Source organism: Xiphias gladius, chromosome 18 (assembly GCF_016859285.1).
Source record: "Xiphias gladius isolate SHS-SW01 ecotype Sanya breed wild chromosome 18, ASM1685928v1, whole genome shotgun sequence".
Taxonomy (NCBI): Eukaryota; Metazoa; Chordata; class Actinopteri; order Istiophoriformes; family Xiphiidae; genus Xiphias; species Xiphias gladius.
The window spans coordinates 10,035,784-10,157,679 of NC_053417.1; the positions used below are offsets into that span (position 1 = coordinate 10,035,784).

At 38.9% G+C, this 121,896-nt stretch overlaps 2 protein-coding genes and 1 long non-coding RNA gene across 8 annotated transcripts in view; 2 read left to right on the forward strand and 1 right to left on the reverse strand.

Annotated features, from left to right (window-relative positions):
- Positions 1-19,052, forward strand: part of sema3b (sema domain, immunoglobulin domain (Ig), short basic domain, secreted, (semaphorin) 3B) — an 82,632-nt gene extending 63,580 nt beyond the window's left edge. For all 4 annotated transcript variants that reach the window (XM_040152377.1, XM_040152378.1, XM_040152380.1 and 1 more), the window contains 14 exons: positions 4,619-4,738; positions 5,466-5,559; positions 5,862-5,981; positions 6,146-6,288; positions 6,562-6,676; positions 9,644-9,713; positions 9,924-10,068; positions 11,701-11,920; positions 12,017-12,108; positions 12,315-12,356; positions 12,577-12,734; positions 12,858-12,913; positions 14,507-14,646; positions 14,926-19,052. In XM_040152377.1, the coding sequence (XP_040008311.1) occupies positions 4,619-4,738; positions 5,466-5,559; positions 5,862-5,981; positions 6,146-6,288; positions 6,562-6,676; positions 9,644-9,713; positions 9,924-10,068; positions 11,701-11,920; positions 12,017-12,108; positions 12,315-12,356; positions 12,577-12,734; positions 12,858-12,913; positions 14,507-14,646; positions 14,926-15,438 (2,028 nt within the window). In that variant the 3' untranslated portion in view covers positions 15,439-19,052. The remainder of the gene's footprint in view (positions 1-4,618; positions 4,739-5,465; positions 5,560-5,861; positions 5,982-6,145; positions 6,289-6,561; positions 6,677-9,643; positions 9,714-9,923; positions 10,069-11,700; positions 11,921-12,016; positions 12,109-12,314; positions 12,357-12,576; positions 12,735-12,857; positions 12,914-14,506; positions 14,647-14,925) is intronic.
- Positions 19,053-45,223: 26,171 nt separating this feature from the next.
- Positions 45,224-113,131, reverse strand: sema3bl (sema domain, immunoglobulin domain (Ig), short basic domain, secreted, (semaphorin) 3bl). Of its 3 annotated transcripts, XM_040152246.1 has the most exons (17): positions 112,973-113,131; positions 112,754-112,860; positions 92,374-92,534; positions 85,233-85,292; positions 76,689-76,808; positions 66,544-66,634; positions 64,427-64,543; positions 63,873-64,015; positions 61,964-62,078; positions 61,716-61,785; positions 60,992-61,136; positions 55,127-55,358; positions 54,806-54,897; positions 54,411-54,452; positions 54,073-54,298; positions 51,368-51,498; positions 45,224-49,970 (listed from the first exon to the last, which is right to left on the reverse strand). In XM_040152246.1, the coding sequence occupies exons 2-17, from the start codon at positions 112,857-112,859 to the stop codon at positions 49,461-49,463; spliced, it is 2,361 nt and encodes a 786-aa protein (XP_040008180.1). In that variant the 5' UTR covers position 112,860; positions 112,973-113,131; the 3' UTR covers positions 45,224-49,460. The 3 variants fall into 3 exon arrangements, with proteins under 3 accessions (XP_040008180.1, XP_040008181.1, XP_040008179.1); XM_040152247.1 differs by having other exon boundaries at positions 51,368-51,495; positions 112,754-113,131; XM_040152245.1 differs by having other exon boundaries at positions 112,754-113,131.
- LOC120803614 lies at positions 112,347-115,820 on the forward strand. Its single transcript, XR_005709357.1, has 2 exons — positions 112,347-112,524; positions 115,549-115,820. It is a non-coding gene; the product is annotated as an uncharacterized LOC120803614 (long non-coding RNA).
- Positions 115,821-121,896: the final 6,076 nt, after the last annotated feature.

The following is a 121,896-nucleotide window of genomic DNA, read 5'->3' on the forward strand; positions in this document are numbered from 1 at the left end:
TCATGGTAGTCCATCCAACAGTTTTTGAAACATTTCCCTCAAAACTAAAGATGTCAACCCATGGTCCTCCCTCTGGGGACCATGACAGTCTGAGCAAAATTTCATGACAACCTATCCAATAGTTGTTGAGATATTTCAGTCTGGACCAAAGTGGAGGACTGATGGAACAAACAGCCAACACTGCCATATATAGATGTTCCTAGCATTTCTCAAAAGTATAGCTGCTTTGTTTACACACTACTAGTTAGGGGACCATATCTGCAAAATGCTCATACTGGTCATTTTGGAAGGGGTGACAAAAGACCTTTACTGTCTCATTTAGTTATGAGGACTTGAAGTGCCTTTGAGCACAGCTACAATATGCATGTTCTGGAAATCAAGCTACTTCTAGCATGATACTCGAAAGCAAAGCACTCCACTCCTCCAGTAGTGGAGTAGTAGCTTTAACTATTGAGTGAAGCTGCTCAGTGGCCACCAAATATGTGAATGCAAAGCAGGATGCTCCTGAAAACGACCAAGCAAAATCATTTGACTTTCCAATTACTGTGTGGACTGATGTAGATTGTCAGTGTGTGTGGGAATTCACTTTTGCACACACAAACAATACCCACTAATACAACTGAGCATTTCTATCCCAATAGTAATGAAGGAAATCCCCCTCTGTAGCTGACAAGTTTGTAGAAAGTCAAAATCCAGAGATCAGTCTGTTCCAGGTGAAATATGTCAGACAAATGTCAACTCATTTCCAGAAGCGACCAAAGGCCTTCCAGGGCTATCACACTGGGCTATGTTGTGTATCTAATGGTTGTCTACTGTGCACCGTGGTTCTGTGCATTCAGTCAAAGGCTCTCAGCCATTAACTTTATTAAAGATTCCTGGATCCCTTGGACTCTTTGCTCTCAGACATAGTCAAAACAGGAAAAGAAAGATAAACATAGACTCTGTTTTTAACTTTTACAATGATGCAATAAAATAACTAAAATATGTGTTTAAATGGGTTGAAAAATATGAGTGCAGATAAAAGGGAGAAAAGAGAGAAATAACAATGGCCATTCAAGCTTTATAATAAATTACATGCACCTGGCAATATTCTACTGTACTAACTTATGGCCATTTAATCATGACTGGGTGCTTACATATTAAAGAAACAACACATACGTAATTATAGTGGAAAAATGTTTTGCTTCAAAGGGATCATGAAAAATCATAATAATATTGAATAAATTGTACTTTTCATTTTCGCTTAGCTTTTTATATCCCAATACATAATATTTTACATAAAAATGCTTCAATGAAAACCTAGTTCATGTGAGACACATAGACAGATATGGAGAGCAGAAGGACAGATAATGGCCGAAATAATAAATAGGTAGATCAAGTTAATCATCTCTAGATAAAGAGAGAAAAGGAAAAAAAGACATCCACAGCAGAACAATACAGCTTTACAAGACATGAAGGCAAGACCTAAAGCTTAGGCCACTGTGAGGTCACAGCCTGCGTTTTGCTCACTGTTTCTACTAATGAGTCCGTGGGAGGTCAAAGGTTGACCACTGAACCCTTTAACACCCACACACACACATATACCAAGGAAATGTGATTGCTGGCATAATTCACCTCTGTCGCCCACCTCCTTCCTTTCTGATCTTTTCAAGGTCTTTTCTCCTCTTACCTTTTCTTTTCCTCCTGCTGGCTTTGTCTTTTGTCACATCAAAGAATTGACTTTGTCAAGCCACTGCTCCACTGACTCCCTCACCTTCCTCTGCCCTCTAACACACACACGCATGCATGGAAACACTAAGGGCTTACAATATAATGGGGGTTAGATTGGGGAGGAGGAGGTCTGGCTTAAGACATACACTGGGAATCCTGAGAAAAAGGAAAATTGGCACGTGTATGTTTTATCAGAGGAACATGTTGGTGTTTGAAAGAGTGAAGCTGAGGTGTGTGTTTGAGTGTGCGTATCTTCATTCGTGGTGTAAATGTGTGTTTCAGCCTGAGGGTGAAGGAAAAGTTGGATCGTGTGTGCCCCCTTCTTTCATGGGAAACAGAGGTCTCCTGTTTTTGTCAACGGCTTAATCAGCTCATTGTTTGGTTGAACACCTTCACATGTGCAAACACACACACAAACACATACACGCAGAAACATGTATGTATTTACACCCCAACAACTCCAACTCCCTGATGTATTTCAAAGGCTGAAAAGCAGGCCTTTGTTCTAAACCACTGAGGGTTGTGTGTGTGTTTGTGCATGTGTGTGTGTGCGTGCGTGTGCGTGCCTGCGCACGTGTGTGTGTGTGTGTGTGTGTGTGTGTTTGTGTGTGTGTTTTGTGTGTATGTGTGTCATGCTTAATGAGCCACAATTCCACCTGTGTCACTGCTTTCACAACCTGGTCTTTCAACCACGGTTGAGGCTGAAAGACAGAACAAACAGAAGACATTTGATTAAAGAGGAGGGTAAATTTGTAGATAACAGGGAAAAATATATCGCCTTCTCTTCAAAAATTTACATTTTCTCTTTATTTTAAAGGAACCATAGCCAATAATGACAATCCATAGTCTGAAACATAAGAGCATTATAAAATATAAAAATAAGAGAATAAAAATATATATAGAGAGGAACATTCCTTGATCCTCTGATTAAGCCAAAACAGTTCCATCTTGAATAAAATTGGTAGATTATAACGAAAATTAAAACTTTCATTTATAGGCACAAATGTGAAGTAAAAATTAGGACATGATTATTGACAAATAAAATTAGGAAGAATCACGAGACTTTGCACAAATCAATTTTATATGGGCACACACGGGTGGTTGTTTATTATCCCAGTCTGTGGCTGATGGACAGATTTAATTATGAGCCTCCACTAACCCCAGGGATCCAAAAGTGTTTGTAACTTGATCAACAGACAGATGTTACTGTGGCCTGTCCGGGGAAAGTAGACAGGAGATAAAGGGAACGATAGTTACATTAGATGTGAGAGCCAGTGTGCATGTTCACAGTAGTGTGTAAAGACAGCTAGATCTTACTAAGCAGACTAGGGTTTTAGGAATATGAATAGTTTTGTAATGACAACACAAAGCCTGCAGCCAAAAACTACTGATAATCATGATGATAATCATGGTGTCCATGTTCTTATCACTCATAGGGTAGTTGGACAATGGGCCAATCTCCTCAAAGCCTGGTGTTAAGATTGTGCCTTTGACTAGAGAAAGAGTGTGTACCATCCAGTTGGGTAGTGTACAGTAAATCTCCTGAGAGCCATCTTACTGTAACCAGACTCCAAGATGGACAGATGTGTCTGTGGGTCAATAACCTGCTGTCTAGATTAGAATAGGAGGGAAAGGAAAGAGATGAGTAACGACAATGAAAATCGTTGATGTGAAGGAGGATAAAGCAAAGTGAGAGATAAAAAAGGTATGGAAAGTGGTCTGCTGTAAAAGAAAAAAAAAGATAATTAAGCACTAGTTTACTCCTGCCTCTTTTTGTGGAACGCCTCTACTCTTTTATGTGTTGAACATTAGTGGATTTCTCTTGAATGCTGATACAGACAAGACTTTAAAATGACAGGCGATGATGATGATGAGAGAATTTGCACCACTCCCATATATGTACGCTAAGTTTGAAGACAGCCGCCAGCCTAGCTTAGCAAGAAAAAGAAAAGAAAGAGAATAAGTGTAATTATCAAAATGAAAACTGTTCCTTCAAAAGGAAGTTAAATTGTGTTTATGTGTGTGTGCTTCTTTAAGTCTTTGACTTGTGCTCCGTATGGTTCAGTTGCTGCTCCACCTAACTGAGATTTAGTGGTATAAATGTTTTAAATAAGCAAATATAAAGCAGGTAACAGATGTCTCAAACAAAAGTAAAAAAATATATATAAAACCCAGGGGTGGAAACTAAACATTATCCCCAAAACTGAAGTGGAAAGCTTTAGTCCCACTGTGGCCATTTTACACTATATTTGACTTTATTACGCTTTGGACAAGAACATATGCAGGCTGAGATAGCTTGCATATTATCATGCTATAGATTGTGTACTTTCTTAAGGTGATTGAATCACGTGAACCATACTACTAGAATCTAGCCTAAAAAAATATAGCTACATAGGTTTGCTTTCCTCTTAGCTCACAGTTTCAGGTGCTTCTTATACTTTTGACTTGTATTTGCTTTTACCATTAGTAGACACACATTCACATTCATAGACACACACACATTGCAGGTTTGGTGTGTGTACAGCAAGGACACAAAGGCTGTCACAACAGTGCAGCGTTGTCACAGGCAGACGGGGGAGAGGAGCTATGTGAGGAATGTATAGTTTTGTTACGGCTATGGGGTTTACCGTGGTATAGGTGACACATGTACAAGAGAATTCTGCATATGTTGTTTTTTAAGGTAAACACCCCAGTATCTTTTAGAATCAGTACTTATGAAAGAAAAAGAAAAAAAGAAAAAGATAGAGTATTTCCTTACAAGAATGTTGTCCCTGCTCTGAAGCGGAATTTAATACATGCATGTAGGGGGAAAAAAAAATCCAAATCAGTGAAGATTTTTTAGTTAAAGGCTACCTGTCAAACTGCTATTCATAGGTAAACTCACGCTGTGTATCTGTGTGTCTTTCAGTCCGACTGTGTGAACTACGTGAAGATTGTGCACCACTATAACCGCACCCACCTGTACGCCTGTGGAACTGGGGCCTTCCACCCTACCTGTGCCTTTGTGGAGGTGGGACACAGGATGGAGGTGAGGAATATACAAAGCAAAACAAACACTAACACACACAAACTGCTGAACTGCAGTATTCCATTCTTATTTCTCCTTAAAATGCTTTAAATGTGTCATAAGATCTAACACAACAGTCCTCTTTTACACAGTATCATCAAACGCTTAACATATTAACCTTCATGACGGGAGGATTTATTGCAAGAATGTTAGACTGCATTAGTTTTAGCTAGGTGTTCCTAATAAACTGCCAAATGAGTGTATATTAATCAGTTACTAGTTATGGTGCAATTGCACTATGCTAATATTTTAGTGACAACTTCCTTCATTTGTTCTCACCTGCTAAAACACACTTGTTCACCATAAGTTAGAACATGATCTGAACAATCTGCAGGAAAGAACCTCAGAACACAAGGTTTATGAGTGTAAACAGAAAAATGTTGACATCTGATATCCAGCTGTTACTCATGCTTGAAAAGCTTTGCATAAAAAAATTGATTCAAAGCAAACTGGAATCTTGACTGATCCTGCAGAGAAGGTGTGTTATGGCAAAGAGTGTACACAAATCAATCATGCTTAGCTCAGCTGGCTGGTTTCAGATTTGTTTTGTCTCCCTCGTGCAGCTTAAATCACAAACATGGAATCTCAACCCAAAAGTGACTCTATGGTTTCGGCAAAAGAAAACAAAGTGTATTGTATATAAGATCACACCTTAGATACATTTTTCTCTGTCCTCTCTTTCCAACAGGACCATGTGTTCAGGATTGACCCCTCTAAGGTGGAGGACGGGAAGGGGAAGAGTCCGTATGATCCTCGCCACAATGCTGCCTCTGTGCTTATCGGTAACTAAACCCTTGCACATGCATGAGCTAATTATCCATTAACTATACATTTTTACTTCAAATTTGACTTGTGTAAGAAAGTTTTATCGTAACTGATTCAGTTTATCCCATCTCAAAATTGTGCTGATGCTGCCTCAAGTGTATGATCGTAAATATGTAATTTTTGTGTTTATTTTATAAAATTTTCATTCCATAATTTTACTTTAATTTCGGATTTTAGCTTTAGATGGCTAGTATAGACCTAGTCATCATTAAAGCTGTCATGACCAATCAATGAGTTACTGATTAATTCTGTCTCCTAGGTGATGAGCTATATGCTGGCGTGGCCACAGACTTAATGGGACGCGACTTCACCATCTTCAGAAGCCTGGGGAAACGCCCCTCCATCCGCACCGAACAGCATGACTCACGCTGGCTCAATGGTGTGTGTGTGTATGTGTGTGTGTGTGTGTTTGTCTATTTATGTGTCAGAATGGGCATCTTTTTCACTTGAGTTCCCTTGTTACACTGAACCTGGTAATTACTTTTGGAGAAAATACCGTTCTAACAATGAATGACATTGTTGCTCTTTTTTTATGTGTACCAGAACCAAAGTTTGTTGGTTCCTTTTGGGTCCCAGAGAGTGAAAACCCTGATGATGACAAGATATTTTTCTTCTTCCGTGAGACGGCGGTTGAGGCCCAGGGGCTTGGAAAGTCCACCTACTCCCGCATTGGACAACTGTGCAGGGTGAGGGATCGTCTTATCACTTAAGTACAATATTTGAAATAAACTGGGTGTGAAAAAAACACCAGCATTCACCGGGCCCGCTCAACCTGGCTATCTTACAGATATTGTAACTGTAGGTCATCTTCTGTTGAAAAATTAAATTTGGTAAAGTTGTGAGTGGCTGGGGCCCTATTAATGACTGCTGCTAAAGCTTTTGCTGTCTTCTTTCACACTATAACAAATTAAAATGTAATATCTTGTTGAACAAGTCTTGACTGTCTTGTCTTGGATCAGAATGACATGGGCGGTCAGCGGAGTCTGGTGAACAAATGGACGACATTCCTCAAGACCCGTCTGATCTGCTCGGTACCAGGCGCCGATGGCAGCGACACATACTTTGACGAGCTGCGTAAGTTCACTGTGCAGACAGTCAGTAGGACAGATACTTGTCTGTTTCAACTAATTTATTGCTAAAAATATTTCAGACTAAAAGTATGATATAATAATTTATGTTTGAAGTGAAGGCCATGCTGGAAACTCAAGTCTAAGTTGTCCTTCTGATATCGAAGGCAGCCCACTTTATGACCCCACTCTGGCCTCAACAGGTGTGAAAATGCGGTGCGAACGTTCATATCAACTCAAATAACAAAATGGCAAAACTGGTCTAGGGGACTTTAATTTCTGTGTTATTGCCAATCCAAAATATTCTGAAGTGTGATAATCTGATTCTTCAGAAGTTAAAAAAAAAGAAAAACAGGGAGTTGAAATTTGGGCTGATTTTCTAACCTTGCTTTGGATTTTTACACAGAAGCGCATCCTATGGGTGCAAAGGGAGAAAGAGTCAAGGACAGCATATTAATTGACAAGGATTTTTGACCACAACTGTGGATTACTATCCAGCTTCACATTCCTGCGGGTTTTTTGAGAATGCATGAGAGATTAATTGTTAATTATTCTGGCCTGATCCAATTCCAATGTTTTCGCTGCTTTCAAAGTAAGTTGCAGGCTTGTGTCTGGTGAGTCTTCATTTGACAAAACGTCATAATTTGTTTTCATTAGACTTATCCACAAGTGAGGTTAAATGTCTGAAGCATGCATTGTGGGCAGAAGAAATGTTTTATGATAAAGAAGACATGATTTTACTCTAAACACAGAGGAGATGTTCCCTAAATTTCTTATGCCAATTCACCCGTGCATTTTACTCATAACTTTTCACAACTAAGAGCTAAAACTGCTTTATCCTTTATGTACATTTTTTAAAAATATGACTTCTTACAGTAAAACAAATTTGTGCAAGTCCTTAAGTCTCTGGACTTAAAGCAGAAGTATAGACAGAGCCATGTTCGGCATCTCAAGAGTGAGAGAATACTTTCTGCTATTAGCCTCTCAAAAACTGAAAACACAAAAGCAAAAGTGTAAGGAGTGGATCAAACCATGTGTTTGTCGGCTTGAACGTAAACTGCAAATGCTAGCATGCCCAATAAAACAACTTATTACCTACAATGGTAACCTAACCCAGCATTACTTCTAAGGACAAGGAGCGTTTCTTTAGCTAACTACTTTTTGTGGGGTTACAGGTTGCTTTAAAAAGTCTTGTTCACAACTAGTACATCTACTGTTTAGTATTTCCCCACTGTGTGAAAGCTGGTCTTGGATGCTACAGTATCAGCGTGTAGACCAATGTTAGCAACTCTGTCCTGCTCTGTTGGATTTGGGGTTGGTCCTCATCCTAAAAGGCTTTTTTTGTAACATTAAAAGTTAAACATCCAGCTTGAAAATATGAACAACAAAGCATAAATCTAAGCTGTCATTTTTGTCCAACTGCTTATGTTAAGCAGTTAAACCAATGTCCTTATAAGCAGGTCTTGCCACTCGGCAGCCATCTTGGCATCGTCCCCAGGCAGTTATTTCGGGCTAACAAGGCCAGGCCTCTATCTAAATAAATGGGAAGAGAGTCATAACTTCACTCTCAGTGGTCACTGGGACATAAAAACTGAATGTATAGAATCATCAGTCAAATCTGTTTAAAAAAAAAGCTTTAAAAGTTTGGAAAAGTTTGGTGTAAGGTTTAAATGCTATTTTCCACAGGTTATACTTCTACTTCATATGTGCAAGGTTTCACTTCCACAGGTTGGACTTCCACTATACATGTGCAAGGTTTCACTCATGTCAGTGCAACAGCTCGATTGGCTTAATATGTTTCCTGTTCTGATGTTATAAAGCAGACAGTTGGCTTTTGGGGGGAAGGGGGATATGTGTTATAGAATTGCCATCTTTGATGTTTCGGGGTTTTCTATTCAAAATGCTCAAAGTGGTGTGTCTCCTCCCTTATAAAGACTCTTGTCCAATTGGGTTATGTCAGAATGAAATAATATTCTGCATATACATTTATCCTCATCTTACATCATATAAACATAATATAAAATTTAAAAAAAAAACGTATAAAATACTAGGAATTAAGTAGCTCTACACTGAATATTTCACATGTCTCATAGTATGCATTTTATTTAAAAAATAAAAACCATGACAATAGGACCAAAATAAAGTCGACAAAACTCAAAAACATATTCCTCAAATGCCATGATAAAATGCTAATCCAGTCTCAGAGGAATCATCAATGAATTATATTAGGAATGCACAATTTTGGATTAAAACAATCGACACATGGCAACGTAACATCTCACAATCCTGCAGTCATGTGCTTTGCACAGAAGCTGCAGCAGTTTCAGTTCTCAAGACGTTTCTGATTGATATCTGTGCGCTGTAATATGATCTTTCTTTGTGCTTATCTTGTCACACAGGAAAAGCTGAACTAAGTGGAAAAATTGGTCCAGATATTAACCCTACCTTAGGCTACATCTGTCCATCACACTCCCTCATATGAACAATGAATCTCTTATCTTGACCAAGAGTTTTCTGACCATACCTGAAGCCAGATCTTTAAAAATGACATCCCTGTTTATCCCCGTGTTTATCTGAACCAGTTGTAATTATTGTACTGCAATACCTGCATCCTGTTACTTTTTAATAATTCAATAGTAGTTGGAGCAGTAGACACACTTTTTAAAGTATGTTGTTCATTATAGACCAAGACTCAAAAATGCATCTTGTTTGTGCCATGCCCTAAACTGGCAGATGTAACAAATTATTTTAAATAGACTAAATCTTGTTAAAATTGATTTAACAAATCACAGCATGAAGCTATGGTAGATTTTGTTCCATGTCATGACCCTTCACTTTTATCAGTGAAATGTCTATTTAAAATAGTTAAAAATGGCCATAGGGCTTTGTATATCTATCTCTCAACCTTTGACCTCTTGACTACCACCACCTGACCTGAGTGTGTATGTGTGTGTGTGTGTGTCCCTGTCCCCAGGCGATGTTTTCCTGCTGCAGACGAGGGACAGAAAGAACCCTCTGGTCTACACCGTCTTCTCTACTTCCAGGTCAGAGTCCATTTTTATCTGAGTGTGTGTGTGTTTTTGTGTGTGTGTGTGTGTGTGTGTGTGTGTCTGTGTGTGTGTGTGTGTGTGTGTGTGTGTGTGTGTGTGTGTGTGTGTGTGTACAACAGAGAGAGAAAGGGGGAAAAGAGATAAGTGTGTGTGTTATGTGAGTGTTTTGATGTACTTAACCCAGCTTCCCATGTCTCCCAGCAGCAGTGTATTTAAAGGCTCAGCTGTGTGTCTCTACTCCATGAATGACATCCGGAGGGCCTTCCTGGGGCCCTTCGCTCACAAAGAGGGGCCCAACTACCAGTGGGTTCCCTTCCAAGGAAAAGTCCCCTATCCCCGCCCAGGAATGGTATGTCCATAACAGTAAAGACCCATCAATAAAGTAATGTCAAGAGTTTTCAGCCATGATTAAAGTACATGGACAGAGGTATGGTACTCCTAGTACTTGCACTTTTCTGGGTATTTCCATTTTATGCTACTACATTTCAGAAGAAAATATTGTACTTATTAACTTATTGCGTTATATAATTACATCACAGCAAATTTGACAGCTACAGTTACTAGTTACTTAAGTAATGGATCTGACTACTTTTGCTCCTCTTGTTTCTTGTATTTCCGTTTGGGACACTGAACCGCTTTATATTCACTATTCATAAGGGAACACACGCTGTGCGAAAATAAAAACATATAGCAATATGAATACATTAATCCCATGTAATGTCTTTGTGATAGATTCTTGTGGCACTTCATGCGCTTGCAGTGCTCTGTTTTAGACCTCATTTAATCCAAAAGCTATCAACAGCCCCCCCAATCAATATGATGCCTATTAGGGCTCTTACATTCTGCTAAGCACACAGGCATTGCATCTGCAGGGTTTGTTATGCAGAGCTTCAGCTGTTACTGCCACAGCAGGACAATCCCGATTGTATGACTTCAGAATAGTAATTGTATTTTGCCTACAGAAAACCCTCTCTCACACCATCATCGCCTCACTGGGTTGTAAAATTAGCAGAACAAATCAAATTAAAAGAAAAAAATCATGCTTACAAGAGAATTATGCAAAACTGCCTATAAAGCAGATTCAGCGTTTAAAATGCTTAAACGAGATCAAAGGTTTTTCACATGATGAGAACTGTAGGGAAAAACCACAAATACATCACAATGCTGTAAAATACAGTAAAAAGAAAATATCGTAATTAAACTTAAAGAAAAATAAAGTAGAAATACTGCATGATGCTACATAATATTTTAGTAAAATTTTAGTATCATGGAATGAAAGTCCAGGACTGGAATTTTAATTAGAGAGGGAAGCTGGACTCTGATCTTGAGAAAATCTCTCTCACGTCCCTGTGACCCATTACGCCATAAGCACCTCTCTGTGGCCAGCTGGACTGTGGCTTTGTGTACTTAAGGCCAACTGATGTTGACGAGTCAGACTTTTTATTCCAGTTTACATGCACAATGAAAAAACAAATTTACTCAGAAAATTTGAGTTATTTGAGAAACTTTTGGTTCGAACATGGCAAAGAGTCTCTGAGTCTCATAGTCAGTCTTCTTCTGCAGAACTATAACAAATCCTTTTCAGTAAAAGTGGAATAGCTGGATTATTGAAATTCTTTGAAATGCTGTAAAGCAGCTAAATTGCTTTAAAAATGAGGCATGTTTGTTCAAACATTCAAAAACTACCAGGACAAAATCTATAAGTATTTACAGAGTTTGTTTTTTTATGCTTTAAATATTTTTGCACCAATTTGCATCCCCATTGAAGTTCAGCAAATTATGTATCACAGTAGAACCCAAAATGCACCTGCAAAATAATGACAAATGACACCTTACCTCTAACTGTAAGCAAGAGTCATTGTAAAGTTAATCTTTGTGCTGCATCTCTTCATATATCTTTTAGATGAGATTTATTTTTGATTTCAAGTGTGTATAAACAAGGACCTTATGAATCAAACTTTACCTTATTGCCTCCCTTTAGTGTCCCAGCAAAACATTTGGCAGCTTTGAGTCCACTAAGGGTTTCCCAGACGATGTGATCCAGTTTGCACGTCACCACCCTTTGATGTACAATCCGGTCTACCCTATGAGCCGACGGCCCGTCTTCATCAGAACTAACGTGGACTACAGCTTCACACAGATCGCTGTGGACAGAGTCAGTGCCGCTGACGGACAGTATGATGTCATTTTTATTGGCACAGGTGACTGACTTGTTTTCGGATCTAACTCTTTACTTCACATTTTAACGAGAAAATAATGAAAAAACATATTAGAACACTTTGCATTTGTTTTTTCAGACAAAGGGACAGTTCTAAAGGTGATCAATGTCCCCAAGGAGAGCTGGAACAATATGGAGGAACTTCTGCTGGAAGAGCTGGAGGTCTTCAAAGTACGTAAACTATCATAAAGCTTTTTTTTATATCTAGATTTCGTTTAGATAGAAGCACTCTCGTACTGCACTGTATATCTGTGAGAAAACATGACAATTCTTGCATGTTAAATTGTTTGTCTTTAATAATCAAAATTGACAAGACATATTGATATATATATCAATATATAGATAAGATTTTCATTTGCCGTTTCTATGCTCCTCAGGATGCATCGTCTATCATCAACATGCAGATCTCCTCAAAACGGGTAAGTCTTTCATACTTAAAATTACTCGTTAGCTATACTGAATCTCCTGACTCAAAATGGTATATTGTATAGCTTATGTGATACATACACAAGCTAAAGTCACCAGCTAAAATTATCAAATGCAAAGAAAGCTGGATGTTTGGATTTAAACCGAATTTGACGCTGATACAGGCACTGTTCTCTTTTAAAACTTCTCCCTCCCTCCTTTGTCACTTCACAGCAACAGCTGTATGTGGGGTCTGACACAGGCATTGCGCAGGTACCCCTTCATCGCTGCAGTGTGTATGGGAAGGCCTGTGCTGAGTGCTGCCTGGCCAGAGACCCGTACTGCGCCTGGGATGGAACATCCTGTACTCGCTACCTGCCAAACACCAAGAGGTTAATGACATGCACCAGATGACCATTCATTCATTTTGGCCAAGAAACAAAAACAAAATAACAGTGACAATAATTACAACTGTCCAATTAAAAAAATCCTAATCCTTTCACAACATTTTTCAGACGTTTCCGTCGCCAGGATGTGAGGAATGGGGACCCCAACACTCTCTGTTCTGGAGGTAAGATTCAGTGCTCATTCTAAACATTGTACTGATATGATAACGACTCCCATGTTGTCCAGTAATAGCTTAATTCTGCATTATAAATGCAATATCATTACATCTTCTGATATTTACAACTGTTTAAGATGCCAAATCTCTTTCTCAAAATCTTTTAAGTTATCTTTGTCTTTTTTTCTTTTTCTTTTTTTTTGCCAGGTCTTTTTATGGCAAAAGTCTAAAAGCTAACCAGAAGTGATTTGGTTTACATTTCCTTTAGCAGCAACAATATGTGTGGAATAACCAAATGATGCACTACATACAGAAAACCAAACAAATACCATCATCACATTTTTGTATTTTGTAGATGCAGCAGGGAATCTATTGTTAGTCTGTTGCTTATTCTTCAAATGAAACCATAAACGTTCCGGACGCTTTGATTTTTCCTTTGTTCGAGCAGTTCTGCTGGTTGACCATTGTTGAATTGCTGAGGAGGTATTTTCAATAAATAAGAACAAAACCTCACTTTTCTCCTGCTCTGACTCAGAGACTCTTGGCATGTGACATCTCACTGTCCCTGTGCCAAAAAAACCCCAAATCCTTCCTCCCTTCACCTTTGGTGACCTCTGTCCTCCCAGACCACAATAGCAGCATTCTGTCTCTATCTGTCTTTCTGCCACATAACTGAATCAGGCTAATTTCTCTAACTGAAGGCGCTCCAGGGTAATACGATTACTGGCATTATTGGCATGCAAGGCCAGGTTGTGTAAAACTAATGATGATCAGAGTACTTTTCTCTGATGAGAGAGACTGTTTAGATGTTTACACACCATTGTTTCCCAAATAATCTGTGTGTTATGCTGGTGTTAAGAAAATCTTATTGATCTTATTCTGATCCCGTTTTAGTCTTGATATACAGTAGGTTGAGTTTTTAAAAAGTCTTAAATCTTGGAGAAATTTGATTATACTTACTCCCACTTATGACTGAGATTAAGATTTTGGGCTCAAACACTAATTCTTTGTCAGTATGAGTGATGAGGTTTTGTAGTGACAAACTGCTGCCAGCACAATAAAAGACCTTGTTTGATGTTACACATCAAACATGTGAAGAAATGTTCAAATCAACCCTTTTAAGTACTGACACATACTCTCATTTCCCCATCAGTACCGTCAAATAGGCTGTCATTAATCAGTCTTGACTAAGACTCTATTGTGCTAACAAATAATATGGGTTCCATGTTTTTCTTGTGATGTCAGTGCATAAATAGATTAACTAAAAAGACTGAACAAGATCTGCTAACAATTTTAGTAATTTAGTCTTTATAGACCGTGTTTCAAAGTAAGCTTGGTTTTTAGCCAAGCACTATCAGCTCAGTTTGTTTATGTCCCACACTCTCTTCTTTCTTTCCTTGGTCTGTTCTGTCTGTTCTTGTCCAGTCTTTTAAGCCCTTCTCTCAAGACCTTTCTGCATTGTTATGTCCTGTCCTGTCTTGCCCTGTCCTTTTTTTTTTTTTTTTTTTTTTTTTTGGCTTTTCCATTCTTGCCTGGTCCTGTGAACACATGTTCTGAGTTACAGCAGACCCACAATGTCTTTGTCTCTGCTGCCCCCTGCAGACCACCATAAGCACCGTGTGGCAGAGAGGAAGCTGTATGGAGTTGAGGGGAGCAGTACTTTCTTGGAGTGTATCCCCAAATCCCTTCAGGCCAGAGTCACCTGGACCTTCCAGAAACATCCACAGAACCCACGAGAAGAGGTGAGAGGGATGTGAGAGACTGAAGAGAGGTTATAACTAAGAAGTTTGACAAGGACATTCTTGAAATTTACAAAAAAGTTTTACAGTACTGTGTATATCATCAAATTAGAAAGCCATTCTCTCATCATGTGCATTTAATATAAACTGTTATTGTGATGCTAGTTTAAAAAAAAAAAAAAAAAAGGGTCTTTTGTCCATTATTGGTAATGAAACTGTAAATTTTATCCAGACTGATTCATCAGCTCCTTCATTTCATTTAATCTTATTTCTGTTTTCCAGGTGCGTCTAGATGACCGCATCCTCCAGACAGACAGAGGCCTTCTGATTCGGCGTGTCCTGAAGAGAGATATCGGCATCTACCAGTGCCATGCCATGGAACATGGCTTCACCCAAACTTTACTAGGCATCACCTTGGAAGTTGTACCCTCAACATCCTCCTCACTTTCCAATCTACCATCTGATGCCCCTGTCCGATTAGACCCCCGCAGCGGAGGTGGGCCCCCAATGACCAATCAAAAGCTTTGGTACCGGGACTTCATGCAGCTGGTAGACCACCCTAACCTGAGCACCGTTGACCAGATTTGTGAGCAAGTTTGGGCGCGCAAGAATGCTGGCAGTGACCAAGCGGATAAGATCTTTCCTGCTCTTGGGAAGGACATCCCGCCTCTGGGCCCTGCTGTCCGCCCAGCTAACAAGAAGTGGAAGCATCTTCAGGAGATAAGGAAGGGGAGAAACCGCCGGACCCACGATGGAAAACCAAATCCTCGGGCACCACGCAGCGCAGGGGAGTAACAACGTCGAGAAAGAGATGGAGGCAGAAAAGAATGACTGATAAAGGGAGAAAGGAGGAGAATGACAGAAAGACACTGAAAGACCAAGAACTCTTGGAGGCGTTCACACATCCAGATACACATATGCACATCAACACACACACACACACACACACTCACATAGCACCTCCTCTATTGTGTATATTTATCTATGGATGCCCCCACTATACGGTACCCCAATCCCTGAGTCCTCATCCCACTGGTCAGCCCCTGCATGTGCTGCCTTACTGCCCAAATTGATTCTGCATGATCCCTTTACACTGTTCATGCCACATGCCAGCTACACATGTTATGTGTGGATAGTGGGTCACAGCATTAACACCTACTCTCTGGGCTACACCACTTGGAACAAAAACCCCCCAAAGCTTAAGTTTAACTCTTCTCATGGCTTTTTTTTACCTGAAGATTTAATACTAGTATATAAAAATGGTGGACTTGAATGTTGTGTACAATGGAAAAGAGCAGAGAAACGTGACAACTGGAATATCTTACCAAGTAATGGTCTCTAACTGGAAACATACTTAACTTTTTATGTGCAATTGCACAATCATGCAGAAAGATAAACAGTTTTTAAAACAGATGGATTGATCAACTTCCTGTGGAGCCTGTGGAATAGATAAGCATGGTGCAGAACTGGTCATATTATATAGAGGTTTCATAGCGGTTACCTTAGTCAAATTGAGGCATGTTGCAGCAAAATAAATCACACAATACAATGCAGTTATGGTTAGTGAGCAGTCATATCTGGCCAGATATGATTATATTGTTTTACCGGTCCAAACCACTAGAGAATGAGGGGTGGAAAAACTACTGGCATTCCGTGATGTGAGAGAAAGACAAGATGTTTACAGTACACAGACTAAGATGGAGCATGAAGAAGTAAGTCTCAAAAGGCAAAAAAGTGCTTATAAAACCTGGATTACATAAAAAAAAAGTTTAATTAGGTTTTACATGGAATCTTTAAAGGTACTACATGTAAGTTTTGCTGTTGCTGCACAGCCAATGTCAGCATTAACAGCTGTTTACTTACCGGTGTTGAAGAAACGTTGCAAGTTCAGCATCAAACTTCATTCCTTTATTCGCCAAGAGCTGTTGCCAGTGGTGGAAAGCAATGCTAATGTTAACTCTTTTTTAGCTTCTATTTCTATCACTTCTTTTCTCCTACTGAAGTTAGCATGCAAACCAGCTAGCCCTGGGCTGTACCGTCTTGTAATACCACTTTACGATAGGGAGTCATTGTAGCGTCCAGTCTGCCCTCAGTTCAGCATGGGAGGATGAAAAAGTAGCGCTGCCAAGAGGGCATATTCTAACGTCTTGTCTTGTAAAGACAATGATGGCTGAGGCTCTTGGAAAGCAACCATTATCCCCACCACCACAACCACCCGCTCCCAGCAAGAAACCACATTCAGCAGCAGAGAAAACTTACATATAGCCCCTTTAACATACATAAATATCATAGTTAGCATTGAAATTGCATATAGAATGAAAGTTTTGACATAATCCAAAACCTCACTATAAATTCACAATTTATTGGTTTTATTTGACTGTGTTCAATGTTTTTTGCATTAATATTAAGGAGAAATCATGAACATGGTGGTTTGGGTGGGAAGCATTAAGTGAGAAGGAAGAGGAAAGATCTTAATGGACTCCAGTATGACAACCCACGTTTCAGGGCTACAGTACAGTATATATATTAGCATGATATTTATAAGTGAAACTATGATTTTTTTTTCTTTGTATTCTAAGTGGTACTTCTATTCCTTGCTCTTTTACACTGTTCTTGCATATGTTGTTTACGATAAGTACATATATGCAAATATTATGAAACGACAGTTGATGAATCCTCAGTCAGCATAGAAATGTACAGAATGCTGTTCTTCTGCGCTACCCACAATGCATTTCACTGTTGGCAAAAACAAAAAAAACAAAAAAAAAACTTCCATCTGACTTCATACACTGTTGTGGTCACTTCTCAATGTAGTGTTAGTCATTAATATCATTGACTTTTGCTGCTTAACAATGTCATCTCTTCCTAATGGACAATTAAATTGATACGGTCTTCCTTCTCTCTGTCTTTAGTCCAATCTCTCTCTGTGTATTATCTGTAAAGAAACCTTATTTGTTGGTTGTCTGTGCTAACATGGTGTGTGTAGCCTGTTCCCTAGTGTCCATTGTGTGTACAGGCTCAGATGAAGAGCCTAACTGTGGTACCATACTTTATTATATCATAGTCTATTGACATGAAAGAAAGTAAATGGCCTTGTAAGATAAAACGTAAATTTATGTTTTGCATTCATGAAACCTCAATATAATTTTTATGATGGACATATGGTCTAATTTGTGCTGCTGCCATAAATTTTTCAAAAGCAAAATGGCTTTTAAAAAATTTCCAGTAAAATCTTACAAAAATGTATTTTTGTAATAGTATTCTTACTTCTACATTTGGCTTTGTTGTGTCTATTACTTCACACGACTGTGAACTGTGTGCCAAAATGGCCCTTGGATCAAAGTTCTTTTGGAAACCAGGTCCTGATAACAGGAGGCAGCACAAATTAGGTCTGTGAGTGGATTTTAGATGTATGGATTCATTGTCGTTGTTATTTATATACATTCTTTATAGAGATGTAATTAACTCTTTAAACCGAACTGAACTGAACTGACTGGTGCCTGTAAAAGGGACACTCTGCATTTTGACGCCACAATCAGGAACAGAAGATTCAATGCAAAAAGGAGGTTAAAAAAAAAAAAAAGAATTTAATTGTAGATACATGTTGTTGGTCCATGCATGTGCCAGTACCTGCATTTTAAACCACAGAACTATTGAGTTTAGGCTACTAATTCACTAAATGGAGATTTAAGTTATTAGTTGTGTGCTTCTCTTTTCTTTAATAAAACATTATTTACATTGGTAGTGATGTCAGACTTGACCGAGTCTCCCTTTTAAGCCAGCTGTTGTTTTGTGCTCATTTGAAATTGCATGACCAATGTTAGTGGCTAACGCGTTTGACAATGGTGTGGTGGCAAGAGAGAGCGAGAGAAAGAAAGCACAATGTTGAATATTATTATTATTCCTATGTATTTATGTGCAAAGATAAGCTGATATGTTGTGGTGGATTTTATTTTTCTTATAAATGTAGATTTACATCTGTATCGTTAATGTTCTGCTGAAAAAGGACTCATCCTCAACTTTTTTTTGTACATTATGGCCAATGGGAAAATTCTTCCTGAACACAGTGTCCAATTAGAGTCTTTGTTGATCACAGCCCTCCAATCAACACTCCTGTTGCATCCCATGCCATGTGACGCACCCCTGTATGAGAGTTCACAAGGAGAGGCTTGTGTGTGTGTGCGTGTGAGTTAGAGAGAGATGTGTGCGTGTGGTTTGTGTGTGTATGAGAGAGAGTTTTGGGGGAAAGCAGAGCTCTGTAAATAATGGCAAAGGAACAGTGGTGTGCATGTGTAGAGCGGTCTGTTGGTGAAAGTTCAAAGAGCGAAGGCCAAAGTTAACGTGGTGCACTGTAATACTCCCAGAGGTCTTTGTGAAATGTCCTGTCAGATTGTTTTTGATTAACACAATAAAAATATGCAGTTACATAAAAATGAAATCCCTGATCTGTTCGGTAATATAAGGCAGGAAGAGAAATGATGAAAAAAAATCATAACAGCATATTATTACGAAACGTTTAATTGTAATGACTCACATATTCTGAGTCATGACAGTCCAGCATTTTAAAATGATAAAGATGGTAATGACAACGTGGGGACGTGCTGCATTTCTATTTTCAGTTTTTGTCAGTATGAGATTCCATGAATGAATTAAGGACTGTCGAAACAAATGGTTTAACAGAGATTCATTCAGATCCTTATTTTATTTAATCTAGTTTAATCAATGTTTGAATCTACTTTGTCCCGCCACTGGATCCTAAATTATGTCATCTGCGTTTTGACCACATGGTGGCAGTCATGCTATGGTTCAAGGTGTATGATACATGAGCAATCTTAAATAAGTACTTCTTTTTAATGACCTTTGTTAGGTTCCACAGTGTTGTTACTGTAGTGTAAACAGTCTATGTAAAGTGCGATTGAGAGGTAAAGTAGAACTATAGGTAGTCCATGCAAAATAATGTGGAGATTATTCATAAAAATGTTGATGAAACAGAAGCAAAAAATACGCTAAGGGAAGTCCCTCAACTTAAAACCAAATAATTCCCAACAAGAGTAAGCTGTCAGTTCCTTTCCAACTAACAAACATCAGCACCATACAGCTGACCGTTTTTCAACAGATCATAACACTGTGGTGTTATGATCTCAATAAACTACTGTTCGTGAGAGGTTATTGAAAAGGAAAGAAAGCAACCTTTTCACAGTTACTTTGATTCCATTTTTAAAAAATGATTCATCTCCTGAGGACCATTCTTTACTTCTGAGGAAGATATTCACACAATGATCACACATGTGATGAAATGATCCAATGGATCATTTGACAAATGAAATAAACCTTAAACATATGAAGTACAGTAAAATAAAATTGTTTCTTTTGTCTCATCCTAAAGTGCACAAAGTCATACAAGGTTTGTAGCATGAATGTAAGACACTAAAGAAAATCATTTAAAATTGTTTCTTTTTAAGGAAGAAATGCAAATTCCTTGCAGTTAAATGACATATGGTACAGCTATTTTGATTTAGGTTGATCATTGTGACCTGCCTGTCAGAGCTGAGAATACAGATCCACACAAGAGCATACAAAACAATACACACACACACACACACACACACACACACACACACACACACACACACACACACACACACACACGTGTGACCACTTGCATTCCTTTACACATGAAAAACATGCACATATGTTTAACTATTCAATGACGCTTACACACACACACACACACACACACACGCACGCACGCACGCACGCACACACACACACACACACACACACACACAAACACGAACACCCCTGAATGCAGTATGTGGTCACCAGCCATAAACACATAGGAAACAAAATTGGGTCCATATTACTCAAACTGGCAACCCATTAGTTCCCCAGTGTTTTCAATGGCCTTCAGTATTCTGCATGTGTGCTAAAATAGGTCTGCAGTGGTCCGTGGGGTACCAATTGAGGGTTCATTTCCGTATGCTGGTATGACAGGGTACCACTTGCCATTCTCTGTGTGTTTGTGTGTACTTGTACTTCTATCTTTCTGAAGATTGAGTTTTAGACCTTGAGAGTGAGGACATTATAGAAGAATGAGGACATTTTGTTAGTTTTTGCTTCTTCAAAGGGCTGTTTGGTGGCTAAGACTTGGTTTTAGAGTTAATTTAGGTTTAGACCAAGCGCTGACTACATACAATTTGCTTGTCCCAGACAATGTTGATGAAAGACAAAACCCTTTGACTAGCTTGTGCCCATCAAGATGATTCTTCTACTTTGAGCAGTGTCACGACACATCTTGACCTCATTGTGAGTGGTCCCAGAGTCTAAAATCATTTTCAAAAAGGTTAGACTTTATTATTGCTAAAAACAAGATGTGCTTTTACTGTAGTTGGAGCGTTTTGACATGAGAGATTAGCATACCCAGGAGAACACAGGGGACAGGGAAGGACAGTGGCAGTGAACACACCCACTGTAACTTTTTGAATGTTTTTGTTTAACATCATTATCCAGTCATATATCTCTTGTACAATTCTGGCACCACCACCAGATCAACATTACAGACAAAAATGTCTTATAATCTTAGCATCCTATACGGGGCTATTCAGGGCACTTTATCAGTGTGTGTCCTTGCGAGTGTAGAATTACATTACAAACGTGTATGTACTGTATCTCTCACTTTGTGTGTCCTTATCTAGGTATGCATTAGTGTGTGTATGTGCCATGCAGGTGCCTCTGTGCCTTTCCCTAGTAAAGCAAACATATTTCCATATCTTAACAGGGTGAATGTAACTTTGGCACACAGTGGCCTCTGCATGAAACATGATATGATTGAGACCCCAGCACACGCACACCCTAAAGCCTCTTATGTAAACCAGCATGTTTATATTGAATTTGTCGCACTAGTAAATGAGAATAGAGAAGGCTTTTTCGAGTCGTTCCCGTGCCATTCAGTACAATGGTAAACATAGACATATATGGAGCCAGTCAAATGCAGTACTTCACGGTAAGCTCATAACAGAATTAAGATTACAAAGGTGGCATTTTGACCTAAAAAGTAATTCCAGCGATTGAATTACAAGACACAGACTATGCTTTCTGTTGGTCAACTACAGGGAGAGAGATTTTGCAATTCTTCCTAAAGTGCTGTACTATAGTGCCACCAGACCTCGGCTCATTTCAGCAACACTTCATAAGGCCTTAGAAACACCAACAAAGAAAACTTCCTCCAGTATTGGAAAACATTTGAAACACCCTATGCATTCAGCATTGTCTAATTGTGTCAGGTACCCTCCAGCTTGAAAAGGTTAGATTTGCCTAATGTAATTAATTAATTAAATAAATAAAAATAAAACCCCTGTATTACTTTTCTGGAAGAAGTCAACAACAGTTTTAATGATAACTCAGACTTTGATAACTGAATGTAAAGGAATAGTCTAAAGTGGCTAACAGGGCAGGATTAAGTTTTTGTTCTCTTTTTTTTCTTCTTTTTCACAGATGTGAACATTCAGTGCTTAAGCACCATTTTTGCTTTCCTTTTACCAGCTGTAAAATAAAAAACTAACTCTTTAACACCTGTTGTGGGTGGTCGGGGCAAAATAACAAGCCAAAATATTTAAGCCCATAGACTGAGAGCAGTGAGGCCTGCATTCATGTGTTTAAAGATTTACTTCAAGATCAGATTATTGTTATGGTATGACAGCGTCAGTAGATAACTGTGCAACAAGACTGGAGAAAAAGGAAGTGATGACATGCAACAAAGGTTCTGATTTCATTTTGAATCTCTCTTAAACACTGTGACCATACATCACCTGCCTATTCAATAATGTGAGAGCACGTTGCAGATAGGCTGCATCTGCTGCGTGAATAAACACTATTCTTTCACTAAGTGCTGGATTGTTTATGTTGGATTGGCTTTAAGTGAGAAACAGGAGAATGTGTATCCCGGTGATTACATCACTGTCTTGTACAATAAACACATTGTATGGTAAATGTAAGCAGTTTCAATGAACCATTAGAATACATAACTGCTACCATGCCACTGATTATATTGCTATGAAAGTGATTTAACTCATTGAGCTCTTTTCTGAAAAAAACAGACAGATTATATTCCTCCAGTCGACTTCTCGTGTTACATGACGGAGAAATAAAGCCACATTAAAGCAGCCATGTTTCAAAACAAATAGTGAACTCTTTCTACACACAACCATTTAACTCTTTGACTCTTTCAGTAACTTGATGAATTAATTTAAACATTGCTATGGGGCATTTTGTGAATGGATGGAATCTGAGCCTAAAGAATATAAAAATATAGAAATAAATATACAAAGTGTTGATTAAATAAATTGCCTTAATTTCCCAATGATTTGATGTTGGAAAATCCATATGACGTCCTTCCCTCTCATTTCTCATTTGTTATGGTTTTGTCCTTGGGACATTAAAGTTTTCCTAATTTGACAATGTGACATGTGAAAATGTTGGATACAAGGCATTTTATTTTTTGCACAATATATACAAAAAGAGGGTAAACTTTTTTTGATTCTAAGAGCAGTTACTGCAAAAACCAGACTGCCTCTGTACAAAGAACAACTGATAGAGGCTGCATGTCAATGAATAGTAATAGAAAGTTGTTTTTAGTTGCTTGGCAGTGCAGTGTCTAGTCTAGTCTTAATTTTATCATTACCATTTTTTAACATTATATAAATCTGAGCAATTGAAAACATAGCATAGCACATATTCGATCTTTTTTGATGACTCTTTTAAAACAAAATAATTTACAAGTGTGTATTTGAAACAAAATTAACCCATCCTGCGTGTCTTTCAACAATGTATACACAGAAAAAACCCCACACACACACACACACACACACACACACACACAAACACTACCAGGCGGTGAAACCGACTGACAGGTCTAATGATTAATGAGCCTAATTAACAGTAATTACCTCGGTGATTAGCCTTAGCCAGTTAGAAAGCCTGTTGACAGAAAGGAGACCGCGCTCCCACTAACTAACCATAGTAGTTCATACAAACACACTCGCACGCACACACACCCTCTTACCAGTGCTAGATTTGCAGTGATGGAAGCCTACCACTATCCCGCAGCAAATTGTTTTTATAGAAAATAAGTGGCTTAGACATGAGAAAGAATAAAAAGTATGAAAGAGAAAAGGGAAGAAACAAAATACAGAGAGAAAAAGAGAGAAAGAAAGAACACACTTAGAGATAAGACAGCATTAAAAAAAAAAAAAAAGATTTAGAGAAAACACTCCCAAAGACTTGTTTGACCTGAGGTGCTGATTCAATTAGCCAACAGTATGGGATAATTTAGCCTACTCAGATATAGACATGCCTTAAAATTATCTCCAATTACTACCTAGACTACCATTAACCAAGTGGTTTCATTAGAGTTTTTACAGTGTACTCCAAAGACACAGAGTGTGATGAATAGGTTCGTCTAACACCAGCACCTCCCTGTCTCTGTTATGTCAGGTGCTGGCATGTATCATGTGCAAGTAGAAATCCGGCACTTTGAATATCAGGCTGTTATTGAGCTATGTTAAGAGGTATGCGGACTACAGTAATAATATGAATGTTCTGCGAATGTGAAATGTCCCCTGGGCAAAATCAGGTTGCTTAATCATCTATGCCAGTGAAGGGGCGGCTGTGTCCCTGAATCACACCTCATTTAATCACCTCTTTATGTTGGAAACCTGAGGTTAAGTGAGGAGTTCATACCTCATACCTAAATGACAAAACTCTTTAGGTCGTTTATCTTTGCTTTCAAAACTGACTCATATGACTGTTCAAGAAATGACTCATATGAGAGTTTTCTGTCACCTGTTATGGTTAAGTTAGCAACTAAAACTACTCAGTCAAGGTCATGGTCAGGTGACATCACCCGAGACAGCGAAAATGAAAAAAATCTTGGGATGTGGAGTTAGACAGACGCGATCTTACCAGGCCTCTTTAGCCCGCTCTTCATCTCTGCTTGATTCCACCCTACTAACATGACACACCCAAATCTCCGACTGAACTGTTGGCAATTGAGTTATATTGTGGATAGTGTAGGCGCAAGGTTTTGATAAAGATGAAGAATGCGTGGATTTAAAAATACAATATCTCTGTTTCTGCAGCATTGATTGTTTTTTAAACTGTCCATCGTGAGTATGAAATCGTGAGATCTCCGGTGTCAAAATCAGACACTTTTGAGGATTTTTGCAGCACTATAGCATTTCACTAGCATCTCAGAGGTCAGTTGTTATTAGCATGACAGTGGACGGTGAAAAATTAGAGTTGGAAGCACTCATGTAAGGACTCATGTAATTTTTCTGGTAAGGTCTTGAGAAATTTCCTTCCAAAATATGACAGAAGCTTCAAACAGAACTGACACCAAATCTCTAACTGAAGGAATATGAAAAAGATACCGGTGTAACGATTTAAGCTTCATCCAAAAACTGTCCAATTTCATTCTGATTTCATTCAAAAAGTATAAGAAATCATTTCCAATGAATAAAAAATAAACATAAGGCCATCAAGAAATTCTTTCAACTAATGATTTGGTGCAAAAACTTACATGGCATGTACAGTATATGATTTGTGATACTTTATATGAGCATGAACGGCTCAGTATGAAGTACAGGAGCATGAAACTGAACAGGAACGGAAACAACAAAGCGAGTAGTCAGCCATACCAGTGTTTCGACTGTTTACACTTTAGTTCTGGATGAAAACAATTACATCTAAAAAGACAGGATAAATGTATAAGCTCAAGATACAATGAGCTGCATAAGTCAACAAATATTAACAAACAGTACACTCTTGGCTTGGCCTACTGTTGACAATGCCTAAGTCAGACCACATGCTCGTAGGGAGCATGACTTCCTGCTGGTCAAGGTGTGACCACACCTTCAAAAAGAAAATAGCTGAGTGACCACTGTGTTTCACACAGCACACTTCCTGTGACGCAAACACATACAAACACCTCACTCCTCTTACCTGGAGAATCAATTAACCCTGCTTACACAACCTAAGTGACGGCTAACCTTTAATAGAATACACAGCAGAATGAATCACTTAGTTCACTGGATTCTAAAGACACTTCTCCACATTGCAGCTGTGTATTCACTGTGTGTGTCTGTGTGTTCGTGTGTGTGTTTGTGTGTGTGTGGGTGTGGCTACAGAAAGAGAGAGAGAAGGAGGAGGGAAGTTGATTAAATTAGTATGTGTGTGATAGAAACTGCTCAAGAGGCAAAGTGATAGAATACTTGTGTAAATTGGATACAAAAAGTTTTTTTTCTATTTTTTGTCGATCTTTTGTTTTTGTTTATGTATGTTATGCAGTCAATCTTTATTGCCATACTTTGGCAACATGGTTTTAATCAAAATGTCATACCAATAAAGTGTCAATGAATTGTATCACAGGAAGGGAGAGATTCGACATTTATACAACGTTAACTATATTGGCAAGCGTGTTGGTCTCAGGTGGGCAGTTCCAGAGGTGCCCGCTCTGTTACAGAGTACAGCTGTTGCAGCTATCACACACACGTGCGCACAAACTTGTACTTCTATCCTTGTGAGGACACTCAGTGACATACTGCATTCCAAATCCCCTTACGCTACCCTTAACCATCACAACTAAACGCCTAAACCAAAACCTAACCCTAAAAAATCAGGGTAACAGGTTATCTTATGACTATATATGTGAATTTTGTCTTCAACTACTTTAGTGTTTATAAGATTTGTCTTTTATTTTATTCGTTAATTGGTTGCTTTTTTTGGCTTGTTTTTTGTTTTTTGTTTTTTGAATTTCTTTTTATTTTCTGCAATTCTCCTCTGACTTGCTCTATAAGGTAGAGTCTCATTTTTCCGACACAACTTAAGCCAGATCCTTCCAACCCTTAAAAAGCCCTTTGAAGATGTGTCAAAGTGAGGACCAGCCAACATGTCCTCACTTTCCAGACATGTCATCCATAAGGCATATAACTCAAACTGGTCCTCACAAAGATAGAAGTACAAGTATATATACACACACATAAAACAAGTTTGCGCACCTATCCTTGTTAGGACATTGCATTGACTTCCCATCATTGTGCTAACCTTAATGTAAACTCAATTCACACTTTACACCCAAACCTTAACCAGGACCTCAGAAGTCAAGTTTTGCCTCATTAGGCCTGGTCCCCATGAGGACTATTGGTCCCGACGAGGTCAGTGTTTATACAGGAAAAGGTCCCAAAGAGGTAACAAAAATGCATGTATGCTAACACATACACACACACACACACACACGTACACACACACACACACATGTACACACACACACACACACACACACACACACACACACACACACACACACACACACACACACGGCCGGCTCTTTCAGACCTATCATTACCACTGACATAATCAAGGCAATCTGGCAAAGGACCAAATCCACCTTTAGCACTGTTCCTAAGCAGGAAAAGAACAGGAAGTGAGATGTGAGTGTGTGCATGACAGTAAACAACCGGTGGTATGTGAGTTATTGACCAGAGTTCACAGTGATATTCAATTAACATTTGGCACGTATGTGTGTGTGTGTTGGCATATGATTTACTTCCACCTTTAAATAACCAGGTGCTTTGTCCTCCTCTCAGTTGTTTATTCCGCTCTGGGTAAAAACAGCACCCCTTTGTCTCTCGCTCGGCCTGTTACTAATACCTAAAGGATGACTCTTACAGCAACAAAGAATGAAAACACATGCTCTTCAACATTCTTTTATTTGTTGAAAAGGATCTCACTAATGCCAGGAAATTACAGGCACAAATGTCATCAGCTGCAGTTCTTGATGACAGGCTGGTCCTGAATACACCGATGACTCAAAACCAGCAAGTGGATCATTTTCTTGGTAGACACTAGTGCAAAGGAACTAATGCCAGTGGTGAATCATGGATAAATAATGGTAAGAATCAGGCACACATGGGCAGGGTAAACACACTCAGTCTGGATACTAGACTAACAACGATCATTTGTATTGATTTAAAGCATAAACTTCAAAACGTTAATATCAAATTAAAAATTGCTAACCATTTGAAACATAATAAACTTGAACCTTCGTGCCCCAAAATCAATGATTAAAAAAATGATTAAAATCCTTGAAAGGTCTACAACTACATGGATTCCTGAAGGATATCAATATCCTTCAGCCACAGCAGTCATGCTTTAGACCTCGTCATAGCACAATAACTGCTGTTACTCCTGATGTGAATAACAATGTCGACTTACTTGATGAAAAGCAACACCCCGTGCAGTCTTTGTAGATCTTTCCAAGGATTTTGATACTGTTGACCTGAACATGTTGTCATTATGTTGCGTTCTTTGGATGGATGGATCATGTACCTCTTCAAATTGTTGTTATCCCTGTTGTTGCCAGTAGTTTCAAATAAAGTCCCCGAATGGTTCATAACGTGTCCCCCAAGAAAAAATATGCTACTGCTATTTACTCTGTACATGAATATTTATTTTCCAACTTAGCTCTGTAATGGAGTTTGTGATACTTCTTCCCATGATGTATATCATGATTTCCCTGAGATCGACAGCTGCTGTCTACTCTTTCTGTTCCTCGATTCTGTTTTAATCTCTTCACTCTCCTAGTTATCTCCTCTGTTACTGTCTGGGTGCTAAAGCCATATTATATTAGACTTGCTACTTTTTATTTTGGAATAATCTTAGTGTTAGGGGGGTAGTCTCTGTTGATGCCCTGCTAGCTCAGCTCCGAAACTACCCACTACTTGATTATTTCAGGTCCCTCACCCATGTAATAGGGTAATAGTGAGATGTACAGCAGGTTTACTTCAGTGAACTGCTGGCTGGCTCATTACTGTCATTAGCAGGGATTTGGTTGTGTTGATAACTGGTCTTCTTTCTGGGGCTGCCCTGACCTGCTGAAAGCCTTCATCCTACTGGAATAGATGTACTCATGGGTCAGACTACATCCATCTGCCTTCATTTTGATCTCAACTACACACACAAAGTTTCATGACTGCATTTTGCGCAATTTCGACGCTATTGGGGTGACAAAATCTGTCAACAGACAGAAAGACATATAAACACCGGGACTGAAAACTCTGTGGACTCTGTGGTAGTTCCCGCTGCAGTAGGTTTCTCAGTGTCCCTGAATGTTGTCTTGATACTCAGGAGAGGACTTGCAAGGATTTCAAAGGGAAAAATGTGATTATATCCTTAAAAAAAGATACAATTTTGACTATTTTTTTCCCTAACTTTGTGGGCTGACTCAAAGACATGGACTGCTATCAACTGGTTTACAGGCAAGAGATTTGTTGTGGGTTTTTCATTACCAGATGAAAAATACAAAAATAACAAAAGGATTAATGAAAAAAAAAAATCAACTGTCCTCCCTGGATTTCTGAGCACTGTTGCAGGTTTATTAATTATTAATTATTGCAGGTGCTTTAATTCAATCCCAGTAAAACAGTAGTCAAATTGAACTGCAACATTTAGTTTTGCATTCAGTCTGTAATAAATGTGCAGCAACTATTATGTGTTTTCTCTCAGCCATGTATTATCATGTGTGTCTGAGTATACAGAAAGTGTTGTGTTACATCATATATGTACACACTGTAATTTTCATTACCATTCCTGATAAAGAATACACAGTCATTGTTAAAGATATGTCATGTTGTTGCAGAAACGGGGGCCTTTGAAATGCTACGACCCAGTTGGCCTCACTATTAAGAATAAGAAGGCTAACTTTTTAGAATGCATATTTAGATACACATAAAGTATGTTGTGTCTGTTAATTTAATCTTATTGTATTGAAATATGTACACTCAGAAGCCTAATTAATATTCAATCAAGTATAATAAAAGTACTGGAAGAGTGTTTACTAAGACAGATTACAAGATCACACTGTCCTCCATTATAAATTAGAAGGTTTTTTTTTGTGTGATTATAAATGACAATCTTCAGTAAGGTTCAACCTAACAAAACAGTTGTGTGTAACTTAAAGTAAACAAAATTCTGTCAAGCAGGAAACATTTTGGCAATTAGGACGTGTTTTTCATGGTAAAAGCAACAGTAATCAGTCTATTTCAATTAATGCACATATATGAATAGTCAATAAAATCTCATTATTCATCAGAGTTCATCAAAAGTTAGTGTTTGTTCTCCCGGTTTCTGCTCTGCTGTCCCTTGGGGTTAAGCTAACAGTTTGATTCCAAACTGCAGTTTATTTCATTATTAAGTAGAAAATATTAGTGCGTTCTTCATTTCTGTCCACCTTGTTTTTTTATGTTGACATTTTTACCTGCATGTATAAAATATTTTAGTGACTCTGAGGCAAAGCTAGACTGTTTCTCTGTCATGCATTTTGGAACTAAAGAAAATCTTTTCATCATTTGCTCTCAATGGAACCCACTTGAAAACAAAACAACAGATGATTCAAGTTGCAAAAGTGCGACCCTGTTGTTACATCAATAAATTCTGATAGATCTACTTCTGAGTGCTGTTGCCTTTCAGAGAGAAGTTCAATGTTCAAGGTGGATATAAAAATTTTCCAAACCATTTTAATTAAGCCTCATTTCAAGCTGTGGTTTTTGTGAAAGAAGCCTGGAATACCAAGCACATGCAGAGCTCCAACATGAAGGAGAGCAAGGTTTCTGTGGTTATTTGGAACATCAGGGGGACAGTGAGTGATAAATGATGCTGGTCTGAATACTGGAAGATAAATAATATATATCCCTCCTAAAAGTGGGTCAAGTAATGTTTATGCTTGTGCATGGACTGTGTCCACTGAGATTGTGGTGTAATGACACTATCTAGTGAGTAATGAGTTTTATTACTGAGACTGAATTGATGCCTTAAGAGCCCCAGTTCATATACCCCCAAACAACCCAAAAATGTATTCTTTATTTCTTTTTTCCCAGAGGATGAGTGAAACTTGAACATAAGGGACCAGTGACCAAACTTTCCTTTACGCATGAGGCCTCCTTTAGATTCTAGTCATTCCTCCATTTCCCTTAAACTTCTTATTTTACTTTTACTATTTTACTACTTATTTTACTTACATCATCATCACTTTCCCTCCACATTTTACCATACAGTGTGCCATCTTAATCTGCCTTTCTTTCTCTCCTTCTCCCCTCTTCATTCCCCTCTTTTTCCAACTTTATTTGTCTCCTCAGGTCTCAAACTACTACACGTTCTGTTATTCTCTCCTCTCCCTTTTCCATCCTCTATTCCTTCAGTATTTCCATTCCTCTCCTCTCCTTTTTCTTGCTATCCTCAGTGCCTGCTCTCTCATAGTCATTTGTTTCCCACACTGGAGATTCAAAGTGTTATGGGTATATATAACACTTTGATTTTTTTATATACATACACACACGCACATACAAAATCAACAATAGCACTGAAAACATGATTCACAATGAAGATAAAATGGTATCTGGTTCAGTTTTTTCTTTCAAATACTGTGCATGTGGTTATCAAACTTGTTTTTTAAAAGTGCTGCTGGTATTTTGCTTTTGAGGAATAGACCTACAGAAATGGGAATGTTCTACCTAAGCGAAATATCACTTCAACATCTCTAAAAACCCAGCCAGTCCCCTCTCTGTAGATTAATCTTAATCAGTCAAAGTGGAGCCTCTACATCTATAGCCGACTCCCTGTGGATCGCTTAGGCATGCCTGTCCTTTTGCACACACACACACTCACACACACACACACACACACACACACACACACACACACACACACACACACACACACACACACACACACACACACACACACACACACACATCTTCTGAGCTTCACTCTGAGCACTTAACGCACTTATAATAAAAAAAGCAAGCAGTCCAAAATTTGGTATAAATAGTAATAATTATTTTAGGAGTGGATTCTCCTAAAGTCCAGACCTAAAGTCCAGAAATTTCACAGGTTAGTACACTGTATTTAAAGGTTAGTACACTGTAAACGTATTGGAGACGTTTTGCATAGAATTCATTTCAGAATAATCTAGATCCCCAAAGATAATTCTTGCATCCTCAGTAACAATAAATATGCACACATCCCTGCAGCAATGATGGATGAGAGCCAGCACGTCAAACAACCACATGATCCTGATGCAAGTGTGCATGGAGGCTCAATTAAAATATATGGGGCAACAGCTGCATATTTAAAAATCTGAATAACTGATCATTTTTAAAAATGCAGAAAGACTGTAAAGCCTGAAAAAAAACTGCTTGTCTAAAGAGATAATCACAAGGGGATCAGAAAATCAAAAAGAAAACTATCTACAATTGACAACAGCACTTCGAAGCTGTTTGGTCTGCCATTGAATTGGGCTGAGACAGAGCTGTAGTGTTTGATTGTGGATCAAATCTGAGTCTCTCACCCTGATTTAAAGCGGTGAACAAAAACAGTGTCAGTGTTGACTTCAGAAGTGAAACATTTTCATTCTGAAAAAATTCAGAACTCTATGTTTAGATCTAGATATAAACCTTATTTCCACAGTCTCCTGTCTGATCCATTAGATCAATTCAAAATGTTCCCATTGAAAGTTTTAAAGTGGCAAACAGCAAAAACAGAAGAGGGAAAAGGGATTAGTTAAATTATTGTGGGTGGTAAACTTATTGCAAACGATGAGTTAAGCTGCATTTTGAGATTTGCCTGCATTAGAGTAGAGATGATTCTACATGTCAGGGTTTTTACAACCAAAAATAGTTTAGGCATAGATACAGTAATGAATGGGCAAACCAGACACAGGTCCAGGGTCCTAAGGGGCAATGGGGGCCCCTGGACCGGAGGTTCTATGTGAAGTGACTTAACATTTCTCGTTGGAAAGTCAATCAGATGACTACAAAGAGACACAAAAGTAAAAAAAGATCAAAACAGCTACAAAGAGACACAAAGAGACACGGAACTAGTATGACCAGATGAAAAATGACCACAGGGAGACACCCACTATGTCCATTGTCTCATGTTCAATCCATGAGTTCAGGAAATCTTGAACTATGACTTTTAATCACTTACTGCATTGCAACAAAAGATACATTAATTTACACTACATGGAAATGTTGCACAGTATGACTAATAATAACTAACACTGAACAAGAGGGAGACAAATATATCTGGGTGAGGGGTTGGTGGTTTGAATTGAATGCTTTGCTATTATAGTCATTTTTTTATACCACTCTTCAAGAAGTAAAAAAGACTGTAAGTATCAAAAGGTGTGTAGATTGGAAAATTTTAGAGAAAAGGCAAATGTAGGCTACAACTGTCATCTCAAAAGCCACACTTAAGCTGAAGTAAGCCACAGTGAGATAATTAAAACACATGTAGTGGAAATTACAACAGTATCGGAAATGGCAAGGTCTGCAGTCAGTCAGCGTGAGACTGATACTTTCCAGCACACAAACATAAAAAGAAAACCTCATGCCTCCAATCAGGACCAATGAGTCCAACAGACTTCTCCAGTGGGTATGGTCACAACTAGAACAAAAAAAAGAAAAAAAAAGGCGGAATAAGAGGAAACTTATTTATAGACGAACAGAAATAAAGTAGACCAACAGAGGCCGGCATGCTCACTGGGAAAACTGCCTCTGAGCAATAAAACTCCTATGAGGAGCTTTAACCAACCCAAATCTGCGGTTATAAAGCTGGTTTGTTCCACAGCTTTGAAATCAAAATGTAATTGAATGCTTTTAATCTGACACTTGGACACAGGATTGTGGCTTCATGTGTCTTGGGAATGCACCATACACAGGCACACACCATATTTTTGGACTTAGCAAAGGAAACAGTGGAGGCGAAATGTAAAAGGGTAAACTTCCGAGGTACATGCAACATTCGGAGCATGAAACAAACACCGTATTCCGACACTTGTTCCTCACTTTTACAGCTTCCAAAATATGCTTATTTTCCTGGGAACAGCCTTTCAGCAACAGTGTTTTCAGTGGATAATCAACTTCATTATGCTATGTAATTATATATGTGTGTATGTGTGTTTATGTGTGTGTGTGTGTGTGTCTGCGTGTGTGTGTGTGTGTGTGTGTGTGTGTGTGTGTGTGTGTGTGTGTGTGTGTGTGTGTGTGTGTGTGTGTGTGTGTGTGTGTGTGTGTGTTTGCGTGCAACTATTGCTGCTGTCAAATATTATTCTATAAACACTATGTCACTCTTCACTTATCAGGCTTTTGTTGGAAAAGTCCCACACTGCATAAACTGCTAAACGAGGGATATGGCGTCATTAAAGTCCATTTAGTTTGGATAATTATAACTATTAAATATATTAAATATACTTATTTAATAACATTAAATCTATAAATGAGAGTTCTGACAGATCTTTTGCTGTGTTAAAATATGATTGTAAAGATCTTCTAATGACTGTCAAAAGGTCAAGTGCGCTTCCATATGGTTTCTTGGTTTAGACAGCCACAAGAGGACTGTGCATTACCCCTGAAAATTTCAACTAAGACGCTACATGCATAAACCTGGATGTATGGCCCCAACAGAGTTTGACCTCTCAAATATATAATGTAAATATGTCATTAAAAACAAACTAGACTTGCTCAATAGAAAGATCTAACAATAATCCATACAAGTAATAAATAATGCAAACTAAGTGAATGAAGTAATAAATTCAAAGTTTGTTTGTATAATCGAACGCAAACCTTTATTCTGGTATGAATCTTCTTAACATAAGTTAGAGTAGCTGTGTGCACACCCACAATCTGTCAGAAGCAGAGTCCAAACTGTCCAGTCCCAAACCAATACCTCAAACACGGAGAAAATTTTCAACCATAACAAAGTTGTGTTTTTTTTTACATATCATAGGTCACATTCTTATACATTGAAATAACGAGTTTGCTTTCAAGCTTCGATAAGCCAAGTAAGACTGTAGGACTGAAATATCTCTGATACCAATAAAGTAATTGAACCCTGCGTTGAATTGTTATATTGTTAAGTACATTTAGATATTAAAAAGATTAATTTAAAGAGCAATTTATCTAAAAATATACCCAATCATCAAATCAAAAACAGCTGGGAAAAAAAGAAAATAAAAGACAAAATCTCATGCATATAATGCCGATTTCCTTTAATGCATCAAAAAAAAAAAAGCTTACTGCCAACAATTATATCCTCACAGGGAACCTCAGGACTTCAAAGTATCAGGACAGGAAGTCCCCCTCTTAAACCAAACTGGGCTCTAACCAGTCTCTGAAGCAACTTCAGTGTAATCCATCAAAAGCGGTTTAGATTCAAAAATGTAAACCACTTTTGATGGATATCTTTTATGAATAAAAGTGTGTTATCTCTGGATCCTGATTCTCAAGTTTACTCGTTCAAAGTAAAGTTTGTACTGAGTGCTTATGACACAAGGAATAACAATCGTAACCAAAAGCGGTAACTGTGGGGTGTGTTTGTAACTTGGTTAGAAGCATTTGTGTGCACATTGAGTTTTTTATTTGTCTGTGGTTGTACACATGCATTTGTGTATGTATATAAAACGTTTTTACAGAGTTGAGGATTGTGGGATAGCTCTGTATTTCGTGCCTGCCAGCTGGAGACAGTTATCTGTTGATGTTAAAGTCTGTTTCAGTCCTTATAAACACTGATGATCTGTGAGATGTCTGAGCAGTATGTTTAATGTTCTGGTTATTTGTAGGGCAGTAGTATGAGAACAAAAGAGGAAAACAGCATGCTGTCAGGGGAAGATACAAAATGAAAAAAGGTTTTATTTTGGTTAATTTAAAAAAAACAACCTCACATTAAAATCTTTACATTATCTCTTTACATAGAGCTTTACCAGTAGAGGGCGAAATACTGTATATTTTAGCCTATGGGTAATACTATAAGTCAAGAGGTCACCAAAAATGTAAGGATTCATCCTCTTGAGACCCAGGATATCCACAGAAATAAAATAGGAGACACTGAATTAGTTTTTAAGATTCCTTGCTATGGCAGTTCGTCAAAGGGGTTTTTTGACAAGATGGAAACCATTAATGTAAATGACTAATTTCATAGCAGTTTTATCAGTAGCTGTCAAGATATTTTGCTCTGAATCAAAGTGCTGGAAAAACTGCTGGCGGACCAGCATCTAGTGTATTAAAGGTTTTTCCAAAAATTATGAATATATAAATATTTATATCATAGGAGAAACATTTTACTGTAGAGAGTAAGAAAACTAAAGCGGCAAGCCCCGAGACACCAGTATAAGCTGAGGTCTGCTGCTGCCTAATGAAGTGTAACTGACACACACACACACACACACACACACACACACACACACACACACACACACACACACACACACACACACACACACACACACACACACATACACACAGAGAAAAAGAAAGTACAACAAGTATTAGAATAAAAGCCATGGGTCGTTCTGCATTAGCACACTTCAATGAGGTGGCTAAGATAAATGAACAGATGCAGATGCTTGAAACCAGGCTGCTGTTTTGTTTTGTCCAGTTCACTTCACTTTATAGGGCCTGGAAAGTCAACGGCAAGTCACACAGCATTCTGTATTTTTCTAGTGCACCACAGATGTCACTAACTGCTATTTATGGAAAAACTGATAAGGGTGCTATTTACCAGCCACACCAGTGTATCTGGTATTGTTTTTGTTTTTGAGACTGTGTGTGTTGTGTGTGTCATCAGGGCAAAATGCGGCCCTGTAGACACCTACTGTAGTAGGAACTACTACAGAAGCAGTTTTGAGCACTTTGGCAGGTGTGTGTGTGTACTTGTTCTTATACCCTGGTGAGGACTTAAACCTGAATGCACACTAACCCATGGTTATTGATGTCACCATGGGGACAAATTGAGGTCCCCATGGGTAGAGACTGCTGTTTGAAGGTTAAGACTTGGTTGTAGTGTTAGGGTTGGAATAAGGTTTACGGATAGGGTTGGAGTTGGGGTAAGTCATTTAGTTGTGATGGTTAAGGCTAGGATAAGGGGCTAGGGAATGCATTATGTCAACGAGTGTCCTCACAACTAATATAAGATAAGTACGCAAAATGAGTTCAAAGATGCGTGTGATTCGATGAGTTCTGAGTACTCATGTAAAGATGTAATAACTATTTAGTACTCATGTAATAATATACTAATGACTACTAAGTACTCACGGGTCTGAATGTCAACATGTCAAGGGGCATCGCGCTTGGTCTGATCCCATCACAAGATGGTCTATAGCTTGTGTATGCGTCACTTCAAGAACTTGGACAGTGAAAGATCTAAAGGGGCTGATAATATACTGAAAATAAAGGGTCTAGGGAACACCAGCAGTACAGTCACCATTAAGAGTGCAAGAAGCTGGCAGTCAGGTTTAATATAGCTTTAAAACTGATAAAAATACACTGAAAGGTTTTTCCCTGCTTCACATTCCTGAGGGGTTGGTTACACAAGCATCCAAAATGACAAAATCAATTCATTCCAATGCAGTTGCCATGATCAGTGGATTGGCTCACATAGGGCAAACTAACTCCACATAGATTTTCACAGGGGCAACTTTGGTTCACTTTGACAAGCAAATTTACACTGCTGACCAATAGCAAGCTACCTTTACAGTGTTTGCCTTCATGGGAACAGAGAGTCAGCCAGCCTAAAATGGAGGAAGCTATCAAAGCTTATTAGCTATGGACCATCCACTTTAATTTTACCCTCCTCTGTGGTTTACAATAGTTATGAGACACAAATCCATGAAAAGTGTAAACTTACTATCTCATTTGCCTCCTACGGTAGTTTACCTGTTCTGTTTAAGTGTCCAAATAAGTGATGCCAGTGAGTCAGCATGCACAGTATAAGGACCCTGGAACAAGCTCACATCAATCAAATGCAGCCATAATTAACATTATTGATTACACCTGTGCTTTTGCTGCTATGCCATATCAGAAAATCTGTTGTGAAAAAGGTCTGCTGTTTCTCTTACTGGACGTCAACACATCCCTCCCAAAACCTGCAATACTAGTTCTGTTCAAAAATGCAGTTAATGCAGTTTCAGTAATCTGAGTAAGACTTATCAAGTGGATATATTCCAAAGTTACAATATTTTTAGTAAAATTTCCCTCTTCGTTACTATCCCAATATTTTAACGTTGGAAGATGCCCACTTGATTTGCCTAACTCAGACTACTGAGGCTTTGGTATTTGCTTGAGCTGCTGTTTTTCAACCCTGTCTCCTAAAAATTACCTTCTTATACCACAAAACTGCAACAGTAAATACGTTTTGTAGGAAACGTAATGGCTGCTGGATTATGTTTTGTACTAACATAAAGAGGATATGTTGTTAGTTGACGTATTTGGCAAATTGTTGATACAAATACGTTGGTACTGAATATGTCAGTAAAATGTACACAGACGACGTATTTGTTTTCCCCCAAAATATCCAATCTTGCAGCACAATATCCACTTGTCCTGACTGCAGCATTATTTAACTTTTTTATGGTAATGTTTCGACACTTAAAGCACTTGGTTAATGTTAGGGAAAGATTGCGGTCTCGTTTAATACAGAAAAAAGTTCACAGTGATCTCAGACAAAACATGTTTATCTACATTCAACTAAAACCATCATCTTTCCCTAAATTTAACCAAAGTACTTTTGTTGCATAAACTTAACCACAGATGGGACTCTGGATGCGAACCCCAGTCTCTGGTGTAACAGCTGTGTGTTTTGTACACCCAACATCCACCCCAACCACCTCCTGGTGACTAGACAGCCATTAATAAATGTAGCGTTTCATTCATTCAGGAAATACGTTTCACAACAATATGAACATGAGGAGCGATTACAGTGTACATATGGGAAATCTGATTATTGCTTTAATTTTCAAAAAACTGTGAACTGTGTGTGAGGGCTGTGAGTGCAAACGGTCATGTGTTGAGAGTGTAAATCAACTTATCCAGGTTTTCGCATCAAAACTGGAGTCCAAAAATATGGTTGATAAGGGCACTGTGGATATTACCTATAGTTTAAGTTTGATGAAAAAATATATTTTGCTAAGGTACCAAACTACAGTTCGAATTGTTTCGATTTTAAAATTTGGTTTAAATTGAAAAAAACAAATTAATGCGCAGCATATAACTGAACTTGCTTGCTTTGGAGTTTAACTAGAAAATAAACTGAAAAAAATTTGAGTGTGCTCGCTGCTAGCTTTAGCTGAAAGACGGTGACCCAATACATTTCAGGTGGCATAAAAGTCTTAGCTTGTGAGGACAGCGCCTTGGTAAAGGGAGATGGCACTAGCTTCATCAACAAACAACACAGCTGGCTGTAATGGGGGTCCAAACATGGGGCTTTTTATAGTTAGGCATTAGAACTAATCACCGACCCACAGTTAAATAGTACTTTCCTGCAAAAATATCCCACTTTGCTTAATACAATAGATTTGTGTTAGGGGCATAGTCTGAAGTTGTGAGGGATATAAGGGGTTCATCTCAATTCCCTTAATTGCATCCATGTTCCCTAAAGTGTGTCTTATCAGGTTGATGCAAGAGAAAAGGAAATATGTTTTTAGAGAAATGGGACATCCTTTCCTTGTAAATAATATCTCAGATGATCCAGCTGTCTGCTTCTGATGTCATCAGAAGCAGACAGCTGGATATGCTGAGAGTAGCTACCACCAGCTGACAGGGCTATATCAGTGTCAGACAATGCTTGACCAAATTTGTATGCTTATCCACAGGAATTTGAACAATCATAAGAACTGTAAAACACACCAGAGCACACTGACAAGTGCCTTTGCCATACGGCTCATGCTTCAAGAGCAAGAACAGCAGCGTTTCCAATGTAGGAGAGCAAAAATGTGTGTTGCAAAACTGTTTACTTTAGGTAATCACACAAATCTAATATTTAAATAGAAATTTAAAAAAAAAACGAAATTGATAGATGTAGGTTATTGAATCAGAAGTCAAACCAATGCCAATGCCAAACATGTAGCCACAGAGCATACAAAAGTGTAGACACAAAAGGCGGAATAGATCCTACCCAGGTAGACAAAAGAAAGCAAGAATTGCTTTGGATACATCATAGCCTCAGAATATGTCATCTGTGTCACACACATTTTATTGTTCAGGTAGTTCAGAAAAATATTGTGATTCCATGAAGAGAAAGTGTTGGAAATAACCTTTGTTTTGTAAATTGACAGTGCACCAATATATGCACTGTGAATCCCAACATGCAAGTCCTTGCAGTGTACTATGACACGTACAAAAGACCTCATTGTAGACTACAGGTTGGAGCGACAGTCGATGGAGGCCTTCATGAGGCTTCTGCCTTCAAAGGAAACTAAATGGTTGGTTACATGAGGTGCACACATTAATTACTTCGTACTGATTGGCATATGGGTAATCTTACATTATAGTGTCCTAGGCCTTTCATGTTCCCAAGTCTACAATTTGCAGACTGGTGCAGACAAGACGAGAGAAAATGGCAGTCACATGACTGCCTGCAGCTGGAGCAGTGGATGAGGTTGTTCAAGCATTTGCACAGCTGGCCAACGGTCCAGTGTTCTCCAGGTGTGTGGGCAACATCGATGTCTGCCGTGTCCGCATCAAGACCCCCAAGAACTCGGTCACCAGGATTACTTCAACGAGAAGCTCTTCCCCCCCCATACTCCCTGTCTTATTCAAAACCTTTGTGGGGTATCCTGGCTTCATCCGCAACAGCAGAGCCCCGAAGAACAGGAATTTCAAAGAAGCCCTCTATCCTCCCTCGCGTAGGACTAAAATAACTCCATAACACATCAATATCACTGTAAAAAAATGATTATTGGTTTCCCACTCTACCTGCAGGGTACTTTTATTGAGGTTGATGTTGGCTACCCCCTGCATTGTACTACCAGTGGCCATCATGACCACATATAGAGAGCCAGCGCAAGGGAGGATGATCACCACTATTATGCTAAGGCCCGTACCATAGCAGTGCGGGCCTTTGGCATGTTAAAAACGCATTGGAGACTGCTCTTCTCGAGGACTCTGGTAGGTCCACCACACCTTTGTTCCTTCAGTCATCACTGCCTGTGAGGCGCTGCACACATTCTGCCTAGCAGCAGAGGACATACATAAGTCTGTCTAGGATGTCCGGGACATTGCAGCGCTTGCATGTCCAACGAGACTGGCTGGCAGGGATGCTCTCTGTTCCACATGTGCACCCTGTGGAATTACGAGAGCATGATTATTTGGGGACCTTGGGGACATGGAGGCCTGGGAAATGGGGCACCACACAAGCACTTTGTGCCTTGAAGCCCTTTTTTTTTAGTTATGTTTATTCCTAAATTGTCTTAAAAATTGAGTGGTGCCACACTCCTGTCCTTTGAACATTTCTCTGGAAAATGAACTACTAAATAAGGAAGAGACCTGTGATAATAATGTCTCTCAAAACATTTCCTATTTTAATCTAACTATAAATGGAGGAATCTCTGTCTATCTTTCTGTCTGTCCTTTGATTTTCCTTGAGAACTCCTCACCCCATGGACTTCAAACTTCATGTGTGTATTGGTGAGGACCCAAGAAAGTGCACTGTCGACTGTGAAGTTTTTCGGATGAGTGGTTCAAGAAACATAAAAAGAGAAACATTAAAATGACAGTTGGATAGGGCTGGGGCAACTCATCCACGTAACTGATGTCATTGATCAGGACAAAAGCACGTTACCCTGGCCAAAGCAAGGATTCCACAGAAAACAAGCTGCAGCCACAAAACCACACACATGATCATCTAAAGCATGGGACTATTTTAGACAGAGACCCAAGCTCTGCCATTGGAAATGATTTATCACAACAGTGCAACTGCTATACACGGTCACTTGACACAAAAGCATCATGAAGCGTTTTGTCTAAGATGAGCAACACCCAAAAGTGATATATTCGGATTATTAACAGATGGAACGAGTAATTTATGCACTGCTGCTGTTATGGTAACGTAACATTACACCATGCGTCATCTAATGTTGTTATTCTGCCATTGTATATTTTCTGTTTTGTTTAATGGCTATTTATGAGTGAGAAAATGGCTTAAACTGTTCAAGACTGTTGTTACAGTCTGTAAATCGTTTGACATAATTTCCTTGCAAACACATTTGTCCGCGATTTTCTTAACTGCATATTACTGCAGTGATCAAATACATCCCTGTCATAACCATTTTAATGTTTAAGTCGAGTCCTTCAGTAAAAATACTGATTCTCCAGTTCAGGGAAATAGTTACTATGACAAACAGTGATTAAATTAATCAACACTGCCAGTTTATTCGGTACACCTAGATAAAACTGTGGTCCTAATATTTTGTTAACCTTAATCCATACAAATGGGTTGGAGAAAATACTGGGAACACCTCTCAGTATAACCCAGTACAGTTCAACAGCACCACAAATTTTAAAACACAGCAGCGCCACTTTCAAAGAGATTTAATAAATACTGAACATTATAACTCTCGTGAAGGGAAGATTTATTGCAGCCTGTTGTATTATACTGCATGGCTTTTATGTAGGTGTACCTAATACATTGGCAAGTGAGTGTATGTATCTCAGCAATCCTTTTGAACTGTATTTTCTAATCAGGTATCTGACAAACAGGGTCTATTATTATTATTAATAATAATATCATAACACAGCAGTGACGTGGAAATTAGATAATGATGATTATATTATTGAATAAAATATTGAACTATTAATGAGATAACAAGTACATTTTGTTTGAGCACTGCACTAGTTCTGATTAAATGTAGTTGCACTGTTCTTGTCTGAAAACTTCTTGTACACACAATTAAAAAGACAACTATTAATGGTATTTGCTGCCCAATGCTAAAATGTAGAAGAGCACAAAGGTTAAGACACAATGTAACCACTGTTTCTGGTATCCCAAACCTTACATTTTGTGTTCTGTATGCTATTTAATACATGTGTATGCACAAGTCTAGTAAATTAAATATCTGATTTTGGATTGAACAGCTTCACTCCTCTTAATGTGTTCCTGATCTGTTTGGGTTATCTGTTCTGTCCAATTTCTGTGGTCTCAACCAGATTTGTTTTTCTCAATATTGCCTTTCGCTGGATTCATAGTTATGATTACACATAACAATCACTTTGAACTTTGTTTGACATTCATATAAAAGATTCATGCATGAAGTGGTAATCACTGTCTAAAGGCACCGTTCTGACATTCACTGGGATAATTATAACTCGAGTTTAGTCTCTAAAAGTTCACAACCCTGTACATAAAGCAGTATCAGTTGTGCACATTTGTCTTGAATTAATTCAAACAAAGCAAAGTCTTAGGCCAACAGTGACGAAACTAGTACACCCTTCCTTCATTTCCCATGATATGAAACAGTAGGTGATTCAATTCATGTCCAACACTTGTCTATATTATCATTCAGATGACAGCCCAAAAAGGGGTATCACCACCTCCTTAACAGGGCCTGACCATTTAACATAAAAATGTATTTGTAGGATATGGTAATACAAAATTATGGTTTAAATAACAGGCTACTGTAAAGATGTTCACTGAACTTGACTGAGATTTCATGTGTTGCCTTCATAGAATTCCCGGTAAATTCAAGTTTTAGATCCAGAATTTCAAGAACACAGATACTATTTAAACTGTAAAGCATTCCTTAATTTGACTTAAACTTAAAATAGTGTTTTAAAGTGTGTCAGACTATAGATGAAAATATACATAAATACAACATATAATAAAAACAAACTCATAACTTCTTAACTAATGTCCAAAGAAATCCAAAAATCTTTCTTTGTTGGCTTGACCAGCTTGGATTATGCCATCAAGATTTTTGTATGTGGTTGTGTTTTCTATATTTGCAGCTCGTTTCCGTATTAGATGGTGTTTTCTCACTTTGCAGCTGTAATAAATGCTGCGCGTGTGTTGTTGAAATTGTAAAGATGGTTGCTTAGTTTGTTGGGTTTTCTTAAGTCATAGTGTGTTGAGCTCTCAGGGTGATTGTATAATTGTCCAAAGTGTCCAACTAAGATCTTAGATTTTGATATGTGTACACAATGCTTAAATTTAGGGAGAGGCTATACGCTACGAAAGGGGAAAGTAAAGAAAGACTCAGCCTTATAGTGGAGGAGAAGACTAATTAGTCAAACCTCCAACACCTGTCTCCACTGGCTATAAGCCATTCAAGAATGTCACCTCTAATTGAAGCAGTCCTAACCCAAAAAGAAAAACTCTTATCACCTGGTTTTATGAGTTGCCGCTCATGTTTATATGAAATTAGTCCAGCATGTTTAAATTCGGGAAAACACAGCAATCAACGCTCAGCATGTTTAACCTCCCATTGTTTACTCTGTATGCTTTTTTTGATTTCTGCATATTAGTAGCTTCAATAAATTCTCATTCTTTAAAAGTAACGACTTCACAGTGTGAACTCATTTCACTCATTTCCGATGTAACCCAATGTATTTCAACAGTTTCAAATGCAGTGAAAATGTAGAGGGGAAAAGTAGTCTTTGACCCATTCATAACTATAATGTTTAATGTGGGTATGCCCTACCTTGTGTGTGTATGTTTTTCCTCAGCGTATACATGGCTAATTTGTATACATGGCCAGTCAGTATTAAAATTGGTATCTTTAGGCTTGGCCTAAACTAAACTGTGGATAATATAAACAATTCCTTCCACACATTGGAGATTGATGTCAGAAGCATTCTGAAGTTTTACAGAGGTCAGTGCGTGGGAACATTTGTGTGTGTTTGTGGGTCTTCATGGATGCACTTCTTTTCATCTGGGTATATATTAATTCTGTATTTGTGTGTGTTAATGTGGTTGCAGTAATTGTCAGGGTGCAAAGTCGTTAAGTGGATTCCGTTGCAGGTTTGGTTTTTATGAGATGGTGTGTTTGCTGAAGTGACAAGCAGCCATTGTTACTGCACATTTCCACAGATCTTAAAGCCCAGTTAACCTCCGATCGCACACATGGTCAGACCCAGTAACTGGGTAATGTAACGGGCAAACACTGGGTCTGTAAAAATGCAGTCACACACACCCACATCCTTCTGCTATTATGAACACTTTGTGTACAAGGTTCAAATACCAGCAAGAACTTTTGCACTGAGATACGCCTTTGTCTTACTACGTATATCTACAGTACCTCCATTACCTGCATTCATTTTCCAACCCAAGGTTAGGTTACCATAGACCTAACTTGCAGGGTAACTTAAGTACAATTTCAACCCAAGTCTTAACATTAAAATTAAAAGCCAAGGCAGTAAAATGTCATAATTTTTTTGGCTGTTTAGAGCAGTAAAAAAAAAAAAAAAATAAATGAAAGCAGACATGGGAAATAGAGTCAGTCTTTTTCACCCCGACAAATTCCAAATAGCCTTTTTGCACATGTGCAGTCTGCATGTTGTTGATTGAATATTAAATGGAGCATGTCTTTGTTTCAGTGCAGTAAAAACTATGGTATATAAAAGTGGCTCATTTTAGGGTACTGCTGTTTGGTCTCTGTTTATGTCACTGGCGCCATTAGTCATAGCCCCCCCCCATAGACTTTCAGTAAAATAGACCATAGACTTTACACCTTTATGTTAAAAAATCAACTTTTATTGTTGTTAAATAGCATACAACTACACAGCATGCATTGAAGAAAGACACTTAAATAAAACATAAATACAGATTTAAATTAGGCTGTTTCTGTCAGAGACCCCACAACCAGCCCACATTTTTACAGTACAATGAAATGATGGACATTTCACCAAGTTATATGTTCATTTTTAATCCAAGGATCTTTATGTCTTTTAACCTAAATTCTATATTGAGAGAGGTGGTGTTGTTTGTATGTTCAGTAAAAACTATTTTCAGTAAGGAAACCATGCTTCTAGAACTATTCAAGTTCAAAATTATTACCATAGTGTGCTAGTTGGACTGCTGACAAGTTCCTGGATACCATAGTCATGGATAAACCACTTAAATGTTTTAACTGCAGTCTCTTCGTCAACATTTTACTACTGACTGAACCTCCTGTCTGCTTCATGTACAGGAGCTGTGGAGGTCAGAGCATGTGCAGGCATTTATTAATTAGCACACCACCAACCAGGAGGGTCAGCTAATCACTGAAATCACCTGCTGTACGTTAGCAGGAGGGAAACCCTGCCCCAGTTTTACAATAGCTATTACAATATCGATGAGTGTTTGAATCCTTGTCAAATGATAAATCTATCGGGTGGTTTTCTATATACACTGCAAAGTACTACAGTTGAGCATTAGGGCAGGACAAGTGCTGTGAATTCAAACTGTTTTTTTAGATACAAGTTGAAAAAAAATATTGAGAAACTGCACTGAACACAACTAGCTACAGAGAGTGGACATCATAATAGTAAGTTAAATATATAAAATGTCAGTTGCAATACAACAACACACTTTCTACAACTGTTCAACAACTCAAATGCATTTGAGGACTTTAAAATGTCTGTTTTGAATGTGCACAAATATTTATGATATTTAGTGTGTAATGGCACATTTTTGTCTGCTACTACTAATTCCATATTTGCACAAATGCACGAGTTACTGATGTCATTCTGAAGTATTATAAGTCTCAAAAAACTCTCCAGCAAAAAGACATACAGCATTTATTTTGGCCGTTCCATCTTATGACAGTTGCTTTAAAATGGAAACTTACATTTTTAGACAATTTGAAACCCTAAATTCACAATCATAGTTGCGAAAACTACAGTATAAACAGTTTAAAATTTTCTGATGACAGTAATTCAGGATTTAGAGCAAATCTGATACCACCACCACAACAAACCAACAAAAAAAAAAATTGCTTTTATCATCGTCATAGACCAGAGCAGACCAGACCGAGAACTTGTGTGGCCACAGAATCATGACAGAATTAAAATATAAAATTGTTACAGAGAAAAGGAACTTTTATCAAGGGTAATTTTAAAGATAAATCAAGTTTTAACTCTTTTTTATCCTACCAACTATCTGTCTCTTTGTTTCATGCACACCATCCTCCTGTCATTCTATCATTTTCTTTCAGTTTAGATATACATCATAAGCAGTATTTTTAGCGGAAACACTAGAATTTGAATCTAATAGCCAGTCTCACAATCCTCAAACTAAGACAGTAAAACATGTGCTTAAGTGTGTCACTGTTATACTGACTTCATACTGATGAATTGTGGATAAATGTATTTTCACGGGGATGAGGATCTTTATAAATTGCAAATACAGCTTTACAAGATGCTTATAGTACCTTATTTTTTAGCTCTCTCTTCTTTCTTCTCCCCATCCCCATTCCTCTTCTATTTCCACTTGTCCTCTGAGAGGCCATTCACAGGCAATGAAGGTCACAAAAAGTCACCAAATTCATTGGTGGTATTGTTGCTTCCTAGCTAATTTCAAGCAATTGGAGGGCTCGCAGAATAGATATCCATCTTCCATATGTATACATATTACAGGGATTTCACACACCCTTTGGCAGCCATGTAGGACGTCCTCAGTACTTTGGCTTCTACTGCACTTGGCTACTTACTGATTGTATTTCTGAATGTATGTTGCTGTCTTTAATGAATTTAATAATCAGAGATCATTTTTGTACAGTTTATACCACATGCACTTACAATGATCACATCTCCCCCTATTCAAAGCCACATTTTTTCTTTATCTGGCATGTGTCTCTATCTTTATTGTTCAGTCTCGTATAGAGGGAAAACCTTTTTTTGATTGAGAAACGGTAAAAAGTTATATTTTAACAACAAAACTGTCGAAAACAGCAGTGCGGATTATACTATGTTCAAACCATGAACCGTCTTAAAACCAGTGTTTCCAAAGCAGAAAGACAAGAGGAGTCCGTCATTAAAGTTGACCCCTCTATTGTTCCCTCTATTGTCACCGGAAAGCTACAGCACACAGAGGAACAGTGGGAAAACGAGTTTAGTGGCTGATTAACATGTGAGGTGGGGTTACCACAGAGAGGTCAGGTTATGTAAGTTGTCCTTAAATGGCAAATGCGTGGTTATAGTAAACATACTGTATGATATGTGTGTTTGAACCTGGGATCAAAGAAAATATGTTACTTGAGTTTAGCTTGTTGAATAGTGTCAGTGAATCACCCAAAATAGTGCACAAATTTGATAATTATTTTATCAACAGCAAAATTACTAAACACTCATTGGATCCACGTGTGAAGATTTTTTTTCCTGTTTTTCCTCATCATAAATTAAAAATCTTTTGGGTGTTTGGGAGAAATTTTTCTTTTGTTTTGGACATTTAAAAAATAAATGGTTACTAAAGGAATTGAAAAATTATTCAACAGATTTATTGCTGAGTTGGTGTTCAGTGAAGTTTAGTTGCCTAAGGATTCCCAAGGAAGCCAATATTGGAGACTGGCTGAGGCACATTCCAAGAGGTGGTACAGTATGTACCCCAAACGCCTGAAAATGAGCCTCAGTGAGATATCCCTTTAAGGGTCGGTGAAGAGATTTTGATCTCTAGCTGGTGTTTAATGGAAAGTTCAGCCCACCGCAGTAAAAATAAAGCAATGTGCCTTTAATCTGTTGAACCATCAACAGTCGTCTCATGGTAGCTTCCAGTTTGAGTTAGTTGAGCTTATGCACTCAGTGTGATGGGTTAGAGGGATTTCAGTTTATGTAAGAGTGTGTGTGTGTGTGTGTGTGTGTGTGTGTGTGTGTGTGTGTGTGTGTGTGTGTGTGTGTGTGTGTGTGTGTGTGTGTGTGTGTGTGTGTGTGTGTGTGTGATACAGAGAATGTCTAAGTCTGTGTGCTTCATTAGCTTCATATGCCTCTAACAAATATTTATGAGAGTTATGTCTGGAGCTGAAGTCATACATGCACATTGTATAACAAAGTCAAGTGCAGAACAAGGCAAAAGACATGGGCCGTTGAATACATAGAGAGAAGAAGATAAATCCAGTGATTGCATTGTAACATTTGACCAACTTGGTAGTGAGGAAAAAGAAGTGGAAAGTAATTTTATTTGTCAAAGCTGCACTTGGCAAATTTGCTACTTTGTAGTCCAAAGATGCAAGTATGCAAATATAATGCACTCTCTGCTGAAGCCCCAGTTTGCATTTAGCATGGATTTTTACATGAAAAACTGGACTAGTGCTGCTTGAAGTCTAATGAGATAGTTAACACAATGATATGAGCCAACACACTGTTCATCCAAGAGTCAATGATGCTGCAAAAACAGACATAAAACAGGGTCTGCTGTTGGTAAAGTCAAACCACAGGCATACATATTTTTAAATCTGAGGTTTGTGAAATTTTGAAGATTTTTTCAGTGGAGAATGACTTATATTATGCGATGCAATGAAAGCAGTGGCTGCCATTTCAATAACGGTAGAAGTATACAAGGCCAATGTTGTGAGAGGGGGAGGAGTCCTTGGTAATCAGGATTTTTAAATAGCATCCTCAGAGTGTATTTGAAAGATTGTCTCTTGTTTCCTCTTTATCAGTGTCAACATCATTTTGTCATCAACAACTTGTTCTGTTCAACAGCAGTCTCTTTTTTGCGCTGTCTTTCCAGAAAATCAAACTCTTCTGTCTTTTTGGGCCACAGTCAGAACCAACCTCAAGCACCTGACCTACACATACACTGATTTTATACACTGATTTCATAAAATCTATTCTGTTAGGTTTGATGGCCAGCTAAAGCAGACACACTGTTCTGATCTATCTTATTCTTACAATTCCAAGTGCCAAAGTATCAACTATTAGGCTGTTCTTGATCCTTCTGTTGCCCCTTTCATTTTGTCCTGTACTATAATCTTTCTCTCTTTTTCCTCTTTCAATTTCTCCTTCTTTTCCCCTCCTACATTCTCTCCATTACTCCTCCCATGCACTCAGATCCCGCGGTGTCCGGTTACGTTCGCCGGAGCTCTTGCTACGAGCCTTCCTGGCACTCTCCTGTGCCTGGCGGTATTTCTCCAGCATGCTCTTGTGTTTCCTCCTCAGCTTATCATTGCACCACATCCTCTCGCAGTACTCCTCCACGTGTGGCAGGTTCGACGGCCCGATCAGCTGCATGATATCTTTGAACCATGTACGGGATTGGCCGATTTGGCTTGCGCCGCCCCTGCTGTATCCGCTACAAGGCATCCAGGCCCTGTAGTTTCCTGTAGACCGGTCTTTGAACGAGTCAGAGAGGCCGGTGTTGTCGCGTGCCATGAGCTCATCCACTGTCTCCCCCTGGAGGACTTCGAGGGTGAGTCGGGCCAGAGTCTGCGTGAAGCCATGCTCTCGGGAGCGGCAGATGTACACACCTTCATCCTGACGGAAGAGACGACGAAACAGGAGACCCTGCTCCGTAGACATCACCCGATCATCTAGCTTCACCTAAGGAAGGCAGGGGGAGAATATGTGTCTATACTTCACTTACAGATTGTTACAAATTGGGCTGTGATTATCTATCCCATTTTATACCTGAAAGCAGCAACTCATCTTAATTGACTATGTAAAGTCGGAAGCAAAGTGTATATAAATATATTATATATTATAAAGTTCAAACTAAATTAGTTGAAATTTGATGCTTTCGCTTGCACTTTGTAAAAATCACAATTAGCTCCACGTACAGTTAATGAATTTGCTTTAGTAGTTTATATAGATGTTCCAATGCCTTTAGATAGTAAATGCTAAGATTTTAAGTGGTTAATTGGATTAACAAGAAAGCAGTGACAAATAGGAATTTTAAAGTCATTATATGTAAAATATTCATGAGATTGTAGCATCTTTATCATTCCAATTATTCTGATGGCAGACGCCTTTGTTTGTGGAAAATCTCCCGATACGGTAAGTGTGTTCCATTCAGCCCATTCATTTGGCTGGTTGCTAACAGAGTTTAAAAAAAGAAATCAGGAAAATTTGGACAAAGAGCTTGTTATCCACTTAACAGAATGAGAAAAGAAAGAGGGAGAACAGGGGCTGTTTTCTCAGCTTGAATTTCAACAGCAAGAATGAACCATGAAATCCAGTCAATGTAAGTTTTTGCCCTTTTCTTTGTCTTCCCTTTCCTGTCATACGCTCTTTTCTTACCTATTTCCACCCCAACTCTCTCCACTCCTCTCGTCAATTATACCTCCACCCTTCCTCTTTTCTTTATCATCCTCCTACCTCCACATCTCACTTATTCCATTCCTTGGCTTCTTAAACTATCCCTTCGGTGCCAACACAAACATGGCAGCCTTGTGAGCTAGAGTGGCAGCCAAATGTTTATTTGTGGGGAAATTGAGAGGGGTGGTAATGCTTTAATACTTGCATGGCTGACCGAGGTACTCAGTTAAGCTTGTAGAAACATAACCTCAAACAGATGAAAAATTACTGTGGGTGTGGGCATACAGGGCAATGTAGTTTCCACAGTAGCAGTTTAAAATGACTTTGCAACACTGTGTTTAAGTCACAGAGGCCTGTAGACATGGTGTGACACTTCAGCTTTCAGTGGCATGTGGTCCAAGTTTGCAAAGAATTCACTGTTTGTCCAAGAGTAAAATAGTGGCTGTGCATTTTCCTTAGAAATATAACTGCTTAACTTTAACCATATGTCAAATGGCTGTCAAATGTGTCAACCATGTGCCAAATTCACATCCAAATCTTACTTTTAAAGGCAGTTACTTGGGCCACTGTTTGCCAGAAGGTTCATTCCACCCCTTTGCCCATCATAGATTAATTGGGATAGGGAGGCATCTCATTATCTTGATCTTGATTTTGATCTGATGGCTATTTAACGACTGTCTTACCTCTTCCTTGTGGTCGTTGTGCTGGACGAGCCAGGTTATAGTAGCTTGTGGAGAGCGAGGAACACACTCCAGGAAGGTACTGTTGTTCTCGGTTCCATAGACCACCCTGTCCTCGGTCATATCCAGGTCTTCTGGTTGAAAGAGAGAGAATTAGAAATGTTGTGAAAGAATGAAAATGAAGACTCAGCTTGTAAAGCTCTGCCAATTATAGGACCATACTATTAGGGGTTAGAATCTCCATACATACACCTTCTGTATACTTAAGATATATCTAATCATTCATCCAGTAGCCTGTTGTCAAAGTTATCCTGAGTAACACACTGAAGGAAGAAACCACGTGTCCCGTCCCTGGCCGGGACACGTGGTTTCTTCCTTTTTTCCCCTGTGTTTCCAACGCTTCCTTGTGTTTTCTGTTTTTTTCCCCCAGTTTGTTCTGTGTGTGTATTTGTGCCTGTGTTTGGGGCGTGGCGCTCCAGCCTCCTCCACGCCATCTCCAGACCCAGCCGGCCTCTTTCACCCTGCAATCTGCTACGCCCAATGACTCTGCCCGCTACATCCACTGGCACCCCCTGACCCACAGTCTCTCCAGACCCATGCTTCCAGTCAGTACACCACCTCCACCTTCTCCCTGGTCGTCAAAGCCGTTGCCCTTCTCAGCCTTCTCCCTGCACCTGTCCAGCTCACAGCCATTTCCCCTTCCCTCCCTATTCCAAAGCCTTACTCCTCTTTCCGTCTTTTGAATAAACTTCCTGGTATTTTGTGATTCTGTGTTGCTGTATCTTGCATTTGGGTTCCTTAGTTTCTCGGGACACCATGTGCATACATTGTGCCTTTATGTCTGTCAATCTCTAGATAAATTCTATAAATAAATATATCCCCAGTTCCACCCAGTTTCCAGTCTCTGTGCTAAACTAAGCTAAGCTAAACAGCCACTCAATCTAACGTTATATAGCATACAGAGATGAGAGTGGTATTCTCATCTAAATCTTGGCAAGAAAGCAAATAAATGTATTTCTCAGAATAGTGAACTATTGCTTTGAGGACATCAATTCCAGATACAACCTACAAGGAAAAGCTGCAATCTGAATTACATTCCTTGAAAAATACAGATATCAGCCTGAAATAATAGAGACAGTTTGTAAACCAGTCAATAACTTTGATTTCACTTGTCTTGTGAATACACTTTAACAACAACTTGACACCTTGGCACAAAGGAACCTTGTATAACTCGGGTTCATCGAGAGGCTTGTGGGAGTGTGAGTGAAGTATCTTTCATCACCTCTTCTCCATACCTACACTCAGGTGAGCAAAAACACATTCAACACATTCACACCCTTTTATTACCTGCCTCTCAACTGCCTTGTTTCTTTCCTTTTTGGCAGGCATCACACTTTTTCTTCCTCACCTCTACATCACCTTTATCCATTTTTTCCCACTTACTTGTCTTTCTCAGTATGGCAACTGATATTTATGGAGGCTTGAGCTTAATTGTCAGTCTCTCAGCTCTTCCTACTCTCTCTCTCATACATACACAAACACCATCATTCATTCCTTTAAAACAAATGTCTCATAAAACCCAACAAGATGTAAGATCTAGTTTGAAATAAGTACTAGGTTCTATTGCATCGTATTTTTCTAAACAGATGTGTGTCTTTACAAAGTTAACATGTACTTTCTGTCTAATATACTGTAGAACATTTGTCTGAGACAGCTTGGGATAAACTGACTGACTTCGCGCATTAACACTCATCCCGAGAAAGAGGCTCACAGACAGGCTCTGACCCTTACAGACACAAACACATACTGTCCATACAATCTTCATTCAAACACAGGCTGGGACTTGTCCAATCAATAACATCGTCCCCTGGACCGCAGGTGTATACAGAGACACATACTGTACACAGAAGAGTGGAGTCTCACAGGTCTTCTTCCGATCTACAGCTAAATATTTTAGAGTGGGTAAGGCCAGCAATGCTGTGGTCTAGACAATACAAGAAAGAATGCATATCTACAGTGTACTGAAAGAATGTGGAACACTTTTCTAGCAGATACTAGAAACATGACCTTTAAAACCAGGACAACTAAGTCATAGAAAATATGCAGTACTGTTGATATTGATAAGTTCTCTATGAAGAATGTCTACTAGGTCAAATGTTTGGTATTTGTGTACTTGAATCTTGTCCCTGTGAAGAAACATTTTGGCCAGTTATATATTCAAATCAGTCTCTAAGATTAAAGTAGTAATTTGTCATTTTGGGAAATGCCTTTCTTTCCAAGACAAAATGAATGCCACTCTAATGCCTGTACTTTAAATATGAAGGTACAGCCAGCAGCCGGTTGGCTGTTATTACAAAGACTGGTAACAGGGAAACAGCTAGCCTTGCTCTGTCCAAAGGAAACACAATCCCCATACCAGCACCTCTTAAACTAATTGATTAATATGTTGTACTGTATCTTGTTTTGTTTAATCTGTACAAAAACCAAAGTGTAAAAATGAAAAGTCGTGGTTTGACACAGAGGTTACATGTGTACATGTTACATTTTTTTTTTTGGGCTGGATGCAATGACTTTCCAGAGTCTTGAAGTCACCACGAGTTTGCCAGGAAACCATCTGATACTTCAGGAAGTCACAAGAAATAGTCCTTCATAATGAACAAAGAAGGCACAAAAGAAGAGAGGTGATCAAAGTAGTTAGTCACACTTACCACTCAGATTCTGATCCATACACTGCAGCACCGGGTTCCCATGCCTGATGTCCTGCCGGCGGTAGCGGCGTTTGCTGTTGGGTACATATCGCGCGCATGATGATCCATCCCAGGCGCAATAAGGGTCTCTGGCCAGGCAGCACTCTGCGCAGGCTTTCCCATAAGTCTCACAGCGATGTAGCTTCACCTGCGCCACACCTGCTGGAGAGCCCACATAAAGGGCTTGCTGTTCAAAGCAATGAGAGAAGAAAAAGTAAATAAGGCATGATGAAGATAACAACTGACTAACCTAATAGAAGTGAGCATTAAATTTAGCAATTACAGCCATATACACGTACCCTTTTCACAGATATGTCCATTGATGTAATTGGAGTTGGCACCTGCAATAATGAAAATAATTGACCTCAGGTATTTCATAATGTGGGAAGAGGCCTACAATAAGAAAAGCCCAAACAGATGTGAGAGAGCAAGTTCAAGAAGAGACTTTTTCTTTACCAAATGAGGAGGAAAAAAAGTAATTAGGTTTTGAAACAAGTTTTCTTTCAAAACATCATTATGGGTCCTTATCTGTAGAGTACAAAGAGGGTTTAACAGAGAGAAATGTTGTCTATAATGATGAATTGCGGCTTCTTCAATATGGCCTGCTGTGTGATAATTTAAAAAAAAAGGACTGAGGAGGAAGCAAAGGGAGCACAAAGAGATTTATTAAGACACCTGATGGAGTAAAACTTACTTTGAAGACTTGTAGCTCCTCCAGTGTGACTTCCTCTCTCTCAAGACTGTTTCCACTGTGCAGGGCAATGACCTTCAATATTGTACCAATATCTGAAAGACAAGCAGACACACACTCAAAGCTACAGATACAGTATAGGAACGAACTTCAGAATTATATACCATGTTCTTCTCTGCCCCAGTAATCAAGTTTCTCCTAAGGGCTCAGTAAAATGTATGCCTTAAGAGCACAAAAACAATTCAATAACTTGACCAGGTTTCTGAGTTGATCATCCAATTTGAAAATTTGGACAATACAAGTTTCTGAATCACATGCACTTACCTGTGCCAATGAACATGACATCATACTGCCCGTCCTCTGCCTCAACCCGATCCACAACGATTTGTTTTAGCTTGTAGGGAATGTTGGCCTTTACAAGCACAGGCTGGCGCAGAGCTGGATACACCGACCGCCACATCAGCGGGTGGCTGCGGGCAAAGTGAAGCACTGAATCGGGGAAATCCTTTGTGCTGCCAAACTCTCTGCCAGGCTGGTTGGTGATTTTACTGGGGCACTGGAGATACAGAGGGAGAGGGGTGGAAGAGAAAACTATTAAAACAGATCCATTTTTTAAAAACCTTTGGCTGTCTAACTGGCAGTAGACTGGAAAAGATGAAAATGAAAGGAGGCAGGGGATAGATAACATGTACATAAGACAGAAGGAAGAGTTTAAAGCAACAGTCTAGATATTTTCCACTTTGATGCTACATTCCCACTGTTTTCCAACACTGGAGGTGTTCTTTCCAAAAGAACCATGGCCTAATTATAGTCTTAGAGTCTTCTCAGAGAACCCTCATTAGCAGTTTTATTGTGCCTGAAAACTTTGTATGAAAATTCACAACCAATGTTGTAAAGTTATGTGTTGGAAACAGCTCTATAGAAGCAGTTTGTTAGTGAAAAAATAAAAAATTTAAATATCCCCCAACTTGTGTCTCTGTAGTAATGAAAAAATGTGCTAGTACTTGGCTGAGATATTATATTACCTAAACAATTAAGAAGGCTGAACACTGTCCAAATGAAGGCATTTACATGAACCATATGACCTGAGTTTGCTGATGATTCAGATCAGCGATTCTTTGTGAAGCAGCCAAAATCTTTGTCATGCAGAGCTCCTTTTTTATAAGTCTGCAATGCAACTGTTTTACACATGTTTAAAAGAACCATGGGGAAGAAAATGTCAAATGTTCAATTCAGAAGTAATTGGCTCCACTGTGTCTGCTGGTGGCCAAAACCATCATGAGTGATGGCTTATTTGTCTGGTCCCCTCCATTGAAAGCAGATTTACTCTCTTCAGGAGACTGCCTCTCCATTTATGGTTCCCTTGAACTGGGATACTCTTCCTTTCACAATTTAAAGGATAGAGTAACCTTGTAGTTTTATCTAATCAAGATCACTGACTGAAAGGGTCCTTTTAGGGGTTGATTTCTTGCATGTCACTTGGAAATACACAAGAGAGTTGCAACTGGGCAAAATCAAATTAGGCTCAACGGTACTGAGCAAGACTCAGACTTTTAATACTGATTAGTTATCTCCTTGTTTGAAGCTTGACTACTCTGTGCATATAAATGACAATTCAAGCACACAAAAGACAAATGAGGAGAGAACAGAGGAAAGATATTATTTTGAAAGTACTTGAGAGCCTGAAGAGGAACTAACCTGAGAAACTAATAATTACCTGAAAGGGGAGGTTGGGATGACAGAGGGATTTGGATGAGAGAAGCTCCATCATTAAAGAAAAGTAACACTGCAACAGTGACTGACTTAAATGAAAGCATATGTCAAATTCTTGGAGTTGGAAACTTTGCCAAGTATCATATATTAAGACTTAGAAAAGGGAAGAAATTTAATTGAGATTGTTTTTCTTACACAGGAAAGAGAGTAGTTGGTCATTTGATCACCTCATAATAGAAGGTACGGTATTTATATATATCTTATTGCTTGATATTGGTATTCCAGACTGTATTTCCATATGGTAGAAATATTCTTACTCTTGCTTATTACAACAGTAAGTAATCCACACAATAGCTCTGTAAGGGTCTGGATTCAATTTCGGAGAGGGGACTTGAACTGTGCATGGAGGTTTGACCCAAATATGCACAAAGTTTTGATGTATAGTACATTCCTCTGAGTATGCTTTACTAAGTAGCATCAATTATAATTTATTGCAGAGGGTGCGGAATGCATAAGCAAATCCAAGCTCAATTCCCCAACTCACTAACTTCAAATGCCTCCTAAAAAATATAAATTCGTTTATAGTATGATTTTTTTTAAATAATACGTAGTGCATGAATTGTGATGTACAGTCGGGTCTGAGACCACTTTCCCATTGGAAAAGAGACTTTTGGACCCCACTGTATATAATTCAAAATGGGGTTCAAGCACACCTTTCCAGCAATGCCTGCCAATCTGTAGGTAAGATTTATGCTAAAATCGACATAATTGTTATTTTTACATACAGAAACAAAAAAAGAAAAAACAATCTTTTGCACTCTCCTTTTGGAACTGAAGGAGCATTTTTCCAACATGCATTTATATAAGATTTGTTAAACTTTTCACAAAGTTACACACTCATACTTGTGCAGCTCCCAGTGAACATCCTTGATATGTTGGTCTGTTTCAAAACTGCTCAATAAACTACTCATCATCTGTTTGCACAGCACATAAAACCTAAACTGGAATAGCTCCCAAATCTACTCTCAACTCATCCAAGCTTCGCTGCAGTAGGTCGAATGCTTTCAGTCTCCAACTGACAGCTAAGTGAGAATTAATGAGAGGGAGAGATGAGCATATTTGGCAGACACCTATTCAATTCCATAATTACTGTGTGGATGTGACTATGTTTCTGTGTATGTGTGTTAAGCACAGTATATACTGTGTAACCCTTGCTGCACTGCACATAAGACACTGCTCCATTACAACAAACAGACCCACAACAGGAGAAGGAGATTAGCTGAAATCCTGGGAAGTCACTTTTTTCATTTCTAAATCAACATTTCTGTTTGTGGTTTCATCTGCGCTCCAAGACAAAAAGATTCTTCAACCAATACAGATTCTAACTATAATTATGTCTGTTTTTTCTCTGACTAGTACTGTAAAAGGAAGCCACCTACAGTATGAAGATTTGACCGATACATGAAAAAACTGCAAAGTAATGTAAAAATTTCCAAAACTGTCCTATTGGTTTTCTAAATGTACTACAATATCAATATAACAACCTTTTTCAAAGTCAATACTGTTACGCTACTTCGAATTGATTTTGTCAGTATTCAAGGGAAACAGTGTAAATGGTATATTCTATCATTAAAAATATAAGTCCTAAAAATATCCATAATGTCAAGTCAAGTTTCCACCCAAAACTCATCAAATGATGCCCATAATGACAAGGGGGTTCACATCTAGGCTCCAGTCTGTGAATAGGTTTAGTCAACAAACGCACGTTGGTTAAGGTTTACGGAAGGATCTCGGTTTTGGTTAAAAGTTAATATGTACATTGTTTCTTGAGTCACTGTAGACAATCCCTAACCTTAACCAAGCACTGTTAGTGCCTACACATAACCATAAAAATGCTGTAGTCACTACCAGTGAATATTGCACTACATGATGATATATTTTGGCGGAAAACAAATTAAATATGTTGTCAGTGAACATTTTACTGATACATTCAGTATGAACATTTTTTGCAATATGCCAGATACGATGATTCACAACATATCAACTGGAAAATGTAATCCAGACTGGCATTATATTTCCTTCAAAACACATCTGCTTAAAATTATAAAAGTAATTCCTAGGAGACAGGGTTGTACTCAGAGAAGATCTGTCAAATCTTGCTGATGATGTAAAACCATCAATCCTAAGACTTGTATGATAACAAAAAGTTAACAGTCTCACCTGAATCTATCTTTAGCCAGCAAAGCAAAGAGACATATAAATTACTTAGCAAAAACCTCTTTTGGAATTAATTACATGGTCTCTAACCACAGTAAGCAACCTATGCGGTCATTTAGATTGGAGGACTTGTTGTAAAAAAACAGCTAATTAACTTCACCATCTAAAGCCTTTCCGATAAAACACGTACAATAAGTCAAAAATCACTAGTAAATCAAATCTAAACTGACAGTGCAGAAAAAATGTGTTGAATTCAATTATTATCAAAGCGACAGCATAATATTGTATGGTTGATTTTAAAGAGGCCGCAAAAGGAATTTTCGTGTCAAAAATCAGTCCCCAATCCAAGAGAAACAACCGGGTAAATTAAATGCTGTATGGATAATCTTGGATAAAAATAGTCTGATAGCAGCCCAAAAGCTTGATATTAATGTATCATACATGAGGCTTTTACAATGAAAATTGCTGTCAGCCTGGATGAGACCAGGAAAATATAACTAAGTACACAGATTAATGAAATTTCATGCCAAGGTCCAGATAGGATTACAAGAGCTTTGGTAAAACTGCAATAAAGAGACTATCCCATCCTTCTGTCTGTTCTAAGACGAGTTCTGACACAAATTTAAACAACTTACTGTAATATTTCAGCCCAAGATAAATATCTAGGGAGGATATATCCACCAAAGCCCTCTCAAATGAACTCTTTCAGAAGGTGGAACTGATCTTTTATTTTCCAATCCTGGGTGAGTTTTGACAGGTGACTCCGGAGACATGATGGATATTACATAGTAAGTAGCTTAAATCTGTTACATTGAAAAATCCAGAGAAATAAAAAGGGATAAAATGTTCTATCTTGTGCAAGTGAGACAGAAACAACGGTCACCTGAGCCCCTGTATCTTCGCTTTACTCTCTTTCCCTTCTCTTCTTCCCATCTGTGCCTCTTCATCTGCCTGCCCCCAGTCATCACCTTTTTCTTCCTCCCTTCCTCCATGACCTCGTTCATTTTCTCTTTCTCTCAGTTTCAGGCCAAGACATTCCTGTTAATCAGGGAGTCAGCGGAGTGAAACCACAGAGGTGTCTGCTCTCCTTTCACATTATTCATGTTCCTTCTGCCTCCATACGCTCTCCTTCACTCTGGTAACGAGGGCGTCGTGATTGTGTGTATGTGTGTTGCCTACACAGGTGTGTTTGTGTGTACAACCAGTCTGAATTACAGTGATGTGGTTGAGAGAACATGACAGAGCTCCACTGAGAGTCCAGATGTAAACCAGGAGAAGGGTCTGTAATATATACAGTCACCACAGCTGCATAATCACATACAGTAGTTTACTTTACTGATATGGAAACTTTCTACATCTCATTTTTAAAGTTTTTATAACCTGTCTGTCCACTAAGCGTTTTTTCTCCTTTGTTCTAACACAGACCTGAGCAACCACTTTGGGGAAAATGTAATGCCACACACATCATGTCTGTAGAAAAGTGAATCCAAGTCATTCGACAGGTATTCAGTTCTAACTGTTGTGGGAAATAGTACTGATAGCTTTCCCACTGAGGTTACAACCACAAATAGTCATTGTCCACATACTGTAAGATGAATAATTTTGACTTGATTCTGACGTGATTTAAGTGCTGGCACCATGGTTGTTGTTTTATTAGACAAATCTAACTAATATGCATTCTAATCCAACAGCCCTGCAGTAAACCCTACCTTCATTAATGTTTATGTTGAAACTGTAATAGAGAGGTATTACCTCTTCTCCCTGCTGCATTTTGTGACGCTACTATTTTAAAATTAGCTCAAGCCTTCGTTTTTTTTGTAACCCAACAAAAAGAGCCTTAGTAGTAGTCCAGCCTGCTTGAGATGAATGTATAACTTAAGATGTTTTTCATCTGATAAAAATTGTTTAATTATATGACTGCAAAAGTTCAGTCAACTCTTAGACAACTCCGAGGTTCCTGATCTGCTGACTGAATGAATATATTTCCTGTTTCTAGTTTTTAGGACCTATGGATCTCAGACTTGTCTTTATGAAATTGTAAATCATTCAGAACATCTACTATATAATATCACTGATACAGTTTACCAGAGAACAGCGAATGTAAAAATGTGTATCATCAGCATATGAAGGCTAGGATATACTATGTTTCCTTATTATGATTAAAGTATAATTTAGGTTGGGCAACTAAAACATTTGAGTAAATTTAAAGTTAAATTTATAATCTAAAGTTAAAGGTGAAATACTTGAAAAATCACTCACCACCCCTGGTCTTGGATAAGGGACCCTGCCTTCATAAGCACCCCACTGGTAGTCAGGACCCTCTTTATGAGCGAAAGGTCCGTTGAAGGCTTCTCTGATATCAGCCATACGGTAAACACACACAGCAAAACCCTGGAACACATTGCTGTGGAGGAGAAAGGGGAGAGTCGACAAATTACTTTATTATTTTGGATTAAATATTTGATGTAAGCATCCTCAGTTTATTCAGAAGAAACAGGAACTAATAAAAATGTTTGAACAGAGAAGAAAAGAAACAAGTCAACAATTTCTATATTCTAAAGTAGTTGGTCCCATAATGGCTTTGAAGTCTAACGGCAACAATAATATTGTTCGACTGAAGCTACTGAGTTTTTAACTGGTTTCAAATCTGTTGCACCTCTCACCACACCCCTCATCATTGATGGGTGAGCGCTCGTGAACCTGGCGTGAAGTTGCTCTTTAAGTGTGAGTGCAGAAGCCTCTGGGGTGGTATTTTAACCACAACAGGATACTAAAACCTACCAAATCTCTCAGGCATGCATCTCCTTAAATCAAGAAAAAACACAACCCAACTGAATTGAATTTTTCTCTCTGAGGAACGCTACAGACCAAATAAATATAATAACAAATGCTTCCTGGTGTAGAAAAGTTGAGATAATATTTAGGTAGAGTAGATAATGTCAGGATAACTTCTAAACACAGATAAAGCTTCATGTGGGTTTACCTGATAGTACTAAAGATTGCATAGACATCTGGGTTCCTCTCATCCTTGGTCCTAAGCAGGAAAACATCCTCTGTTTTACATAAAAAGACAATTCCAGTTAGCATGCGTGTGTTAATGCAGTGCGTGAATTGGTGCTTCCATGCATTTTGTTTGCATACAAGTCTGTATACACTTGAATTGCTGCTGCAAGTTAATAAATATGTTCCTTTACAAAAGCATATGAATTAATTTATTTGTGTGTATCTTACCCAGTTGGTTGAAGTGTGTGTCGATGCCATGAGGTCCTGGTACAGAACAAACCAGTCTGGCTTTGATGAAGGTACTCCACTTGTTCACCAGCACTCTCTGGCCTCCAACATCATTCTGGCAGAAAATACAGAAATAAAATCTATAAAACACAGCTGCATATTCATTTCCAAATAAACATTTTTCATTGTTTTGGCTCTGTACTCCAGCACATTGGATTTGGATTGAATCACTGACTGAGGTTAAATTGATGACTCTCAGCTTTAGCTACGCTATAAGTTGTTCACATCCATATTGGGTCAAACACTGTAAGACTTTAACCCTTTTTCTATACATACTGCCCCAGTTTTAGGATAATGAAGCAGGACAGTGATCCTTAACATACAGATAAGGCAATCGAGAAGTTTTTACAACCAAACTGTGGAATGTTCTTGAATGGCTAATTCAATCATGTTGCCTCAATCTAACTGATCAGCTGATTTTTAAAAGTTTATCCTAACTTAAGTCACTTTGCAATTACTTTTGGTCCCTATTCTGACATTGTCCATTTGATGTGAATGTAAACCTCGAATTATAGCTAAACGTCAGCTCACTACTTGATCTGTTTTGTGTGTGTGTGTGTGTGTATCAGCGCTGATAATTGGATTTCTTTGCAAGAAGCACCACAGTTGAAGTGATGACAACCATCAACAATTCAAATTCACCTGAGGGAGAAAAATAAAGCGAAGGAGGAAATAAAAGAATATGTGTCTGTAGGGAGAGAGGGAGAGACAGATGGAGAGAAAGAAGGGGAGCAGAGATGGAAATGAGGATGACGAAGAATGTACAATTTGAAAGTTTAGGATGGATTTAGGATGGACTCTTACAAGTGTGTGCAAACTTTTTTGGCACATTCAAACAGTCTTTAAGGAAATCCTGCAGCTGTCTGTGTGTGTGAGTGTGTGCTTGCTTGTGTTTTTGTATGCATACATGTATTTGTGTGTGGTGCACAGAGCACACATATGGTTTTAGAAGACATACGGATGCATTAAAAGAATTTGAGCGTGTGCACGGCAGTTCGGGATCATGGCTGGGAAATTTGCGTTTTGGAAGGAGAAAGGCTCCATATAATTGTGAATATAACGATGTCTTAGACATTTGTGTTAAATTTTGTCATAATTAGAGTTGGGATTCTTGAGGTATGGCCAAAAACATGTTTTGTGATGTCACAGTGACCTCGACCTTTGACCTTTGATCAGAAAATTCTAATTAGATCGTCCTTGAATCCAAGTGGATGTTTGTGCCTGATGTGATGAAATTCCCTCCAGGCACTCCTAAGATATTGTGTTCATGAGAATGGGACTGGCAGACAACCCGAAAACATAATTCCTCAGGCCACAGCTGGTGTCGGCATGGAGGCATAAAAAGTTCACAGTGACTTCAGACACAACGTGTTTATTTACATTTAACCCAAACCAAGATATAGGTTTGAATTTTGACACCCATAACGGATCCTCCCAGAAAACAACAAAGCTCAAAAGGACTCCAAGACTCTCCCAGATCACAACTCTGGACTGGATGTCTGTATGGCCATAAGGGAGTGCATCGTTTAGCTCACCTGACCATCTGCCTTCACTCATCCTCACCTGCCAACAGAGAATCTCTCAATCTATCTGTGTGTATAGAATCTGAGGTCTTTGGATTATCCCGAGTAAGAGGGACATTGTTTCTGCAAAGACATATATGTCACCTTTCAATGCTTTGAGCACCACTAATAAAATTAATCTCCTTTGGAATGTACTGGCGGCTTAAGTCTCAGTGGTGCGTATCTCAAAATCTCAGCAGGTTTAGCAACTCTAACTGGTGCCTGCATGGCTAGATAGAAAATAGACAATTATTGTCTACACATGAACAGTTTATAAAGTATCTTACCGCACACACTCGTCCCACACGTGTGTGTATGGCCCCCTCCCTGTCCCCTGCCTCCGTGGCTTTCTCGGTGAAGAAGAAATACACTTTATCATTGTCTCTGTCGTCGTTGTCTGGGATGAGGTGGGCAGCGATGAACTTGGGGTCTGCAGAGGAAGATGGAACGATGAAGAGAGGTGGAAGATGATTAACAGAAAATGAATCAGCAGTGCTCTTTGTACCAGTAGTGTTTGAACCCATTTCCCATAGAGCTGTTGCTATCTGACACTAAAGTATATAGTTCCCCTCAATTCCCCACTTGGAACGGCTTGATATGCACTGATGAGGATAATCATGCCTATAGCAACAGTAATTTTGCTTAATGCTAAGTTATGCTCTGTTAATTCTCACTCTTAAAATTGACCTAATTACGAGTTTATTTGACAAGAACCAAACATTAAGAAATGAATGATGATTTTAACACAGCTTTTCATTCTGCCTGTGATAAGACCATAATATAATACTCGTCTTATTTGTATGTTGAATGTAACAGATTAATTAAAACAGTGAAGCCTTACCGTGAAGAAGCTTCTCGTCAGTCTCGGTCCTCATAGTGGAGCGACCTCCCATGCTCCTGAGGATCACAGAGTCTCTTCCCAGAAAATCTGCTGTCAGTCCTGTATACAACTCCCCACCTATACAGAGGAAGGCACATTGTGGGAGAGGGACAGGATGAGTGGTAGGAGATTTGTAAGAGAATTAATTGTAAGAATGTAGAGGAGAAGGAAAAGAGTGAATGTAAAGCAACAGCAGCAATAATGGAAAAGAGATTAGGGGAAATAAAAAAGTTTGGCACAGAAAAGCAATAAGGAAATCATGAGTGAAAGAGAGAATTTTTGTGGTTCGGGCAAATGAGGGAGAGGAAGGAAAGGAGAGTGGAAATCGAACAAATCCAATATAGAACAAACTGGGAGAGTAATCTGAAACATTAGCTCAAATACACTAATATACTACATACTCCACTGAGACTGAGACCATCAGCAGTGGACTCACTTTCAATGTCAGCAACTCAGAAAACTGATTTTGCTGCAAGTAGAAATAAAGTACCGACTCTTTCTAGCGGCACGTTTCTCACGTGATGGTCATAAAAAGCATCATGTTAGCAGTCAGGCTTAGCTGTCATTAGCCAAGACAGCTGCCTCAGCTGGCTTGGAAACAGCTCCTGATAGAAATCATAATGAATATTTATAGGAGATAGTTATTCACAATAAGCCTCTTTGTTTTAAAAAAAAACACAACTCTTTTTAGATTTCCCAGCATAGTTGCTATTGTATAAACTGAATCTGGCCACAGACTGCTCTCCTGTGAGCTCATGGGTGTAAATTGATTCTTCATATCTCATTTAGCTCTAATAACGGTGTTAGAAACAAACACATCTTTGTACAAACAGAGACACATTCAGTCAGCTCAACATGTGGTATAATATATTCACACAAGCAGGCATAAACAGAGAGAGAAAAAATAAGTGATGACAGAGAGCGGGAAGTTGAGCTTTGTGTATTTTGGGAGAAAATCCTGACACTGAAGGCACTGAAAAAATCACTGGGTTGATAGCCAATGACTAGGACTCTCGTCAAGTTTTACTTTCATTCTTTGCAACACTTTTTCTCTTTCTTTATCAGCTTTTTCCACTTTCACTATGTAGCAGGAGTGACAGTTAAACTGGTGCAGGGGAACAACTCTTGAACAAATCACCTTCCTCTCCTAGCTTGTACAATTTATGCAAATATATCTTAATAAATATCTTTCTGTTTATCCAGATCTCTTTATATCTGTCATTAAATATCTCTCTCTCTACTACGCACTTCTGCAGGCCCAGCAGCATTCCTAAACATTTTTTTGTGTATTGCTCTTTATCTTTGAGACCACTGTATATCTCGACTAAGGTCAAAAGTACTGAGTATTTGGCTCTAATTTAATGCTTTCCAGCCAAATACAATGCATTGTGGGATAAACTCTGATCCTGAAATCACACAGCCACAGAGAGGAAGGTGGGACATAGGTATGCAAAATACACACACACACACACACACACACACACACACACACACACACACACACACACACACACACACACACACACACACACACACACACACACACACACACACACACACACAGGATTGTCTGTCACTGGCATAAATCAGCTCTATTTCACAAGCTTAATAAGTGATGACATTCAGAGAGAAACACCCAGAACTATTTAACCTCGTCAGCACAACTCCAGAGTGTGTGTGCACATGTGTACATCTGTACAGAGAGGCAGAAAGGGTAGAAACAGACTGTCTGTGTGTGTCATTTTAAATAGTTAGATGTGGCAGATACAGAATCTCAAGCTACAAAAAGGAAAATTCTAAGTTGATAGCTTTGTTGGAGCGGGTTCAACTTTGTGAATGTGATATGTTGTTATTGCACACTTTATTAAACACATGCAAGGGATGAGGATAGAACTCATTTTGAGAAATCACATTAAACTGAACACAACACCTACCGCCTGGTTCAACGTCTTTGGTCTTATATTTCAATAAAATGTATTGATATAAGCCGAACAACCTGTGAAAACAGGTTCCTGTTCCATCACATTAGCCCAGTTAACCGTGGTTTAGAAATATAGGCAAAACAACATAGGACATACCACTGAAGGTGCTAGCGAAGGGGAGGCTGGGGTCATGAGGAACTTTTCCTCGTCCATTTTCCACATTCGTAGGGTCCATTGTGAACATATGCTGGAGAAGAAAGCAACACAGGGTTATATGGTGAGAGAGAATGTGCATCAAATTGGTGTTTGCTTCCCTTACTTCGAAACAAGTAGACAAATGATAAGACTATGCATCGATAGGACATAGGATCACTAATTTCTCACAGGTAATCAAACCTAGACCTATTAATCACACTAACCGAGAGGCCATTCTTCTGCCTCTCTGTCTCATTATCCACACTGATAAAGGGGGGGCAGGAGCCATTATCAGTCTCAGCCTGTGTTTCAAACTTATTTGTCCTTCCACTGAACCCTGTGTCTGTCTGAGAACTAAGACGCTGTCTGAGAAACAAGGAAATGCAAGATCAGAGTAGTTGCCAGCGCTGACAAGTTTATCACTCGGATCCCAGTACAGAATGACTCAGAGGGCAGTGTTGAAGAGCCAACAGGGTAATAAAGGAAAACAACAATGTTATCATAAATAAAAAATAAAAAATACACTTAAAAATCCAAACTTTATCAACAGAAAAATAATGCTGATCATTGATATGAGAACAGGTTCCATGACCCTTGTGGTCATAAACCCAACACATACTGTGGAGTAATTGACCAAGTAGATATATAAAGTCACAACATCATAACATTTCCATGTAAGAATGTTTCCACTCTGCCAACTGATATGGTTCTCTCAAGCTATTTCATTTGCTATGAGAAGTGCCTGGTGTCAGGTGTTTTTTTTTTTGTCCTGGGAAAAATATTCAGTTGTGATGGGATTTATGTTTTCAGTCACAGCAAAAATAGACTGTTTGGAAAAATAGGAGAACTGTGTTGTCAGCATGATGAATCAAAACACAAAATCCAAGATAAAAAAAGTCACAAAAAAAACAAAATCTGCACTTTTAGAAATGAAAATGCCTCCAAAGTAAAGCTTTTATGGCGCCTCATTTAACATCAAAGTGCAGTTAAATTCTTTTTTCTGACTCCAGCAGTGAGGAAGCAAGGAAGCAATTAAAAATAAAAGAGTGGTTCTTTCTTCATCATTCACCAGTTACCCAAGTTCACCTGGTGAACACTGGCCATATCCTTGGATTGTGTGATTTGTCAGGTCAAAACAGGGTCACTGTGAACAAAAGGCCTTTTGTTTGTAGCCTTTCTATTCCCACTTCAACGACATCGGTCTCTGACAGAGCCAACTGGGTGTGATCAACGTGGGTCCAAATGTAGTCGACTTTGCGTGATTAAAAAGAGAATGGAAGGCGACAGGACCAACAGTAAGACCTTGTGCTTGATACATGTCCATATTGGTGATTCAAGTGTCCTTACAGTGAACTCTCTGTGTCTGAGTCTCTGTTCTTCTAATAGACAATGGAGTATTGTCACAGGAAGGGTGAGTCTTCAACTGAAGGAAGATCATGGGGGAGATTAAGTCATTGAAGTCAGCAGGACAAAAATACTTTAAGAAACTCAGTGGACAATATGCACCTTTTGTACGTGCCCCAACACATATTAAATTGTGTAATAATACATGCTGGGTAACATGGGCACAGCAAATGGCTACTGTCAGAAAAACACCCCAAAAAAATGATACATACACTGGCAAATCCAACAGGTCTCAGGAAATAAGGAGAGCCAGATACATATTTTACTTGATCCACATGTAGCTTTCTGTATGTTCTTAAAGAGGTTTGAATTAATTTTACAGGTGTCAAAGTGACCATGTACAGCCCATCTGCACGCACAATGCTTATACAAACTCTCACACTTGATTACATTTGAGATGATGAGGGATATTTAAGAAGTTCTCTGAATCTTGCCTTGGCCTATTTAAGAAAAAAAACAATAATTTATTTCTTCCAGCCCTGTACATCAATGTCATTTATGAAAATTCAGACATTGACACGATGTGGTTACTTATTCATTCATTTTACAGTTGTACTGCATGTGCTTTTTTCTTCCAAGTACCATTTGCAGAAAAGTGCTATCCTCTGTCAAATCCCTTGCTAGCAGAAGATCACAGCTTTTGTGCAAACACGATTCTGTGTATCATTGAGATACTGAAGAATAAAAATGTCTTTCCTAGAAGTGATTGTACATGTGTGGTTTATTTATTTTGTCACTTAGTCAGCCTCTTCTGTCCTTTCTAACATTTTTCATCTTCCTATCTTGAATTTCTTCTCTTATTTTTGTTTTCTGCTCTCCATCTCTTTCCCTGCTGAAGTCTTTTATTTTGGTTTCAGTTTACTCATTAGTCATCCTTATTCTTTCAGCACCTTCTCGCTCTCGTTACTTCATTTAACGTCACTGCATCTCTTCATTCCCCATCTGAGTATATGTGTGTGTGTATGTGACCTGGATGTGTGTTTGTACACTTCTGTGCCCAATTTTTTGCTGTGCACAGTTTGGGGCTTATTTGTGTGTGTGTGTTTGTGTGTGTATGTGTGTGTGTGTGTGTGTGTGTGTGTGTGTGTGTGTGTGTGTGTGTGTGTGTGTCTGTGTGTGTGTGTATGTCTCATTACGATTCGGAGGAATGGTGTGGCTGTCTGTGCAGCTGATTAGACTGTCAGAGTCACTTTGGCCAAACTCTGCCAAGACAAATACACACAAGTGCTGCGATTCACAGAGAGAGAGAGAGAGAGAGAGAGACATCCAGGCCACATCGTATTCGGCTGTGCCAAGCAAAATACATCAGGATCCCCGCTACAAAACCACTGAGACAAGTGATACTGACATACATACATGCACATTTGCATCATTTAACTAGAGAGAAACTTCATTCATTTTTCTCATTCACTAACTTCCACCGTATCTGCTATATAACCTTATCCTTTTCCAAAATCTAATGCTGATTACAATTTTGACCCTTAATCATCTGTGTTAAAGTGAGACTATGTTAATTTTATAAGATAGGACACTTTTCAACAGCAAAAAACTGACCCCTGCTTGATTTATTACACTTAGGAGTTTTCCTGCTACTGTGCAACCTTACTTGGTCTGCTATGACCAATAGCTTACGGTGGCTAATGTTATGTAGCTAATGATAGAAAATGTTATCCATGACTCTTCTCTACTTGTACTAGTGTAACACTATTTTTTAGCGGTTACCATTATCCCATAGTTGTCACTTTTAGCCACAGTTTTGACTGCACAGCAAACTGTTTGTGAAGATTCTCAGCCATCCAGGTCATGGTATTCTGTAAGTGCTATGCGAAGGCAACTGGACTTGCTTGATGTCCTTGAAGACGTTTCGGACAAGAGGCGAAACGTCTTCAAGTTCTGAAGAAGCCTTTTGGACGAGAGGCGAAGAGCAAAGGCAATACAACCTCAAGGCAAAGTTGCATTTTTACAAGAAAGACCTGACCTACTTTGCATGTAGTGGAAAAGCTCTCTTATCCTTGGTATAGGGATTGTAAAACCAATGGTTGAATGCAGCAGGAGTTTCTTTTTAGCTTGTTGAAAGGCATTCTATGAAATAAAGGGATTAGCTACCGGAAGTAAAAGAAGATGGAGTATAGACTGAGGGAAAATTACATGCAGTTACATGTAACTGCATCTGACACCAAATTTGATGTTGGAAGCACTGGTACCTTGACAGATTGTCCTTGCCCTTCTGTCTTTGTGAGGACATTTGGACCTCATCAGTTTAAGAAAAAAAAAACACCCAGTGCATTCAGGAGGGACAGAAAGGAGAAAAATTAGACTTTCAGTTTCAATCATATCATACAACCCAGTCATAAATCATCTTCTTGGCTCCTGCTGCACTCCCTGTCCCATCTCTTCTCCTCTGTCCTACTGCGTTAACCAAAGCAGACATCCATCTTGTGTACTCCTTGCTCCTTCCAGCCTCTCATCATCTCTTCCATCTTGCTCCCCTCTTGTCCTCCCTCACTGTTAATGTTTTGATGGAGTAGAGGTCGATGCTATGTAAATGTATAAAATACAGAAAAATGAACCAGGGCTGCCCTTCTTAAATTTGATGATTTGAGTCGTCTGTCAGAAAGTTTTATCTTTGAATTCTCAGATATTTTTAAATTGTCCATGCTTTATTATTTTAGTCTGGGGGTCTGGTTTTAAAAAAAAAAAAAAAAAAAAAAAAATTTAAGGGTTTACAGTTTGGACTCACTTCAAGCATCTTGAGGACAACTTGGCCAACCAACAGAATCATTTGACTTGCTGTTGTATTTGGCCTTTTCTTCACTGTCCAATCAAATAATGACTAGGCTCCCTCTCTCACCACTCGACTCTCATTATCATGAAAACATGGGAATCTCATTTTCTCATTTCATCTTTTGCTGCCTTTCACTCCTCTTGGTTTTAATAGTTTGTTTTTGTATTCATATTTGTTTTGATTCCATTTTCATCTGTGTCCTCAGAGGTCTTTCCTTCTTCTCACGAAAGAGTCAAAAAATTCTTCAGTGAAAGGGGACCCGGAAAAGGACAGAGAGGGTGTGTAAGACAAACTGGAGAGGACAGTGAAAGACAGAAACAAACAAAACAGTGATAAAGCAGAGAAAGTTGCACAGACACCAAGAGATAGAAGACTACTGATCAAGAGTTATGGTGATCGTTGCAGAGAAAATCAGATATGAAATGCCAAGTAAAAGTAAGAGAGTGAAAACAGCTGAAACGGCAGAAGCACTAAAATATCCTGAAAGAGGCTGCTTTTCTCTCCAGTTTGTAGGGCTTTGATCCAAAGGCAACAGACATGGGATGAATAAAAGGGTGTTTTATGAACAATTAGTTAGTCATTAAGCTTTCAATCTTTTAGTCAACTTTTTTTCATCCACATTAATGCTGTACTATTGGCTCTGCTGAAGACCTTTCTGTCTCTGTTCTTTTCCCTGTGTCCCATGTGTCCTACCACTTAAGAAGTTGTAATGGAGGTCTGTGAGGAAGTGAGTGACTCAGCAGGTTACTTTCTAAGTCCGAAAAAGCCGTGCCGTTAAGTAAAAGTGAGCTTATACTGAAAAATTTAGCATCTGAACTACTTCAGTCCACAGCAGGGTTCAGCTAAGGAGGAGAAGGCTATTTGTGTGTTCTCATGTGTGTACAGCTTTCAATTTCTTTTTTTCAGTTCTGTCAGTTGTTGTTAGGTGCATATTAAGGTCTGCCTCCCTGTATGTATGTATGTAGCAATCTATGTGTCTATCTACACATTTGTTTTTATATATTTATATTTATTTTCAAATGCGCATGTCTTTCATCAAGTTTGTGTGTGTTTCTGTCTGTATCTCTGCATATTTACGTGTTCAAGTTCGTGTCATTTGTTATGCTTGACTGTGTGTGTGCGTGTGTGTGTGTGTGTGTGTGGTCTCGTTCTCTGTATGTCATCACTGTAATATGGTGGTTTATTTTCACGTCTATGACACTGCTTAGGCAGCTGTGTCACTCACCACGGGGACTCCAGTTTGAGCATGTGTGTTTATCTGTGAGAGAGAGGGAGTGAGAAGCACATAGATTCAAGAGGCAGATACATTTATTACACATTTTTTAGGAATTTAGATGAACACCATGTGGTAAAAATCAATCCGATCAACGTTTTCACACTTGAAAAAAAGAAAATGTTTTTGACAATAAAGAAATGGGGACACACTTGATCATATTGTAAGTTTTTCCCGATTGGCCAGAAGAAAATCAATCTTATTGTGTAGCAACTTCAAAATAGTTTTGGTGGTTCTGAAATGTTGTCTGAAAAATCGCTGTTCTCCACGATCTCCCAGAAATATGAAAACTACTGACAGCTCCTTCCATCATGAGTTTTTGTCCATTGGTTGGTGTACTAGAATGTTGCTAAATGCATTTCTTTGTTTTCATGTCTGGATGAAAGCATGAAATATAGTTAGGAATAGATAACACTAGAGAACAATAACAGCTTGTCCAATACTTATAAATTTTGTCAAAACATTGTTTAAGGGAAGAAGAGCCTACCTCTTTGATTCAAGACAGCTGAACCTTCACACTGTATTTCTTTCAACATTCGTAAATTTTGCGTAAAGTTTGTGACAGACACCAAGACTGAGATAGAGAGATGGAGGTGGAATGAGAAAGACAGAAAGAGTATGTGTATGTCTGCCGCTAACTGAGATGAAACACCTAGGAGGTCAAGGGTCATCCCACCCAGAGTCCAGTCCGAGTGCTCACAGCCTCTGTTCCCTCCAGAGGTCAGACAAACAGACGGATGTGTGTTCTCCACCAGTTAACGATTGGTTAAATAAATGGACAGGCTCCCTGTGGTGTTGCCCATTCAGAGAGACACACTGACTACCTGAAAGGACATGTTTGTGGTCCGAGTGATGGTTGGACAGACATACACACACACACATACACACATATAAATACACACAAGCAAGAGGACAGCTGTTATCTTAATATCAGTCAGGACAGCTGAGGTGAACTGAGCTGACACATACAGCTGACACAACCGGTTAGTCACTTCATACACAACTGGGTATGCACAGATACAAAACCAAACACACTATCTCTCTCTCATAAACACATACACACATTCCCTGGAGCAAATAAAACAAACGCAGTAATGTTTGTGAAGAGAGATGCATTAACGTCACTATCATAAACTAGTCAACAACAGAAGGTTTACAAAATTTAAATCAGAAATTCCAACTACAACGTTTGCAAACATGGTTGAAACGCCTTTATTTATCTAAGACTGTCTGAGCAAATTTGCTTCAAACTGTGCATGTCATTCTAGTCCTTACGAGCAGGCATTTGCAAGTGAAATGCACTGTAAGCCTCAAGTAAAAGTGCTAAACCCTAACTACATCTCAATTTCAAAAACTCCTCGTTTTGTGCTTATCTAGCTTTTCTAGCTGAATCACACCTCACAAATATAGATTGGTAATTGATTGCTTGCCAGCAAGGTTCCAGGACATCAGCTCTTGTGTTCCCAGCAGGTCTGAGGATTCAAACTGGTGATCTACTTTTCATAACATGTCTGCTCTATCCTAAAGTGCAGTATCACCCGTAAAGGTACTATATGTAAGAATATGAAGCAGTCTACATGTGTTAATTTCATTTTTATTGCCAGTGTGCGATCAGATTGTAATGTAACTTTAAAAAGTGAGACCTTCCCTGACTTTTTCAGTTGCCTATATCAGCCTGTGGACTGATTTTCTATGTGAAGGACGCGGGACAAATTTTCTGGGAAAATCCAAAGGATGTGACATTTCTGCTCGCTTGCGAGTGCCTTTCAATGCTTTTCTTCCGCGCCAACAGTGTGCAAAACTAGCTAACGTAAGATGAGAGAGCGAGTCCGCCAACGTCAACAAACAGCCAGATCCCAGAGCAGAACAAAACGTCCGTTCTTTAGAGCCTGTTTCTTTGCATCTTTTATGTGCATTATCTCCAGTCTAACGTTACTCATCCCACTCCAATTCTGTTTTTAAATGACATTAGTTTAGGATTATCGTTGTGTCAACTCACTGCAACACCCATTCAGTACAGTAATGTTATAATAATGTTTATAATATAAAAGGTATGTCCTATTATGCTGAAATATTAGCACACTGATGTAGTGAAATGAGAGTTGTGATGGGAACTATCATGTCAATAGTGAAGTGTGGCAATACATCTTATTTATAATATTACGTCTAGTTCACTATCCGTTAGTGTTCACATCCAGCAAATAGTCTATATTGTGATAGCTAGCACGCTGTCACACTTTATAAATCCTATTTCAAAAAAATGTAACATTAGTCAAACTATAGTGTCACATAGCCAGACCTATCTCCACACTTCGTTTTAGCGCTCTGCCAGCACTGGAGAGCCAAATATAGTCTATAGTCTCAAATATTGTTCATAGTCAAACTATCATAACAGTGTAACTTTGGTTACCTCATCTATCAACATGAGGCCAGTCAGTCACATTCAGTCTTGTGTATGTCACGTCACTGTTTTGGCCGATGCCCAGGATGCTTGCTTGCGCCTACTACGGGGTGCAAGCACACAGGCGAGCAACAGGATACTGACTGCCAATGGTGTCATTAATAACAAGGGTTCTCTGAATGTTATATAAAATACCTCTAAAGGATACCACCGACTTTGTTTCTGTGTCTCGAGTTTTGTTTTACTTGTTCTCAACCATGCACACCACTGTATATTGTTCCTTGGCTCAAAGTCATTTAGCCCAAGCAAAGGAAGATGTGCGCCTTTTTTTCATGATGTGCCACAGAACCTAGAGTCCAAAAACCACACTGAGAATGACAGATTGAGAGGGAGGCAGAAAATAGCATCAACGAGAACACACGCACATGTATACCCAAGAGAAAATAAGAAAAATGCACGTGTACTCTGATGTGTATGCACACACAAACCACACAATCCACCACACACAAACATACACACAAACATACACACATGCACACACACATTCTTCAGACTAAAAGGCTGGCACTCTCCCCACCCAGTGTCTCATTTCCCTTCCTTAGCTCTTTGCCAACATCTAGCTTTCCCCTCTGCTCATGCCCAGTTTGACCCCCTCCTGCTGGGCCGGCAGGCCTGGACTGTGATCTGGTAGACCGCTGTGAAACAGCCAGCTATGAGAGTGTCTTAATAGCTCCATTCATTGATTCATGTTTTTTAAATGGCTCCAAGTGTGAGACTCCAGAGGGTCTTCCTGAGTTGAGTGGCTGTGTAGAGAGCCAGCCTGTGCAGTTGAAAAGATGTACAGAGGGCCTAACGGAGAGGCTGAGTAGTGTGACAGAAGGAGTCATGGCAGGGCTGTTTGCTAAGGCTTAACCTTGAACCCAAGGGATCTGAGCGGGGCCAGTATGAGCTGTGTTTCTCTGAAAAAACATCTTGAAACAAACCATATTTATTCTCTTGGACTGAGTTCCACCGTAGAACTGCTGAGAGGCCACCCAGTGATTCTTTATCATCTTATATATGCAGAATTTTATATGTATAATAATGCAGTGGATTCCTGTTTCTATACAGCATGAATAATGCGGACATTCCATTATGGCTTGTTCATATACTGTAACCTAGTTAGACCACCATTCCTTGAAGCTTTATGTAGAATTCTCCATTGTCAATTCTCATCAGAGTTCTACTTAATCGGTGCTAATTTTGTATCAACTTGTCTGGTGTTACAGTAACACTTGAAGCATCATTGAGCGATATATTTGATAACCACAAATCATATATATATATATATATATCTAATGTGACAGAATTGCTTGTAATGCTGAACCCACTTCTGTGGTTAAGTCTCCCAGCTTTCTCCAATCTCCACCATACACCACAAACCCATGGACAGACAAATCCTGCAGAAGACAAGCCAACTGTACACCTTACCTGCCCAGCAACAAAACGCAGGCAGACAAAGTTAGCAGCTGAGCATTTAGCCAATAAAGAACCAGGTGTTTTTCTCAGGAGTTTGGGGAGGCCAAACCAGAGCTAAAATGAGAGTGAATATTGGACTCACTTCAATCAGTTGGACAGAAACAAGCAAATGTTAATGTTCACTCCTGAATGTATAAGTAAGCAACTAATGTTTGCTAACATTAGCTAATAGTATATCAGCACTGTTTCTTTGAGTTTGTTTCTGAGTCCTTCTGCTCCCTATTTTTCAGAAATTGCTCCTCCCAACTTCAGAATTACCCGTCACTTCAGCTTTTATGAGTAAATCAGGCATTTGTGCACAAATCCTCCCATGTTTCGTCTCAAATACTTCATATCACACTGCCAGTTGACATTTATATGTATAGTTGCCAAATTTAGTCCGTAACTTATCATGTAGAGTGATAACATTGGAAACGTTCATGCTAAGGAGTGACTCAACTTATACTCAGTTAATACCAATTAAACTGCACAATCCAAATCGGACAGTCTCTCTAATGGTTACACAGTGCATAAAAGTGAAGATGATTTACAGTTTCCAAACATTTCCTTTAAGAAATGAAGAATGAATGCAACTGCAGTTCGGCATGCATAGAGTAAAATGTGGGTGCTACACAACTGTGACAGCTGTATATCACAGTTTTCTTCAAAAACTCCAACTGATTGGTATTTTTCGCATGTAGCTGCCAACACAAATACACACACAGCCAATCTTCACCCCGGCTTACCTCTCCTCTGTGCCCCACATAGATGAAGGCACACATGGGCTGGAATGCACCGGTGCCACAGGCAAGGAGGTGAGTGCGGTTGTAGGGCTGCAGGAGGCGGACAAAGTTGGCACACTCCATCTGTAAAACAAGGATACACACATAGGTTTAAACCTGTTATCTCAAAGAAATATTTGAAAAGGTGTAGTATAATATAGTGTATGAAATATTTTGTGATGTCCATTTGTAAATACCATGTTTTATCTCTCTACCATGAGTGTATATATGGTACTCCTGCACTATTTTGTGAATACATTGCCTTAAGTTCCCAATTTGGGTAGGCTGCAGATATCAAACCATATATAACCTTCCATGCAACAACAGACAAAAGGAAAAAAATTAAAAGTTGCATTTATCAAATATTCATGGTATAGTAAGGAACGTCTGCCCAGGTACAGAATGGAAACACACACATACTGTGCTGCACACACACACACACACACAAACACACGCACACAAAACAAGGAAGGGCTCTTAAATGAATTATATCACACGGTGCAACAGTAACTGTCATCCGAATGCAGAAAAGTTGATTCAGAGTTTTAAAGTGAACTAAAATGATTTCTTAACAAGGCTTATTGATCCCATATGTTTGTAATGCGGGCCAAGAAAAGAGCTTTATTAGATGAAATGTGATAGTCTCAGTGTACCGCACAGGACTTGTATCTCTGATTTTTGGATTTCAGCCAAAGTGACACGCTGATCTTTTAGAACAAGTTTCATCACATTCGGGTCAAAGGAACTCTGTCAAGAAGTTCTGTAAAACATTAGAAACGCCTTAATGCCAATGGAAAATGTTTTTGATAATTTGGGGGTTCTGAAATAAGTTTTGTGGAGATGACAAAATATGACAAAGACACCAATGATGAATATGTATTTAACTTGAAAGTAGAAAATAGAAAAGAAAGACAGGGCAGCTTCGGAAGAAAGAAAGAAATTGCTATCGATTCATTGGGCCCTCAATTAATTTTGTAACTATGTACAACTGAAACAAGTAGAAAAGAGATTCAAGTGGATAATTGTTAAAGGACCTAGACAAAGAGACTCAAACACAAATAAGAGCGATAACAAAAGAAGTGGGGACTGAGGAAACAAGTATCAAGACATTTCCCTACTACACAGAGGTCCAGAGGAAGCAGAGGGCACGACTACTTCCTTCTTCCCGTCTGTAATAACAGCAGCTGACAAAACAGGTGGCAGATGAGAAGGAAAAGATTGGCCAGGTGTCATTCTCCCAAGTTAACAAGGTCAAACTCATATCTGCACAACAAGTGTCTGATGTGTGTCTCTGTCAAAAAGTGCACATGCATGGTTTGTATTCATATGCTAATACTGATATTTTGAAGTAAATTGATTTAAATGTTTTGATGCATGTTTCTTTGCCTTTTTTTTTTTTTTGCATTTGAATGTTGTCTGTCCATGTGATTTCTACACATGAACACACACTAATCTTTTTGTGTTTTTACAGGTGCATGTGTTGTGCGTGACTGTGTGTAGTTAATCTATCATTTTGCGTTTGTGTGTGGCCTGCATCCCTCTCAAAGTCACAGCCAGACACTCAAACATTGTTGATCGCTTTCCCGAGGGATTTGAGGTGCTGCAGACCTGATGTAAACCATGTCACTGCACGAGAAGAAATAGTTTACATCATCATATGGCCCTTGCCCGCTGGTTTGTTTCGCTACCCAAACAAAACCAGTCCACTAATAAACTAACCAGAAACACATTTGCATTAACAATGTGTTCAGTAAATGTGGGATGCTTTTTTAAGGATTTCTGGCATGTTGTTTCCCCCAAGTTATTTATCCCAAATTAATGTTAGTTGGCTTTTTCTTGTGACAAACCACTGTAGAATTTATGTCCAGCCTACTGGAATCATCTCCTGGACAGATAAAAAATGAAAGGCTGGACATTAACAGTATGACTCTATGTTCTTACAGAAGATATATGAGGCCTACCAAGTGGACTGCGAATGAATAGAAATCTGTCTCTCCTGTGTTTCCGTTCTACTACTCAGGGAGCCGTCCTGGAGATCCGTGTGTGGCCTAGGAGCAAAGAGTGGAATGAAATGTTGAAAAGAGGAAATATGTCTCTGCTCTCCCACCCTGGGATTTTGGGTTTTACATATCTGTGTGGTCTTGTCCAAGATTAAGTGGCAATGAAGGGACTGCTGTTAAACAGAAAATGAAGTGGTTTTTACCACTAAATCTGGTTTCATCTCACAGGGAGATTTAAGGGAAAAGTCTTTGAGCCAGGATTGAAAATGAGAGAGATTTAATCATTGCATGAATAGCCAGGGTCAGGGCTATTTGTTGGAAAAACATCTAACAATGTTCATTTATTAACCTTTTACTTTCAAGGGAAGGTTGGCTGACCACAAACACTCTTTCCCAGCAATACCCTGCTGTCAGTTCTCACAGTTCAAACATTGAAGCTGCACACAAAAACCACAGTTTTGTGTCTTAGGGGTTAAAAAAGTATGTATAGCTATTAACATCAAAGTATTGCTACATTTTCTCTAAGAGATATATTTCATTAACATAAACAAACAAGAACATTGCCAAGGCCTCTTCTGGCCTTGGCTGTGTGCAAAATAAGTCTGATTTCCCATGAAATACACTGCACAAAGTGAGGTACTTCTAAAGCATAAAAAAGGAGGGCACTGTACTTCCATGATGGTGTAAGGTGTGAAGGTGCAAGAGCAAAATCACCTCCCAAATGTCCAACATAGAACAAACCACTATACTACTCCTTACAATTGGATTAATTAAACCATTATTTTATATCTAACCACATGCATGGATGATGATGATTTTCAGTATGTAAATGAGGAACTTTTGCCAAAAAAGCAGAGAAGGTGACTCCAGAGAGCAGGAGTGGAGACAAATGTCTTCCTCATGACATAAAGAAAGAGAGTTTATGGCAAAATGCGGTCTTTATTTTGAGAAACACGAGCAGTAACCGTACTGCAGGCTATTAATCATCTTAATCATGGTTTAAATGGTTTATGGTAAGTATAACACATTCTCACATTTTGGCTATGACACATTAATGTTTAAATACGCTCCATGCAATCTACATGGCAATTTGCTCAAGGTTGGGGCAAATGTTTCTCATACTGTTTTGTCTCCAAGTTTGTCCTGGGCAGGGGAAAAATCTGGACTTCAAACCTCTTTGTTACATTGTCGTTGCTGATATTTTAGGGAATTTAATTGGGTTTGTGACAGAAATGTAACAGTTGCCACCAAAATAATGAATTGATTAAATTCTGTGAGGAAACTGGAAAATTGTAGTCAGTTAATATCCCAAATTTACTTCAGTGGTTGTAGCCAGTTTTTTAGCAATGTGGAAAATGGAGCACGGCTGGTAGAGCTAACATGGAGCTAACAGCCATGAAAGCTTCAGCGGCCAAACGGGTTCTGTGATGACTGACCCAAGCAGGGAGCAGCAAGTTTGGACATGGAGAACGGTTTCCAGTATAAACAGCCAATGTTCAGTGGAGAGCAGTCAGATTCTGTAATACTAACAGGAAACGAGGGCCAACACATCCATGTACAAAGACATACACACATACACAAATATGCTCATGTACAAGACTACAGTCAACAGGACCTCATACAAAAACAAGATCACAGACACACACAGACATCATAAGGCTGTTCAAAGCTGGACAGCTGGATGAACTTGCCTTTGGTCTCAGCCGCTGTTTGATCCTCAAGGAAACCAGTGTTCCATTTACTCTTGACTGATTTCTAAAAAAAACTCCGAAAACATTCAGTCATGGCAAGACTGAAGGTGTGTGAGATGGCCAATCAATCAATCAATCATTCATTTTAGGATAGAAAACCACAGTCACCTAACTTGGCTTCCTGGCAGGCGCCAGAGCTGCAACCAACATTTACCAACATTTTGGAAGCAAAAAGAGCAGGAGACAAGTAGAGACAGAACACACTTGGTCTCTGTGTTACTGGCCACTGCAGCATCTTTTTGTCATTAAATTAAAAAAAAACAAAACAAACATATTTAAGAGCCATAAAGAGGAACTGCTGTAAATTCCAATATATGGAGCCCACATGACATTGTTAGTCCTGTATTATACCACAGTCTAAACAGTAGAGTATACTTTCAGACTTAGATTTTTTTCAGCTTGAAATATAAACATGATAGATGTTTGCTAAATGGCGCATGCTGTTTACTTGCCCTGCCTCAAACCCATCAATGATTCAGTAATTCAAGGAATTATACTTGAGTACTATTCTTAAGTAGAAAGCGGAAATTTTCAAGCTGTAGTACAGATGTGTTTTTATGATTTGGACTGATGTACCAATAAAACTTCTACTTATGTGACCTGTAGATAATATGGCCGTGTTATGCTTTCACTCCTGCCCTCTCTGACATAGATTGGCTTTAAACCACACCTAGGTTACTTTATTTTGTTGACCTGTTATATGAATTGTCAACAAATCCAAATACCTAAGATGCAAAACATGTAGTTCTGCAGGGATTTATTTCATGGATAAGTTTAATTAAGCAGCGAAAACTACTTTGTTAAGCACAGGGAAGCACTTACTTAATGGTGTAAGGAAACCCACATTTACAGTTCCTAGGAAAGAGGACACAAAACTTTTCAGAACTTCTTGCTGCAATATACAAATGTTAGGCTAAATCATGACCATTTTTTCAAGGCTGGATTGACTTTTACTTTGGTAGACTCAGGCACAAAATACCAAAGACTAGATTGAAACAAAGTGGAGGTGATCACAACTCTACTGATAAATCCAAACCAAAAGGAAGGCAGGATTACTGACACTATTAAGCCTGTCGTGAAAGAAAGCGACCACACAAATCAATTTTTTAAATTTTACATAGGGAATCTTCCACACAGTAAAAAAGCTCTACTTTGCCATATCTGATCCCTTCTCTTTGCTCAAAACATTTTGTTTCAGCTCAGCATGCACAGCAATGTACTGTGTCACAATTTCAGCCCCTTAGACATGGAGGAAGTAACTGGCTGATCTGATATTCAACCCCTTTGCATGCAGAGGTTGTCAATAAATGAAGCAGAAAAATGTGTTAACAGGCAGAACAAGACAGAACACACTCGGGTGAGATCACTGAGTGCCTCCCCTCTGCCTGTTATTTATTTGCCTGAGCTGTAATTAATGATGGTGAAGGTCATGAGGTTGTGACTCTGGGAGGAAAAACTATCAGTAAAAACATGTTTAACGTGGTAGACAGTTGTCAGTAGAAGACTGTGGAGACAGAGACTTTCATTAAAGAGATAATATGGACATCCGTCTGATTTATTTATCTCTCACCTACTTTTAACATGAAGGTATGCAAATACTGAAGACAGTCAAATAGCTACAGCACATTCCGGAGAAGTGTAAAAACCTTTCACCTTCAATCTCTACCACTTTTTGTCAATCTCAGTTGTGTATAACACCGACAGCAAAAATACGAGATATAACATGTGCCTGCGTGGGTGTGTGTGTGTTAGAAGATGTGTGTGTTTGGTGTATGTGTCTTTTGCTTTGTAGATGCTATGGGATACTACAGTAATCCATCTAATTTGACATTAAAAAGAAAAATAAAAAAAAACTGTGAAACAGAAAATGAGAGACATGAAAGAATGCAGAAAGATGTCAAAAGAGTCACACATTTCTGTCAGTTACTCACACTATTTCACACACACACACACACACACACACACACACACACACACACACACACACACACACACACACACACACACACACACACAAACACTTTATGACTCCTTTGGCACAAGTTAGGTAGAGTTACAGACAGCCTGTTTCAAGACCTGTCTAATAATGAACTGTGACTTCTCCTCTCCACTATGGACAGTACAGTAGCGCACACACACACACACACACACACACACACACACACACACACACACACACACACACACACACACACACACACACACACACACACTTAGCGTCATGTGAGCCTTGTGAGCAATGTGCAAAGGAAACACCTAATAAAACTGATATAAGAGACCCAAGACACACCTGCCACTTCAAACACAGTGAACATATACCTACAGACACAGACACACATGCACACACCTTCTAACCCGTTCCAGATGGAGGCCGTGGTCAGACTTCTTGCCATGAGCCCAAGAAGATTTATAACTCTTAGTGTGTCTTCATTGTGTGTGTGTGTGTGTGTGTGTGTGTGTGTGTGTGTGTGTGTGTGTGTGTGTGTGTGTGTGTGTGTGATGTATGTTCATTAACTAATAATTAGTGCCAGTTTATGTACTCTGAGCACCACTAAAGCCACTGAGAGCTTCTTCTCCAACTGGGGCCAAATTCAACGATGTCTCAAAACATCAAAGAAATGAGACTTCAGTACAAAATCTCTTCCTCTTACTTCCTTTCTTACTTTCCTTTTCTTTTCCTTTCTTTACTTTCATGGTTTCTTTCTGTCATTCCATCTTTCTTATACTCTATCCTATTTTATGTCTTTTCTTTATTAGCTTGCTTTCTATGTATATGTTGTTGATTCTGTACCTAAGTGTAAGTGTAAGTAGTACTATGACCTGCATGCTAACATGCCCACCGTGACAATGCTGACACCTGACACTTCCTAGGTATAATGTTTACCAATGTTCATCATCGTAGTTTAGTGTATTAGCATGCTAACATTTGTTAATTATCACTAAATACGAAGTACAGCTGAGGTTGATGGGAATCTCAATAGTTAGGCAGGTACTGGGTCATAAACCAAAGTATTGGACAAACTAAAATTTTGACCTGATGATGGACCTAGATGAAAAGGTCAATGATCACCTAATTGATTCTAATTCATCCTGAGGGGGGGATATGTGTACAAAATTTCATAGCAATCCATCCAATAGTTGTTGTGATATTTTAAGTCTGGATCAAAGTGGTGGACTAAATGCCTGATTGACATTGCAATCCATTAATACCAGCACAACTAAAAATTCACACCTGCAGATGATTGCACTACCCGCCTAGCTTTATGAGTTCTGTGTTCCCCGTTTTGTTCCCCGGTATTTTTAAAACCATCGTCATCTCCATCCTGTCCTTTTTCTATCCCTTCCATTCTCCTTCATCTTCTGTGAAGTTGCCTCTTTAACCACCTCCAGGCTAACAAACAGAAAGCGGAGTCAGCTTGAGAGAATCTAAACAACTCAAGGTGCTGACACATTCTTGGGTGCTGACTCCCTTCATTACAGTGTGTATTTTTTAAAGCTGAAACTTTATTCTGAAATGGTTTGTGTCATTACATCATTTAATTGACTGCTTCAGAATCTCCCTTCCTTCTTTTCTATTGTTGTAAACATGGTCATAATTAAATGGACACTGTCCTCCCTTTGTATTTTTCTCTTCTCTCAATTTCCCCTCTCCCCCTTCCTCCCTCTTTATTCTGAGCTTTCGTTAAGCAATTCAGTCCTTCCTCCTTCACAGAACCAATAAAGGTTTACAAGTACGATGCTCTTCTGAAAGCATCTTTCTCTGTCTTTGTGCTCTCTCTTCATTAAGAAAGACTGGCTGTATAAATGGCAACTTTAAAATTTCATTATGATTATTAAATTATCTTGACAGTGCTGTTGTAGACGTCATTAGAGAGAAAGTTTACTTGGCTGCTGAGTCATATAATTTACTTTATCAGCAATGTGGGGGAGCAGAGACTAGACCAATTGTTTTAGGGTGGGAAAATGAAGTGTCAGCACAAAACAACATGGTACTAAGCTGTCTAAGTATGCCATTTATTGTATACTTAGTACTGCTAGAGGCACATTCTGCAACTCCCATCAAAACATTTGCTATCTGGGGGATGCTGTTAAAAAAGGGCCTTATAGTACAGCCAATGATATATATTTGATAGATATTTTGTATCCTAGTTCTCAATCCCCTTAAAATGTCTTTCTATAAATAAAATTTCAAAAAATTACGCAGAATATGGAAGATAAACTGAGAGCAGAGCAGAGCACAGACTGACGTGGCCACAGGATTTGGCTGGCCATCAACCAGAATCTCTGAGAGCCAAAGGACCAACTTGACATGCCAGAGTTTGGAGGAAACAAGTGTCACGGAGAGAGTTGCCTCTCTGTTCTTAACTGGAGCCATTATGGCAGTAAGTATAGAGCTGCTCAACAGGTTAACTCAGTCACTTCATTTATGGAAAAAAAAGGTTCTGTTGGGTTCATTTTTGGCCAGATTGTACTGCCAGAGTTCAAGTTACTGGAATCAGGAATAAGAAACCAAATGCAGACAACAAGACTCAGCTGGTAGAATAAAAGGCTTACAGAACAGGCAGGCAGTTGGACCAGGCAAACAAATCTTGTCTGTAGCCTTCAAGAAAAACAGGACTTGAAGGCTACAGCAGCAAAGCAACAGAGAAAATCTGTTGAAAACTGGTCTCTACTGTATCTGCTGTTTTCCGCTAGACTTACTGGGAATGTTGTTAATGGAAATGTGTTAAAACAAACAGGAATTAACTGTCACTTACCTGCTCCTTCCCTGTTTCAATACAGTCCTCTCTGTTGCCAGGTAACGGGGGCCAGTAGATCTATGTAGGAATATAAAAAGAGAAAGATAGAGGAACAAAAGAAAGAAGAAGAGAGAGTTTGATGATTAACGACTTCATAACTTACAAGTAATGCAGACAAGGACTTTATTCAGCCATATTGCAAAATTTAATTGCTTTTTGGGAGCCACACAGGCTTTATATGACTCTGTTAATGCAATCAAAACATAATAATCAGCCCATGTTTCGTTAAATTTGAATTATTTTCTCTGCAAATTGAACTTTATAGCAATTAGAAGCAAATTGAGCGGAGCATATCCTCCACACATGGTGAAGCAAAGGCTTTGGAATGAGAGCCAAAGACTTTAGGAGTTAACTTTTGGCTTGTAAAACTGAAACCTTGATAGAGACATGACCGACACATTGATCATTCAAGTTATAACACGAGAAGCCTAAGCCAGTGGATATTAAAGGGTCAGTTCACCCAAATTACAAAAAAACAAAGTGTATTTTCTTTACTACATACTTCTAGTGGTATCTAGCCAAGCAGATAATTCTGATTTTATCTGTCCAGGTTGTGAGATCATCTTTCCCTGAGATTTCTGCCTCCACCCCAATACAATGGAGGTTAAGGGATTTCTTTTGTTATGCTCACAGCCTTGAAAAAATAAATATATTTTTTTTTTAAGTGTGTCTTTTCAGAAACAATGTCCTGGTTACTCTGGATAGCCCACTGGCTTCACAGTGACTACTTGTTATTGGAACTACTTTCTGCTTAATAAATAGTCCCTGTGAAATATTTTCTATATGTAATCCAGAGTAGAAGGACATTGTTTTTTTGGAAATTGGTCTCAATGTTCCAGTGCTGAGAACAACAGAAACAAAATTCCTTTCACCTCCATTGTGTTTGGGATGAGCTCAGAAAACCTGAAAACCTCAGTAAATTAAACCAAAACCATCAGCAAGGTTAGATACCACTATAAGTAAGATATAACATACTTTTGTCTTTAATTAATTTTATCAATTATAATTTTGATTAATTTAACCTTTATCAAGAAAAAAACTACATTCAATTTGATATTGACAGCTAAAATCTAATTTAAATATTTGAAATAAATTGTTTTTACTCATTAAGGATGACATAGCCTCCCTATCGTCCTAAGGCCAGAACAACATGCTGCATTGATTTTGCTAATGAGATATGTTAATTAAACCACTTTGTAATTAAAATTGATTTCTCCAAATAAAAAACCTTTTTCCACACAGTTGACATGACATATACTATATGAATAATTGATGAATATTCTCAGTTGAAATATTCTTTGGCCATCACTCTAAATTACTCACTAAGTATGAATAATACTCCATTATCCGGTAATAACATACAAAACATAAATCTTTGTAATACTATGAAAGACTTTAAACTGGCTATAGATGTAAACCTGCTTTATAAGTGTGACTCCAGAGACTCATGGCTCAATCCCCTCTAGTATCAATCTTCTGTTTTGTGCCTAGAAATGAAATTACTGTAAACCATTGGCTATAAACAAACCGGAAAGCTGTGCTCATCCAATCTGTACAAGACCATTGGAATCTTAAAAAAATAAAACAAGACATGAATAAATAAGACTCTTCAATTTCCAAGTTGAGTTCTCACAGTATATATATCCAAGATTGCTTGATTAGGAAAGTCCCAAAGTATTCCTCTCATTCATCAAATCTAATAAGGGGGTGAGGTGAATCTCAGATAAGCATGAAATAAAATTTGGACCTGAAACAATGGGACTAGTTTTCACGCTGCTTTCTGCAATTGAAAAACGAAATCCAATTGCCACTGAGGAGGAAAGTCTGAGCCCGTCTCAGTACTGAGCCCCAATGATGTGTGTAATACTGTAGTTTCGTGCCGACTATCAGAGGTAGTTTCTCTGAGACAATAAATCTTTGTCTGGTCCAGTAGGAAAGTGGCTTTGTTTTGACTAACACAGCGAATAGAAATAGAATGGTCCTGACCTGCATTACCATGTCTGATTGTGTTCAGTGTGTATGTGGAGGATGTGTGTAAGTCAGGAGCTATAGGGTTGTTAAAGAGTGTGTATGAAGTGGAACTGATGGAGTGACAGAAACAGATGTGGAGATAAAATGTGAATTGAGTTGAAACAATGACTGAATGACTTTTTCTGACTCGTTGGCCTAAAACTGAACCACATTCTCATCTTTCGCTCCTCACACCCCGAATTTAAAATCAGCAGTAAAAACTTTAAGCCAGATTTTATCTTCTCCAATCATAAATCTGAAGTCATCACAGCCAGCACAGTGGACTCAATGTAAGTCAGAATGAATGAAACCTGGCTCACAAAGATTGAAATTCTCTGACATGCAGTCATCTTAATTTAAAGTCATGTATTTAAAACGGATGTGACTTAACTGCTTTAAGCACTCTAATATACTTTAATATAGTGGACTCTAAAAGCACAAAAACTCCAATTCAATCCAACAGCCAATCCAACCCTACAGTGATTGTACCTGTGTGTGAAAGAAAATACTAATCATTAGGATGAAAATTCACATCTACATTCAGATCTGTGTTACAAATATGTGCCCTGCTGCAGTTAGCATCTAAAGAACTTAGTTTTCTTTGTCATTTTTAAGACATTCAAGAAGATTTTGGGATTTTCACAGAATGTGTTAATGTCAGTTTTTTATGTATTTTCCATGATTTCGGCATTTATTTTTTTTCTGTTGTGAAAGGAACAGGAAAGTGCCAACAACAAAACCATGCAGATACTTATAGTATATATTATTTATTGACACATTTGTTGCTTCAGACTGGAAAATACTTTCAGATGACATTTGCAATATATTTTTTTCTTTTAGCACATGTTCCTCCTCGTCAGTTTAACTTGGACTTCCTTAATTTGATTATACGTTCTTTAACCACAATATAAGAAAATCAACAATAAGAGCACGTTCAGATTCACTCTTGATTAATGATTAGTATCAATCTTCTCATCTAACTCTTGACCACAAAGCAAATAAGAGTATTTCCCCAAATGCCAAACTAATGCAATTTTATGAGAAAATCAAAGTCAAATTTAAAAAAAAAATTAAGCCTGATTCGTAAGTACTGTATCAGTATTTTATCTGTGGAAGTTTCTGAACTTTTGATAGACAGCTCCACCACCACACCATCTAATACCTGACCTGCTTTTGAAAAAAAGCTGGCTTGCAATTGTAGGAATCCATCAGAAACAGACATTTGTTTCATGCCTGGCTGAAAGGAATATTTAAATTAGGGGTGGGCTACAGCTTAGCATGAAGTTGTTTAGATCTCTGAAACAGTTTCTTTGGCATCATGCTGGACTAATATGAATGTGTGCCTGTCGAAAGGCCTGACTCACACACGCACACACAATCTGACCTAAAGCAGCCGGAGAGCATGCCTCACTGATACTGATATACTGTAAAATCAGGCCCTGCCTAAAACCTGGCTGGCTATGGTCTGAGTCAGTGTGCTGCTATATTCCATCCATCATCCAAGAGTCCTGCTCCACACACGTTATGGCTGACCTCCAACAGCCATGCATGTTGCTTCCTCGGTTAACTGTTTCTTAACACTCCGTCAGTGTTACTTGGCCTCTTTAAGGCATCTTTAATTTTTAATCAACACTCAAACATAATTCACATGTGTTATTTCTTTGATCTTTGGACTTGAAACAGTGTTTATGTCAGCTGCAAAAAAGCCTATCGGGGGGCTGGAAACCGGCGGGCCAGGCAGGATAGTCAATGACATGGGCTGTCCTTTAACTTCAAACTCAATCTGGTCATAGCTTTTAACCGCCCCCGTGAATAAACTGGACCTTCAAAAGTTTCATAGCTCCAGACACAATGTTTGAGCTTAAGCCAAAATCCTGGAACGATAAATATCATCAAATGGCAGAGTCTTTGATCATGTGCCAGCAGCTAAACATCCTGGAATAGATCAGAACCCTTCAGCGTACTTTTTAGTTCGCAATATACCAGTTCAGGAACGGGACTAAGCAACTACTGAAAATTTGATCAATGGAACCTGTTTTTTTAAAATATGGATGCATCAAAGATTACAAATAAATGCATCACTTTTATCATCTTTTTGTCAAGATTGCCATTTCCGTTGTGGCATGAATATCAACAAAAATACAGACTTTCCCTGTCAACTGTATATCTTTGTTTATATTGTTTACATGCACTGAACTTTTAACTGTTACTTACAAACAGTAAAATAGCTGGGACATGTGCTACTGTATGTAGTGTAGCAACAACATGTTGCTGCACGCTGAAGTAAGCAGATTCTTTTCGATGGGCCACAAGCCTTCTCCAAAATCACCAAAGAAGCAAAGAAACACAAGACACACTGTACGTAACCAAATTAAACCACTTGTCTTAACATCCTGACAAAGTTTTTACACGTGCCAACCCCATTTCCAAAAAAAACATGATGGAACATTTCATATACAATAATCAAAGGATCGTATATCAAATATCAATCCTATAGCGATTCCTTTAGCAGGGAAATCTGGAATATTTGAACCATCATTTGAGACATTTACAGGAACTAAATCACTCTTTGTTTTATTTTTTCTGGGTAATTATCATTACGCGAATTGTTCCTCTTCCCATATGTGATTCAGTAGGTACAAGGCCTGGGCAGAAACACCAGCCTTGTGTTTGAAATTACATCTTACTCCCTTTTCTAATTATACTGCACTCTTGGTCAGATTTATAGTGGAAAGAAAATATGGGAAAAACAAGTTTTTATGCCAAAGACATATTCTAAGCTTTGGTGGGCAGAGTTTGAGCTGGAAAACTACAAGCTAGTGTAATAGATTTCTCAATGGTTTACAACTTCTTTGTAGTTCTAAAAAAATTCGAAAATAGTGACATTTTGAGACAATTTCTTACCAAAAGTGAGATGAGAAGATCGATTCGCCAATCTCATGTCAGTGTGTAAAGTACAGAACAGGAGCAGAGACATGGTTAGCCTAGCTTAGCATGAGGACCAATAGCAGGGGTAAACAACTAGCATAGCTCTGTCCAAAGTTAAAAAATTAACCTACCAGCACCTTTCAAAGCTCATAATTAACATGTAATATCTAGTTTGTTTTTTCTGTATACAAACAGAAATGTAAATAGCTCTAGTTCCATGGTATCCGTGAATAAATGTATTTCCCAAAATGCGGAAGTATTGATTTAAAACATTCAAAATCATATCGGAAAGATCCTGAGGCTCTGATTTTATAAAATGATGCAGGTATCAGCTGCAGGGCTCACGACTTTTCAGTACTAAAGCTGGGTGTCATTAGAAACAGTGACTGGTAATCGTTTGTGTCAAACAGTGTTCGAATTATTTCAATTATTTTTTCTTTCACTGTGGTTTATGATTTGTTTGGCACATGTGTGTCATCTTGTAAACCTTTGTTTCATTGAACTGGCATCACTGATAGATTTCACAATGGCTGGCACTGATATGAGCACAGGCATTAACCCTCAAACAGCTCAGCTTGCAGCAAAGTAGAGAATCAGCAAGCTTCACGTGTGATTATTAGCCAGGAGGGCAGTGAGAGGAGGCTGAGCGAGGCGTGAAGAGGACTTAAAGGGCGTATAAAACGGCCGGCATCTTGCTCTGTGTGTACCTATATTCCCCATTCACCCATTCACTCTGTCAGTCTTTTTGACCCCAGTAGGAGCACAGATGAACACATTCTCATATGCACACACACACACACACACACACACACACAATCACACACACACACACACACACACACACACACACACACACACACACACACACACAATCACACTGCTCTTAGCTAAAGTGGTTGAAGCACAACAGGGATTTCTTTTTTTAGAGAGATAAATTATTGTTGCGTGCTCACTAGAAACCTGTTTAGTGGAACACAAAATGCACTGGTCGCCCTCCTGGTGAGAAGTAATATACACATGCAGATGAAATGAAATCCTGTTTTAATTTAAATCTGCTAATTTCCCTGGTGTTTCCAATAAGCTTTCCAATAAAATCTGAAACCCCATAAGATTTAACTCAAAGGTATAATATCTCCGTAACTCCACAAATCACAGCACAACTCATATCTATGTAAACTGTTGCACTGAATAAATTACATTAAATATGGATTCCATTGTAATATCGGAGACACATTTTCCATAATTGCTAACATACTGTATCTGATCTTCTGGATTTAAGCCAAGATGCCGAATAATCTGCATCACGGTGACATAAACCCTGTGATTCTTCTCAAAATGAATACATTTTAACCGTTTAAATAGTCAAAGGCGTAATATTTACGATAAAAGAAATGATAGCTTGATATAATTTCTTCTTTTCCTCCTCTCTCTGCTAGTCATCTCAGCGTTTGATGACAGTGAAACTTGACTGCGTTGAATCTCTCATGTCTTTCTGGCAAGCCAAAGAAACCGTAAAGGTGACGTAGATTGAAACACAAGGTGTGATTTATGACTTGCTGCACTTTTACAGGTGTTCCTGCACAAGTAGGGCCACAAGATTGACGTGCAAATAGAAATGATAACAGCACATCATGCTGCAATAAGTGTGTGGGTCAATAAATTTCCAAAAGAGATTATTGGTCAGAGGTAACAAATTCAATCCAAAAAACAGGTGCGCAATTCTGTCATTCTTAGCTTTATTTCTGAAAACTGAGCCTTACATTTTTTATTTAATATTCTCATCACTGTTTTCTGAAACTATTTCTGTGATGATGCAATAGCAGGTATATATAATAAAACGTCTGTTCAGGTTGGAGTCACCACATTTATGGTTGATTTATGACAAAGAGTGCTTTAACAGATGTTCTGCAAAGAGGGAGCTCTGGAAAAAAACAAAATGCTACGCCTATCTCCTCGAGCCGTATATCATCATTCCAGATTGAAACCACTTGCAACCTCAATCAAAATGGAATGATATATATAGACTGCACAGTTACTTACCTTTTACTGTACATCAATCACCAAAGCAGAGCAGAATACCTTAAAAAATACTTAAATAACTAAACTTTAAGTGATATTAAATACTCAGTGTATTAAAATATTATGTGTTCAAAAACCTCACCTCCTTGGACTCGCTGCTGGCAGGTCCCAGCATGAGAGAGTACAGAACGTCTTTCCCTCCCAGGAAGAGGCGGTCACGGTACTCATCCAGGAAGACAGCCGTAAGAAAGAGCTGGCCATGATGACCACTGAAGATAGATGACCTGTTGGTGGACAGCAGGTCTGCAGAGAGAGGAGAGAAAAGGATGAGTCATGGTATCCAAAAGAGTCACAAATGAAAGATGACAGACAACAATGAGAGAGTTAGGTGGGGAGGAAACTGAGGGAGATAATGATGCAGCAAGGAGGAGTAAAATTAAACAGTAAACGGCAAGAAACATGAAAACGGATGAAAAGAAAATAGCAACCCAGTGGAACATCAATAAAAGCTATATCATTATAGAAAATTAACCCTGATTTGCTCAGTGTGTGTTCACAAAGAGGCTTATGATCAAAGCTTCCTGCAGTTTCCAGTTTCTCAGAAGTAAAGCGTGTTTTGTGAGAACATCTCTGCAACCCATTCCAAGGGTGGAGATCTAATTAGCCTTACTTTGCTGCAGCTGCACTTGTTCGGCGTCCAGTCTCCACACCCGCCCACCGAATGCAGTTTTCAGGTAAGAATTGGCCGGGAAAAGAATGACTTGCATGATATGGTGAAAAGCAGGCAAGTTGAACTTTGCAAACTCTTATTAATATTTGACTCAAACACTTTATTATCTTCAACCCTACAGTATATCCCTGCACTCACAACAGGCTGTTCTCATGTTGTCAACAGAGGCATGACTAATACCATTAATAATAGCTGAAATCCATTTGCGATTGTGCATACTGGCTTAGTGAGCATGGCCACTGGGCACCCTACGTTTTCTGCATCTTTGTGTTTGAGATGTCAGTACTGTAGCTTCCTTCCTTGCTATAAACTGGTTTGATATTGGTTAATCTCACTGTTTGATAGGTCACAGTTCAATCAGAATGAACAATGTGGGGTGAATGTGCAACAGTAAGTGAGTTTATATAGTCACCTTCTTCACTGAAATGAATAGATAGTGATATTTTTAGGGGACCAAGCATTCTGGATGATTATTTTTATACCCCACTTCACCACCACAAGGCAAAAAAACTTGAATAACAGTCCATAACATTGTCACATTAATTTACAGTAAGTTGCTCTCAGCAAACAGAAACCCATCAACCGTTTCAGTATTCAAACGCAAGACCAGTGCAACATGTGCTGCATCATTATTTTGTTTTAGGTTGATAGGTTAATTAATTGATCCTCACAAAATTCCCAAATGATCCATTCATATCTGCTTATAATTGGATATTCTTAAAATGTTTCCTTTACTGTTAGACCCTTGAACTGCTTGTCATGTTTCAAATTGTGAATTTTCTCTTCAATGTTACAAAAATTCTGTCTCCTCTATCATCGCCTTTTTTTCCACTGTATTCGTTTCCAAACACATTCCTGTTGCTGCTGTTAACACATCATCCCTGTGTATTAAAGTTTGCTCCCAGAAGAGACCAACAGCATCAGCCAACCACTGAGTCTCCAAACGGGAAATGTAAAACATTATCTGGGATTTTTTCTTTTTAAATCTGAGGTAGAAAATAGCAAAAACTGGCAATAAGTCATACTACTCAAAACCAAAATGTAATATCAAGGTAACTATTTGAATCCACTGTGATTTCTAAACAAGCTGAAAGGCACTACTGTTAAGTTTCTGAAGTGCCGGATTTTATGAGGGCACATGCACACATGATAAACACTCCTACATGATTACACACATATCAGTGAGAGAGCAGGAGTCCGTCACCTGGCTCTACTCTATAATCTGGCAGCAGCTTCAAAGTCAGAAGGTTGATGCAACAACTCTGCAGGAGTGGTAGAGACCGGGTTGAATTCAAATTCAGCTAGATGTGGAGTGCCCTCCCTTTCCCTTAAACACACACACACACACACACGGGCAAACACACACAAACACGGGCACACACACACACAAAGATGCATACACCAGTACATAAACACAATCACAAGCCCACTGCTTCTCAGCCTCTCAGTCTTCTACAGCTTCCACTTTCTCACACAAACATCTGCCTCTCATTTCTGCCTCTCCTACTTTCTCTTTTTATCCTGTTTCTTCTTCTTTATGTCCTTGTATCTTTCTCTCTCTCTTTCTCTCTCCCTCTCTGTGTGAAGATGTCACTGGTATGCCAAACTCTTGGTGGAGGAGTCTTTCAGCTGAATCGGCTTTCCATCTATCTCTCATCACTCATCTATCACGCTGGTTATTCATCCCTCTTTTTCACTTGGTACAATACACACACACTGACATGCAGCCGTCCGCACATACACACACACACACACACACACACACGCACACGCACACACACACACACACACACACACACACACACACACAGTGAGAGAGTAGGCTCAGTCACTCACCACTCAGCAAGGGTATTCACTGAGTGAAGCACAGGGGCCCCATGTACTAGTGACACCTTTTCCATCACTGGGGCCTTGCAGACACACAAAACAAAGTGTTGATCTATTTTTATTAGAAATCTCCGTTTCCAAACTCATAGGCTTCAACACACACTACAAGTTGCAAGTAAGGATTCTTTCATGCATTAATCAGTCCATTTTTTTTTTGTATTTGGATCACTTGATTTATCATTTAAGCTAAAATGTCAGGAAATAATGAAAAGTGTCCATTTCAATTTCCCAGAGTCCAAGGTGACGTCTTCAAAGTGCTCATTTTTTCCAACAAAACCCAAAGAGATTCTGTTCACAATCATAGAAAAACAGAGATTCTTTTATTCTTTCTTCACTCTTTTACCTGCTGGCATACTCACACACACACATATATACACACATTCAAACAGCCTCACCCCAGATCACCCTCATTACCAGTGCAAGAGGAAACAGTGATGAGCGAAGACAGTTTAACACTTTATCATGCTTTCTCTTTACTATATGTTCCCTAACAGTATCTTTACAGCAGCCAAATCAAAAGCAGGATGAACCAGCAACTCTGGTAAAACACTGTCCTCCACCAAGGCCGGCCAAAATACATGCCTGTTAAATGTTGTTACAAAAAAATCCTTTGAAGACAGTGATAAGGGAAAACTCTTTGTAAGAAATACAGGATATAAAACTCCAAAGCAGCTGTCAAGAGAATAGCAACATGACACACAAGCAAGAAGGCATCAGGGACGTACTGTAGAGGGAAAGGGAGTTAGAGAAAGTTAAAGAAAGAAAGATAAATTTGAAGTAGAAAGAGAAGGTAGGAGGGTGGCTTTTAACAGCTGGTGAGAGTCAGAAAATAATGAGTAGGAAGAGAGACGGGGAGAGAACGCACCAAGACGGAGTACACAGAGAGGGTAGTGATGTCTGATGGATTTACTGGGACTGGCCGGGCAAGCAGAAAAAAAACACGATGAGGAGATGAGAAGAAGAGCTTTAAGCTTTCAAACATCTATAAATTAGATCCTGGAAATCTGTACCATCATATGACATGCTTTTTTCATATCAAACGTTTTATTTGCTCAGTATAGTTTGAATATATTCACTATTGTGGCTTTTGAAAACTAACATGTCAAATGTTCCCATCATTTTTTTATGAAAAGCAGAGAAAGTTGCAATATTACATACTGTGTATAAACCATGAGTTTATGTAACTTCGCCACCTTGCTCAAATTGAACATTAACACTCTTGCACTGATACCGGCAGATATGTAGAGGCCAGATATTTCAGCAGGAAGGTCTGATCCCTGTCTTCATGACAGTTTATCAGCCGAAAAAGCAGACAGCTCTACACCTCTTCAGCTGATGACTGCCTACCTCCACAAGTTCAACTTTTTCCACACAGCTCCGAGCCCTGAGATGACCTCCAGCTGCAGAGAGAGTGATGAAGAATGAGAAGAATGACAAGAAACCGTGTTGGTATGTATGTGTATGTGTGACGGGAAGAACATATGGTTTTGCCTGAATGCATGAGTGTGTGCCAGTGTGTGCTGAGGCCTTTAATAGATACTGCAGACATTCGGTCAGGATTTAATGTTCATGGAACACCTCTTTGTTTTATTAAAATATAATATTTATTTAAAAATATGTCTTTGGTCCGTCCCCTCAGAATGACACATTCAACTGTCTTCTGATCTGACACCACTGTATGCTCAGGCCTGGAATCAATCTTCTTTGATGTCTCTTCCTACCTTTTTATCTCATAAATCACTCACAAGTATACACAAATCTAAAAACACACACAAATGTAAACACGCACACACACACACACACGAATAGAGGGGAAAGGTGAGCTAACAGCTTCCATCTGCAGCTTGTTATCACTCCAGCAGCTCATCGCCTCACTGTTGAAACCACATCACAGTCTCACCTCTCACCAAACTCTCTTCCTCCTGCTGTCTATCCATCTTCACCTCTCTCCAATCTATCAGTTTAACCTCTCTCTGCTGTAAATTTTGTTCCGTCTCTTCTGTCTATCCATCTTTAACTTCCTCTCTGGTGTTATTTTTCCTCTTCTGACTTTTAAATCTGTCTTCAATTTCATCTCTCATGTCTGTCCATCTGTCTTCCTGTCTTTCTCCCCTTTTCTTCTAGATCTTTCTCCCTCATATCTCTTTTTATCCATCTTGTGTCTTAAGACCCTATACATCTACAGAATCCCTGACAGCACCCATAGCGAAACTTCTACATCTGTCTCCAATGTGTCTTATTCCCCTAAAGGCAGCCAGCCGACTCTGTATTGACAAACAGCAGCCTTGCTAAACCAAAGCGACAGGCGAACAGGATCTGGTTTCACTATACGTGTCAAACCTCAGCTATCGCATCATATAGTCTCAGCCACTACAAAGATATGTATGTAAGAATTTGTTCTGAGATTTGTTAACATTGTCAGTGTTCCGGCTTAGTCATGCCCTGGTGTCTGTCAAATCTAAGAGTCAGCCATGTGGACCTCTAATTCACTGCTGTTTTGTTTATTTGCATATTTTTGTTTGATATGAGAGCTGACATGGTCCTTTCCTGACCCAAGAAACCAATGTAATATAATCAAACTTCTGATTAAAGATAAAAAGAAGAGATCTAGTGTGATGGAACTGATTGCAGCATTATGGCACGAATACATTTCAATTTTGCCCCTAACTAGGAGGTATAAAATGTTCTGTTCAGCAGACTTTTATCAGAAACTGCTTTTTCCATTATGTTTAATGGCCATTCTTGGGGGAGTTTGCATAAACTCTCTTTGTCTGCATGGGTTTCCTCCTGGTGTTCGGATTTCCTCCAATCGGTGCAAAGAAATGTAGTTAAGGGCATCTGGTGACTCCAAATTCCATGTAGATGTGAACGTTTGTCTTTATGTGTCCATGGTGTATCGTGCCTCTTGGCCAGTGCATGCTGGGACAGCCCTCAGCCACCTGCAAGTGTGAAAAGTATTGCAGCAACTACCTCCCCAAAGCCACAACTATTTTTATTTTTATTTGGTTTTTTAAACAAAGAAGATAAATCGTGTCAATTAGTGAGCTTTAGCGATGTTTAGCTCATGTTTTTTCTGTGGGTATATCCATGCTAGCTGTATCCCCCTGCCTCCTGTCTTTATGCAACGCTACACCAGACGCTTGCTGCCTGTAACGCCATACTTAGCGTACAGATGTGAGAGTGGTATCGATCTTTTCATCTATATGCTAAGCAAATGAGTATTTCCCAAAATGTCTAAGTATTTCTTTAAGCCTACAACCTGTTCTGATTGAGGAAGATGTGCAGCGATGCAAAGGGCACAATAAGAGGTGCTGTTGTGTACGTATGTAACAAAATGAATTGTCCAGAATGTGTTATGAGAGGCTAACACCTACTGCAACACCACTGGCAAAAAAAAGAAGAATAATACAGATACAGCAGATACAGCTGAACAAGTAACTAACATTGACAAACGGTTTCACAAGTAAATGTGTAGAAATGGAAAAAATTGGAATAACAGTCTTTACCTTGACTCATTTGATGGATACATGTGGTTTGTCATATTTTCTTTTTTAAAGCAATCTTCTTGCAGTGGAGAATTCAGTCAATAATATGATTAAAGTGTACATTCATCCACAGCTACTGGTTTATAATCTAGACTGGCCACTGTGTTTGCTGATGTATGTGTGTTTGAAAAGTAAGCAGACTGCTTGTGTGTCCCACATAATTGCATCAGTGCAGGCACACACCTTGTGTGGAGATTGTAAAGGACTTTTAAACACTTTCTCCAAATTCTGGTAGAAAACCACCCAAATTAAACAAAATGTGTCCACAGGGTTTTCAACACATACTGTACTTTTCATTTTTGGATGGCTGAGAACCCACTCTTGTTGCAGTCTTTTTAGGAGCATCACTTAACGGCCACAATATAAAATCTCTAGCTGTCATTTTCATGACTGCAATTAGTGAGAAGGGCAAACATATAACAGAGTGGTTAAAACTAGGAATTTCTGTGACGGGTCTGGAAACAAGATTAGAGGGTGGGTTAGAGCGGAGAATCAGAAAAAAAAGATTTACTGAGTGAGTGACAGAGAGTGAAAAAGTTCAAATCTCATGCTGACATCTCCAGTGTACAAATTGGGCACAGGCAGAGTGTAAGCTGTGTTAAGCTGCAGACACACACATTGCATAAAGGCATGTGTGTAGGCAGATACGCACACAATAGGATCAGTGTTATTGTTGGCTCAGTGGGAGAGGGGGACACATCTGAAGCCTATTAGACCCTCCTGTGCTAAAAAATGCATACCAGAAACATGCACACAGACACACACGAACACCATTGTGAATCAGTAAGTCCCTGATTCAATCACAGCTATTCCCATCTCAGCTGACAAAACTCACTGTCGCTCTCTATCTCTACATGCTGCACTTTGACATTTCATTTTCATGAGCTCTGACACACAAACACACACTCTATCTCACAAATAAAGACTCATTAGAGTCATTACACCGCTGACAGACTTCCCAGGGTATCATTAGATCTTGGCTGTATATTGTTGCAGTTTGCCAAGTATTTCTGGAATCTGCCGCGTGCACAAAAACTCATTTCACAGTACCACTCCCACTTCTCCTCATCCTCCTCTCCCAAGTCTCATATTTCCCTCTCATCCTCTACATTTTGTCTCCTTGTACTGTCCTTTATGAGGTGTGTATTAGGGCTTGTCAGTTCAGCTACATTATGGATCTCTGTCTGATGCAAATCTCCCCACTTTGTAATTTTTCATATATACCGTATGCTATAAAGGAAAAGAAAAAATGCGAAGAAAAACAAGGTAAATGTGAAAATGTATCCAAGAATTTAGGTCATATCATTCATATTTGAATAGTGAATATGTTGATAAGGGCAAAAAAGTCAAAATACTGAAAACAAGAAGCATATTAACATGACACACTGTAACTTCTTTCAGCAGGTCAAAATTTTCGATCATCCAGTAAAATATCTCAACATTTTTAGGAAGGGTTGGCAAAACATTTTGTCAAGGCATTCATAGTTTTCCGACGGTGAATCCTATCGACTTTGCTGATCCCCTGATTTTGCCAGCACTGCCATGAAGCTGACAATTTTGGATTTCAGTGAAGTAAGTCGACGGCTTTTGGATGAGAGCTGTGCAGCCATTCACCACGAGTTTTCATCTTGCACCATCGCAGGTTAAAATTTAATTTGTCCAGTACTTTTGTTTATGATCAAATACTCAGCTGTACTTTGTGATTACTGCTAATTAGCAAATGTTAGCATGCTAACATGATAAATTTACATGGTGAACATAGCGAATATTACCTGCTAAACATCGTCATGTTAACATCATCACTGCGCATGCTGACGATAACATTTACATCAGAGCTGCTCGCATGGCTGTAGACTGTATACGTGAATCTGTCGCAATTCCATACTTCATACTGTGTTTTCTGTAGTCACCTACTGTATCACAATATAGCAATCTTTATGGTATACTGTTTTTGAAATTAGTATAATAGAAATTATCTGACATAACCATTTTATGCTGACAGAAAGGGACAACTAATTATGAGTTTAGAAAGCCATTGTCAGTTAAACTTCGCTAAGAGACAGCAAACTTATTAGTTAATAGCTTAATAGCTTTTGTTTACTGCGGTGTTCTTGGAGCTGTTTTACCACCACCCACAATTAGTTTAATTTTGCTCTAGCTTTAAGCAGCTGCTCCATTTTTTTTGTACATTGCCTTGTTAGAGAACAGTGTACATTAATAGCTCAGTAAACATTTTTTTTCATATGCATTCAGTTTGGAATATACTTTTCTGTCATTACACTTTGAACCATCCTAGATACTAAAAACCTGCTTTGAATTAATACTGTATGTAGTACAGATTTGGGGCACAGCTATCATTTGTTTTCCTACACTTAACATACCTCGTCTAAATGGACTAAATGGATAAGAAAATCAGCCTTTCATTTTCTACCCTTTGAATTCTCCCATAGAGGGATTAGACATACAGTAATTATGGTGACCAAATTAAATCAGGACACTTGTGTTTTTAAGAATTTTTTTCAGCTTCTCCACCCTTTCCAGCCTCTGGCTGAGAGATGGTTTTAACTATTGGAAATTATGTCTTTTAAAGTGACTATTGTGAAATATGTCACCAGGGCAGGATTGGATATATCAGCACTATGAACAGATTGGATGATTTTTCAAGATGAAAACCAAAGACACTCTTGTCCTGTAAAAAAAAACCCCCACCCCATAGGTCGTCTGTGCAACTAGCTTATTACAACCCATAGTTATGTTTTATTGTTAGGTGACCTCTGGCAGCCGTAGTGATTTTGACGGGAACAAAGGAGGAAGTTGGGTGACGTAGTATAAAGAGTGGCAAAATCCATGTTAGGAGGAGGTTGGGGTGGATGGATGGTTCGACAAAACACAGGACTTCCATACAGAGGACAGCTGTTTGTTTCCCATGTGAAACTGACCGCACAATGTTATTTCTTTTAACCATGACCATTCCACAACATTAACTGCGTGTTTGGTATTGTAACCATGACGCCAAACCTCCGGTACACCTGCCGCTGTAGAGGAGCTATCTCAGGAGATGCTTTTATGGGTATCGGTATCGGACAACAACCTATATGGTCGTTAAGGTTGGAGGACTTGTTGAAACCAACAAGAATTATGTTACTACTGGTATCATTATTATAGAGCAGCAAGATTTGTATTTAAAATTTTTAGGGTACAGTTTAGCTGTGATTCACAGGATCTTTTTCAGGTTCCTTTTTTCGGCTTGGGTATTTAGAAAGTATTAATTCACAACTATTGGACCTCCAGATATCAGTTCTTTCATTGTTTAAACTCACAAGGATTTGTCCTAGGAGAGATACCACAGGCCAGATAACTCATGACAGAGTAAATCTGGGGATTTACTGCCAACCTGTTACTGCTCCTCACTGGAGATGACATTTTACACGCACAGCTGACATTTTTATCACATTTGATAATGTGATAAAATCATGGGAAGTGAGATGATTGCCAAAAAGGGAACACACACACACACAAAATCCAGTGAGCTTGGTCTTATTTTGATTTCTTCATATTTTGCCTTTCTTTGTTTCTTTTTCTTTCTTGCGCTTTCTTTTCTTTCCTCCTCTCTCTTTCTCTTTATGTCTGCTTCTCTCTCTCTCTCTCTTTCTCACAGACACACACACACACACACACACACTCACATATTAAAGGCTTCTTCTCCCTCAGCTGTCTCAGGATGACTATCGGAGTTCCCGTTACCCAATCTTCCCTGCTGAGCCAATCAAAACACAGCGGAGGGTGTTACCTCATCACCCTCAATCCTCATCAGCCTTCACCCTCCTCTGCCTCCCCTTTCTCCCTCATTTCATCATCTCTCCCTCCTGACTTTTTCTCCTTTTCCTCCTCCCTGACAGCTAGTTGTTTTTTCCTCTATCTGTCTTTCTCTTACTTCGAATTTCACCCATTTTTAATCTACTCTTAGGCCTTTACTCACCCGTACCCCACACACCCCTCTTTCACTTTATCTCTCTCCTCCAAAATGATCCATGACAGACTCCACTTCTCTTAACCCCAGCTTCCGTCCATCCTTTCCTTCATCCCTGCTTCTTTCCTTTCTTGATCTCACTCTTCTTCCTTTCACCTGAGAAATCAGTCATGCTTGTTCTTTACGGCTTCTGCATCCACACTCCCTTTCAAACTGCAGGAATGAATGCAATTCTTTACAGTACATTTCAGTTCTTCTTTCTTGAGTTTAGTCAAAACAACAGAAAATGATTTACTGGCTTGGGTATTCCATGGAACATTTCCATATTAAACTTTTTAAATGTTGCAGCAATGTAAACTGCAAAAAAAACGTATTAAAAAATTAAAAGATATCAAAACATTTATAAAAATATCATTTGTAGCTTCACTGCAAGCTACAAATATTTTTGAGACAAGCTCCTGTATCTTGGGACGAGACTGATCACTTCACCAAAATAAGAAATATAACTTTTAAAAAAAACATCCTGAAGCAACTTGACTTTTATTAAATCAGACAGATATTATCTACAAATTACACTTCCAGATTGTGTACTTGTCTTAAGAAAATAACGATTTCAGAAATCAATTATAGATTAAAAACTACAGAAGTATAAAGCAGATGCTGAAAATGCAGAAAATTAGAGTAGTAATGTAATATGAAAGGCAAGTAATTCAGCAGCACTCTGTCAGTTAACAATCAAACACACAGCTGCATTCACATATTCACGCACACATGGGAACATGATGGCTTGACCCGGGCTTTTCCTCTGGTATCAGTTAACTGTAATGTTTCTGTGTTTGTCAGCTGCTGTTTAATAGATACATCATTCCACAGTAGAGGCATTGTACTCAGCTCTTCTTGTCAACAGCTCCAGTGGAACTAATGGATTGCTGCAAGACAGGGTGCGTTTGTACTGGTGACAGTAGGCGCAGCACATCAGTGTGTGTGACACGCAATGTGTCCCATCCTGCATTTAAGAGGGTACCCAACATCTCTGTCTGTTTCCCTATCACTTTGCATTGGATCTGAGCCAAAGTTCCAAATGGTAGGACACTGCAATGACATGAGAAGACAAGAGGAACCCCCTTTGTCTGTGCAACTGTTTCTATATGTCTGTATATATATGTGTGTAATCATTTAAGTAGATTTTTTTTCCTTCTGCTATCTTTGTGTTCTCACTGCTCTCTGCAGAAATGTCAAGCTGTACTATACGTAATGCCTGCTAATCCTTTAATGTCTCCTGTGAAAAAATACATGAGCAGAGATGGGAATGTTTATCTATTTCAGAGAAAGAGAGGTTGGAGGGATGTTTCTTCCTCGAGTTGGAACATTAATACTAAAACACTGGAAAGGTATCTGTCATTTCAACATCACAACTCAGCATGTATTTGGCAGACAGTGACACACAAAGGGAGGCCAAGTTCAACATTATTCCTAGTGAGCACAAAGTTTTCACAAGATGTTATTTTGAGAGTGTAATTTGTTGACATGTACAGCGGACAGCCATGTAAATTATATTAATTTTGATTTTAATGCTACATTTGCACAGGTAATCAGTGTTGGCACTGTCATATTGTCTAAATGTTTGTTAGCAAGTTAGAGACAATGACACAAACATAGCCAATTATTTTTCAATCCAGGGGCCAGTTTCAGAAAAGCAATCACTGAGCACCGTTTGAGGGCAGACAAGCGACTATCCCCCACAAACTGCAGATAGATAGATAGCTTGCGTGTTTAGTGGAACGGACCTCAGCTTCTCACTATGACCTGACCTTCCCTCTAGCGCCACCATGAGGTTGACATTTGTGGTTTTGAGTGAAATGTCTATACAACACAGTGGATTGCAATGGGGTACAGACATTCATGTCACACTTCAGGATGGTGTTGGTGGATTTAAATGATTACTTTTCTGTCATTTTGCCTATGTTAGATAGTTGACAGTGGAGACAAACAGGAAACACTGGCAGAGACACTAAAAGATTTGAAACTGAATCAGTAAAGCCCGTAGTACATTGTGTTGTAGATCACAGGACCCCAACAAGTGATTTTGGTTGGTTCACCTTAAACAACCTACCTAACCAACATTAACCACATTAATACTTGAATTTCCATGAGGGGATTGTTGCGTGAAAACAGATGAAAACGTTAGCTTTGATCATAATGTAGATGGCATTAACCTTTCCAAAACCTTACAAGAAACAGTGGGAAAGGCCTCCCACGTAGGTCAGTGAATTTAATATGCTCAATATGTGCACAAACACAGGAGCTCGATGGCATGGAGAACACAGATTCAGCAGCCAGTCAAGATTACAACACGCTTGAAGCTTTTCTGCATCCTTCATGCCATTGAGTGCTCATATTTGTGCACATATTGATCATAGTAAATTCTCTCCTTTTTTTTGTATTTGATGGCTCCCCATATTTTTTACTGAGTATTAACTTTTCCAAAAAACATAATTGCTTAAACAAAATAGTTGTATAAAATGCGATTTGTAGGACATACAGAAGAAATGAAAGATGCTATAATCAAACCAAAAACCCTACAACTACTATGTTTTAAATAGCATTTGGAGCTGAAGCAGTAAGGACATGAGAAGAACACAATGGTATAGACAGGAGAAGATTGACCAGCAGAGAGTAAAACAATAGCTCAGATTGGTATAAGACCAGAGGGTGGGTCAGACCCCTTGAGCACTGCAGGAGGGGAGCTGCTGTGTGTCTCCAGTTTTTCAGGGTGTGGCAGAGTGTAGAAAGTTTAGATAAACGTTTTTTTTTAAGACTTGGAATCCCCCCCTGCCATCACTGTGGACACTGTGGGTTGGTTTTGGCACACCATCACACACACACATTCACACATAAACACACACAAAATGGAAAGAAAGATTTCACAAAATAAAAAGATACCACTCTCTGCACAAGACACACTTACACACACACACACACCCCATAACTCCTGTGTGTGAGTGGAGTACTGAGTAATCTACATGACAGATGATCAAAGCCACATCTCTGGGACTTGAACCCTCAACCTCTGCTTCTCAAAGGGAACAGTGTCTTTCAGCCTTCAGGTTAGCCTCTCTCTTCCTTTTATCCATCTATCTGTCATTCTTCCATCTCCTTATTTTTTCTTTCCAATCTTTCAACCTCCTGTCTTTTCCTGTCCTTTTCATTTTCTTAGCCCCTCCCTGTCTTTTCTTTTTTTCATCCATTTACCTCTCCACCACCGTGACCTCTTCCTATCTCCACTCCTCTGGCATTTGCATCTTGTCAAATGCTCACTTTTTCCTCTCTTCATTCACTCTCTTCCTCTCATTCTTTCACATTTACTCTTTCATGGATCCATTATTTGTTTTCCCTCCACATTCATAGACTTTTCATTCATTACCTCCCTCTCTACCCCCTCTGTCCTCTTCTCTCTTTTTCTTTCAAATTCATTGATGTCCTGTCTTTCATGCACAATCCCCTCTTCTGTTCATCTTTCGACCTTCTGTTGATTCATGCCAGCATTAGGGGCACATGTGTTAATTCACAGTGCAGTACTGGTTCAGGCCTGCGTGCACTGACCTTTCATGGTATCAATGCACTGTTTATCTGGACATGTTTTGCAGCAGAGCCAAGCTGTTTGAATACAGCAGGGGTTTATCAGTCTGTCCTTGGATTTTAAGGAACATGGTGAGGTGTTAGATATATCTCCCTGCTCATCCCTGAGGTAGCCAGTAGGTGTTTATCCATAGGCAGTCCAGCCTCACAGTTTACACTTTTAACTAAAGACTTTTTCAAAGTTTAACTATGTTTAATAAATACAATAGGACTTCTATGTAAAAGTACAAATCTTTAATCCATCTAAATTAGATGCTGTGGCTGTGACCGAGACGTGTGTCTCCTTCCCATTTATTACTGTGGTCAGCTACAGTATCACTAAATGAAAAGTGGAAAATCTACTCTACTGACAACTCCAAATTTGAAGCCAAAATTTGTATTTCACTCAGCAAGCTAGCACATCATCCAGACTCACCACTGATGACTGAACATCTTAATGGATATTATTGTTAATTAAATCCATTAAACAATCAAAACCAACAATGCATTATACCGTCTCTCAATATTTTCAGCTCCAGGCCCCCTGTTTCCAACTCACGACATAAATCTTTAAAAACAGCCCACAAATATATAATTTCAATTTTTTGAAAGGCTGAGTAACTCATTAAAGAGCTGGGCACTGTAGTTTTAAAAATGTAACTGAGACAGGAGTAAAAAGTGCATTTGTTGGAGACTGTTTCCAGCTGTGGATTTTTCATGGTTTCATGGTTGGGGTTTGGGCTTTTTTAAGGGATTTGATGACAATGAGAGAAATTGTCTGTGCAAGCAACTTATTACGACCCATAGTTACATTTAATTTTTGGGTGACCTTTAGGGGCCATAGTACTTATGACGGGAACAAAAGAGGAAGCTAGGTGATGTAGTGACAAAATCCACATTAGGGGAAAGTTGGGGTGGATGGATGGGTAGACAACACACAGGACAGATTTTTTTCATCCACAGTGTTTATAATGAAATTCTCAAGCGAGTTTTCTTTCTTTGGTTACTATTTCTTTCTGCCGTTCTTTTTACTTAGTCTTTCCTTTTTCTTTTTCCTCAAACATCCCAGGCACCTCCTCTCCTTTCTCCTCACCCGAGCTTCCTCTCTGCCTGTGCACTCTGATCTGGCCCGTGTTTATCTCAATCCTTCTTCCAGCTCCCCATCTCTCACACATTTTACACACACATTTTCCTTCACTCCTCTAGCCCTGTCTCTAATTCCTCCGTCTGTGTGTCATCTGTGATCTGGCCAGGTCGCCATCTGAGGGCTGTCACATGAGAGATACTGTTGACACGACACTCAAGTGACACCTTGAGACACACAGATGTCTACATCAGATGCAATTGCTCTCTGTCTCTTTGTCATGGACACACACTCACAACCACGATCACACACAGTTAACTTCAAACACACACACACACTCCGAACGCAGACGTCTACATCAGAACCTATGCGTCTCTTTTTCTTTCACACACACACCCACACACGCACAGTCACACTCGTGCCCATTTTGCACTTCACACACACCCACAAAGACACACACATTAGTGCTTTAGAGATCAAAGACGCCTAAACACTAATGCCTCAGCACATGCAGATATCTAAATCCAACATACTCCCTGTGTCTTTCTCTTTCTCTCACACACACAATCCTTCACCCCTCACATCATGTGTCAGAAACATGTAGTGCGTTTCCTCCGTCAGCAAGTCTACATACCACACAGGAAACCTCTCACTGTGTCTCTGTAGCCTCCAAGCTAAATATGGGTCGTTTTCATGGACAATGCACTATTGTGCTGCTTTCCTTACAGTATGGATTATATATAAAACACAAAATAAAAAAACACATTCTCAGTGAATGCCCTATCTTGTACTAATGACGGAAAGTCAAAAATACTAAGGAAACCAAAAGACAAAAGCATGGTTTTGGTTGCGATTTCATTTTTAAACCTCAATACTGAAGTATAGTAACATGCAAAGTCAATATGTCTTGGTTATGGAATTTTAACTTTGGACACATGGATGTGTTTCTAATGTTTTTTTTTATATGAGCGTATATATTTAAGCAGTACCCTATGAGTAGCACCACAATTATCAAAAAAAAAAAAAGACACTAAATTATTCGCTAGACGCAAAGTATTGTGTTTTTTCAAATAACCCCATGATATGATTGCTGTGGCCAATCCCCAGCAATCAAAATACAATTATCGTTTTATACTATTTTATGGCTGTGTATTCTAGAAACTAATGTTACTAAATTTAATTAGATTTCTAACTTTACAGCTTCAACAAGAAGGAGAAGCTGTTGCCTAGTAACAGCTAAAAATACTATCCTTGAAGCTGACTGTCAATTGAGAACGGTGATGAGGGGCGTCAAGATGGCAGCAGACTGGCAGACACCTCTGTGGAAGTGAGCAAACTGTCACTAACATTAAAATGCCCTTCCATCGTCACTTCTAAGTTTAAATAAAACTATCTCAGCTTCTTTAAATACATCTCTTTGTAACTAAAGTAGATTTTACAGCTGAAATCAATAAAGAATTACAGGTTTAACCTGGGCCAGGACTGTTTCTTTCCATTCATACTTTTTTCTCTCTTTTATTAAACTATTTAGACTATTGCCCATGTACTGTAAACTTTAAATAGTGGCCATTGAGCCTTTGGGATACATACTTCCTTGACTAAATGTTATGAGCTTGCACAGATATTTGAAATTTAAACACATGTCAACCATTACTAAAACACGAAAACCTCTAAAAACCAATCATCTTTCCAATATTTCTTAGAACTGAGGCTTATATACATCCAGTAAAAAAAAAAAAGAAACCTTGTGTCTGACATGCCAGTTGGCTTGGTTACTAAACTTTCATGCTTCTCCCTTTTGTTTCCTCTTTTTCTTTCCTTTGTTGGGTTTTTAGATTGGTCCAAAGGCCTGGGGGCCCTTAGACTGAACTCAGGAAAAGGAGGAGAGAGGAAGATTGCAATGAACAAGCTATTACACGGAGCAGTGAGGGAGTAATGGAAGCATAATGGAAAGAAAGATGAAAAAGAATGGGAAAAGAAAGAAAAAGAGCTTAAAGATGAAAGTATAAGGGGTGCCCTACATTCCAGCAGCTCCAGAGTCTCCAACAGACTCCCGGTGACAGATTACCCCGCTCCCACCAAGAACAACTAACACCCGTCTGCATGTATGCATATGGCAACGCCGACTGAGAAAACAAACTCATTAATTCACAGTCTATAAGCGAAAACAAACACAACCTTTCACTCTGGGAACTAATGCAATCTGATCAAAATAGGACGCCGACGTGAGCGTTTGTGTTTTCAAGTGCCCCCCTGTCTTTAGCGAGACAAAGTGAATATTGTATTAGATAGAGAGTGTGTGTCTAAAGTCACTGTGTGTTTGTGTGAGTGTGACCACACAAACAGACACAGGGAATTTAAATGAATAAGAGAAGCCGGCAGATTGAACGGAGCTGGAAGACAAATGAAAGACACACAGAGACAGAAAGAGAAAGACAGAGGGAGATGCATGATTGGAGGTTAGTATAGATGCTCGGCAGAGGGCCGGGAGTCCAACTAAGCACACACACACACACACACATCACCGACCTCGACGTTTCGGTGTCACCTCATAAGACACACATGAACACACACACACACATTCTCACCTTTGTTGTTTAGAATTTGCATTGCAAATTAGGTTTTTTAAAAACAAATGAACAAGGATTTTCTCTAAACACATTAATATCACATGATGAAAGTGTCCTATTAAGGTTAAACTAATTTGGAAGGAAAAGAAAACAAAATTAATTATTAAAAAACGTAAGCCCAAAAGGGACTGATTTGGTCTAGACATACAGTATAAGGTAAGACTAGGCTGAATCTGGTGCAAAAGTTCATTTTTGGAATTTAAGTACAGTAATCAGTGTTTCATCAGCATGAGTCTCTGTTAACATGTATTTAGGACCTCTTTGACCTTGGAATATAGTCATTTCAGTTCTTTTGAAAGAATGTGTATGTGTAAAAAAGATATGTAAAAAACATTCAGTCTTAGTTTAAACTTACCACAGTTTTATCTTAAAACTATTTTTACCCTGAAATCAGGTAAAAATAGAGGAGAGGAGAGGAGAGTAGCACAAGTACTTTAATAGTTCAGAGGTAAAATTAGCCTTTTTCCTGCTTGAACCTCTACCCACTAATTGATTGAAATGAGATAATGACAGCCTTTCCTGTCACTAAATTACCTCTACATCCTCCTGGGAATACAAACACCCTCTGGGCTTCCCTGGGTTATAATGAGAAAGGGGGGAAGAGACAGTCAAACAAAGTAAAAAAAGAGAGAGAATGCTGAAACAGAGGAGTGAAGACAGGATGAGACACCTAGAGAAGTGAGGCGAGATTTACCATTGAGCAAGAGACGAGGAAAAAAAAAGACTTGAGTCAAGGAGTAAATTGTGTTAAAGAGGGCAAATTGAGGGATCAGATTTGAGGTCATCTAGACAGGAAGTGGGGAACCAGTTGGTCAAAATAAGGAGAATCTTATAGGCAGAGTTTCTTCCCACACTCCTCATCTTGCATGCAAAATAAGGGTTGAGGTTTTTTTGTTTTTTTTTTTAATTTTTTATGGTAAGTAATGAAGAAAAAGTGGCTTTATAAGGTGCTGTTTATTGTTCCACCAAAGTAAAAATCTGGGACTTTGAAAAAGAGACTTTACATGAGTAAAACCCAGTGACTCACAAACTTGGGCACTGCATCAATAACAGAAGTTCCTTCCACTCTGCCTCTACTCCTCAACTGTGTTGCAGGATTTCCTAAATATTATTCCTTGGATGCCAAAAATATCATCCAGTAAACCCTGCAAGGTTCCTGCATCAAAAAACATACACTCCAAAATGAGTGAATTTTATGGAATAATATGGTGCAATAATCATCAACTCTCAAGATATTAATTGTGATAGAACTGTCGCATAAAATCTGGTTGAACAGAGGATAAAATACAAAGTTTGTCACATTTTGTCAAACCCAGCTGACTTTGTTGGACGATAATGTAACTGAAATATGGCACCTTTGGCTGTAATGCTCATTACATTGTATGCCATAACACTAAAGTGTTTGCACAACATATTAACAATTATACTACTCAGCCCCTGACATTTGCTCTGTGGAAAGGCAAGAGGAAAAGCCATAGGGTCAATCCAGTAAAGAGGGTGAATGCACATGGGAGCATAACTACGCTCAGCAAAATTTCATGGCAATCTATCCATTATGATATCTTGTGTGCAAAGCTGATATTTTAGCATCATGAATGTTCTCAGTAAATTTCCACACAAGTGGAAACTTTTGGCCTAATGGTATCGTTCAAAGGGTCACTAAAAACATCAAGTGTAATCCCCTGGGGAACATGAAGATCGAAAGTAAATTCTGTTATCTGACCAGTAGTTTTCAAAATATCATGCTCTAGATCAAAATGTTGGACAGATGGATAGACTGTCAACCCACCAACATATCCATCCTTTGATCCTGCTACCAGCAGGGCGACTAATATGAAGTATAAAAGCAGTGGTTGGTAGAAGTTCTACCAAGTATGTAGAAAGTACAGTTACCAAAAACCAAATGTACAAATTCATGTATGTATGTATTCAAAAATCCCTCTTATTTGTTCGCTCTGATGTCTTTATCACTCTCTCTGTCTCTCTCTCTCTCCCCCAAAGCTGTATTTCCAGTCCAGCCAACAGGAAGACCAGTACACTCAGACGGTGACTTTTCTGCTGAAATCATGGAGCTGAACTGGAGGATATCCTGTGTGATATATATCGCTGATGATGATTGCAGACCCGTTCCGGCCTGAGTCAAACGAAACAATGAGCACAGTTTGGCAACAACACAGTCAACGGCACTGAGACACACACACCCACTGAAGCCTTCACTGCCTTATTATCATCAGACCTGAGGGAGTCATGGCCAGCAGAAGGGGCTTAGATTAGAGAGGAGCGGTACGTGAACTGGCCAAAAAGATATGGTATATGGCAATGTTTCCATTTTGGAAAGATATTAAGCTTATTTACCCTTCAGCCTGTTAACAACAAAATGCCTATAATCATGCCTGCAGCAAATAAATCGGTTTAATCATACTTTCATTCAGAGTGTAGCAGAAGAAACTAATTTTTTAAGAATTTAAAGGATGGTCATTATCATGTTTTGGCCAGTGTGAACATTTTCTAACAGAATACATCCAAACTCTGCAGGACAATAAAGAGGCCTAATTATATTATATCCTCCCCAGAGGTTTCGTTGCGGTTGCCGCTCCCAATAAACCTTTTTAATGAGCCAATCGCGGCCCGGTGTGTCCCACCGCAGAGAGACGAGGCTCCGCCAAAATCTCCTCTGGCTGGACAACCCGCCTGCGCTGCAACGCTGCCTCAACCTGCGAACCAAGCGAATTAACGAATGCGTGCCTCCTAAAACGCGTAAACCCCCGAGGCAGTAACCAAAGGATCGACGCGGATTTAAGGCTTTCAGCTCGGACCACCGCGAAAAGAGTAAGTAGTTAGAGAAAAGTAATTTAAAAAAGTAATAAAAAAAAAAAAGCCTTAAAGCTGTTTTAATAGGAGTAGGACGGTGTTCATTTGAAATATTCGCAGAAAAAAACGGATATTTGTGGGAAAGAGAAGCAGAGAAGACTCCAAAAACTTCGCAGGAGATGGTCAAGATCATCAATTAATACTAAATAGATAGATAGATAGATAGATAGATAGATCACTTAATTACCTTTGTATGAAAGTCTCAGCCGTGGTACATTGAACTTGGTCGCTGAGACGATAGCGACAAGTAGCGCAACAAGAATCATGTGGAAGAAAGGTGTAAATTCCTTCATTCTGCTTAAGGAGGAATAATTCTGCTTTTAAACTGATAATTTCAAAATGTGTTGCAAACAATGAAACACAATATTCCAGGAGATTATAGGGAGGGGAGTGCTGGATCCCTCACTATTTGCGTTTTGAGGTAGTTCTCCCGGTGCGTAAAAGGGTCTTCGACCGCGCAGCTCGGTGTCCACTCCACGGAGCGACTGCCGCTCTGCCGGGGCTGACGAGGTGATTCACTGACCTCGCTTTAACGACTGCCACTCCTTCACTCCACTTCCAGCAGCTGCCCAACAGAAGTCTGTTTCAGCCAGACTGAGAGAGAGAGAGAGAGAGAGAGAGAGAGAGACCACGCCTTTACAGCAGAGAGAGAGAGATAAGGCTTCAAGTAAACTGCCCCCCCCTTTACGCACAACAGACAGCCAGGCGCACATGGAGGCACGCTCTTACAGATGGTTCATAGTACCATTTCAAAATCATCTGGAAGTATAGTGCATTTAGTAACATATAGTGTGGTCTTGAGAAACTTTTAAAGAGGCCACAATGTAAAAAAAAAAAAAAAAAAAAAAAAAAAAAAGTTCAGCTCCAAGCGAAATTCTGAACAAGGAGCAGATGCAGAAACGACGCTATTGGCAAGGATGAACAATGTTCCCAGGCTGAAATAGAAGATGTGGATGGGTTCAAGGTAAACTCAACATAAATAAGCTCTTTGGTCCTTGCTCAAACAGAGAGACCATTTCAGATTTATAAGTGTGGCAAATAGTAAGTTCATCTACATTACAAAACATTTAGCCTAATTTTTGTGTTTTGGGCGAACTGGCCCTTTTAGCAAGTTGTAGGCCTGCAGGAACACCGAGGAAGGAATACCTGCCTCCATCTGACTTTTTCAAGATAGCGAGGCATGAATGATGAATTAATGAATGAAATAGCACAAAAGTAATAAACAACAACAACAAAGAAAAGCCATGCATCTCCATCTCTCCATTTCTGTCAGCTGTGAGCCCTGTGCATACTTGGCCTTGATTAACCCCTTCAGCGCCACCAGGACGTGCTCAGTAGTTTAATTCAGTTGTGGGGTACCTTCTAAACAACCCCCTCCCATGTGCAACTATTCACAAGCCCGCCTACAAGTGAACATGGGGGTCACGGCAGGGTGAGAGAGAGCTATTCAAGGTGTCAGTGTTACCGCAACCCCAAGTCTTTTGGGAACACTTGTTTGTAGCAGGAAGGAGGCTCCCATACATGTTTTATGTGGGCTGAGAGGCAGAGCGTGAGGAAGCAGAGGAGTGTCAGAGTGTTGGGCAGGAGAGCGGGGTGCTCGAGATGACAGCGTGTCACATAGCTGTGCTGAGGGCTTTTTTTGTGCTCCCAAGTTCTCTTCATTCATGTTTTGAAAACTTGTCATGCCCTGGCAGATCAGTGAGGTGACACAAAGAGTCGGTCCTGTTCTCAATGAATTGGTTGGATCCCCCCTCTCAGCTATTGTCACAGTGGCCCACAGGGGCCACAGTTATCAGATAACTTTGCATGAATACTTTGCAATAGGTTTTCATCGTGATGAAATTCATCTTTGGCATATATTTAGTAGCCGGGAGATTCCAAACCTGGTAAATAAGCTATTCTTTTCATAGAACAATATACCAAATGTCTCATTAAAGCATATACAATATAAAGTGCATATTTTGGCTATATTTAAAATAAGGCATATGCCACCAAAACCTCAAAAATGCAATTGGAAGTGTATGTTTTCTCTGGTAAATAACAGAGATATCTAATATCATGAGTGAAATGTTTCTGTCCAGTGGTCTATCCCAATTTTCTTTTTAGTATTCACTACATAATAAAAGGCAAAGAAAAAAATGATAAGTTCCTTTAAAATGGTAACATTGGGTATTTTAAACATTAATATATCACTAAGAAAATGGTAAAAATACATTTGTGTTGCTACTTGTCCTTGTCTTCTATTGCATGGTTTTTTTTTTTTTTTTTTTTGTATCTTTTAAACAACAAACATGTTTGAAAGGATTTTTCCATCTGACATGATCTGGTTTCACTATGTGCCATTTCCAGAAACTCTAAAATATTATCTGTGTCTTTTCTGTGTCTGCTCTTGTTTTGTGCCACAAAGCAATATAGCAGATTTTTAACAAAGATACAGATACAGTGGTATATAATGTGAAATGTCGTGGAGAGGCCAGAGGCTGCCAGCCATGTTTTGGTTCTTTTCTTGTTGTTTGTCATCATTAATGTGGCATTAATTTAATGCTGCGAATGGTGTTTTAGATTATTAATTTATTGTGAATCCAGATTTTTTTAATAATAACTGATTATGCACCCTACAAGTTCAAATGTTAAAAGTCAAAAGTTGCCTGCGTCGCATAAACCAAACCAAATGTGGCTTATTGCATGCTCTGTGATTTAAAAAAAAAAAAAAAGAATCTAAAGTATGTTTTCATCAATCATAATTGCCTGTTTTTCTCAGTAATCTGAACCATGGGAAAATTCCCAGAAACAGTATTCGTAGACTTTTTTGTTCAGCAATAAAAATTATATATAGTGTGGAGAAAACTAACATTGGTTATACTAATAAAGACAAAGAGATTGAAGGTTTTTATTACAAGCAAAAAAAACATAACCCATGTCACAAATTAGCGGCCGCCTGTGATTGAAGTTGTTCTGACTGATTTCTTTGTTGGAGTGAAGAGCTCTCAGCTGGCCCATGACTGGATAACACTTGTCCAAATGCAGACTCTTCTTGAAGGACACACAGACGTGGGAAAGCAGCGGAAGAGGCCACAGGCAGAGTTAGTGTTCAAGAGCTGAAGCAGCCTTCTAACCGTCCTTGTGAATGTGTGTTCCCAGTGTTTGTCAAAAGAACTGGTAACTGGAAATGACGAAGAAGAAGAAATGCGTTGTAATCCGCAAGATTCTAAGAGGAACACGAGGAGCTGGGCTGATTAAACCAAATGACTTTCCTTTGCTCTGTTCTACTCTTCCTTTCTCTAATTCTCTCTGTAAATTCCTCAGTGTTATTACCAATCACAGACACCACTCATATGGTTTTCAAACATGGTGCATGCTCTTAAAAATCCCGCAATCGATCTTTCTGTGTCTCAATCTCACCATCCAAACTCTTGAACAGTGTAATTCACTCTGAAAGGAGCACCGTACCACTCAGAGTTCCCTCTGTTTAAGAATTGCGGCCAGTTGTCTGATTGAATTGTACGGTCTGAGTGAAGGACCTTCTTTGCGCCTCACAAAATCCACTGGGGCTGAGTTATGCTCTTCAAGCTGTCAGTGGAGATGAAATGCAAGACCACTTACCGGCATCTTGACATTGCGTCACTTTGACAAATCAGACTGGTGCTTCTTGAGTGGTGATTGGGAATGGCAGGGCAGAAGTTCATGAATTCTCAATGTGGGAGGTAGGGCTGAAATAGTGGATGGAGAACAATTTTGAGGCACAAGACAAGGAGACAGCTGGTGTGTTTGTGAATGTGCCTGAGGGTTCATAAATGTTTCATCTTTCTTGGCCGTGAGAGTAGAAACCCAGATAATCGAGCCAACATGAGTAGAGACACAGTTAAGGACAAAATGGCTCAAGAAAGTCGCAGTGAGAGAGAGAGAACAAGGGAGGCTGGAGACAGAGAGAGAGAGTTGAACATGACGTCCATTAAAAGTAATCATGGCTATTTACTGGAAGCAGTATGTACACTAACACTGAAGACCCTGTATGTATCAAGCTCAAAGAAAATGTGCAGCACAAAATAGTCATTCATTCCTTCTGGAACCTGAAACCACTGAGATTTTATCTTGACCATTTTGATTCCTTTCACTGCACATTGGCATAACAGCATTTGTTACCTTGAAAGACTCCCAAACTACAATTTAAAGCGAGTATACATCACTTTAACTGAATATCAGTCAATGTGGCTGCCAATAGCAATAATAGGAAATCAATAATCCTCTGCATTTTCCTAGATTCTCTTGAGCCAATTGCTGTAATAAACAATAGACATTTTGACTTGTCAAGATAGGTAAAGCACTGGTTTCAAAATTAACATTACCAATGGCTCTTTCATGTTCAAGCGTAACAGTGAACCAGCATGAACAGTACCAGGACCCTGAAACTATAACAGCTAAATGGAATTCATCTCTTATAAATTTTATCAATGACACCTGTGCTCGACTGAAAGCGACTGCAGTGGGACCTAATGCAAGAAACAACAATGTGTTTTTATTTAGGATAAAAACTCTGTTTAGTTCTTATTTTACTTGTGAGATAAAATCTCTGAAATATATACAGTGTCTTCCAGATGCTAAAATTTAGCAAAAGAGCAGTGCAAGAGGAGATGAGCAAGCACTAGCTAACAGTGTAAGCATAGTGGAAAACCTGTATCGCTTTGACCATAGATCCCCTGTATTACTTAAAATGTAAAGTTTCCATTGGATGGAAGGATGGAGGAGAATGGAGATGGGGGCTTTTGCTCAATGCACTCATCTTTTATGTCACAAACCCAATTCTGAGAAGCATGAAGATTGATCTTTATACTTCCAAACCACGGTCACACATTGTTTGACTGTTCTTCAGGTTTCAGTCAAATGTTTTTCAAAACTCCAGCTGACTTGGCGACGTTGCATACAGGCTTTACAAAGGGGCACTGTAGCAAGAATGAACAGTAATCAAACACAGAGCACTGTCCATCAACTGAAAAAAATAAATCAATTTGGGAAAAATACTCCTGCAACAGCTGCTTCCTCTGTGAGGGGGACCCATCTATCTAAGGCTGTGTTTTTAATCTTGTTTTTTGGATTTTGATTTTTTTTAAAGTTGTTTTTTGTTAGTAGTATTATTTCTTCTCTAATATAAAATATATACAGAGAACAATGTCGCTCATGGTATTTCACTGGATGTCTCGGGCCAAGCATCTGTGGAGATAATGATGATTTTACACATCAGTTACTTGTGTTCTGTTTCATTATTTTCATAATTTAATTTGGCCATAATCACAGGCTGGAAAAATGTAATTCTAAAATTATGCATTCCTTCAGTGAGTCAGCTAGTGGGAGCTGCAATGCTAACAAGCCAACAGTGATTCTTTTTTTAATATTCTACAAGAGTTTATGTTACCAATGCACATATGTATAAGTAAAATTACACAAGAGAAGGACCAATGGCCCCCATCACTTTCCTCCAAGGATTATTTGTCTTTTCAAAAACTTTATATGCTGTTAAGGAAGGGTCATAAAATTTAAGAAATCCCAACACAAACACAGCTGTAATAACTCTTTCCTCCATCTAGCAAGTTGAGACAGACATGAAATCTTCACTTTGTTCCAGGAGGAGGAGAGAGCTGGGTTTTTGTCTTAATGGTTCATATGCTGCAACTATTACCAGCACCATAATTTACACTACAGTAAACTTGAACTTTTTAGCCATGCTAAAGGATGGCAATGACAGTTGGTCACCTGGGTGGTCCACCATTTTGGTCCAGAGTGAAATATCTCCATAAATTTTTGATGGATCGCCATAGTCCCAGAGGAGGGGTCCAGATGATCTTGGTGATCCTCCGATTTTTCCACCAACATCATCATAATGTCAAAATTGGAGTTTTCCAATGTTTTGGTTTGCGATACTGACACTAGCAAAACGAATGACATTCCTTTCCCAGCAGTACTTTCTGTTTACTGCAGATCAGCAAATGTTATGGCAACACCCTAACTGAGATGATTAACGTGGTAAGAAAATGTGTTATACAGCTGCTAGCATGGCTGAAGACTCTTTGACTTGTTTTTTGTTTTTTATTTGTCTTGTTTTGTTTTCTTACTTTGTGGGCATCATTTTTTCTGTTGTAGGTCAGCAATTTGCAAATGTACGAAAGGAACAAGACAGCAGAAGGGAACAGCAAAAAATAAGGAAGGAATACATGGTCAGGAAAAGAGAGAACGGGAGAGAGATGGGTGGCGAGGGTGTAGAAAGGAGGGCAGGTGAGGCAAAGAGGGAGGGAGAAAATGAGAGATCTGGAAAGAAAAAGGTGTGAAAGAGAGAAAGGAGGAGTAGGTGGAGGAAGAAAGGATGTGGGAGGGGAATTAAAAGAAAAGAGATGGCAGAGGAAGGAGAAAGGAGGAGAGGGAGGAAAAGAGGGGAAAGAAAAATGATTCATGGAAAAGGGACAGAACAAGGTGAGGAAAAAAGGATGATGCAGGATCGTAAAATACGAGAAGAAAGGGATAGTATGAAGGAGGAAAAAAAACAAGGAGACAATGACAGAGGGAAGGGGAAAATGAGAAGAGAGAGTGAGGGGGAGAATGAATACAGGTATGTATACACACACACACAGACATTTGGTCTTCAACACATGTGGGCTGTGCAGTAAAATGGGACATTTTAATTTGGGTCGGTGTGGAACCTTTCTGCAAGTCAACACACACACACACACACACACACACACACACACACACACACACACACACACACACACACACACACACACACCATGCAGGCCCCTGAAGGACTTTTATGTGCCCCAACTCTCAATTTAGACTGATTAGAGCCTGACCTTAGCAGTGAACTCAGACACACACACATGCACACACACATGACTCCTGCCTGTCCTGATTAAGCTGTGACCCTGCCACTGACCACTGGACACTAAACACTCCCAGACCAGGATAAAACACAGTTGACGCACTGGAGAGACCACATGGTGACATCCATTATGTTGAAAAAAAGAGCAAAACCCCAAGCCGTGGAACTGCATGAGGAAGTCATTTGAAGCTCCCTGTTCTGCTGAAACTGGGCGTATTTTGAAATCACTACAGCAGGGAGGATTCAGAGGTTTTCTACTATAACACTTTGACCTTTGATACTCATAAAGTTAAATGTTGCTATCATGACTATCATCAGTAATATCTTCAGAACCCCCTTTTCTGTTAATACATAATTTCATTTGAATTTGAATTATTACTTAATAATGATCACTTTTATTTTGTCCTCAATTTCCTCTATTTAGTGTGTTTTTGCTCTCTCAGACATTTGTTCCATTAGATTTCAATCTATAAAAAAAAATAAGTCTATAAAATACAAATCATAAAAAATATGAAAGTATTTAATTGCATTTTTTCCACTCTGTATGTTTTCTGGAAGAGCCCGCTTGTGAGTGAGGTCATTTTCATGCAGATGCCTCTAGAAGTTCCCCATGCGTGTATTATGTGATTGCTACAGTCATGCAGTTTCTCAACGCCTGAGAGTTAGTGTTTCACCAGTCCTGTGCAGCTGTAAATTAAACATTTTCTATAACTAAGTGGCTATAACTTCAAAGTGCATAGATAATTTAAACATAACACATTAAACAGAATTTTTTTTGTTATACTACAAATTCATGATTATATCTTTTAATCTCTACTCTCAAATGTCTCCTTGTTGATGCCCTGCATTGGCATTATTGTGCACCACTGTTTATATTCTTAATATGCTATAAAAGCATGTGCTAAATTTCTTTTTACTTCTTCTTCTTACTTCTTTTTACTTCTTTTTATTTCTTTTTAACTTTTTTAAAAGTGTAAGTTTTTGTATTGTCTCTCCACAATGCAAATGTTGACCTCCTGTCCCCTTTGTTTTCAGAGAAAATATCTCTATTTAATGAATAATTTATTCCAGTTTTTTCCTGGAAACCATCTGGGTTGTGTTCTGTAGTGGGAGGAACAAAGAAATTTCAAGAAAGAGGAAAATCTTTACTGATTTAACACTGCTTAACACCTACACACGTACATAAACAAACAGACTCACACGTACCGTGTGTTTTGTCCTGTCGCTAACTTATTTCTTTAATCCTCATTCTGAGGCCTACCTTTCATACTGGAAGCCACTTTACCCTTATGGAAGTAAGGACTGACAAAAATGTTTTCACTTATATTGCAGATCTTACTATCTCTTGGAGGAAACTCGGTTCTTATAAGGATACAAAAATATGAATGAATATACAGACAGGCACACACCAATAGCTTTATCCTGGGCTAAATCCCAACTGAGCAACCTCTCCTGTCTTCACTCTCCTCTCCCTCATCTAAATCATCCGCCTTTCTCTCCTCTCCTCTCCCCCACAGTGAGCACTTAGTTGGTTACCAGTCAAATGCATAAAAACAGCCTGTGAGGAGAAAAACTACCAGTGACAACCTTATCAACAGAAATGCCAACATAAATTCTCTTTATAGTTTGTGGGGATAAGTTTTCCTATACCCAGCATTCTTTAGCAAAGTGTTTGAAACTCCTATTCCTGCAGGGCACTGTAGATATACATGGATTATGCATGACAGTGATTGATAACTTACTTTAATTACTGCAGAAAAATGATTAATGCAGTTCCATATTAAATACTGTATGGAAATAATTAGCCAAATGGTATTTCATAACAAAGCCCACAATTAGGGAAAAAAGAAGTGAGGTATCCTAGAAGTTCTGGGTTTGGCACAGCTTCCATTCTAGAGGGCAAACATTACAACTTTAAATAATTTTCTGTATGGTTGGTTTATTTGCCCTGGGTGCCATCCCAGCATCCTCTGACAGTAAATGAAAACAAATAAAATTCTTTTGAGCAGTTCAACCGCTGGTTTTTATTAGATTTTTCTCTGACGTCTGAGCGTTTGTGTTTGGCAGTATTCTTTGTTTCACCCATAAATGGGTGCGTACCAGACTCCAAGATGCTTCTCATTCATTCCAATCAGAGTTACTCACCCAGCGAATGAAGCTCTTCAATGCACATGCGCATTAGTGTCCTTTTTCCCTGCTGTTTGTCCCATAGATTTAGCGCACAGATGAAGTCACGCACATAACAACCTCTTTTCTTGTAATTTAAAATCTTAATGGTTTATAATAATAGACATGATTAACTAGTTTTGTTTGCAGTATGAGATGTCTTGTCCGCAGTTTGATGTGTCTTTTATAATGACTGTCTATTCTTGCATGGTTTTACAGCTCATACTAACTACTCAGTTATTCTTCAGGAATATCCAGACTACAGCTTTTGTTACCGCATGAAGTGTAAAATACAC

What these genes read in the sequence shown, in the direction of transcription:
- sema3bl (XM_040152246.1), bottom strand. Translation starts at nt 112,859, where the DNA reads ATGAAGGAATTTACACCTTTCTTCCACATGATTCTTGTTGCGCTACTT. An exon ending in TTGAAACAGGGAAGGAGCAG is followed by an intron (nt 76,809 to 85,232) that starts GTAAGTGACAGT and finishes CTTGTTTTACAG; the next exon opens with ATGGAGTGTGCCAACTTTGT. An exon ending in TGACGAGAAGCTTCTTCACG is followed by an intron (nt 64,016 to 64,426) that starts GTAAGGCTTCAC and finishes CTTCCTCTGCAG; the next exon opens with ACCCCAAGTTCATCGCTGCC.